The following is a 144,179-nucleotide window of genomic DNA, read 5'->3' as shown; positions in this document are numbered from 1 at the left end:
ATTTCGTTGGGATACCTTTTCCTAGTGGACACAGGCGCTGATGATTCACTGCTGCCCATGTCCTTAGTGTCGTCGAACATCCACCCTCATCATACTTCACTGCAAGCCATGAATTCAACTAAACTATAATGCTCGGGTTCAACCTCACTTCCCCTGTGCTCTGTCGAGCAACCCCCCATGACAAATCGGTCCAGGCTCACCTCATTCGTACATGCTTGTCTCTGTCGACAATGTTACAAGAAACCATGCATAAGTGCCTTGTCGAGCTTGAACATGTCGCTAGCCTATGAAAGGAAAACTTTGAGCTCTCCCTTCGGCTCCATGAAACACAGCTCCAGCTCTCCAATATAGCAAAGGAATTACAGGCACTACAGCAAGGACAAAGCAAGGTTAGTAAGTGCACCGAATCTGCTTGCAATCCCAGCAATCGAGCTTCTGTGTGTTTACCTCCTGCTACCCCTCACAATTGTGCTATCAAGACTGCCATAACATGTACTGACAGTTCCACAGGGCCACACCCTCCTAACATGGCACCGTTTGACACTCGACCGGACACAAGTGTTGAAAACAGTATGCAAACTAATTTTAATGTTTTGGATCAAAAATTATAGCAGTTCAGGAAAATAATATTCACAAAAATCTGTATTCAAATAATCATATCGTGTGGTCCACCATTTCTATCAAAAGCTTTCCATCAGACAATTTTCACCCAGTGGATATTCTACACCAGTGTTAAAATAGTTTTGTGTCAGGCATGAGTGACAGTCAAAAAATTAAATTTGTTAAAAGATTTGTTGTAGGCGGAGCTCTGGCTTGGGTAAATCTAAATTTAGTTCAGTGGGAAACATATCAAAATTTCAAAAAAAGATTTTCAAATAAATATTGGTTAGATGCCGAACAGAGGAGAATTAAAAGTGAATTGTTGAATGCCCCTTATTATAGGAATAGGGATGATACTCTGAAAGAGTTTTGCAAGAATCAGCTTGAGAAATTAACACACCTCGACAAACCATTTGAAGAAATGACATTAATTGATGCAGTCAAAAGGAGATTACCAGAAAAGTTGCAATGGGATTTAGTGCATTGACCTGATGATTGTCTTGAACAATTTTTATGATATGTTGACAGGCTGGATAGAGCATTAGATAGAAGCATGTACTATAATAATCAAAATTATAGAAATCACAATGCCAATAACTACAGAAAAAGAGATAATGTAATTTCTATCAGGGTAAAAAATGTTAATAGAGATAGAAATTTTGAATATCACCAGAACAGGAATAATGGGGATACCCATGGGCAATTTAATAGGAGAAACAATCATAGAGGTAACTACTCAAGGAACGGCAGTCCGCCTCAATGACGGTCCACAGTTTTGGGGCAAGGAAACACAACAAGTACAGGATCCCCAATTTACACATGCAATTAGACAATATGTTAATGATGTGACACAGGTATCTGAAGTTGAACACAACGAACATCAGATTTCTCTTTTTCCTTTTTTTTGATCAGAAGTGATGTAGGTGCTAATCACAAGCCAGAATGTGAGAGTAATAAGAATTTTTATGTAGTGTGTATAATGATTTCTTCTCTTGGTCAGGAAACAGTGTTATTGATGTATGTAAAACAAGTGATCACTGTATTGTATCTGAATTAGGTGGTATTTTTTATGTATATATGAATGAGAGCTGTGAAATAACGGAGGTTAGTAAGTCTGAGACTGGTAGCTTATTGCAAATGAATGTAGGTGAACTGTGTGACTTTGATGGTGTTGAGACTTGTATTGTTAATGATGTTGTTGAGGAAATAATTTTGGAAGAATATGATAATGATCTGAGTATCAGGATTTTGTTGAGTTTAAGAATAACGAAGTTTCAGAGTTATTTCTGAATACAGATAAGATAAATGGTGTATGTGATGATGTAAGTGAGAGTCATGGAATACCAGTCCAGACAATGAAGTTTTTCATTAACATCATACAGAGTAAAGATCCAAACAGTAAAGGTGAGTTATCAATAAGCCTAGAGGTAAAGATGAAAACTTTTTGAAATTTGTTTGGGACCAGATTGGTGATAACATAGATAAAGTGCATTCTGGAATGAGTTAGCTGTGGTTAGTCAAAATTTGTATCCAAATCGGTGGAATGGAGTGAAAGAAGATCTAAGTAGGAAGTGTAATTTTAACAGTAATATGTTCTCTGTTCCTTCTGTAATAAGCGATGTTCGTTGTGTTACAATATCCAGTCATTGTGTCTAATCTTTACTTGACCACATGAGTAACCAAAGTAATGCTATGATACCAGCAAAGTTGATAGAACCCCAAGAACAGTGCGGATGTAGCATTTGATGAAATTGAAAGCAATCTTTTAAATGAAGTGTCTAAAACAGAGACAATGATTCAGATTTTGGATGTCCTTACATTATAATTAAGATTGATCGGTGGGAAGAGAACTGTTTAATCCATACAAGTAGCCCGATTTGTGCTATAAGTGAACAATTTAGAGACATAATCCAGTATAGTAAGAATTTTGTGGAAATGCCCATTGTTTGTGTAAAGATAAGAGGAGGTGCAGGTAAGCAAAGAAAATTGGTAAAATCTCAGGTACTTTTAAAGTTTAGAATAGAAGGCAAAATCTTTGAACATGGATGCTTAGTGATCCCAAGTATGGAAGAAAATATAATCATCAGTATGGATTGGATAGTGAAAGTTGAGGCTTGTTTTGGATGGAATGCTAAAGAATTGTTTATTTTGGAACCTAAAAGTAACACTTATGTCAAAACTAATTTCTGTATTTTAAACTGTGAAAAAAGTTGTAACTATTTGTGAAACATTTTGAATCAAGGTGAGTACGGCATGTGTGATGATGATATAGATTTTGATGAGTCTGAGGACCAGGATTTTGAAAGTGTAGTAGATTCTAAAGTAAGGGAAGCTACGACTCTTAATGCTCAACAAAAGGAACAACTTAGGAATTTGTTATTGGTATTTACAAATGTACTTAGTGAAAAATCAGGGAAAGTGAAAGGCTATCAGTGCATACTTTATCTTAGAGATCATCAACCTTTCCTTCTCATACCGTATAATACACCATTTTCAACAAGGAAAGATGTAGAGAAAGAAATTCAGAAAATGGAAACATGGGGTGTAATTGAGAGAAGTAGGAGTGAATACAATAATTCTTTACTTGTGGTAAGTAAGAGAAATGGTGGAGTGTGAATTGTTTTGGACTCTAGACTTCCTAATTAAATTTCTTATCACAGAGAATGACCATCCTGAGAACATGGATGAGCTGTCACACAAATTTGATTATGTAAAATACATGTGTAGTTTGTATTTGACCTCTGGATTTCACCAGATCCCACTCAAAATTAATTCTAGAAAGTATACACCATTTTTGTATGGAGGTTAGTGTTTTCAGTGCTGTGTGGTGACATTTGGGCTAAATATATATGTAGCTGAATTCATAAGAGCTCTGGATTCTGTCTTGGGAAGTGAAGTACATTCAAAATTAATTGTGAATGTTGATGACATTCTGGTTACAGAAATGACTGAGAACAACATTTGGATGTGTTAAGAGGTGTGTTTTCAAAATTAGCATTAGGAAGTATGACTCTGAAAATAGGTAGGTGTAAATTTGGTGTGGAAGAAGTTAAATTTTTAGGGCATGTTACATCTGAAAAACCTGATAAAGAGAAATTTGACGCTACTGCTAATTTTCCTACTCCTCACAACAAAAAACAACTTAACACATGTCAAAGTCAGATATTGTTCAAGTCAGATTTGCCTCTTCCTCTTTGTATTATGACAGACAGCAGTGATGTTGGTTTGGATGCTCATTTATTTCAGGAAGTTGAAGTTCGTGGTGTTATTGAACATAGATCTCTTGTCTTTGTTAGTAGAGTATTGCAGAAATGTGAAAAGACATACACTGTAACTGAGAAAGAACTTTTGGCTGTACACAGGGCATTCAACAAATTAAGAAATTATTTACAGGGCCACAAAGTCATCATCTATGCTGATCAAAAAGCATTATGTTATCTTCAGGTGTGTAAGCTGTACTGTAACAGAATTACTTGTTGGGCCTTGTTTTTACAGCACTTCAATTATGAACTCAGTTACATTAAGAGGACAGACAATGTAGGTACTGATGCTTTGTTTAGGCTACATTTAGGGAGTGAATCATCCAACAGCCTTGGAGAAAAAGAGAAAGAGTTTAAAATTATTTGCTTCAGAGATGTGATTGAGGAAAAAGACATTTTGAAAATTTGCAGCAACATCTGCAGGTATCAAAATCATGAGGAGGAGAAAAGACAAAACAGTATTATAAGGTACACAAGGGTATTTTATTCAGGAGACATAAGACTGACTCAGAGGATTGGAACCTATGTTGGGCGGAACAATGTGCTGATACTTTTACACATAAGTGTTTTGGTCATTGTGGATCAACCAAATGCACACAAAAGATTAAAAAAACTATTTTTATAACACAGGAAGGAGATTCAAGAAGAAGATTGCCAACTCTGACAGATATCAAAGGGTGAAAGTAAGTAACCAAACAAGCAGAGGTCAAATGTAAAACATACTACCTATTAGTACCCTAGATCTTGTGTCTGTGGACGTTTATGGATCTTTAACTAAGTCTAAGACAGGATTTTGTTATCTTTTTGTGGTGGTTGATGTATTTTTGAAGTTCATAAAGCTGTTTGCTCCTAAGAAACCTACCAGTAAGCAAATCATCTCTACGTTAGAAAACACATATTTTCATCAGGTGAGTATCCCTTAAATACTTAGGCTCTGAAATTATCTATTCTTTTTTGAAGATTTTGAAGGTTTAATTGTATGGGTGTAAACTTACAATTAGTAATTCTAGTACTTTACATTGTATTTGTATTTATTTCTACACTTTAGTAATGTAATGTTGTAGTTTTGACTTCATATTATTTATCTTGTGACAGTATGCTTCACATATATGAAAATCTGAATGCCATATCCTGAGATACATAGGGTTATGACTTTTATAGTAGTTATTTTTCTTATGTTTTCTGTAATATGTTATGTATCAGATACTTCTATACATCTGTATTCTAACTTGGCACCATTTAGCAAACCATATAGTCTGTCAAAAAATATTGTAAACACAATGCTTCCACATTTAGTGCGGGAGGGGCGGGGAGGTATTGTAACAGGACACCCTCCTCTAACATTTCCTTTCCTTATAGAAAAAGCCGATAACAGGAATATTTTCAAATCTTGTATAGGTTAAAATTATCTCAACTGTTTAACTAAATGAATTTCATCTGATTTTGTATATTATGTATTATATTTCAGGCTAAAATGTATAAAAAGAAACTAATTTATTACCATGTATACGCACTAACTCTGTATGTACAGTTAAAATTACTCAACTTTTAGAAATATTTGAAATTACAAAATATCTGGCATACTTAAAATTCATATTATTAATTACACAATCTAATGATATTTATTAAATTTATTTTTGGATTCGTTTACAGAATAATAATATAACTTGGTGAAGATTCTTCTTTTATCAAGAAAGTTTGTAATCGCTTTTCTTTTGTAAGCTCTTTGGAATGTAGTGAGTACCGTAGAATGTAGGGTAGTGGGCATGTCTATGATAGAATCAGACATGTTTTTAATTTTGGTCATAACAATGTAATTACTGTTTTTAAAGAAGTGGAGACTGTAAAGAGAGTGTGACTTAAGAGGAATGGAATAAAACAAAAAAGTCATAGAAACAGAAATTACTTCATCAGTTATCATATCAACTGGAACCCACAAAGTCAAAATTTCACCCCCAAGAATCTTCCCCTAGATGGGACAACAATGAGAAAATGAAGGTAAGTAAAAAAGACTTTTTGTATATCTTACACCTTTCAAAACTTTTGAAACTAATGAAGAGACTGAAAATTTATTAGAGATATGTGGGAGGGTAAGATTACAAGGTCTTCATCAGAGATAGAACTTACACAAACACACTCACACTCATGCAAAAACAACTCACACAGATATGATCATATTGCTGTTAAGTGCGTATGCCTCTGGCTCAGCAGGCAGAGACTGCGGTCATGTGTGTATGATTTGCATATGTGCCAGTGTGTGTGTGTGTGTGTGTGTGTGTGTGTGTGTGTGTGCTATCTTTGATGAAGGCCTTGTTGGTTGAAAGCTCATTTTCTGACAGTCTTTTTTGTTGTGCCTATCTGTGACTCAGCATCGTCACTAAATGGTGAGTGGGTGATCCCTTGATGCCTCAGTACATGTCCTTCCAACCAGTCCCTTCTAGTCAAGTTGTATCACAAACTCCTCTTCTCCCCAACCCTATTCAATACATCCTCATTAGTTACGTGATCTACCCACCTAATCTTCAACATTTTTCTGTAGCACCTCATTTCAAAAGCTTCTATTCTCTTCTTGTCCAAACTATTTATTGGCCATGTTTCACTTCCATACTTATTATAATAATATTGTAATATTGTAATATTCTGCAGTGTGCTTGAGTTAACTCACTGCTTTTTGTTACGATTTTCCCTGCTCTGTTCTGTAATTTGAAAACTGTTTGTAAATTCTGAATACAATTTCACCAAAAAATTATGCTAAAGAGTATAACAGAAGTAACTTCCACATCTTGAACTAATCACCTCCTCATTCCTAAAAGCAATAAAAATCATAAACAACAATCAACATTAAAATTTTGAAATTCAATTCTTGTCAGTCATTCAAAAACTAATTGTTCTTGAATGGCACATTTCCAAAATCTCAAAGCTGCAATGGTCATTATGAAACATAAAAAGGAAATTAAAGAAAATAATATTAACCACAAGCCAACTGCAGTACTCTCAATATCCAGCAAAATATTTGGATCACCATGACTATCAGCCTAAATTCATACTCCAGGAAAAAATTATTTGTCTACTCAATCTGGCTTCCAAGAAAAAAAAAACTATGCTGATGTATACAGAACTCATATATTTTACTCTAATTTTTATTGACAAGAAGCCAGTCACACACATTTTTCTTGATATCAAAAGGACCTTTGATATCCATCACACCATCTAGCTGCAAATATCTATTGCTATGGAATGAGAACAAGTGATCATTACTGGTTTAAGAGTTATCTCAGAGACCAACAACAAATATTTGCAAATATATTATACGTCTTTAGGGTGATCAGTACTGTGTGTTATACCATTGCACACCAAATTTACTGAAGTGAATACATTCACAATAACAAAGGACTGATCTAGTCTCACTATGGATGTGAATGGAACTACACTGCTTGGTCAAGAAAACACAATAACTATCAAGGATGTCAACAGCTGGCACATTAAGTCCAAATCAAGTCTTTAACCACAGTCTGGCAACACCAAAGACTGATGGTTGAAGTTAGGCATGTAGTCACGACCATAAAACACCATTTTCAGCATTTCAAGTAGCTTCACTCAAGCAGTAAAGCTTTATATTTTTATTATGATCTATTCTACCTTTAATGTTTGTTACATAAGTGGAGGTCATGAACCATCCCAGTGTCTTACCCTTCACTGGAATTTGAGATTTACTGATGACTTATTTTGCTAAGAAATTGCATTTAGCTGTTGTCACATTAGAGTTCCTTCAGTGTTGTAAAATTCAAAATTGGTCTTACAGGGTGCATATGACAGATTTAAGAGGATTAATTTATCATTGTCAATCTGAGTATGACAACCCCCAACACAGGCAGTCCTGTGTGTATCCACTAATCAAATGTGTGGAAATTTGTTTGGCTCCAGATGAGTAGCTCTATCTGACCCAAATTTCAATGAAGACTTAGCTTTGGCTCAGGTTGTTGATATATACATAGCAAACGAACAGAACCTTCAAGTCAGCTCACAAACAGCTGCATTGAACTCAGTGCAAGGTGCTTCTACTCAGTCCCTTCTCCTTAACAGTCAACAGAAAGAACTGGCCACACAGCATCCAGACAAAACAGCACAAAAGTTTCACAGTTTCTGTAAACAAAGGACTGACCACCAAGTTGAGGTAAAGCAAGCACACTATCCACCCTCAGCATTGATTTCTTCTTCAAGAAGCTCCAGGTCCCACCAGAAACTGGCTTCATGCACCGATCACTCTCAAACATATTCTTGGCATGGTACCCTTTTAAAAGAGCAGAGTGTTGCTACTCTCATAGGAGAGGACATTGCATAATGTGTGCCTGCATGCTGCTAGAAACAGATCAATGGCTCAAGTTCACTCCATTGCATCTACTTGGAACATTGCATCAGGAACATCACAGAAGCTAATGACTGAACTTTTGCTAGATTTGAAGCCTGTAACCATCCAGGTCAATACTGGTTCTTCAGTGTAAATTATTCATAATTGGGTCCGCAGCTAATAAACACTCATTAAATAAAGACATGTTTCCACTGAAGTTTATAATGAATCTCTACCACAAGAAGTCCTGTTCAGTAGTTGATTTTGGTACATATTGTGATTAATGAAATCTACAATTCATTCCATTTTGCAACTACAAATTTTTGAAAATTGCAAATTGGATGTTCAAAAAGGGAACCTTTGGGATCAATATATTGTGTGGGAACATTTATTTGAAATTTGACCCTTTTTTCTATTTTCTGTAATATCTTAAAGATTGGTTTCTATTTTTTACTTTTAAGAGCATTAATTATCCTATAAATTTCATTTATTTTGTTTGACTGTAACTGACAGACAATTTAACATTTCACATTTTTCTTTCTAGTTACAACAGTTCACACTGAAAAATTATTTCCAAAAACATATAATTATTTTGCACCTATAAATTTTGTTTATATACTAAATACTTTCTTGATAAATGACAATGAAGGAAGAATGGAAAGAGGGGAGTCATAAAAAGACAGATGTTGGACTAACTTTCATGTAAGATGGAGTAAAGTTCTATTTTGTGAACTGCTAACTCTGATGCCAATTTTTTATAAATTATTCATCTTGAAAAGGAATACAATATCAGGAGTTACATAACCAGTGCCTATCAGAAATTGACACTATGAAATATGGCTCAAATTACTGATGGACACATCAAACTTGTAGATAACCCACTTCAATTTATTATCCACAAAACAATATCTTCTCCAAAATATCTAAACCAATGGCTCCTCAAGAACAACACACTCAAAATATATTGGACGAGTGAATTTCACTAAATAATACAGATCAGTATTGTTATTACCTTCTGGTTTATGCAAAAAGATGGCAGATAGTGTTGATGTACATAGTGCTCATGTGAAGAAAAGCGAAAAATTTTACAAATAAAAACAGTGTGTCTGCAAATTGTAGTGATGAAATCAGAAAGTTAAATGATTCTGTAAGTAGTCAACAACTAACCATTGATGTCCTCATTAGTGAACTGCAAAACCTAACATCTGAAAAGTGTGAACCGACAGCAAACTTGCCTCACAGCAACCTTGAAATTCCAGACAAAGTGAAAAACAAAGTAGCACATTTTCAACAAAGCTTATTAAATGAACCTAATATTGTCTCCATAAGCAGATTCAGTATGCAATCAACTGTGCAAGAAAAGACACATTGTGCATGTGATAAAACTCATTTGCAAGATGAATGTGAAACTACAAATATGCAAAGTGATACATCCAAAAGAATGCATTACAACTCAATTACTATTATGAAAGAAAAAGTGTCTGTAAGACCTGAACACTTGCATGACTTAAATGCCAAGTGTTTGTCCAATGCTGATACCAAATATTTTGGCTATAATGTTGGCAGCCCTTCTAAACAAGCAAAGAAACCTGAACGAAAAAAGTAGTTGTTATGGCAGACAGTCACAGATTTGCTCGCCTTCTGAATGGTCAATCCGTTGCACAAACAATCACTTACATAAAGCCTGGTACTTCTATGTTGCAAGTTTGTAAGCTTGTACAATCCACAGACATTGGTGACTTATCCTCTGAAGACTTTGTTAAGTTATTTGGTGAGTTGAATAACGTGTATAAAAACAAAATTCACAAAGCAAAACAAGAACTAAAAAGGTCCTTAGGACAGTTAACACACACAAATGTTTTAGTGCTGAACATCCCACATCAGTATGACTTACCATCTTGGTCTTGCGTAAATAAAGAAATAACCAATGCTACCCAACAAATTTCATTCCTTTGCAACCATTTGAGAAATGTACAACTTGTAAATATTAACAATACTGGGTGAAGATTCCACACATTACATGAATTGCGCATTAACAACATGGGGAAAAACTACTTGTCAAAAAAGTTAAGGAAATTATCAACAAGTGGCATAAAACACTCAAAAGCAAAATAATCTTGGGTTGCAACCCCCTGCCCCCAATATTCAAATGAAACAATGCAATGAGACCTTAGTCACCAACAGCAACAACAACAAACGAAGAAACAAGGTGCCTCCGATATTCAGTCACAGCAACAACAATGAATGCAAGTAACAGCTTCACCAATTGCAGACCCACCTCTAACACCAGCAGCAAAATCATCAACAGTCGCATCAGCACCAGGATCAACAACTGGAGCAGCTGAACAACTAACAGGGGAGCCAGACACAGAAGAAAACTCTGCAGCAGACAATAATAGAAGAATAAGTGCAGTAGGGAAAAGGAAAGCAGTACATCCAGTATGTCTGAACGAATTTTTATTGACAAGATAAAGGTAAATAATCAAACAAATATGCAAAAGCTAAAAAAGCTTTTAATTTCATGCTGATTCATCAAAATCTCCACTCACTGCAAAAAAAAATTAAGTGAACTTGAAATTATATTTATTTATGAGTTAAAAAATGATTCTGTAATGTGTATAACTGAACCTGGCTGCCTAAAGAAGAAATGTCAGTCACAAAACCTGCAGACTTCAATCTTTCATCATCATTCTCTAGAACATGTTGTTCTAGGTCATGCTGTTGTTGTGGTCTTCAGTCCAAAGACTGGTTTGATGCAGCACACCATGCTACCCTGTCCTGTGCAAGCTTCTTCATCTCGGAGTACCTACTGCAACCCACATCCTTCTGAAACTGCTTAGTGTATTCATCTCTTGGCCTCCCTCTATGATTTTTACCCTCCACACTGCCCTCCAATACTAAATTGGTGATACCTTGCTGCATCAGAACACGTCCTACCAACCGATCCCCTCTTATAGTCAAGTCGTGCCACAAATTCCTCTACACCCCAATTCTGTTCAGTACCTCCTCATAAGTTATATGATCTATCCATCTTATCTTCAGCATTCTTCTGTAGCACCACATTTCAAAAGCCTCTATTCTCTTCTTGTCTAAACTATTTATCATCCATGTTTCACATTCATATATGGCTACACTCCATACAAATACTTTCAGAAAAGACTTTCTGATGTTTAAATCTATACTCAATGTTAACAAGTTTCTCTTCTTCAGAAACACTTTCCTTATTGCTGCCAGTCTACATTTTATATCTTCTCTACTTCGACCATCATCAGTTATTTTGCTCCCTAAATAGCAAAACTCATCTACTACTTTAAGTGTCTCATTTCCTACTCTAATTCCCTCAGCATCACGTGATTTAATTCAACTACATTCCATTGTCCTCCTTTTTGCTTTTGTTGATGTTCATCTTGTATCCTCATTTCAAGACACTGCCCATTCCAATTCAACTGCTCTTCCAAGTCCTTTGCTATCTCTGACAGAATTACAATGTCATCAGCAAACTTCAAAGTTTTTATTTCTTCTCCATGGATTTTAATTTCTACTCCAAATTTTTCTTTTGTTTGCTTTACTGCTTGCTCAATATACACATTGAACAGTATCAGGGATAAGCTACAACCTTGTCTCACTCCCTTCCCAACCACTGCTTCTCTTTCATACCCCTCGGGTCTTATAATTGTCACCAGGTTTCTGTATAAATTGTAAATAGCCTTTTGTTCCCTGTATTTGAACCCTGCCACCTTCAGAATTTGAAAGAGAATATTCCAGTCAACATTGTAAAAAGCTTTCTCTACGTCTACAAATGCTAGAAATGTAGGTTTGTCTTTCCTTAATCCATTTTCTAAGATAAGTTGTAGGGTCAGTTTTGCCTCACATGTTCCAACATTTATACAGAATCCAAACTGACCTTCCCCAAAGACTGCTTCTACCAGTCTTCGCATTCATCAATAAAGAATTCGTGTTAGTATTTTGCAGCCTTGACTTATTAAACTGATAGTTTGGTAATTTTCACATCTGTCAACATCTGCTTTCTTTGGGACTGGAATATTATATTCTTCTTGAAGTCAGAGGGTATTTCGCCTGTCTCATACATCTTGCTCACCACCAGATGGGAGAGTTTTATCAGGGCTGGCACTCCCAAGGCTATCAGTAGCTCTAATGAAATGTTGTCTATTCCTGGGGACTTGTTTCGACTTAGGTCTTTCAGTGGTCTGTCAAATTCTTCATGCAGTACCATATCTCCCATTTCATCTTCATCTACATCCTCTTCCATTTCCATAATATCGCCTTCAAATACATTACCCTTGTATAGACTCTCTATATATTCCTTCCACCTTCTGCTTTCCCTTCTTTGCTTAGAACTGGTTCTCCATCTGAGCTCTTGATATTCATTCTGGTGGTTCTGTTTTCCCCACAGTTCTCTCTAATTTTCTTGTAGGCAGTATCTATCTTACCCCTAGTGATATTTGCCTCTACATCATTACATTTGTGTTCTAGACATCCCTGTTTAGCCGTTATGCACTTTCTGTCGATCTCATTTTTGAGACGTCTGTATTCCTTTTTGCCTGCTTCATTTACTGCATTTTTGTATTTTCTCCTTTCATCAATTAAATTCAATATCTCTTCTGTTATCCAAGGGTCATGGCTATTTGTTAAAACTGATAATGATTATTGTAACATAAAACCCACTGACCTTTTAGCTGAAGAGAAAGTTTTTGAAGTATCTGCAGTTGAACTCCCTGCATTAAAATTAATAATCATCTGTGTTTACTTGATCCCTGAGGGAAACTTAAATGATTTCTGCCATCAACGAGAAGCAGCCTTAAATACTATTAAAAAATTCAACAAAACAATAATCATATGTGGAGATTTTAAAATTGATTGTCAAGAAATCTCAAAAGACCAGCAAAGCTTAATGGCCCTACTGGAAACATACAAATTAAAAGCCACCATAGATTCTCCTACACGAGTTACACCAACAAGAAGCTGAACAATTGATCAGATATTAATAAACACAAATGTAAATCACAAATCCTGAGCCATAAATCTTAATACTGGCTTCAGCGATCACTATGAACAGTTTATTGTTTTTCACACCCCAAGTGAAACAAATGAGAAAGCAAGTGAAACCAAACAAAATAAAAATATTAACTAATGTTATGAAAGACAAATGATTTCTTGCCCAATAAAAATTGCAGAGAGTTTCAACAAATATTTTAGAAACATAAGTGAACAGTTGGTGAGTGGACTGGAAAAATACAATAAAATATCACCTCCATCATGCAGTAGCATAAGAAATGTTTCTACATCATTGTTCCTTTCACCCACAAATACAGCAGAAATTTCATCAGTTGTAAAAACCTTCAAAACAGGGTACTCTTGTGGAATTGATGGAATACCAGACGTGATTATTAAAAAATGCTGTCTTGCCCGAGCTGAACCATTGACACACTTCTGCAAAACTTTCTCTTCATGCTTAAAAACAGCAAAACTGAAGCCACTGCTCAAAAAAGTAAATACAGAAGAAGTTTCAAATTATAGGCCAATAGCCCTACTGCCAGTATTTTCAAAAATGTTAGAAAAAAATTTCATAAGAGATTGATTTCCTAAATAAACATAAAATTCTCTCCCTCACAGCATGGTTTCAGGAAAGGCTTTTCAACTGAGAGTGCAGGATTTGAATTTCTTAAAGGAATCTGTGCTAAACTGGAGGCAAGTGAGTTTGTGACAGGCATATGTCTTGATTTATGCAAAGCTTTTGACATCATTGACCATATGCCGTACTTCAGAAGCCAGACCAATTAGGAATTAGAGATAAATCCAATGAGTGGCTCAGGACACACCTATGTGGCGCAAACAGTTGGTTGAAGTAAAGTATACTGACCATAACAAAATCAACTACTACTATTCAGGATATGAAAATCTGAAACACAGCATCCCTCAAGGATCGGTATTAGGACCTATTCTGTTTCTCATGTACGTCAATGACCTTATATACAACAACTATTGCCAAACTACCCTGCAATTTGCAGACGATACAAGCATCTTATTAGTGGGAAAACAGAAGAAAAACTAAAAGACTCTGCTATCTGAACAATGAACAGTGTAGAACAGTGGTTCAGCTGTAAATAGTTACTTACACTATGTGGGCAAAAGTATCTAGACACCCCAAAAAAAAACAAGTTTTTCATATTAGGTGCATTGTGTGGCCACCTACTGCCAGGTACTCCATATCAGCAACATCAGTAGTCATTAGACATCATGAGAGAGAAGAATGGGGCACCCCACGGAACTCACGGACTTCGAACATGGTCAGGTGATTGGGTGTTGCTTGTGTTTTATCTCTGTATGTGCGATTTCCACATTCCTAAACATCCCTAGGTCTACTGTTTCCAATGTGATAGTGAAGTGGAAACATGAAAGGGCATGTACAGGACAAAAGCGCACAGGCCGACCTCATCTGTTGACTGACAGAGACTGCAAACAGTTGAAGAGGTTTGTAATGTGTAATAGGCTGACATCTATCCAGACCATCACACAGGAATTCCAAACTGCATCACGATCCACTGCAAGTACTATGACAGTTAGGCAGGAGGTGAGAAAACTTGGATTTCATGTTCGAGAAGCTGCTCATAAGCCACACATCATGCTGGTAAATGCCAAGTGATGCCTCACTTGGTATGAGGGGCATAAACATTGGACGATTGAACAATGGAACAACATTGTATGGAGTGACGAATCATGGTACACATTGTGGCAACCTGATGGCAGGGTTTGAGTATGGTGAATGCCCAGTAAATGTCATCTGCCATCGTGTGTAGCGGCAACAGTAAAATTTGGAGGCTGTGGTGTTATAGTGTGGCCATTTTTTTCATGGAGGGGGCTTGCACCCCTTGTGGTTTTGTGTGGTACCATCACAGCACAGGCCTACACTGATGTTTCAAGCACCTTCTTGCTTCCCATTGTTGAGCAATCTTTCAACATGCTCGAGCATCTGTTGATAATGTACCACCTACCTTTCAACATGATCGAGCATCTGTTGATAATGTACGGCCTCTGGTGGAATGGTTACATGGCATTGATGTATATGTAATGGACTGGCCTGCACAAAGTACTGACCTGAATCCTATAGAACACCTTTGAGATGTTTTGGAATGCCAACTTCATGCCATACCTCACTGACCGACATTGATACCTCTCCTTAGTGCAGCACTCCATTAAGAATGTATTGTTATTCCTCAAGAAACCTTTCAGCACCTGACTGAACATATGCCTGTGAGAGTGGAAGCTGTCATCAAGGCTAAGGGTGGGCCAGCACCATATTGAATTCCAGAATTACCAATGAAGGGATTTGTAAGTCATTTTCAGCCAGGTATCACGATACTTTTGATGACGTAGTGCATAAACAAAGAAAAGACAGTAGCACTGAACTTCTACAATCTGAAAGGAAGGTACCACCCAAACATACAAATAGAACTAAGGAACACATTTCTTGAAAATGTTGACGACACAAAATTTCTGGGAGTCTGGCTCAAGAACAATACAAAATTGGAGGTACACATTGAATGTCTGTAGAGAAAACTACACAAAACATGCTACTTGACAAGGATTTTAAAAAGTTATTGCAGCAAAGCCGGCCAGTTAAATGTATACTACACTTATTTGCATCCTGCAATTAAATATGGCATAATTTTCTGGGGCAATGCAACAACAGATAATAAACTTTCCACAATGTAAAAGAGAATATTAAGAATTGTTGAAGAGATAAAAAATAGGAAATCATGCAGACTCATAACCAAAAAAATGTAAATTCTTCCTCTTCCTTGCAATTTTTTCTATGAAAATGTCAATTTTCATAAATCAATAGACACCCAGATATCTTATTAAAAATGAAGATATACATGCATACCATACAAGACAAAAGTCTGATCTTCAGGAGAGGGAGACAGGAAAAGTAACCACTGAGGAAGGTAGTATTACTATTAAGGAGAATGAGACCATCCTAACCAACAGTACATAAGTAGCTAACATATTTAACAACCATTTCTTAAGTGTAGGAGAAAAAATTGGTGAGAACAGTTCGAAAGAAAAAGCCATGGAAGAGACTGCTTTGAAAAAATTTAGTCAGATTAAGTTTCACCTGACAACCTCTTGTGAAATAAGTAAAATTATTAAATCTTTGAAAAATAAATGTTCTGTTGGAGTAGATGACATCTCTAATAAGATATTAAAATAATGCGGAGCAATTACAGCTGATCTTCTGAGTCAAACATGTAATGCATCACTAACTCAAGGTATTTTCCCAGACAGGTTAAAATATGGAATAGTCAGGCTGCTCTACAAAAAGAGGGACACCACAGATGTCAATAATTATTGGCTGGTATCCTTGCTTACAGCATTTTCAAAAATCTTTGAGAAAGTAATGAACTCAAGAGTGGTCAGCCATCTCAACAGTAATGGGATACTTTGTAAATCACAGTTCGGATTTCAAAAATGTTGTGAATTTTAAAATTTTCCTGACGAATTGACTGTTCAAACAAATTTTGGGCTTGCAGCCAGTTGTCGTTCAATACTTCGCACGATATTTCAACTGGGCACCTGCCAGTCATCTTCAGGTGAGCCGTCGCAAACTGGCGAAAACGTCCTCCATTCCGCAATAAATAGCGTACTGTAACTATTCTGTGCATGAGTCGAAAACTTGATAGTTGAATCACACTGCCCACCGGCAGCGCCCTCGCTGGTGGAATAGCGGAACTCAATCGCCCTCTGCATTGCTGTTTGCCACAGCTGTCGACACACTCTGTTGTCTTCGATTTGAGCAAATCGTGGAGATGATGGGTTTCCATGTACTGTCCAGCTGGTAGCTGCTGTCACGTTTTAACAGATTTTCTCCCCGTCATATTTCTACGGATTCTTTAATAATGGAGTCCCAGAAAGACGTTGCTGTGGACAAAATCATTGTTTTCTCATACTCCATTGAATGTCCAGTTGTTCAGCAATAGTGGACTTGCTTGGCTGCAAAAGGCGGGTGTAATGTTGATGTTCAGTGCAGCGTTCTTTCACGGTGCATGTGGTTTGACCTACGTAAGCCATACCACATTGGCATGGTATCTTGTAAATTCTGGCCTTTCGTAGTAACAGATTGTGCTTAACTGATCCCACAAGGTCCGCAATCTTCGATGGTGGGCGGAAAACCATTTTTACCTGAAATTTTCGGAGGATTCTTGCTATTTTAAACGAAGTGTTGCCAACGAAAGGAAGAAAAGCTAAAGATTGTTCCGGCATGTTCTCCTCTTTATTCTCTTCCTGCTTCTTAGTTTTAACTGTTAGTGCCCTGTTAATCTGCCGGATGGTATACCCATTTTTACTGAATACTGTCTCTAGATGGGCGAGTTCTTGAGGTAAGCTGTCCAGATCTGAGACAGTATGAGCTCTATGAACAAGTGTTTTAAGCAAACTCATGGTTTGCGATGGGTGATGGCAACTCGATGCTTGCAGGTACACTGTGTATGTGCGGATGGATATGTATGTGTGTGTGTGTGTGTGTGTGTGTGTGTGTGTGTGTGTGTGTGCGCGAGTGTACACCTGTCCATTTTTTCCCCTAAGGGAAGTCTTTCCGCTCCCGGGATTGGAATGACTCCTTACCCTCTCCCTTAAAACCCACATCCTTTCGTCTTTCCCTCTCCTTCCTGAAGAAGCAACCATCGGTTGCGAAAGCTAGTAATTCTGTGTGGTTGTTTGTGTGTTTTGTTCATGTGCCTGTCTGCCGGCGCTTTCCCGCTTGGTAAGTCTTGGAATCTTTGTTTTTAATATATTTTTCCCATGTGGAAGTTTCTTTCTATTTTATTTATATGACATACATACCTACACAAACATGTGGAAATTCCCACAGCAGTTTTGTCAAGCAGTGGTACATAGTATTCTGGTTCAGTTTTTCCAGTTGTATATTTCCAAATATATCCTCTGTTTCTTCCTCCAGAAATTAAGAAAATTCCATTGAGCTCTGTCTGGATGGTATACAACACAGGGCACACATACTCATGTATGATATCTGTAAAGATACCTGATTTCCAAACAAAACACACACATAGATTAATGTGTCATTTTTAATAGATGACCTGAAGCTTTATTGTAATGTTGTGCATGCACAGATATCAAACTCTAATGCTTTTTATGGTGACATGCACCATACATTGTTTTCTGCAGAACCAAACAATTAAAAATTTCAGAGATGTGAAACATGCAGTAACCATCAGATAAATTTATTGTGACAAACATTAATGCTACAATAATTCTATTATAAAAGCCAAGTTTGGCTATCCCCTTAGTTACACTCACATGTAGCAGTACATTAATGTAAATAATTTAGAAGTAAATATTATAACTTACAGAACAGTAGAGGTATTCAGTCATCCACAGACATATAAATAAGATTAAAAAGTTTCTTGAAAATTTCTTTTTCATGCTAGAGTACACACACACACACACACACACACACACACAGAGAGAGAGAGAGAGAGAGAGAGAGAGAGAGAGAGAGAGAGAGAGACGCACACATACAGCTCCCTAGTGCCAGCTGAAAACTCTGTACTGGGACTGATGTTCCGCAGCTTGACTGGAGTGAGGAGTTGTGTGAGGTGGAGTAGTGAAGGGGGGAAAGGAGGCAGGAAGTGGGAGGCATGGTAGAGGAAGGGTGGTTGACAGTTTGGGAGGGAGGCAGCAGGTGCATGAGATAGAATTTTGGGAGTTAAAGGCAGCAGATTTACAGGACAGGAGTGCGACATGGGCACTGACAGCAGTGATTTGTGCACTACAGGATGATTATGATGTGAAGGACTGATCAGGGAGGGGGTAAACAGAGGAATGGGAGACTGCACAAACAAAGTGTTGGTGAATGATGAGTGAAGTTAGGATCCCGGAGTACAGTGGATGTGAGTGTGAGGCAGGGGAAGCAGGGACTGAGGGCAGAAGGATTATGAAAATGAAGAATGTGTTGCATGGGTCATTGCCTTCTACGTAATTCTGAAACTGGTGTTAGGGGAAAGTATCCTGATTGCATGGGTTGTGAAGCAATCATTGCAATTGACCACTTTGTACTCAGTAGTGTGTTCCACCATTGGGTGGTCGACTCTGCTCTTAGCCACAGTTTGGATGTACCCTTTCATCTGGATGGGCAGCTGGTGCCCATCCCCACAGAAAATGTGCCAAGGTTGCAGCAGAGCCAATATATGACATACCTGTTGTCATTGGCAGCCCTGTCTCTGATGATATAGACTAAGCCTGTGAAAGGACTGGAGTATGCTGTGCTGGTTACTAGGTGCATTTGACAGGTGTTAGACCTGGGTCTTCCACAGGGATATGACCCATGAGTTGAGGGGTCTGGATTGGATGTAGCACAAGGAAAGACCAGGATATTGTATAGACTGGGTGAACAAAGGAATTTCACTTTGAGAGGGGTGGAAGGATTGTGAGTAGGATGTTCCTAATCTCCAGGCATGAAAAATTCTGGGATGGGCCTACAGATTGTAGTAGGTACTAAAGGTTCATTAATGTGATATTATATTATATAATGGTTGTTCAAAATGTATAGGATCTTCTAGCTGATGACCAATATGACGTCACAAATGAAATCCAGAAAGAGCTAAACAAGAGGAATCATTGCATTGGTATTTGATCTGATTTGGTATATACCATGACCTAGCATTTGATTGTGTGGACCACAATATTATACTTTCCAAACTATGATATTATTCTTACAGATGTAGGTAATTACTTTATTTGAAAGCAGCAAGGCCATTGGCACTGGGGATGATAGTGTAGAGGGAGGTGGCATCAACAGTGATGAGCAGGATGCCATATGATAAAGGAATGGGAACTGTGGAAAATTAGTGGAGGAAGTGGTTGATGTCTTTTATGTAGGAGGGTAGGTTATAGATAATAGACTGTAAGTGTTAGTCCACAGAGGAGGAGATTATCTCCATAGGAGCACAGTAACCAGTCACAATGGGGCAACTCGGTGGTTGGGTTTATGAACTTTAGGAAACATGTAGAAAATAGAAGAATGGAGAGTGGTGGGAGTTGAGGAGAGAGATGACACAGAGGAGAGGTTCTAGGCTGGGTTTAGGGATTTCAGGAGTGACTGATGATTCTACTGGATTTCTGGAATGGTTTGTAAGTGGAAAGAAAGAACTGCAGAAATAACTGCAATCCACCACCAAAAAACTGATCCTGACCTTATACTCCTAACTATTGATGAATTCTTCACCACTGTGACATGAACCACAGGGATTACCTGGTGGAAGATCTCCACCAGCCGTCAGATCCATCCACCTACAAGCATTGCATAGTGACCCCATGCCAGAAATCCTGAAGGATCTCCAGTTCCTCCCAGTTCTAGAACCTCTCCCCTGAGTCTTACCTCTTGCCTCACACCCATCACTCCCTGCGCTCCTACATTCTACACCCTTCCTAATGTTCATAAATCCAACAACCCATAGTGGTTGGTTACTGTGCCCCCATGGAGAGAATCTTCTTTCTTGTGGACCAACACTTAACAGTCTGTTATCCATAACCCACACTCCTATATGAAAGACATCAACCATTTCCTCCACTAACTCTCCACAGTTCCTATTTATTTACCACCTGGCACCCTGTTCATCACTGGTGATGCCACCTCCCTCCACACTAACACTCTTACTGCCCATGGCCATGCTGCTGATGAACACTACTTTTCTAAATGTCTGGCTGACTCCAGGCCTACAACTACCTTCCTTATCATCATGATTAACTGTATCCTAATGCATAACCACTTCTCCTCTGAAGGCATTACCTACAATTCAATTTGTGGTAAAGGAGTGGAAACCAACATGGCTCCATCCTATGCTAAACTACTCATGGGTCATCTATAGGAATCCTTAATAACCACCAAGAATCTAAAACCCTTACCTAGTTCAGATTCATTGGTGACATCTTCATGACCTGGAGAGAGGACAAGCCCACTCTATCCCTATTGCTTCAGAACTCAACATATTCTCCCCCATTAATTTCACCTGGTCCTCCTCAGTCCACCAATCCACCTTCTCTGATGTTGGGCTCTATCTCAAGGATTGCTACACCAATACCTCCATCTAACATCACATCTATCATCAAGAATGGCTACATCAATACCTCCATCCAACATCAAATCTATCACCCACCAACAAAATTTCTGATTTCAATAGTTGCCACCCATTTCATGCCAATTTACAGACGCGCGAAATTTGGCACGTACTTCGATGCGAGATGCCTTTAATAGGTTCCACAACGAAACATTGTCTCGAAATTTGGTAGAAAATCCGAAGAAATTCTGGTCGTATGTAAAGTACACAAGCGGCAAGACGCAGTCAATACCTTCGCTGCGCAGTGCCGATGGTACTGTTATCGACGACTGTGCCGCTAAAGCGGAGTTATTGAACGCAGTTTTCCGAAATTCCTTCACCAGGGAAGACGAATGGAATATTCCAGAATTTGAAACACGAACATCTGCTAGCATGAGTTTCTTAGAAGTAGATACCTTAGGGGTTGCGAAGCAACTCAAATCGCTTGATACGGGCAAGTCTTCAGGCCCAGATTGCATACCGATTAGGTTCCTTTCAGATTACGCTGATACTATAGCTCCCTACTTAGCACTCATATACAACCGCTCGCTCACCGATAGATCTGTACCTACAGATTGGAAAATTGCGCAGGTCGCACCAGTGTTCAAGAAGGGTAGTAGGAGTAATCCATTTAACTACAGACCTATATCATTGACGTCGGTTTGCAGTAGGGTTTTGGAGCATATACTGTATTCAAACATTATGAATCACCTCGAAGGGAACGATCTATTGACACGTAATCAGCATGGCTTCAGAAAACATCGCTCTTGTGCAACGCAGCTAGCTCTATATTCGCACGAAGTAATGGCCGCTATCGACAGGGGATCTCAAGTTGATTCCGTATTTCTAGATTTCCGGAAAGTTTTTGACACCGTTCCTCACAAGAGACTTCTAATCAAGCTGCGGAGCTATGGGGTATCGTCTCAGTTGTGCGACTGGATTCGTGATTTCCTGTCAGGAAGGTCGCAGTTCGTAGTAATAGACGGCAAATCATCGAGTAAAACTGAAGTGATATCAGGTGTTCCCCAGGGAAGCGTCCTGGGACCTCTACTGTTCCTGATCTATATAAATGACCTGGGTGACAATCTGAGCAGTTCTCTTAGACTGTTCGCAGATGATGCTATAATTTACCGTCTAGTAAGGTCATCCGAAGACCAGTATCAGCTGCAAAGCGATTTAGAAAAGATTGCTGTATGGTGTGTCAGGTGGCAGTTGACGCTAAATAACAAAAAGTGTGAGATGATCCACATGAGTTCCAAAAGAAATCCGTTGGAATTCGATTACTCGATAAATAGTACAATTCTCAAGGCTGTCAATTCAACTAAGTACCTGGGTGTTAAAATTACTAACAACTTCAGTTGGAAGGACCACATAGATAATATTGTTGGGAAGGCGAGCCAAAGGTTGCGTTTCATTGGCAGGACACTTAGAAGATGCAACAAGTCCACTAAAGAGACAGCTTACACTACACTCGTTCGTCCTCTGTTAGAATATTGCTGCGCGGTGTGGGATCCTTACCAGGTGGGATTGACGGAGGACATCGAGAGGGTGTAAAGAAGGGCAGCTCGTTTTGTATTATCGCGTTATAGGGGAGAGAGTGTGGCAGATATGATACACGAGTTGGGATGGAAGTCATTACAGCATAGACGTTTTTCGTCGCGGCGAGACCTTTTTACGAAATTTCAGTCACCAACTTTCTCTTCCGAATGCGAAAATATTTTGTTGAGCCCAACCTACATAGGTAGGAATGATCATCAAAATAAAATAAGAGAAATCAGAGCTCGAACAGAAAGGTTTAGGTGTTCGTTTTTCCCGCTCGCTGTTCGGGAGTGGAATAGTAGAGAGATAGTATGATTGTGGTTCGATGAACCCTCTGCCAAGCACTTAAATGTGAATTGCAGAGTAGTCATGTAGATGTAGATGTAGATGAAGTCCCTTCCATACAGCCTAGCCATCCAACATTGTCAAATCTGTAGTGATGAGCAGTTCCTCTACGAATATAGTAAGGGTCACGCTGAGGTCTACACAGACTAATATTGCCCTCCAAGTCTTGTCCAGAAACATATTTCCCATTGCTTGTCTCAGCACTCACTTATCATCCCCTACATACCCACAGTTTGACCACAAAGGAACACTCCTCTCTTGACACTAGGATTGGAGCAACAGAATCACATTCTCTGCCAGGGTTTTGACTATGTCTCGACCTGTCCTGAAATGATAAATATCCTTCTCACTATCCTCCCCACCCCTATAACAGAGTTATTCTGCCATTCACCCAACCTAAGCGATATCCTTGTCAGACCCTATTCCACCCCTGCCCCCAACCCCTTGCCTTGCAGCTCATATCCCTACAATTGTCTCGAGATGCAAGATCTGTCTCATACATCCTCCCATTACCACATATTCCAGTCTTGTCACTGAGATCTCCTACCCCATTTAGCTGCAACTACTGTGCTACATTCTACATGGACATGTCTACTAACAATTTGTTTGGAGGCATGAATGGCCGTCACCAAACTGTGGCCAAGAGACAGATAGACCACTGAGTTCCTGAACATGCTACCCATCACTAAGTGCTTCACTTTAATGACTCCTTCACAGCCTACGCCATCTGTATTCTGCTGACCAGCACTAGCTTTCATTTTTAAATACACAGAGACTACCCAGTTGTTGAATGTATTCTGCTGACCAGCACTAGCTTTCATTTTTAAATACACAGAGACTACCCAGTTGTTGAATGTACTGCCCAACATAATTTGCATCATTTTTATGATTGCTTCAAGCCTGTGCCATAGGATTGTCCTACCCCCACCAGAGTTTCTGAACTGCATGGATGGGAACTCTCCATACAACATACCCTTTGTTATCATCACCTTCCTAGGATCAACCTTCAGTAGTTTCTATCGTCCAACCATTTGTCCCATTTCCTGCCCACATGCCAATATATACATGCCAATATATACACACCAATGCACCTGCAAAAGTCCTTTCCTCTAACTCTCTCATCTCCTTCCTGTCCCCTCTGCCTCCCTTCTGCCCCCAGCACAGCTTCCCAATGTTGCATCTATCAGCCCTATTCTGTCCCCACCATGTCCTTGCATGCTCCCATAGGCAGCACTAGCATCTTCTCCCACTTCTAGCCTGCTATCCCTCTGCCTCCCCACCCTATGTCTCCATACATGCACTACCCACCCATGCAAATTTCTGCTCACGTCAGATGCAGTCACAGCCAGTGCTCAGCTCCCGGAGACAGTAGACACATATGTGTTAGTTGTTGTTTTTGTTGTTGTTGTTGTTGTGTGAATGTGTGAGAGTTCTACTACTGAAGAAGGACTCTGTCCAAAAGCTTATATATTTCTAGTTTTATTTTCAATGTGACTCAACACCTCCTCTGTGTGGTGAGTAGCAATCTATCCTTTCCCTATTGTTGTTGGATATGATGAATGAATGGGTATTAGATACTGTTGAATGGGAACCCTTAAAAGAGTAACTATTGCCAAGCTACCAACACCTTTACATTGGGCTCCAACTATGATTCCAAATGCCTGCAGGATGCGCAGGAAAGAAATACTTCCATACCCATAAATGTTCAAATTTCTTATACAATTAACCGTTTGGTTATTACTAGCAAAATTTCAAAATAGGTAAAAAGCAGCAAAGGATTTTGTGTGGGAAAGTAGCGTCTATTTGAAAGTGTCAATTACTGTGTGTATGAAGTTATAGTGTTCATTTGCTGTGAAACAGAAAAGAAAGTTTTATTGATGAGATAAAATACAAATTCTTGATACCACTGTTGGTCAATAGTCAATGGAATATACAGAAGTACCCTCTGATGTTCAAACCACTTACAGGAATGAAGAAGTCTTTGACAACCACCGATATTTCTATGAGTGAACACCTCATCATTTTCAAGTCACAAACACCTGTATAAAATCTTCAAACAATTTACAGGAATGCAGCTAGCTAACATAATTAATAGCTGCCAATACGTTGACAAGTGAAAACAATGGAGTGTTCACCTGTCAAAACATCACCAGTTGTCAAAGATGTCACCTGGTTCCATTCACATAAGTTCTTTGATCATTTTATATGCTCAGAGAAAGATATCTGATGATAGTGCTTCAATCCACAATTGTAGCACTTTGACCTGATCCACAGATCTGATAGTCTTCTTTATATTGTGACCTATAAACCACAATTGTATTTTATAGGTCACAATATAAAGAATTTTGTTGAGTATATACTACTTTATCATGTTTCTTAGCTGAACCCAAATCTCATCAACTCTTCCTTTACCATATTTTTATAATACTTCTCGATTCCAATGCATTGCATTTAATCACTTGCAGCTTTTTTAATTTTTGTTGCACTTAGTTTCACTATCAATTGAGTCCACTCCTTAACATGTACAAAAAGTATTCAGAAATAACATCAAATCAGTACTAGATTTGGAACAATAGTGGGTCATCACTCACATTAGGAACAAAACAGCAAATTATATGCTTGTGTTTATAAATTGTAATTCAAAGGAATAGATCACAGGGCGACATGATGCCCAGCAAATCCAAAAGCTATACATAAGATTAGTCAATGAAGTAATCTGAATTTGAAACTTCCTGGCACATTAAAACTGTGTGTCAGACCAATACTTGAACTCAAGACCTTTGCCTTTCAAAGGCAAGTTCTCTACCATCTGAGCCACCCAAGCACGACTCATGACCCATCCTCACAGCTTCACTTCTGCCAGTACATCATCTCCTACCTTCCAAACTTCACAGAATTTTTTCTGCGAACCTTCCAGAACTAGGGGACCTGAAAGAAAGGATATTGTGGAGACAGGGCTTAACTACAGCCTGGAGGTTGTTTCCAGAATGAAATTTTCACTCTGCAGCAGAGCATGTGCTGATATGAAACTTCCTGGCAGATTAAAACTGTGTGCTGGACCGAGACTCGAACTCCACTGTAGGGTGAAAATTTCATTCTGGAAACACCCCCCCAGCCTGTGGCTGAGTCCTCTCTCCTCAATATCCTTTCTCCCAGGGGTGCTAGTCGTGCAAGGTTCGCAGAAGAGCTTCTGTGAAGTTTGGAAGATAGGGAGATGAGATACTGGTGGAAGTAAAGCTGTGAGGAAGGGTCGTGAGTTGTGCTTGGGTAGTTCAGATGGTAGAGTACTTGCCCGTGAAAGGCAAAGATTCTGAGTTCAAGTATCACTCTGGCACACAGTTTTAATCTGCCAGGAAATTTCATATCAGCATACACTCTGCTTCAGAGTGAATGTTTCAGAATGTTTCATTCTGTAATCGGAATTTGTCTGCAAAATGAGCATAGCATTATTTCAGAATCTGAAGATTATAGTTCAAGAAAAGTAGAATAGATTTTGGTGCACATCAGTTGACTGTACATACATCTGACTGGTTCCTAATGTCCAAAGCTGCCAAGGGAAAGCCATAAGCATCTGAGATTTAAAAATGTAGTACTGCTCAATCTGTGATATAATTACACTATAAACTATGTTCAAATTATTGGCTTTAATAAAAGAAACCACAATATATCATGTATCTGATTTTGTGTTTGACAATCACCATTGTTCAGGTCACTACTTCTTGCCTCCTTTCTGCTGTTTACATCCAAGTCTAGTTTTCCACAGGACTTCAGTTCCAAATGTATCTCTTTTGTGATGACATATTTCAACAACAGAGATTCATCAGAGCACAGTTCTAAGTTTGGACTTAACTCTATTTCCACATAATGTCCTGTGACACAGCCTACCTTCAGAACGAACCTCTGAAATGAAATACCTTTAATAATATATATTAAAACCAACTAATTGTAACTTTACTTAAGAATTTATCTCATTACAGTTGTCTCAATTCTTCACTAATAATACTGATGATAGTGATTAAATAACACTACATGTTAGAGTCTAGTAATACCTCATCCTGTTTCCAGCCTATGTATGACACACTGCCACGTACTTTGCAAAATCCAATGGGAACTAGACTTAATTCTTCATTTGTCATGGACAGAGAGTACAAAAAAACTGATGAATCAGAACTCCCAGTTATCAGTAAATGGTCTGCCTCATGACTGATAATTTTTGTTATTGAGCTGCAATGTGGTTTGAGAATCTGAGACACAATTACATCAACAAGATCTGTGCAACTATTATTTGATTCAGACTGTTGCAAAAGCAATTTGAAAACACATATTGTACCATCTTCAAACCCAGCAACCAAAGTACATCCACTCCCATCAACCTGCAACAAGTTTGGCGTAAGACAACAAATAATCAGTTACTGGATAGGTTTTCATTTATGCAAATAATCAGTTATGTTACTCACAACTCTAAATGAATGCACATCTTTGTTATTGGTTTGAAACTGGTATATCCAACACACAAATGGCACCAGAAGTGATGTATAAAATATAGTGGAACAAATTTTAACTTTTTGTCAGAATAGAGGTGCTTCGAGTTTGATGTATAGTCTTTAGTGAGCACAGTATATCTCTGGACTGGTGAAGTTAACCTCCTGTTCTCTTTAGTACAAGTATGCAAGCAGTCTCTCTCTTTTTCCATGAGTTGGTGACAAGTGTATATTTGCAAGCTTATACAAATTCTGGTTTTCATTTGGCACTTTTATATGCATGTTGTTTATTGTAGTTGATATACCCACATTTTATTAGCTCTAAATTAACACAGTCATTCTCTGCAATTGTCACTTAAATTTACCAAAAATCAAAGTATTAACAAAATGCTATGGTACATATTTTTATGATATACTATTTGACAGGTACTGACATCTGCAAAGTTTTCCTCTATTGTATTAGATTTGGATATGCTCTTGAAAGTAGTCTCAGCAATACAAATGAATTTCTGTTAAGGAGTGCTGGATACCTGACATGTCGTGATCTGAGTGTGGGAACACAAGGAAAGCTGGCAGTCTGCATGCCATTTCTACACGGTGTCCAGTGCAGCTATAGGCACCTACGAGTGCCTACAGAGAATGCTAATTACTCACTAGTCAAGGTGCACCAGTACCATTACAAGTAGAATGTTGCACATGCTCTGTTAGTTCTGCAGTATTTCTCACACGAGTTTACAGAGACTATTCAGTTTTTCTTTTTTTCTTTTTCTTTTTTTCCAGCTTAATATGTCAGCTTCACTTGAAGTGCCCATTATTTCATTTATAGTCACAGTTATTGTGATATTTTGTATTTAAATAACACACTGCATAAAATTTGAAAACTTTGCAATGAAAAACAAGGGTCACTAAGATTTTGGGTTAGGTGGAGATTAGACCACACATTCCTGCATATGAAATTCAGCTAACATATTGAATGTTTCTTTAAACCTGAGAGGTGATCTATTCATTATTCCAGTCTTGAGAAAATGGATTTTATGTTGTGAGTTCACTAGCGCTATCACATGTCAATGATACAGCAAGAGTGAGATATTCATAATATCCAATGTATCACCTAAACAGTTCAAGGTATCAAAATGAGTACTGATAAATGGCAGCATGCATAGTTGACAGTAAACTGCCATATGGTTAACATGTGTACCTTCCTTATCTACCATGATATACAAGTAACTAAAGACTTCTCCATTACTGTGGCTTTGCAATGAAATAAGTGGAGAAATTACACCCAGGATGTGCCTTTTCATAAGATATTGACCCAATTTGTGCTTAGTTCCTCACTTAATAAACCACTCTTTCAGGCTTCTATCACAATTCCAACTGCACTAGCATGTTAGTGAGGTGACACTGTGTAGATTCAACTGCGTTTTCACAAAATAAGCAAATTTTAGCTCAGCAACAAGAAAAATGTAGGTTTTTAGACAAAATTCATCACTGATGATGCTTCTCTGAAGAAGAAAATGAGTAAGAAGTCTGGGGCAATTAAATCACTCCTTATCTGCAATTTCTATGGATTCTTGTAACCCCATGTATTTTTAATAATGAACAGTGGAACTGAAACTTACCAAAGAATTCTCTTTCTATACTTCAATTATATTTGAAATATGAAAAACTACAGCAAACAGCATACCATCTTTCCATTCCTAACCCAGTACAAATATCTTTTAATCCTTGGTGATATTGACTCTGACACGTAGTTGGCAAGGTTCTGAAAATCGTCAGTATGTTCACTGCTTTAAAGTTACCAAAGAGTTTTGTTGCCTTAATTCTATTCTGCAGAAAACATGCAGCATTATTCTATTACAAATAACAAATCATTTGCCTGTTTCTCTGTGAATAACAAGGTTACAAAAATATGATGCTCATTATTTTATGAACCGTGTAAGACTACTCATAAAAGTGGAAATGGATCTTAAATACACGCATCAAAAAAGTTTTGCGTCAACTCAGTTCCGAGAGTTCTCAACCAGTACGGAAAATTGCCCTTTTTATTGCTCATGAAAATCACATATTGCATGTTGTACCACCATACAGCCAGACCTTGAGAGGTGGTGGTCCAGTATGCTGTACGTACCGGTACCTCTAATACCCAGTAGCACGTCCTTTTGCATTGATGCATGCCTGTATTCGTTGTGGTATACTATCCACAAGTTCATCAAGGCACTGTTGGTCCAGATTCTTCCACTCCTCAATAACGATTTGGCATAGAGCCCTTAGAGTGGTTGGTGGGTCACGCTGTCCATAAACAGCCCTTTTTCTGTTGAACATGCTGACCACTCCAGTCGAGTAATGTCATTATCCTGAAGGAAGTCAATCACAAAGTGAGCATGATGGGGGCATGAATGGTCGTCTGTGAAGATGAATGCCTTGCCAATATGCTGCTGATATGGTTGCACTATCGGTCAAGGATGGCATTTGCGTATTGTAGAGCCATTATGGTGCCTTCCATGACCACCAATGGTGTATGTCGGCCCCACATAATGCCATCCCAGAACAGCAGGGAACCTCCACCTTGCTGCACTTGCTAGACAGTGTGTCTAAGGCGTTCAGCCTGACCGGATTGCCTCCAAACATGTCACCGGCAATTGTTTGGTTGAAGGCATAGGCGACACTCATCGGTGAAGAGAACATGATGCCAATCCTGAGCAGTCCATTCGGCATGTTGTTGGGCCCATCTGTACCAACTGCATGATGTCATGGTTGCAAATATGGGCCTCGCCATGGACGTCAGGAGTGAAGTTGCACATCATGCAGCCTAATGCACACAGTTTGAGTCGTAACATGACTTCCTGTGGTTGCATGAAAAGCATTATTCAACATGATGGCATTGCTGTCAGAGTTCCTCCGAGCCATAATCCATAGGTAGCAGCCATTCACTGTAGTAGTAGCCCTTGGGTGGCCTGAGCGAGGTATTTCATCGACAGTCCCTATCTCTCTGTATCTCCTCCACATCCGAACAACATCACTTTGGTTCACTCCGAGACGCCTGGAACTTCCCTTGTTGAGAGCCCTTCCTGGCACAAAGGAACAATGTGGATGAGATTGAATCGCGGTACTGACCATCTGTGCATGGTTGAACTACAGATAACATGAGCCGTGTACCTCCTTCCTGGTGGAATTACTGGAACTGATTGGCTGTCGAATCCCCTCCATCTAATAGGTGCTGCTCATGCATCTCCACAGTCAACATCTGTCTTCAGGAGTTCTGGGAACCGAGGTGATAACAAAACTTTTTTTAATGTGTTTATATATAATATATCCGGACCACCCCATTCCTGATCACATACCCCAACATGGCATTCTTCATTTCAATGAGTGCTTCACAGCCTGTGACATCTGGATCTTCCCACCAACACCAGCTTTTCTCAACTCTGAAGGTGGGAACTCTCCCTCTGATATATCTTACATTCCCACAACCTGGCGTCAACCTTTATGAGTCATTGTCCTCGTCCATCTATCCCTTTCCCTGTTCCCATCCCAGTGCTACAACGCCCTTTAGTCCATCAACACATCCTCAGTCTTTTTACTTCTCTCCCTTTCTGCTAACTCCCCTGCCATACCCTCCAAATAATCTCTTCATTGCACCTAGCTGCCCTACCCTCTCTCCACCTCATCCCTGTATGCTCTCACAAGCAGCACTTTACCATCCCCCACCTCTACCACGCTATTCCTCCACCACTGCACCCCGCCTTCTCCTTACCCCAACTACCCAGTTGCTTCTCTGATCATTCGCTGCTGCCCACAGTCTGGGCTCAGCAGCCAGAGGCTGTGGTCACATGCATGTGAGTTGGGTGGCTGTTGTCTATTTCCGACAAAGGCCTTGTTGGCCAAAAGCTCACTTATTGACAGTCTTTTAGTTGTGCCTATCTGTCACTCAGCATCTCCACTATATGGTGAGTAGCAACTTAAGTTTTATGTATTAACTATAGGGCAAAATACTAACCTCTTTGCTTTCTATAATTTTCCAAAACCTCATTTCAATATCTTGAACCATTTAGGAGATACAACAGATGTTATGAACACTTCATCCTTGCTGTATAGTTAGCATGTGCGAGAGCAACTGAACCCTCTGCATAAAATCCATTTTATCAAGACTGGATATACTTATACCTCCCCTCCAAGTTTAAAGAGAAATTCAATATGTTAGCTAAATTTCATACACATGCACATGATCTAATATGCACCAAATGCTAAAGCATACCAACCCATATTTTGCATTGCAAACTTTTCAAAATTTGCAAAGTGTGTTACTCAAATGTAAACTATCACAATTACTATGATCACTAAGAAAATTGTGGAGACTTTTCCATGAAGCTGACTTATAAAGCTACAATAATGCAAAAATGTTACTGAATAGTTTCTGCAAAATTGTTTGAGAAGGACTCCAGTGAGCACACATCTTTTTTGTCAGTGCAGCTCAGTGTCAACTGGCAATGAGGGCACTGGCAGAAACAATGTCTCGTACATTCCAGCTCACTGTCAGTCGTGTGCCCGCACCACTGAGCACTGTCATCTTGCTGCTGTTCTCTGCTGCCCCATTAGATAACAAGGTGTTATTCTTCACAAAGGTTCAAGTTGTCTCAAGCCTCTGCTGCACAGTTAACCCAATTTCTTTGTGTGTGCACTATAAGACTGTGTAATAGGTTTTATGTCTATTCAATATTCTTCATTCATTGGGTTTCACAGGTCCCACAAAATTGTCAATGCTAAGTGATGAGTCAGTGTAGAAGTTAAGAAAGTAAAAGCACATTATAAAAGCTTATTCTGTACAATTTATTAACAACAAACTATCACTTTAATGCTTCATAAATAACAGAAAATAATGTTTCAATAGTAAACATACATTGTCCGGTGAAAACTGTTGAGACAGGTGTACCGCACAGACTTCATGTGTCCCACTCTGTAATCTGCTATGCAGATGACACACTGACAATTACTAACCATCAAGATACATCACTATAACAACATACTTCATTGAAATCACTAGATGTTGCAGTGAAATGGTTCTTCTCTAAGAAACTTCTGTATAATAAAATAGAAAGAAACTTCCACATGGGAAAAATATATTAAAAACAAAGATTCCAAGACTAACCAAGCGGGAAAGTGCCGGTAGACAGGCACAATAAAATAACACACACACAAAATTTCTAGCTTTCGCAACCAACGGTTGCTTCTTCAGGAAAGAGGGAAGAGAGGGAAAGACAAAAGAACGTGGGTTTTAAGGGAGAGGGTAAGGAGTCATTTCAATCCTGGGAGCGGAAAGACTTACCTTAGGGGGAAAAAAGGATAGTTTCTTTGCCTTTAAATATGTCTGCTTGTGTCTGTATATGTATGGATGGATATGTGTGTGTGTGTGTGTGTGTGTGTGTGTGTGTGTGTGTGTGTGTGTGGGCGCGCGCGAGTATATACCTATCCTTTTTTCCCCCTAAGGTAAGTCTTTCTGCTCCCGGGATGGAATGACTCCTTACCCTCTCCCTTAAAACCCACATTCTTTCGTCTTTCCCTCTCCTTCCCTCTTTCCTGAAGAAGCAACAGTTGGTTGCGAAAGCTAGAAATTTTGTGTGTGTGTTTGTGTGTTATTTTATTGTGCCTGTCTACTGGCACTTTCCTGCTTGGTAAGTCTTGGAATCTTTATAAACTTCTGTATAACCCAGATAAGACCCATCATCTTCTCTTAGGGCTATCATGTGGTATAGAAAATATGTCAGTAAAACTTTTTAGATTTCTTACAACTCCATAGTGACCTAGGGAGAATACCTCAGTCATATTTGCAGTATAATATCGAGAGCAACATGGTTAATGTGGAAAGTGAGAGATGTAGCTACTTCTACATATCTAACATTGGCAAATTTTGAACTGTTCCAGTCTCACATTTCTTCATAACTGCTGTTATGGGAGCACTCTTCTCATATAAGTGATAAATTTATAATACAAATAAAAAGGCGTAGAAGAAATGTGTAGCACTTAACCAAGAGATAATTTTTGACCACTGTTTAGAAAACTTAAGACACTCATAACAGTCAACCAGGTACATATACATTTTGTTGCTATATGTTAAACTGAATGTAAAAGAACTCCACCAACACTACACTAGGGATGTAACAAACATTGATATTTCAATACAAAGACCAATAAAAGCAGCCCACTCATCCACAGGCATGACCTGTACCAATATTTAATAAATTAGCACTCTCAGCTTGGTTCATGTCTCATAATTTGTTTCAAAGTGCATTGTGTAGCTAGTTGGCTGAAAACTCATTTTATAATACAAGAAAAATTTCTGATGGACGAATTGTTAATGTTAATTTCAAAATCCTACATGCATAGCTCTTTGCCTCTATTATATTAGAAATAACAAATCTGATGCCTGTTTATCTGTGGATAATAAGGTTACTTGGCCCCTGAGTGAAGGATGCTGAGAGTGGAAGCTTGCGATCAGCTCGTAGTGCTTCAACTGCTGAACCAAGCCCCATCTCCTTCTCCCAGAGCAGGAAGCTTAAAGGTTATAAGAGAAACAAAAGTTGATGACAAGTCACTAGAAGGACCAGATATACCATCTTCACTCATTTTTGTAAATAATATTAACAATCACTATGCACAACACTGTGTATGGATAAACACTATGCACACAGTACTACTACATAGTTAACATTCACAATGAGCGTAAACATTTCAGAGTGGCAGAAAGTCAGCTGTTTTCCAATGTCAGCTGTCCTCCATTGGTCACAGAGGGCCAAAATAAAGTGTGCAGCCTGCAGTCATTTATGTTTGAAATTAAGTGAATCTTTAATTATGTATAATGTACGACAACTTTTCTATTATATATGCAGCCACTGGTGGTTACAAATTCTGGTTAATACTATTTGTGCTTACATCAATCACATTTAATCTTTGTAATAGCAGTAATAAAAGTGCAAGGTAAGAAAAGAGGAGTTTGTGTCAAGAAGGGTTGCAGTTACATCTATACTCTGCAAGCCACCTGTTTGTATGTAGCACAGGGCACGTCTGGTATCACTATCTTTTTACCTCCATCCTTGTTCCATTCACAAATGGCACAGGGTAAGAATGATTGTTGATACAGCTCTGTATGAGCTCTTATTGTTATGATTTTTTTTATCATGATCATTTTGCAAGATGACTGTAGGAGGAAGTAATGTGTTGCCTGATTCCTTTCTGGAACATACAAATTTCAACAGTAAAATTCTCCATTATGCACAATGCCTCTCTTGAAGTGCCTGCCACTGGAGTTTGATGAGTATCTCTATAACACTTTAGCACCAGCTAAATGATTCCATGGTGAAACACACTGACCTGTCTTGTCTATCTCTTCTATTAGCCTAACCTGCTAGAGGTCTTCAGTCTTACAAGTGTTTTGTAAAGCACTTGTTTCACGGATAAGTTACATTTCCTTCATATTTTTCCAATGAATCTCAACCTGGCATAAGATTTTCCAACTATTTGTTTTATGTGGTCATTCCTCCTTAGGTATCTTTGAACGAAAATCCCTAGGTATTTTACATTGGTTACTTTTCCTAGTGATTTATCACCAAGAGTGTAATTGAACATACTGGATTTATTCCCTTTCCACGCATAATATGTTACATTTATTTACATTTAAGCCCAGCTGACAGTCCCTGCAACAGTCATAAATCCTATGCATGCCCTCCTACATTCTATTACAGTCTTCTCATGTTTTGTTCCCTTAACAATACTAACAGTCAAAGTGAAGAGAGGAAGGGAGGAATGGGTCAGATTTAAGAACACAGGTGAAATTGGAAATTGAGATCTGCAGAAAAAACATCTTCAGCAATCAGGATGAAGGAGATGCCATGGTAGAATGAACAAGTGAGAACACCAATAAAAGAAACACCGACCAGAAAGAACAGACGTAGGAGATTCAAGCCTGAACAGGAACAAGATTTGGTGATGATCAGGGACAAGCAGTGAGAGTTAAATAACTAGTAGAAGAGGAAAGCACTGAAAAAAAATTCAACCGAAAGACAGGAAGAATAATACAAAATTGCTTTTCATACTAGTTTATAACGAAAGAACATGCTTTATCAACACAAAGGTGACAGAAGATGGCAATGGAAATTATTTACGGCCATGCAAGACATAAAGCAGGCCCTGTGAGACCTTAGTTTCACCCAACATATACAATATTCAAATAACTTACAATGATGCAGCTGGCTGATGCCACTGAGAACTGCTGATCCCTTGACAGGAGCACACTCTGCCACTTTCAAGTCAAAACTGCACCACACTCAGTTTTTAGAGAAACTCCATAAAAATAACACACACATGCACATACACACATACTGGAAACACTACAACCATCACAAACCAAAAATGACCAACATCAGAAGTCAGCAGATTTGAAACTTGCATGTTGTTTCAGGTATGTAGATGATACTTTCATTGTTTGGCCTTATGGCAGTGAGAATTTGAATGACCTTTTAGAACACCTGAATTTAATGTATCCCAACATTAGGTTCACAATGGAGATGGAAAGGGATGGTTGTATTCCTTTCTTCAATGTGTTGGTCAGGAGGAAGGTGGATGGTATGTAAGGACATGATGTTTACAGGAAGCCTACTCACAATGACTTGTATCTGCGTGATCATAGTTGTCACAATACAACTCAGAATGGGAGCTCAGACCCTGAGAGTATGTCAGCTGAGTAAGCCTGTCTCAAAGTAACCTTTCATCAGGATGGTTACAGTGAAAGACAGATTAGACGTGTGTTGTACTGTTGACCAACTGCGTACTGGATGAGTGATGATAATACCGAGGTGGCATCAAAGTCTACAGCCTTTTTACCTTGCAGGGACCAATTTGAACAGGATTGGTCATATTTTGTGGAAATATGATGTGAAGTTTTTTTTTTCTTTTTCGACCACCCTCTAAGATCACAGTTCTTTTAAGCTCCATAAAGGATGATATTGGTTTGTGTAAGATGAGTGTCTACCATATTCCTTGCAACTGTGGCACATCATCTATTGATCAGACTATCAGGACTGTGGAGGACCAGTTTATTGAGCATAAGCAGCACACACACTTATAACAGGCAAGCAACCCTGCCATTGCAGAAAATTGTCTTGGTGCCAGTCATCCTATGGAGTATAACAACATGAAGAATCTGGCATGCACTTCCAGCTATTGGGATAGTGGTATTAAGGAAGCTGCTGAAATTAAATAAGCAAGTAATGTTATGAATAGAGATGGTAGTTTTTGTTTAAATTCTATATGGAACTCAGCTCTTTCACTTGTCAAAAAACAGAGAGACAGAGTGTATGCTATCTCACCGATTGATTATTAATTTCACTATCAACAACTTCCAATGTTGGTCATCTTTGGTTTATGATCACACCAGTATTTACAGTGTGAGTGTGTGGTGTTATATTTATGGAGTTTCTCTGAAAACTGAGGTTTTAAAATTGCTTGCACAGCAATAACTTGCTGCTGTTTGCTTTGAAAATGGTAGGTTGTGCTCTGGTCAAAATATCAGTGGTTGTCAATGATGTCAGATGGCTGCATTCAAATGAGTTATTTGAAGGAAGGAAGATTGGGTTTAGTGACCTGTCAACATTGAGGACATTAGAGATGGGAGCACAAGCTCAGATTTTGTCAATGATTTGGAAGAAAATCAGCCATGCCCTTTTACAGGAACCATTCCAGCAATCGCATAGAGCGATTTAGGGAAATCACGGAAAACCCAAATCTGGATGGCCCAACACCAGTTTGAACTGTCGTCCTCCTGAATGCAATTCCAATGGGCTAACCACTGTGCCACCTTGCTAGGTGTAAGTTATTTGAACAAAGGAGATTGTGACAAACTATTTTGATCATCTTCTAAACAAATATCAGACAATGACAGAAAAAACTAGTGAACCCTCCAGTGTGGAATCCCCTGTCACCTGGGCACAGACTGGAGCAACACTTAAGAAGATATCAAATAGGAAATGATTAGGAATCAGTTAGGTCAATGAAGACATCATTAAAGCAGCAGGGGTCCACGGACTACAGTGGCTGCAGTGTGGAAGGACAATAATATGTTAGAAGATTGGAAGTGACATTATACATCTGTTCAAGCAAAGTGATTACCAAAAGTGTTTCATCATGGAATAACACTTCTTTCACATGGTCTGAAATCTCTCAATAAGATCCCAGATGAAGAACACTATTGGCACTACAGTTAGGAGAGGCACAATACAAATTCACTCCAAAAAAGTTAGCAATAGACCCAATCTTCAGTGTCTGTATGTTGATCAGTAAACACTGGAAGAAAGGTAAGGACCTGATCCTAATGTTCCTCGATGTCAAGATATGACAGCTCCAAAATAGAATAGATCTGGTAGTGCATGAAAAAAATAAGTGAGATAGAAAATTTAGTGAAGAAGACTCAAATGCTCTATGAGCACTGTTGTATTAGCTATGTGTGATTAAGTGAAAGTCATTTCTCCTGCATTCAGACTACAAATGAAGTCCAGTACAAGGCTGCTCTGTTCCTACCACTGTTTATCACTGTTATGGATGACACAATGAAGAACATCAAGAAATCACATGGACAGCACAAAGCTTTGATTTTTTCTGATGTTATTGTGATCTGTGTAGAAACAGAGGTGGGAGTATAACTGAGGCTGTGAAATTGATGGATAAGTTTCAGAAATACAATCTCGAAGTACATTAAGCCAAAACAGTAGTAATGGCAGTAAACAGGGAAGGACAACAAGCAACCATCGAGCTAGGTGATTATGGTAAAATTTGCCTGCCTTCGAAGCATAATTTCTTGAGACAATCCAGCCATAAAAGAAGTTGCTTGTAGGTTTCTGAAGAGTTCATACTTCTCCCAAGATATTAGACCACTTCTGTAGGAACACAAGGAACCAAGAAACACTAAATCAGTGATAAACAACAGCTGCATCAAACCAGTTCCAACAAATCCTATAGACATATGCACCCTCACAAAATGTGACTCCTCAATACAGCAGGAATTCACCCTCACAAAGTGTGACTCATCAGTACAACAGGCAATGGGAATTACGTTCTTAGGCCTGCAATAGAGATAACAAACTGGACAAATCAAGAAATGAAAAGGTGAGAGAGAGACGCCTACAGTCAAGACAACACTACTAGAGAAAGTCAGAATATCTAATCTCAACTGGTTTGGGCATAGATAAAGGATAGAACCAAAGAGGACAATATAACAAAGCAGGTGGAGCCTTTCAAATGTTATGTTTATATTATTCCCCAAATTGTTATTATTTTTGCAAATTTTGTGATATCTTTAATATTGTCATTTATATGGCATCGGCACAATACCTAAAAATTTCAAATACTGACTTAGTGCTTGTCAAACTTAACTTTATTATCTATGACTTTCTATTGGTTATGTAGGGTCCATAATTGTAATTAGTTTGCCTGAAAACTGTGCTAATTACAAATACCAGTAATCTCATATGTCATTGTCAATGTTCATTTATAAACAAATACCCAATTATGAACTTCTAGGTAAAGTAGATGAAAACACCATATAAATAACAAACACATACCTACAATTAGTGATGAGAATATGTTAGCAACATCTACACTCATCTAATTCCAGGTTAATTAAGATTCTTAGTTAAAACATTGTTAGTGAAATAGAATCCTAGATTCAGGCAAACAAACCAGTGAAATTCAGTAGAAGTTATTACTGTACCAGAGCGGCCTTGTTTAAAAAGCTCTCTTTCCGAAACTTCCAGGCAGATTAAAACTGTGCGCCCGACCGAGACTCGAACTCAGACCTTTGTCTTTCTCAGGCAAGTGCTCTACCATCTGAGTTACCGAAGCACGACTCACGCCCAGTCCTCACAGCTTTACTTCTGCCAGTATCTAGTCTCCTACCTTCCAAACTTTACAGAAACTCTTCTGTGAACCTTGCAGAACTAGCACTCCTGAAAGAAAGGATACTGCGGAGACATGGCTTAGCCACAGCCTGGGGGATGTTTCCAGAATGAGATTTTCACTCTGCAGCAGAGTGTGCGCTGATATGAAACTTCCTGGCAGATTAAAACTGTGTGCCTGACTGAGACTCAAACTCGGGTAGCTCAGATGGTAGAGCACTTGCCCACGAAAGGCAAAGGTCCGAGTTCAAGTCTCGGTCGTGCACACAGTTTTAATCTGCCAGGAAGTTTCATATCAGCACACACTCCGCTGCAGAGTGAAAATCTCATTCTGGAAACATCCCCCAGGCTGTGGCTAAGCCATGTCTCCGCAGATCCCTTCCTTTCAGAAGTGCTAGTTCTGCAAGTTTCGCAGAAGAGCTTCTGTAAAGTTTGGAAGGTAGGAGACAAGATACTGGCAGAAGTAAAGCTGTGAGGACCGGGCCTGAGTTGTGCTTCGGTAGCTCAGATGGTAGAGCACTTGCCCACAAAAGGCAAAGGTCTGAGTTCAAGTCTCGGTCGGGCACACAGTTTTAATCTGCCAGGAAGTTTCTTATCAGCGCACACTCCGCTGCAGAGTGAAAATCTCATTCTGGAAACTCTCTTTCCGCTATTCAACTACTCAGAAATGTAATTTATGATAATCCAATAAACAACAATAGCTAACTTGAGTTTTAGTTATTGTAAACTTATAAAAGAGGCATGATGGGAACCATTTTATGTCAGTCATAATGTACCATTTTATGTCAGTTGAAATGTACAAGAAGAACATCCACCAACATGGGAAAATGTACCATAGATGAGCTACTAAAAATTACAAGTTACAAAATATGCTGAGTTTCATAAAAAATTTCATGTCCAGAAGATCATTCTGTGAGCCAATCACTTTTGAATGGTTAATTGGACAGTGAATGTGTCATCAATATCACGGACTGTGTCAAACTTTACAACAATCATCATCAACTGTGACAAGAAGTGAATAGAGTGCTGTGCTCAAAACTGCTACTTTCTGTGCATATTTTATTAATTCTGATTTGATTCATTCTTTGGAAGAATGATGTAATGAGTGACCACATTAATGATTTACTTGCCACATATTAATAATTGTGCTTAATTGTATCTGTATCTGTAAGATCACTGCACTCGAATAATACTGCAGGATATTAGTGCAGCATGTGGCTACCTGTTTATCTGTGCCTAATTTAAGTATATGAGACACAGTCTTGCTATAAACAGTATTCATACAGCATCTAAGTGCAATTAAGTATGTGAACTGCAAACCTGGTGTAGATGACATTATTGACAATAGCGTACTTTCAACAGCAGCCTTTCAGCCAGTTTTGATGGAGGTGCAGCTATTGAGGGCAAATTTGTACTGCAAAAGGCTAGGTTACAAGCTCAAGCACATCTGCAAAGACACATTGAAAGGATTTGGTGGGTAGGAAGACCAAGAACAAATTGGATGCACATTATAAAGACAGGCATTACAACAACAGGAGAAACACTGGACAACTGGATAATTTATCTAGTCAGGAAGATATCGATTAAGCCTGCACACAGCATCCTGGAAACAGGGTAATAGTTAGATACTTCCTCAGGAATGTAAGAGCGTACCAGTGTGAGAGGATGAGTGGGACAAAGATGAAGAGGGGATGCATCTAAGAGAGCAGGAAATCAAGGACAGTACACTGGTAAACACAGTGCTGCCTTCAGTCCAGAGACAGTATATGGATAGCAATGTAACTAATTCAGACAGCAAGATGAAATTATCACAACTGTTCAGAATTGGTCAATACTTGCTGCCTGCACCACCAATGGCACTGTGAGCTATGAGTGGCTGTGCCTCAAGATATGCCAGAAAGGAGCCATGCCATCAAGGTGATCACCATATCAGCTGGCAGGATCCTAGGCTGACTTGCCTGATATATGTGTACCCTCCACTGGGAACGACAATTCTTGTCAGTGCTCCATATGATCTGCATATTGGTCCAGCTTTCTTGTGATGACAAATATCTCTTTGGACCCAGACTACTTATCGACTGTGTTATTCTGTACTTATTGTTCACCATTTGTCTATCCGGTGAATACAGAATGAAGAGTGTTAGTAAGTGTAAATCTTAAGAGTGGCAACGAGTATTTTCAGACTTGCCATGCTTCAATTACTCAGCCACCGTGGACCTGGAATTGCTGCGGCACTGGTTGGCACAACAACAGGAACAGCATCAGTTCAATAGACAGTTAGTGGCAAAACAGTATCAACACTTTATTTTACTACACCAACTACTACTGTAAATGTTGTCTGTCAGAGGTGCCTTTCCCTCAGCTATTCCTATATTTACTTCCTTTGTGGATGGTGCTGACCAGTGGGACATGTATTTACAGCACTTCAACACACCATTTTGTGGCATCAGACTGACAATGATCGCAAGCGATACTTTCTTCTGTCATGGTCCTCTCGAGATGAGTTAGTTTGGCTCCATAAGTTGTTTCCTACACTGAACCCCAACATTTTGTCATTTCCCAATAACGGCACTTTGTTGTCAAACCACTGCAGAAGCCAATCTTGGGTGGGATCTGCTAGGTTGAAATTCTATTGGCAGTGGAAGCAGCTGACAGAATCATATAAGAATCGGGTCACTGAACTCTGTGACATTAGTCATCACTATGCTTTCATGTGCTCAGCAGATGCTTGTTGGAGATCATATGATGATTCTCTGATTAGGGATTCTCTTCTTTAATTTGCAGTGGACAGGGACATGCACACAAAAGCTATGTGCCATGCCAATCCTTTCTTGGTTGAAATTTTTAAAATTGCATTGACTTTTGAACTCATGCGAGTCTTAAGACTGTAGAGGGGAGTATTGTTTTGCCATGTTGTTCAAGATAGCCAGGCAAGCAGTACACACACCACGAGTGCACACCAGGTAAACTGGAACACACCCTGACATTCTGAGTAAACAAATAATTCCATGCAGTCATTTCGAGTCAGACAGCAGCATAGTGAGCATTCCAAGTCATCATTCCTTTGCCTAGGTTGTGTCTCCTTCTTTGTCTTGAAAGCACATGGGGCAGTGTCATCTTCTTTCATGCCCTCACTGTTTCTATTGGCTTTTGCACTTGCACTGCCCACACTATTCAGTTATCTGTTTGCCTGTGGTGTTCACAGCCACATTGCTTCCAAGTGCCACATCACATCTGCACAGCAGTTTAGTGACATCATGGCTGTGCACACAGGATCACCTTTTCTGGCTTATACCATTGATACTGTGCTTAACCTGGCATCAGGGAAGCCCGTGAAGCTACTACTCACACTGCACATGATGAGTGGGTGGTTCCTTTCCAGGTGGTTACTGGAGCATCTTCTACTCTGAGCAGTAGTTCAACCTATGTGATGCTGGGGTCTCCTTCACTGTCACTGTTTCAGAGGAAGGTCATGTTGTATGGCAGTCAGGAAATTCTGCAGCAGGGCTTGCTTTTATGGAGGACTCACATAAAAATGCATCCCACACACTTTCTTTTTTTGGTGGTTTTTTGGGTTAGATGCCCTCAAGCAATTTGGATTTTCTATTTCTGAGAAGGTGTGCTTGATATCCCTCAATAACCCATTTCAAGGCATTGAAGGTTTGATGATCTCCTTTTAGGAATGTTTGCTTCTGGCTGGATCGGGTGGCATCTGTTAATATATGCCATCACTTGAAGCCAGATTTGATGCTGTGCTTCACATGAGTGTGCATGCTTCCCATGTGCTTTGGGATACAGTGAAGACAGAACTGAACAGGCTGATCACCCATGATGTGGTCATCGCAGTTTCTTCCAGTCAGTGCTGTTGTCAAAACTCCAGATGGCTCTCTCATGCTTTGTGGTGATATTAAGGCTGTGAATGACCAGTTAATCATAGATTTCTTATCCACTTCCATGATGAAAGGGTCTGTTTCCACACCACAGAGCAGAGACTGTACTATGAAAATTGATCTGTTGGCTACATATTAACAGCTGCTGTTACATCCAGATTACTGCAACATGCTGGTGCTCAACACATCCTGTGGCTTGTACTTGTATAACTGGCTTCCATCTGGAACCACTAGTGCCCCAGCTGTTTTTCAGTGCTTCTTGGAACAGCTGGGGCATTCCCTCATGTGGAAGTTATTTAGATGACATCATTGCGACTGGGGCATCTGTGGCCAAGCACCTCCAGAACTTGCAAATCTAGTTTTCTCACTTATTTGTCAAGGGCATGAAATGTAACCCCAGTAAGTGTAAGTTTTTCCAGCCCACAGACCATGTGTGGGTCACTGACAACATGTCCTGCTCCCAAACTTTGAAAGAACTACAGTCCTTTCTGGGAAAGATTAGCTATTATGGTCATTATATCCCCTAGGTTTCCAAGCTTGCTACCCCATTCACCATCAAGTTTAAGAAGTGGGCATGCTTCATGTGGTCAACTGTGTGTGAGGCGACATTTCTCACACTAAAGCCAGCTCTGCTCTCAGTGATGTGCCTCATCCCATACTCACCTGGAAAGCCCCTTCTCCTTGCCACTGTCCGCTGATGCCTCACAGCAAGGAATCAGTGAGGTGCTCTCCCACCAGAACTCCAATGCCTCTGTACACTCATTGTTTTTATTTCCAAAAATCTCACCCATGGTCAATGCAACTACTCACAGATAGAAAAAGAGGCATTTTCTCTTGTCTGTGCAGTGAAGAAATTCCATACCTATCTGTACGGCATGAAGTTTCATTTGATCATGGACCACAAGCTGCTATTCACATTGTTTAGTCATCAGTCTGGACTCTCAAACAAAATGGAACAAAGGCGTTAGCAATGTGCATTCTATCTGTCTGCATATATGTACAACTTCCTCTACAAACCTTCTGGTTGCCATGCAAATGCTGACACTCTGTTTGTCTGCCAGCTAACCTGGATCCTGAGTTTGAGACTCAGGAAGTCACCATTTCTCAGCTAGAATTTGACTTGTCATTGTACCTTCAAGAGTTCCCCCTCTGTTCCATTGTCCAGTGGCTGGCCTCACAGATTTCCCACAGACACCCATGGTCCTCTGAACATATAACTTTGCCCTCCAGTATTGACTCTCCCTCTATGACAATGGTCTCCTCCTTCAGATGGAACAAGATTGAAATTGAGTCATTAATCCACCAGCTCTGCACCTAAAGTTACTTGTTCTCCTGCATGTCAGTCATAAGGCTGTTTTGTGTATGACGCAGTTGGCCCATAAGCAAGCCTATTGGCTGGCTATCAATAGGGATCTTGGGACAATGGTTCAATCATGTATAAAGTGCACCCACCAGCAGTCAGCTCCCCCCCCCCCCCCCCCCCCATGTTTTGTTTTTCACCCCAGCACTATGTAGACCCCTGAGAGCTTCTTCACATTTTTGCAACGGATGTGGCTCATTGTGGTCACCTCATTCTCCAAGTTTCCTTATGTCCACCCTCTCCCCTCTATCACATCAACAAATGTCATTCAGGTCTTGTCTCAGATCTTTGTATTGAGGGTCTCATTAGCCATCATCTCAGACAATGCCCCCCCAATTTATCCCCACACAGTTCATCCATTTTTGTGAGCACCAAGGGATCAAGCACCTGCTCTGTACTGAGGCAGAATAGATGGTGTGGACTTTCAAGGAGAAAACATCAACCATTGTGCACTCTGCTTACATGGACGAGACCCTCACACTGTTTTTGGCCACCTATGGGCCACTTCCATTGCTGAGAAGAGCCCTTACATGAGCATCTGCCACGGACTGTCTTTGAACTACTGTTTCCACCAGACCTTTGTCTCCCTGCCCCCACCACCGCCTAGGGTACATCACTAGTTCTAGCTAGGTGACCCAGCAAGGGCGTAAACATTCAGTCGCTGTCCATTCTCGGCTCCTGCTATGGTCTACAGCTTTTATGGTCACTGGATGTACAAGGTCTCTACTGGGGCCATCTTTGGTGGTGCCACTGGAAACAGTTACACCTCAGATTGCCACAGTCAGCATCCCAGCCCTGGATGTCTGGCTGCTTCACCCTCTCCAGCCACCAGCTTGGCTCATCGCGGCAGAGTCCTCAGTGCGCTGGGGTCTTGGAGTGCATCCCGATGCTCCTGCCTGTCTCTGTTTCACTTCTATGTGTTGTCTTTGGGGGAGGAGAGTTGATGTAACCAACCCAGACAGCAAGATGGAATTAATTTCTTTCCGATACAGGGACCCTTATCTCAAATTAATACATTTATCCTTCTCCATCATCCTTGAAGGTCTGTAACATCATGTAATTTACAAGTGCTGGTGCCTATAATATTGACACTCTGTAGTGTCAATGGGTGATGTTTTGCGACATGGGTTCCTATTCAAAATATTATGTACTCACTCCCCTTTACAAGTCCTAAAATTTTGTAATGGGGTTTCCAAATACCCCATATAGGATCTAAGGATCTCAACTGTCAAACAGCTGTCAAACAATTATTATCATGAAAATTTACATATTACAACAACTACGTCATTCTAATAACAATATTTCACAACAGAAAGGTCATAGTTGGCCCATGGGTGCCATATGATTGTCAGCTCTACCTAGACATGAGTAGGAATCTACTCTATAAAACACATTCTTGATCATAAGTACAATGTACACAAGTTTCATTATTCACAACACCCACAGGTGCACTTAAAATGTCACTGTAATCTGAAACAGGCCAGCTTACTGTGCAGAAATATCTAAATACAATTACATTCCAGCTATTGGAGGGTGATTTGTTATAAGGTAAGGAAATATATGAAGATAAAAAATAACATGGTAAATAACTGAGTAAATAATGTACCAATGTATTTTTCTACCATCTTTTTTTTCCCCCTTTTTCTTTTGGCCTTTTCCTCCAAGCTCTTAATTGTAACAGTCCTTCCATATGTCATTTCTCTTCCTCTTAATCCATCCATACTTCCCAGTCTGTCCTTTCTCTTCTTCTTCATCCAACCATACTTCCCGCTCTGTCCTATCATCTTTGGCCTGATGCTGGCAAAATCAGCAAACAATGAAATTTGGCACAATACTTTTTCTACCAATCAATTTGCTTTTTTCTTTCAGAAGACTTTCATCATTTATGCAATGTTTATAGTAATGCTGCAAATTTGCTTTTATATAGCTGTGTATGCTATATTATTTGCTAGTAAATTTAAACATGATCTGAATCAGCACATCAGTGAGTGTTACTCTCATGGTCTGTGTATGATAAGAATGATCAAAGTATTTATGTCTGTCTTTTCAACACGACACTATACATCCAGACTCATCATAGTGGTAAATTGATGTCAGTTACCTTTGCATCAATGTATAAATAAGAATGCACATCACAGAATCTTTGCATTGTATCACATAATCATATATGCCTCCTTGTGCTGAATGGTTTACTTTTTATTGTTCACAAGAAAATGTCTGACACCAAAGTTAGCTCAATTTCAGTGACTGCCATTATTAACACTGAACTGGCCTCCCAAAATTTCAAAGTTCCGGTTTAATGACATGATAAAAAATGGATGCAAGATCTACCAGTTCCTCTACAATGGTAATCAGTACAGAGATCAAAAGAAGTCAAAACTTCTTCCAATATGTGATCTTCAACAACTAGCATTAGTTAATAAACTGCCATGTGTCCTCTTTCATTAAGAGTGCTTCAGTGACTTCTTTCAAGATTTGGACTATCTTTTCTTCATCAGTCATATTAGGGTCTGCCATTTCGACAGTTATAAAACAATTTGAAACTAAGACTGTATTCTTCCTTCTTAACCTTGGTTGCTAAACTGTAGTCACTGTAGCAATTCTTAAGATAAGTGAACCTATTATTCCAGTCTAAAAATCCATATTTCAGTCTGAAACTCGTTTGAACTCACATGCTTTGTTTATACTGCTCCTGTGTATTGTTTCACTGTGTCAGCTAATGGATTTATGTTTTGATAATGTAGTGTATTTCCATCTACAGAATTAAATTTTACACACACACACACATCTGCAAGATGTAAACTGGAATGACAGACTGTATGGAGCAGCACATGTTTTTGTCATTATAGTCATGATTAAATACAACAGACATAGGAACAAAATTAACCATGGTCCTTACAAAAACTCAATTATTGCAACTTATATTTATGTGGTGTCCTAGAAATAAGTGTGCCAGAATATTCCACAGTAGCCTGATATTCGTGAAACCTTCACACTCACATATGTCCTTCAAATAGTGTTGCCCAGATTTAAATTTGTATTTCAAAAACTCAGAGAGTTATATTTTATTCTTGCATATGATATTCTGATCACTGCATTAAATAAGTTATTGTTATTATTGTTATTATTATTATCACTGTCATCTCAGAAAATTCTGACTTTTTTTCTCTAAGCTTTTCTACTAGTAATGACCATGCAGCTGCAAGGCATACGGAAGAGTTTCAGTGCCCTGCTTCTAGTTCATGTTATAATTCTAATTACCAGATAGACAGCATGTGTCATCAGAAGAAAATACTGTTTTTTTTTTGTTTTATAATCTTATGAACAAATATTACACATGTTTTCAGGATCACAGGTTTATTTTTGCAGCCTATTGGCTGGCTCACTGTTGTAATCTGTATGATGTAGGGCTGTAAAAGAAAGAACGGCACACTGTCATGTGGTAACTGACTAGTTTAATGGATTTCAAGACAAGTAAAAAACATGAAGTTTTACATGTACTTAAACAATGTGTTCTCATCAGGTAAGCTTGCCATCATTCATGAAATAAAGAATTCTGACATTATCCACATTGTTGAAGAATACTAGAGTACCAAGTCCACATAAAATTTCTGCTTTTTACATTCACTTTTTTAATTTTTTTATAGTGAATTTTTCCTAGTTATGTTTCCTTCACAGTTAACAATATAGGAAAGGATAGACTGCTACTTGCCATAAAGATGACACATTAAGTTGCAGACTGGTAGAATTAAAAGACACTTACACAAAGACGCTTTCAGCCACAGTCTTCAATGTAAAAAGAGAAACAAACAATTCACATACACACAAGCTAGCACACCTTACATACACATAACCACCAACATCGGCCTCTCAGGTCCAAGCTGCCACATTCGTGATCGAGGTGTGGTTGCTTGTATGTATGAATTGTGTGTTTCTATTTTTCTGTTGAAGGTTGTGGCTGAAAGCTTTGTATAAGTATCTTTTAATTGTACCTGTCTGCAACTTAATGTGTCATCTTTATGGTAAATAGTAATCTGTCTTTTCCTACTTTGTTGATATTCCTACCTGGAGTTTCCAATGTTTGATTTTCTTTATAGTTGCTTGAGCAGGATTTATAATAAACACCCATAGTTTAAAAGACTCTTTTCATTTGAAATTATTTGTCTAACTACAAGGACTTAAAATCAAACAAAAATCATGAACACTTAACACTGAGAATATATACATGACTGAAGACTTACAGACAATGGTAGCCAATTGATACTGCTTCCATTAGAAGAAAACTCTGCATGGGCGACGAGATTCTTTTTAGAGTAATCATGTACTAACAGTCGACCACTGTGGTCAAGTGAAGCAAGAAGAGAATGGTGCGGAGAAGCAGCTATAGCAACAACTACTCCTGCATGGGCAAGTAATATCTCCTCAGCTGGTAAATCATTGACTTGGCTCAAGTTGACTTTCCATAATCTACCATTTGCATCCTGGAATCATAAAAAAAGCATATGATGAGTTATAATGAGTACTGTAACAATGCATTAAAAATGTTTTGTTTTGTTTATTTCTTTGATGTTTGTGAACAGTGTTATACTTTCCACTTCACCTGTTGGGAAACCTGCTGCGACCCTTGTCAAAAGGAAGCAGATGCAAACAGGCAGGGTTCTATTAATCACCTGCAGTTCAAACATACTGTGAATAATGATACTCCTTATGGAAATGACAGTAAAGGAAGAGAGGTAACACCAAGTGCACTCAGTGTGCAGGACTGGAGGCCTCACTCAGAATGCTGAAGAGCCTATTCTGGCAGCCACTGAAAGAGTTATGTACCAAACCACCTAGTGTGGTCTTTTTGCTAAGCAAATTAAAAACATTAGTTAGCAAACAACAACTAATGCCTTCTTACTATGCCTTCTTTCAGCTGCAGCTGTAATATGCAATAAAAGTGTGAGGCAACACCTGGTGCTCAAGCTGTATTCATGTGGCAAAAGTAAGCTATACAAGCAATTACAGGTGTTACAAGCCAAGAATCACATCGAAAACACTTTAAAGATCCAAACATTTGAATGCAACTTCCTTTATATCAAAAAATGCCTTCTTTCCACAAAAAATAAATAAATAAAATAAAAATAAATAAATAAGTTACAAATACAGAATAGATATCATTCCCATGAAACTAGGGATGAAAGAACCTAGACTGTGCAAGACTGTGCAAGATCCCAAGTAGTTTTCAACACACAGCACAGAAGCAGTTTAACAATGAGAGATTTACCTAATGACATTTTTGAGTAGCACCATCATAAATTGTTAGTGATAAATATTAAGGAATTTGAATGTACACAGTAAATCTCCTCACCCCCATGGATTGTCAAACTCATCACTTGCTGTAAATATTACACCAAATCAATTTGACACTTATAAAGCAAATTTGTAGCAGGAAGTTGATAAACTATTAAATATGATGCAGAAATCAAAATGTAAAAGTGTCTATTTCAACATATGCTGGCTAATGACAAATAAATAAATAAAACAGGGTGCAATCAACTGAGATTGTGGCATATACTGGAATAAATGATTACTGTCACTTCGGTTCCAAGGTCTTACTTGGATCATTCCAGTGACTAGCAAAAAAGGTTGAGAATATCTGCCTTGCTCACATACTATCAAAGAAGCTCATGATCTGCAGCATTGTCCCCAGAATAGACTCTGGGCACCTGGTTCTGAGTTGAGTGGAAGGCTTGAACTATAGACTGTGAAGGTTCTGTGACAAGCTTGGCTGTAGCTTCCTAGACTTGCACCATAGGGCAGAGAACAGTATGGTCCTCCAAATGGGTCAGGCATGCATTACACATCAGAGGCAGCTACCCAGCTAGTTAATGGTGTGTGTCGAGCGCACTCAAAGATTTTTTAGAATAGGTGAGTCTCCATCCAGTCCAGATAACAACAGTCATAGGAAACATAGAAATTAAATCCACAGGTCGAGTCTATTAAAATACTAGTGGTTAACTGCCAAAGTATTCTCAACAATGTGCCAGAGGTTGAAGTGCTCCTAAAAATCAATGAAGCTCACATAACTCTAGTTACAGAAAGCTGGTTATAACCTGGAGTTTAAAGCAGTAAATTTTTGGAAAAAATCAACTGTATACCAAAAGGATAGGAGAATGGAAAATGGATGTGATGGATTTTCACAGTAGACAAGAAACTCAAATTCACTGAGATAGAAATTGAAGCTTGTTGTGAGATTGTTTGGACAAGACTCAGTATCAAGCATGGACATAAATTTATAATTGCATCCTTCTATCAGCCACCAGACTCACCTCTTGATGCAACTAAAAACTTTAAAGAGAACCTCAGTTTGCTTGTATGTAAGTTCTCATCACAGTAGATTTTAATCATCCAACAATCAACTGGGATGATGGACTCAGCAAGACACTTTGTGAAACAGTACTAAAGGCCTTCTCTGAAAACTACCTATAACATATAGTGCGGAACCTCACTCATGATGGAAGTATGTTAGATGTAATGGCAACAAACAGACCTCACCTCTTTACAGTGGCCACATTAAAACTAGCACCAGTGAGTGACCAAGAGGCAGTAATAGTGACAATGAATTCCAAGCACAAATGGCAAGTAAAACGTGTAGAAAGCTTTATATGTTTAGCAACAATATAATGAAACAGATAGTTGCTACTCACCATATGGCAGAGGTGCTAAGTTTCAGATAGGCACAACAAAAAGACTGTTACAAAATAAGCTTTCGGCCAACAAGGTCTTTGTCGAAAATAGACAACAGACACCACACACACTCAGGCAAATGCAATTCACACACACATGGCCACACTCTTTGGCAGATGAAGCCAAACTATGAGCAGCAGCAGCAGTGCACAATGCGAGTGGCAACTGAGTGGGGGAAAGAAGGAGGCTGGGGTGGTGAGTGGAAGGGATGGCATGGTAGGGGTGGGAGATGGTGATGTGCTGCTGGGAAGCATGCAGCAACAATGAGGTGGGGAGAGGATAAGGCAGCTTGGTGCAGGAGGGTGGTTAGACAGAGAGTGGGGGAGAGGTGGTGGGGAGAGGTAGAGGAAAAGGAGAAAAGTAATAAAAAGACTAGGTGCATTGGTGGAATAGAGAGCTGTCTAGTGCTGGAGTGGACACAGGAAAGGGACTAGATGAGTGAGGACAGTGACTAACAAAGGCTGTCATTCGTTAGTCATTATTCTCGTTAGTCATTATGCTATCTCCCCCCCCCCCCCTTTCCCTGTTCCCATACCAGCAGTACACAGCTCTCTATTCCACCGATGCACCTGGTCTTTTAACTTCTCTTCTTTTCCCCTACCCCCTCCCCACCTCTCCCCTGCCCAGCGTCTAACCTCCCCACCCCACCTAGCTGCCCTACGCAATCCCCACCTCCTCCCTGCACATTACAATCCCACACCCCTACCCTGCTATCCCTCTCCCTCCCGACCCCAGACTCCTCCTTACCCCCACACAGCTGCTTCTCCCATTATGTACTGCTGGTGCTGCTTAAAGTGTGGCTTTAGCTGCCAGAGCCTGTGGTCATATGCATGTGAGTTCCGTTTGAATGAGTGTGTGTGTATGTGTCTGAGTCTGTTGTCTATTTTTGACCAAGAACTTGTTGGCCGATAGCTTATTTGTGACAGTCTTTTTGTTGTGCTATCTGTGATTTAGCATCTCCACTATATGGTGAGTGCCAACTATCCTTCTGATAATATTGTTATATGTTCAGCAAACTAGACAAAGGAGCAAAATTGTCGTATATCAATCACAAACTTGAAACTTATAGATCAGGAGAGGAGTATGTAGAGGAAATGTGGCACAAGTTTGAAAGAATATTTGACATTGCACTGAATTGGTTTGTACCCAGTAGAACAGTTCATAATGGGATACAATGGTAAAGTCACTTCAAAGAATATTTTTAAAAATACAGAGACTATTACATAATAGGTGTAAAACAAAGCATAGGGGTGTAAATAGAGAGATGCTGAATGAAACTCGTCTGGCTGCCAGACAGCAATGTGGAAGCCTTCAATGATTGTAGTCCCACACAGAACCTAAAGAAATTCTCATTGCAAGTAAAGACTGTTAGTGGCACCAAAGTTAGTGTTCAGTCATTCATGCAGGAAATAAGAACAGAAGTGAAAGAAGAAAAGCAAAAGCAGAAATGCTTAACTCTATTTCCAAATGTTCCTTTGCAAATAAAAACCAGAAGTAATGCCTAAAATTAATTATTGAACCACTGAAAAGATGAGTGAAACAGATATTATTGCCAGTGGCACTGAGAAACAGCTGAAATTGATAAAATTAAACAAAGCCTCAGAGTCTGATGAAATCCCTATCAAATCTTATACCTGCTTTGCAGCTTAGTTAGTCCCTCTGTTGGCTATTATCATAGATCCCTTCAAATTACGCCCAGTAGTTGTAAGAAAGCAAAGGTCATATCTGTCTACAAGAAGAATGGCAGATGTGATCATAAAACTGCACTCCATTATCTTTGACATCAGTTGTTGTAGAAACTTACAACAAATTCTGAGCTCAAACATAATGAGGTACCTTGAACACAATGGCCTCCTCCAAGCAATGCAGCAACAATTCCAAAAACATCTATCATGTGAAACTCAATTTGCACTTTTCCTGTGTGATATCCTGAAATACATGGAACAATACACTCAGGTAGCTGCAGTATTTCTCAGTTTCTGAAAGCATTTGACTCAGCACCAAACCTACACTTATTATCAAAAGTACACTCAGTATCAAGAGAAATTTATGACTGGATTGTGGATTTTTTTGTTAGAGAGGGTGCAATGAGTTAGCTCAGATGGAGACTCATTGACAGCTGTGAAAGCCCAATTACAAAGTTTCAAGAACCGGCTTTAAATGCTGGCTCTAGTAATATACCAAAAACCCCTTTGTGTCACTCCCACAGGGATTTGGATGATAAGATTCGATTAATTATAGCACACACAGACCAATTTAAACAGTCATTCTATCCAAACTCCAAATGTGAATGGAATGGGGGAAAACAATTAATAACAGGTGCAATGGGATATATCCTCTGTAATGCACTTAGCAGCAATTTTCAGATTATGGATGTTGATGCAGACATAGATTTATATTTGGTGCACTTTCCAGTTGCTCACACTGCACTGCCATTTGACACTTATGTAGTGAACTCAGTGGTATAGAGACTACCTTTTTCTTGTAGTGCATGTTATTTCCTCTGTCAGCAAATGAAAGTATAACCTTAAAACGATGGAGTGCAACTTTACAAGAACAACAAAGCTCAGAAGCATCCACATCTGGCCAGCCTGTAAATTTCAAGTGTGTATGACCTTAAGTGTCATGAGTGCTTTGGATGTTGTCACAGGCCTAACAACTAACCCAATACACAATGACAACATGAAGATTAGATTAGATTAATACTTGTTCCATAGATCATGAATACTACACTTCGTAATGATGTGGAACGTGTCAGGTTAATGAAAGATGTCTGTACAAGATATTACATTACACAAAATATTGCATGACACTAATGCTTAAGTTAGTTTTTTTCCCTCCCTTAATTTATATCTAAAAATTCAGCCAATGAGTAGAAGGAGTTGTCATCTAGAAATTCTTTTAATTTATTTTTAAATGAACACTGCAGCAGTACTTTCAAGTGTAAAGGATCTCACATCATCCTGGGAGAGATACACATTTCTCAGAACATGTTATGTGGACCAAACAACGTTCACTTTAGGAACAGAAAACCACTGTAAACATACATTTACTCCACCAACACTGGTAAAACTTAAAACAAAGATGTTTCAAGTGACATGGCTACAAGTATTTCAGAGTTAGGAGACCTGGTACATCACTTCAGGAATCATGGTGAAAGTATTTTTAATTATGTGGTAATCACAAAACTATTAATGACAATATCAGTGAGCTATAACCATTTTTGAGAGTGTTGCAATCAACACATCCTGATTAACAAACACAGCAAATTTGACCTAAATGTCATTGATGGAAGGAAAATGCCTACATCTCCAGGAAGATATTGAGGGGGAGAAGTTTCTGGCAGATAAACAACAGAGGAACAATCACTTTAACTCTCATTTTTAAGATAAAAATTTGAGAAAGCTAGGTAAACATTTCAAATGTGATGAACCTAGTCATTATGTAAAAGAGTGCAGAAACCCTGTCATAGGATCGAGGTCAAAATCAGTATAAGTTGAGAGGGGATGCCCTAATAAGTAAACTTCTTTTGTCAGTATCAGGCAAGCATATAATGCATGGTTTTTACATTCTTGTGTTACTGATCACATGTGTAAACAAACTGAGTGATATACTATTTGGAATTCATTTGAAAGTGACGTCCCAATCTGTGTTGGTGATGGTAGATTCATTCCATAACAAGGAAAAGGTGAAATAAACATTTTATCCTCTGACAGAGAAAGATTGCATGAGAAACATCTGCCCACTGTTGTATATGTGTCAGAGACCCAGTTCAATTTATTCTCACTTGGTGCAGATTTTGACAGGGGAATAACACACAAAACTGATAAGACAACATGAGAACTCTTCAAGGGAGAATATGATGTTGCAATGGGAGTTTGCAAAGAAAAGTTCTACTACACAAAGTTTAAGAGTTCACTGAGTGAAGACAACATTGTTTAGGCAAATATTATTTCTAAGGGATATTTTAAAATCTTTAATAAAAGACTTTCACACCAAAACTTTCCCCATGAACAGACTTTGAAAAACAGAAAAATTCATTTTAGGGAAGAAGATACAAGCTTATACAAAAAATTGTCAATTTCCCAAAACAGACCAGATGGAAGATGGATCACTCCTAATATCTCAGACCACTGAGGATGAATAGCCTGCTCAAGACAAAAGCCTGAATCAGGCAGAAGAATAGAAAATTAAATCGCAGAAAGAGAGAACCAAATTCTAAAATCAACTGCACTAAATAGAATCTCAATGAAGATTTCACAGAATGCACAAATCAAATAGAAAGAAGCTATGAGATGGAGCAAAAATCAAAAGGTTTATAAGATATGCCATCCTTAATGTAAACTCTGCATATATGACAATGTTATGAACTCATCCCATGCCAAAATGCAATGGACTGTCACAACTCTGAAAATTCGAAACAGGCCATGCAACAAGAAATGCATGCACTTAACCTTAATGAAACTTCATCATGACTGAAACACCCTAGAATCTAGAAATACTCAACAACAGGTGGGATTAAAAGAGAGGAGGAAAACACATGGAACTGTGGAAAGATTTAAAGATTGACATGTTGCTAGAGGATTTCAGTAGAAGCATGGCATGGACTATACTGAAACTTTCAGTCCAGTGGTAAGACATGGCTCTATAAGAATAACCTTATCTATCACAATATCAAAAGCCATGGACTTGAGGCAATTTCATGCTACAACATCATTTTTCCCAGTGGAACTGACACTGTGACATACAGAGTGGTTATAATTAAACTTTTGCTACTTGAGCCAATGTATACAGAAAACTATTTATCATAAGAGTACTCAACTTTATGGAAATGATGTTCAGACTCTGCATTGCAGGATTTGAATAGTTAGTAGTGTTAGTGTCATGACTTGTCATTAACTGGTGAGTAGTAGCACTGTTGAAACATAAGCATCAGTGTGCATTACAGCTACAGACAGTCATCATTTGTCTGGAAAAGATGAGCAGGGCTTTACTCATAAACTGTTTTATCAAAACAGCAGCAATAGTGCTGCTGCTCTTCACAAGCATCAATGCATTAAAGGAATATGGAGAGATCCTCTTTCTGCACTGGGGTTGAACGGATTCAGAAGTTTGAGTTAATGGTGATTTGGGACTTGCTTCTATGAAGGGCCAATGGCCAATTGCACCACAAATTGTGGAAGAAGTTACTATTGCCATGGTTGAGAATGCTGGACACAATGTGTGAGCTTCAAGCAGTGCAAGAGCTGTGTCATGACAGCTCAACATTCCATGGTCCACCATTTGCAAGTTTCTGCAAACAATTGTGAAACTGTGTCTCTAGTGTGGCTCCACGCTGTCATGGATGCAGACAGTCTTTACACTAAGCAATGTTTGTAACCTGGAACGTAAACAAGGTATGCAATTGATAAATATTACCCTCGCATGTGGAAATTTAAATGTGTTTCTTTTTCAATTGTTTATTCATTATTTCTCTTCTGTGTGTCTTTACAAATGTTCCCACAAGTTTCATTGACCTATGATCACTTGTTTTTCATTTGCCTTCTCAAATAATGAAAGTTTCATTGTAACTACCTTGTACGTACAACAACCAGAGAGCTTTGAGAATGGTTCCAAAGGAGTATGCAAGCTGCATAAAATTATCTGTTGATTCAAACATGCGTCTAGATTATGGAATCAATGATTAATTAGTGTGCTACAAAATTTCGCCCTGGTAGCAACAAATTAGATCCCTGCAGATTTGTAAACAACAAGAATGGTATCTTGAGCATCCCAGCCATTAACACTGATGATAGTCAGGTTGTATCGAAATCTAGAGAAGAAGCAACAGAAGTAGAATATCTCATTTCCTGTCAAGCTATAAAAGCCATCATTTGGATCTAGTCAATTTTGCAAATTATTGTGAGGTCAAAAGAAATAACTACCGGTACTACCTTGTACAAGGATGATCAAAATGCCATCCGACTTATCAAAAACCCAGGGCAGCACAAGCAAACAAAAAACACATATGTGAAGTTTCATTTTGAATAAAAAAATTCAACTTAGACATCTTCAATCTGGGATGTGTCAGCTACACTGATCAACAAGCAGATTTTCTCACCAAGCCACTCACTGAAAGCAACTTTGAGAAACTAAGACAATTACTTTTGGTTACCGACACTGGAGATCTTAGTGACAAAAGACAGTGAAAGTGCTAAACATTTATTAATTGAACTGGGAGTGTTATAATAATTAATTAAAATTATTTGTGTTTTTGTTTCTCCAATATTCACAAACAGTGCTATACTTTAATATTTGTACTTGGTGCACTTTTCAGCTGTTTATACAGTGCAGCCATCTGAGTCTTAAACAGTGAACACAATGGTACACAGACCACTTTTTCTTGTAATGTGTATGTATGTTATGTATCAGGTTTTGTAATCATTTGCTGAATAAAACTATGCCATTATCCTACAGTGAGAAGCAGTACTATTTTATTATGACTCCTTTACCAGGCGGAACATTTATTGACTGAGATATTGTAACTCCAGAATGTGGGACACTATGAGTATTTGTAAATATAAAGGTGCTTCCTGTTCTAGATACTGAGGCATTATAATTAAACTTTCGCTACTTGAGAAAGCCCCCATCAAAATCGAATGATCATAGCACAATGAAACTTCATGGAAACATTTGTAAGGACATGTGGAAGAGAAATAATGAATAAACAATTGACAGAAACACATTTTAATTTCTGCATGAGAGGGTACCATTTGATAATTGTGTACCATAATCTTGGTTACAAATGTTCCTCAATGTGCTGACCACCTGCTTCCACAACAGCCTGAAACTGCACTGAATATTTCTCTACTGCAGCTCGAAACATCTCAGCTGGAATGTTGGTAACCTCTCACACCAGGCTCATCTTCAAACTCCAAAATATGTTAGTGTCCTGTCAATAAACTCTGTCCTGCAGGTAACTCCACAATCATAAATCACAAGGATTAAAATCTGGTGATCTTGGTGGCCATGAAGTTTGTAATGATTAACCAATGATTTGGTTTTCTCCAAATGTGTTATGGAATAATCAAGTGGTGAGCAATGTGGGGTGGAGCTCCATTTAACATCAAAACAGTTGAGTCCAAAGTGTCTCTCTGCCACAGAGCAAAGTGTCTCTCTGCCACAGAGCAGGGATCACATGCTGTCAAAGCAGATCACAGTAACATGTATCGTTCACACAGCATGTTCTTGGTCCTTGGGGTCTGAGTTCCATAAATGTGGCAATGCATAATGGCAAGTCATGACACCAATACTACTTATAACACAAATCCTGCAGCATATAGTCTGAACATCATTCCTATAAAGTTGTGTATTCAAGTGTTAAATAGTTTTTCGTCCACACCGTCTCAAGTAGAAAAAGTTTAATTATAACCACACTGTACTTATCCTGATTAAAAGTAAGTTCACAATGAACAAAATAATTCATAAGATAATTTCTATTGGGAAACAGTCTAACATTCTGATATAGAATGTGAAATGAAATGCAGTTAATAAAAAAATCTATAATGCTGCTACAAGAAAATTTATAGTCCACTCACTTGACAATCCTTGTTGAAATCCAAACTGTTTGAGACAGAGAATATTTTTACATACTAAGTGGTTATAAATTCCATACTTCTCTCACAGAAACCCTGATTCAAGAGAAGATGTGGAAGAAAGAATTTCTCAAAATGTAAATAATGCACACACTTACATCAGTGCAAATAATCTTTTCACACATAAATTTTAAAAAAAAGTTTAAATACAGTTCAAAGAAAACAAAATAAGTCAAATGGCATATCTTTAACTTGTAGACTGAATTATGAAATACATAGACTGCTAAAAGTTCTTGGGTGACGTCAACAGATACATGACATGGGAGAAACACATAAATAAAATCTGTCCAAAAACAAGTACTTCTATATTCCTAATCAGAAAAATGTCTAATGTAAATGCAAACACACTATGCATAATGTGCTCTAGATTAAAATGCCCAGACATAATGTATTGTATCCTAGTATGAGGAAATGCATAAAATACACTTACATAAAAATTGGTAAAATAGAGTTATTAGATAATTTGAAACTTTGCCACGAAAACAACCCTGTAAAAATTTATTCAGAGAACTAAAACAATAGAAAGTCCTGGATGTAATAGCAACAATATAGAAAGGACAGATTGCTACTCACCACACAAAGGAGGCGTTGAGTCACAGACAGGCATAATCAACAAGACTCCTAAAATATTTAGCCTTCAGACAAAGTCCTTCTTCCAAGATAGAAAGCACACACACATCCACACAAGCATAACTTGCACACCCACACACACACACACACACACACACACATGTGGCCACTGTCTCTGGGTGCTGGAGCCTCACTCTCTCTCTCTCTCTCTCTCTCTCTCTCTCTCTCTCTCTCTCTCTCCCTCTGTGTGTGTGTGTGTGTGTGTGTGTGTGTGTGTGTGTGTGTGTGTGTGTGTGTGTGTTCATTTTCTATTTAGGAAAAAGGACTTTGTTCAAAAGCTAAGTACTGTAGCAGTCTTTCTCATGTGCCTTGCTCCAACTCAATGCCTCCTCTACATAGTCCATATTGCTGTCATGCACAGTAAATATATTAACTGTTCCCTCACTACACAAATTCAAAATAACAATACCCAACAAAAATTAACTGCACTGGATTGTTAAATGGGGACATGGATAATAATAACAATAATTATCATATATGGCTTCATTTAACTGACAATATCCCCTTAAATATGATTGTATTTTACACAGCCTGGCCTCGGCAACCACAGACTGTGGTCACAAGTGCGAGAGTTGCGCTTGCATGAGTGAGTGTGCATATGTTGTCTAATTTGGAAGAAGGCCTTTTGGTAAAAAGCTTACTTGTGTAACAGTTCTTCTGCTGTTCCTAACTGCAACTCAACATCTCCACTATATTTGAGTACCAAACTATCCTTTTCATAATATTGTCATTATTCTATCCACCATTTTCCATTGCTTAAACCATTTCAATGTTATGTTTCAATTGCATAATCACAATATAACATCATGTCATGTAGACAATTGTTTAAAAAAATTGTAAAGTATGACCCAAGGAAAATTAAACTACTACAGCTTGTACCACTCCAACTCCTGCTGCTGCTTCAATTAACAGCTTCTCCAAAATCTACAAAACTGCTGACAATAATGAAATAGGCAGTAACTAATTTCTACTGATTACCTCCTTTTCTGTATAGCAAATTTATTTTCTGTCTAGGAAAAAACCATATAAAGGGATTCATGCTTAGCTGAACATACCAGTAAATTAATTGAAGTTGATGTCCATCCTCAAAGTTCATGCAGATAATTGTTATAAAATACTAAACACGCTAACACAGCAATCTCAAATACATTTACTCTCTACTGAGGTCTGTTGTGATGACCCAGATACAACCTTATATTTGGACAGAAAGGAACAGAGTATAGGGCCATAAAAATATTTCAGCATCTCCTCTGTAATTTAAAGGTACAATGGAACCTCCCATAGTGAGCACAATTCATTCCAGAACCTTCCTCGTAGTGTGAAACACTCATTAAGTGAAACAATTTATCCTATATAAATTAGTATAAAATATGATAACACGTTCTATGCAGAAAAAGTACTAAAAAGTTTTATCTTATCAAGCCATTCATTCAAAGAAAATTACACATACAGTATTATGTACTTTATTATTCACGATACATAACTAATTCTTTTTTAATAGGAAGTTATCTATAGTCATTTGTTCCTGCTGACACTTCAACACTTGAGAAAAATGCAACACAGCATTATTGTCCAATAAATTTGTAGCACATGTGGCCACTGTTTATTGGGGTGTTGATTTTCAATGTACGGCACAACCAATTCTCATGCTTTGAGCATTTCTCTTAATGTGCTACAATATTGCTGCTTTGCTGTTACTGCCGCCTCTTCCTCCTTCACCTCTGAAGAACTCCTCTCCACAACTTCCTGCAGTGAAACACAGTGCAACTCAAAAAGTTCTTTGGTGGTCATTTGTTGACTGTGATCTTCCACAAGCTCATAGATATCATTGTTATCCACTTCTAGTTCCATGCTCTTTGACAAAGACACAGTCTCATTGGCTACAGGCTCCACAGTTACTGACTCAAATGCCTCAGAGTCACATTCGACAACACACTCCAGCCAAAGCTTCTTCCAGGCAGGAGTGAGAGTTCTCTTGATAACCCCTTCCCATGCCTTTTCAATCAACTTGATGCAGACAACAATGTTGAAGCAATATTTCCAAAACTCTCTGAGAGTGAGATTGGTAGCTTCAGTCAATTCTAAGTAATGCTCAAAGGGTGCTTAAGTGTAGAGCTTCTTGAAGTTAGAAATAATCTGGTGGTCCATAGGCAGGAATAATGGGGTGGTGTTGGGAAGCAGAAATTGGATGTTGATAAACTGAAATTCTTCAAGGAGGTGTTCTTGTGGAAATGGAGAATGGGTGGGAGCATGGTCCATAACAAGCAAGACATGGAGTGGCAGATTCATCTCAAGCAAGCGTTTTCTCACAGAAGGATCAAGCACCTCATTGATCCAATCACAAAAAGGCTCACGTATCACCCAAGCCTAGTTGTTGGATCTCCTCATCATATTATTAACTTGCCTTCTGGACTATACACTTCTTTAAAGCTCTTGGCGTTTCTGAATGGTAAACAAGCAGGGATGTAATTTTCAAATCACCACTTACAGTAGCACAGAATAGCAGCATGAGATGGTCTTTCATTGGCTTGTGACCAGGCAGTGTATTCTCCTCTGCTGTTATAAATGTATGCTTCAGCATCTTTTTCCAGAATAGACCCATCTTGTCAAATTAAAAATCTGTTGTGGCAGATAACCCTCAGAATATACAAGCATCTGAAGTTGCTGATGAAGTTCTCTGCTACCTCTGTGTCAGGGCTGGCTTCTTCACTGTACCTCAAACACTGTTGATGCCAGTTCTTCTCTTAAATTTCTCAAACCACTGACAGCTTCCCTTAAACACTTCTTTGGCCACTGGTGATCCTGGCATCTTCTTAATGAAGTTGTCAAAAATCACTCTCACCTTCTCAGAAATGATGTTCTCGTTAATAGTGTCACCTTGCAATTGCTTTTCATTTATCCATGTAAGGAGTAACCTTTCAACATCACCCAGAATATGAAACTGTTGTTTAGATACTCCCTTTGAAGCACCTATCTTCTTAATCTTCTCCTTCTTCATGAGGACAGTGCAAATAGTTGATATAGATCAATTGTATGTCCATGCTAAATCACCAACACTCACACCACATTTTCATTTATCAGTGATCTTATGTTTTCACTTCTAAGGCCATTTTCTTTCTCTTGTGGTTGTCTTCTTGTGGCTTTAGCTTTGAGAACATTTCTATGAAGGTTAATAAAATTTGCACACAAAGAAAAACACTTTGTGAACACAAGTTTAGTAAAATGTGTGATCACGAGCTGCACAAAGATGGGAGCATAAAGAGCGCTAAACCCAGCCTGCAGTATGAAGTAAAGACATTGTTCATATGTTGCTGCAGACAATGAAAGGTGTTCATATTGTTGAACGTTTCCCTTGCCATGCTTGAACAGCTGGTGACGTCACACTAACTTGTTGCCAATCATTATGTGAAACATAATTCATTAAGTGAGTCTTTTTTTTTACAATTTTTTTGTTCATTATGTGGAGGTACTAGTTAAGCAAGGTCCTACTGCACTCAAAATGATGAAAATAATTTTTAAAACAACTAAAATAATTTCTGCTAGACACCTACTACATTCTAGGTGATACATGTGTGTATGAGTTACATTTATTAACTTTTACTGAAGATTACGATTAAGGTAAAAATTCAGTTATGTAAATGGGCAACATGTAGCCATATTTCCACTGAGAAAATGTACAATTATACAAATTAATTATTGCTGTTCTTTTGGACATGTCTGAAATAACAGACACCATAAGAAATCTGCAGCTGTGATACATATTAGGGGTCTGATTGAAGGCAGAGGGAGAAGAATAGAAAGGAAAGCAAAGGAACTAATTATATCAACCGCTTCAAGACTTTATGCACAGTCAACAGCAATGAAAGTATGTGCCAGACCAGCAGCCGGTCGCTAGATCTTCTGCTTACTACGCAGTTGCATCAGCCATTGCACCACCCAGACACAGTGTTTACCACAAATGCATGGATTATCTCAGCATGCCCCCCTGGCGAATCACATTCCCTCCTAGCACCACCTATCTGCAGTCACTGTTGTGGATTCATTGCCAATTATATGAATTGATTACATGAATGTGTGGTGTCTGTTATTTCAGACATGTCTGACAGGACAGACATCACACAATTGCTGCATGTGTGACATAAATTATGTAAATTGAAGGTGGAGGGGAGAGAAAGCAAAGGAAAAGGAATTAATGATATCATCTGCACTGGCACTTGATGAGGAATCAGCAGCAATGAGTGAAAATGTGTGCCAGATAGGAACTCGAATTCAGGATTTACTGCTTACTAGGTAGTTGTGTTAACCACTGTGCCACCTGGACACAGTGTTTATTGAAAATGTGTGGACTATCTCAGCACACTCCCTGGTGGACTTACATTTGCACCTAGTGCAACCTATCTGCAGCCCCACCTATGTCCGTGATCTCTAATTTTAGATTCCCACTGGAGGTCAAATGTAAATGTGCATTCACACTGTAGGTTGTGGATTCACTGCCCATTGAGGAGAATCAGGTATATGAATTCATGGTGTTCGTTCTTTTGAACATCAAGGACAGGTCTTTAACACATCCAGCATGACTGAATTTGGGAATGGGGTGAAATGAAAGACCTTTGGAAAGGACTGATATTTCTGGGGGACTAAGGCTCTTGGAGAAAAAGTCATAACTGTTTTTCAGGTATGTTTAGGTTCTGGATTCTGAATGGTGGTGGGAGGCTGTTTCTGACAGCACAGTAGGTATGCAAGGCAGGGTCTGTTGGCTATGACGGAATCTAGAGGATATTTGGAGACTGTTGTAAGTGGATGGAGAGTGGTAGTCCAAGGTGGGAGTAGGAGGTGAATCTTTTTGAGATGGCATTGTGCGCGCTGCTCTAGTTTTTGGGAGGCAAAAGAGATAGGATGCAGGAAACTGGGATTGCAGGGCAGGAGAATTTTAAAGATGGTGAGGACATATTGCAAGGAGGTTTGGAACTGATTGACATGGTTTTGCAGGACTAGGTTTTTGAGTGCTATGGACTGGTAGAATTTGAAAAGGTAGAGATCATTCTGAAAGGAAGGGCTGCAGCCTGAGATGGGTAATCTGATGGTATGGCCAATTGATGGGATTCCAAGACCTAGGCAACAGTGCAGTAACAATGTGTGAGGCTGGGTTCTGGCTAGGGTAAGGAAACTTTTCTGTATTGGTGCAGATGGAAGGATCCATGGTGGAAGACAAAAACACATAAAATAGGTAAATTATGTAAAAATACATCTGAAAACCCCAAAAAATATCAAAAATATCTCAAAATAAGTGGAAAAAATAAAATGGTCAGAATTGATGAAGTATGGTGAAATGAGGTAAAATCTAAGGGAGTGTGGACAATGAAAAAGGCAAAAAAATAAGATCAGAGTCAAAACACTAAGAGATAAAAGAAAAAATACAATAATGTGGGATATGGATTGGTGAGTGGATATGTAGGAAGGGGGGGGGGGGGGGGATGCCAGATGTAAATGGATTAGGTGAGGTTAGTATGTGTGAATTGGAACAAGAAAAGGGAAATAAAGAGGGGGGGGGGGCAGGTTGATAAGTCAAGGTTCAACAAGTTCATGCGGCACAGTAAGGTATGGAAAATAAAACACAAAAATACATGAGAATGAGGCAGGAAGAGCAATCAGTTTAAAGGTCTAGGATTAATTATATTGATGAGAGTAATTTAGCATATGAGACGCTGTACCAACAACCAGTGTGGTCAAGTAACCCTGAGTTGAGCACAGATGAGATGGCTGACACAGTGTGGCTCATAAGTCAGAGCACGTGATGTTTGAAAAGCGACAGGTAAAACACAGGGAAGAACAGAAAGAAAAGGATGGACACTGAATGAAGTGATGCATTAAAGAGTAGTAACAGGAAAACAGCACTGGGTTGCAGAATGGAAGAAACCCCGCTAGGCAAAATCAAATAATCAAAAATTCATGATGGAGCAATGACAGTATTATGGAAAGGATAAATAGCTATCACCATACAGTGGAGATGTTGAGTTGCAGACATGCATAGCAAAAAAACTGTTAGATATTTGATCTTTTTGATGAAGAGCCTTCTTATTAAGGAGAAAATGCACACATATTAACACAAGCACAACTCACACAAATGTGACCTCTGTCTCTGACCACTGAGGACTGTATGCAACTGTACCTGATGGGAAAAGCAATCCGTTCATGGTAAGGTAAGAAGGAGGCTAAGGTAAAGAGGGGGAGAGATAGCAGGGTAGTGGTGGCAGATGGTGTAGTGCTGCTTGAGGAAGCCTGCAATCAGATGGTTTAAGGAGGGCATGGGGGAGAAAGGGAAAACGACTAGTGGGTGCATTGGTGGAATATAAGGCTGTGTAGTGATGGAGCAGGGGCAGAGAAGGGGAGATGACTAAAAGATAGGGATCAGTGAAGATTGAGGCCAGGGAGAGTTCCCGCCTGCACAATTCAGAAAAAGCTGCTGTTAGTTTGAAGGATCCAGATGGTGCAGACTGTGAAGCAGTCACTGAACTGAAATATGCTGTGCTGAGTAGCATATTCAACAGTGAAGTGGTCCAGCTTTCTGTTGGCCATAATTTGTCAGTGGCCATTCATGAAGACAGACAGACAGTTGGTTATTATGCTCATGTAGAAAGCAGCACAGTGGTTGCAGCTGTGGTGCTTCTGTGAATGTGTGTGTGTTTTCTACTTAAGATGAAGGCTGTTTGGATGAGAGCTCAAAAGTACAGCATTCTTTTTGTTGTGCCTGTCTTCATGTCAACATCACCTCTGTATGATGAGCACAGTCTATCCTTTTCATAATATTGTTCTTAAACCAACATTATTTTTTCTTTTAGTACCCTGGCTGGAAACATATAAGGAACACACAGGCAAGCCACGCACTGTGACAAGAGTACTGCCCCTCTGGTTATTGATGGTCATCTGTGGTTTAGTCTCCTGGTCAGAGATGCTGCAGAAGGGTCTTTGACTGAAGGACTCCTCTAGACAATTATATAGATAAAAAAATCTACTCACCAAGTGGTGGCAGAACACACTCACAAAAGACTGTTGTGATTGGTAAGCATTCGGAGCCAGTGGCTCCTTCTTCAGGCAGAAGGGTTGAAGGGGAAGGAAGAAGGGTGAAGGAAAACGACTGGAGACATCTAGGAAAAGGCGTAGATTTTGGGAAAGTCATCTATCCAATTAAGTAATTTTATCAATAACTGATTGTTTTCATTGTTATATCTAGATGATTATAGAAAGATGAACCACAGAAAGGAAAAGAATAATAAGCTATTAACATACAACAAAGAAAAGCAACAAAAAATGAGTATTTTTATTATTAACAGAGCTGGTTATTAAAAGTTGACTGTCCCTGTCACTCGTTGCAATGTGTCACTATCTCAGTGTGGCAAGTGCTGTGAAAATGTGACCAGCCACCTAATTACTAACTAACTCCAAACATCAAAAAATTCAACAATCGGCAACAAGAGGGTGGGGACAATCAGAAGCACCATTGTGCTGGAACCACATTTGTCTGCAGACAGGTAGAGGAACATTTCCCAGAAGTTTAGGTGTGACCTCCTGTAGGAAGATGTTGTATGTGTGGCCAGTTAAACAACAAGGCAGAGTGTACAGTCCTACTAAGTTATTGTGCACAACACCTGCCCAAACATTAATGGAAAATCTTTCTTGGTAGGCATGTGCTATTGTGGCATGTGAGTTACCTTGAGACCACATGTGAGAATTATAGGTGTTCATCATTACCAACTGCGTTAAGATAACCTTGTCAGTAAGTAGAACATCTGCATCTGATTGATTCCTATCCAGGAATCGCTGCATGTACATCCTTTCAGCAGCCAATTCATTTCCTTGTGCAGCCCCATACATGAAATGCATATGAGCCAGCTCCACATTGGTGAAACATGCATGCTGCTCAAGATCCAAGTGGGAAATGAAGAATCCTGCTAGCAAAGCGTTTTTATACGCTGCTGTCATCACTGCTCTCTACCAGCTCAAGGTGGTATTACCACACACACACACACACACACACACATTCCTATATGATGTCTGCTTATTTCCGACTCCCCTACCTGCCGTTACATATTTGATACGTAGTTTAGGACACACTGTATAATTGTTTGGTGCTTATGCTATGTATCAAATATAAACATTGATGGTTCAGATCTTGAGCTAACACTGAAGTACACATTACTGGCATTTTCCACAGCATAACTTGGTGATAGGAACAGAGTTAAAGATAGAGATGAGGACTTGATAAATTTGTGATTGTTGTTGTAGTTGTTGTTGTAGTGGTTTTTGACACTCCTGGTAAGTTTGGAAATCTGTACAAGACTGTCAGATCTGAAATGTCTAACTAGGCAACAGCTATTCCTTATAAAATGCTCTAGCAGTACAGCCAGAACCTGTGGAGAATGACCCATCCAGTTGATGGATATTTCCTCCGCACTTCATGAAACTGTGAAACTAATGCAGCTGATCGATTCTATGACTGATTTGTCGGCAGCCACGGTAGGCAATGCTAGCAGCCCAATTTCTCAGAAGCATTCAGACATACCTCGCTAAGGAACCTATCTGAAATTCCAAGACCAAGACAACTCAATTGCAACTGTATCTGACAGAATGGTGTCAGTAACACATGACCTAAAACTTTGACACGGCTGGCTTGAAGTCTGTAGGGGGAGCATTGCTTTTAAGCTCAAATCTAAAACAAATGAACCTTTTATTAGAAGAGGCAAATTAGTGAAAAATGCCAAAATATAATTACAAAATAAATGGAACTTAGAACAAATGGTTAAATAATATCCCATATGATGGCAATGTGGGCTAAACCAAATTGTTTAAAGTTCAAACCAAATGTTTACTTTGGAAATATGAACAAAATTAAGCGAATTGTGGCTGAACACAGATAAAATGATAAATAAGTTAAACACCATATGAAGCTGCAATGCAAAAATGTATTTACGTGGTGCAAAAAGAATATTTAACACACACGTTGTTGTTCTTGTTGTTGTTGTTGTTGTGGTCTTCAGTCCAGAGACTGGTTTGATGCAGCTCTCCATGCTACTCTATCATGTGCAAGCTTCTTCATCTCCAAGTAACTACTGTTCCCTACATCCTTCTGAATCTACTTAGTGTGTTCACCTCTTGGTTTCCCTCTATGATTTTTACCCTCCGTGCTGCCCTCCTACACTAAATTGATGATCCCTTGATGCCTCAGAACATGTCCTACCGACCGATCCCTTCTTCTAGTCAAGTTGTGCCACAAATTCCTCTTCTCCCCAATTCTAGTCAGTACTTCCTCATTAGTTATGTGATCTCCCCTCTAATCTTCAACATTCTTCTGTAGCACCACATTTCGAAAGCTTCTATTCTCTTCTTGTCTAAACTATTTATCATCCATGTATCACTTCCACACATGGCTACACTCCATAAAAATACTTTTAGAAAAGAATTCCTTACACTTAAATCTATACTTGAACTTAAGAAATTTCCCTTTTCACAAACGCTTTTCTTGTCATTGGTAGCCTACTTTTTATTTCCTCTCTACTTTGACAATCATCAGTTATTTTGCTCCCCAAATAGCAAAACTCATCTACTATTTTAAGTGTCTCATTTCCTAATCTAATTCCCTCAACATCGCCTGATTTAATTAGACTACATTCCATTATCCTCATTTGCTTTTGTTGAGGTTCATCTTATGTCCTCCTTTCAAGACACTGTTCATTCCTTTCAGCTGCTCTTCTAGGTTCTTTGCTGTCTCTGACAGAATTACAATGTCATCGGCAAACCTCAAAGTTTTTATTTCTTCTCCATGGATTTTAATTCCTACTCCAGATTTTTCTTTTGTTCCCTTTACTGCTTGCTCAATATACAGATTGAATAACATCAGGGGTAGGCTACTACCCTGTCTCATCCCCTTCCCAACCATTTCCCCTCTTTCATGCCCCTCAACTCTTATAACTGCCATCTGGTTCTGTACAAATTATAAATAACCTTTTTGCTCCCTGTATATGACCCCTTCCACCGTCAGAATTTGAAAGAGAGTATTCCAGTCAACATCATCAAAAGCTTTCTCTAAGTCTACAAATGCTAGAAATGTAGGTTTGATTTTCCTTACCCTATCTTCTAAGATAAGTCGTAGGGTCAGTATTGCCTCACGTGTTGCACCATTTCTACAGAATCCAAACTGTTCTTCCCTAAGGTTGGCTCCTATCAGTTTTCCATTTGTCTGTAAAGAATTCATGTAAGTATTTTGCAGCTGTGACTTATTTAGCATTTCAGTAATTTTCACCTCTGTCAACACCTGCTTTATTTGGGATTGGAATTATTACATTCTTCTGGAAGTCTGAGGGTATTTTGCCTGTCTCATACATCTTGCTCACCAGATGGTAGAATTTTATCATGGCTGGCTCTATCAAGGTTATCAGTAGTTCTAATGGAATGTTGTCTACTCCCGGGGCCTTGTTTCGACTTATGTCTTTCAGTGCTCTGTGAAATTCTTCATGCTGTATCATATCTTCCATTTCATCTTCACTTACATCCTCTTCCATTTGCATAATATTGTCTTCAAGTAGATCACTCTCGTATAGACCCTCTATATGCTCCTTCTGTATCTCTGCTTTCCCTCCTTTGCTTAGAACTGGTTTTCCATCTGAGCTCTTGATATTCATATAAGTAGTCCTCTTTTCTGCAAAAGTCTCTTTAATTTTCCTGTAGGCAGTATCTATCTTACCCCTAATAATATATGCCTCTAAATCCTTAGATTTGCCATCCAGCCATCCCTGCTTAGCCATTTTGCAGTTCCTGATGATCTCATTTTTGAGACGTTTGTATTCCTTTTTGTCTGCTTCATTTACTACTTTTTTATATTTTCTCAATTCATCAATTAAATTCAGTATCTCTTCTGTTACCCAATGATTTCTACTAACCCTTGTCTTTTTACCTACTTGATCCTCTGCTGCCTTCACTAATTCATCTCTCAAAACTACTGTTTTTCTTTCCCTTGCTTTTGTCAATTGTTTCCTAATGCTTTCTCTGAAACTCTCTACAACCTCTGTTTATCCAGATCCCATCTCCTTAAACTCCTACCTTTTTGCAGTTTCTTCAGTTTTAATTTACAGCTCATAACTATTAAATTGTGGTCAGGGTCCACATCTGCCTCTGGAAATGTCTTACAATTTAAAATCTGGTTCCTAAATCTCTGTCTTACTACTGTATAATGTACCTGAAACCTTCCAGTGTCTCCAGGCCTCTTCCAAGTTTACAGTCTTCTTTCATGATTCTTAAAGCAAGTGTTAGCTATGATTAAATTATGCTGTGTGCAAAATTCTACCAGGCGGCTTCCTCCCTCATTCCTTACCCCCAATCCATATTCACCTACAACTTTTCCTTCTGTTTGTTTTCCTACTATCGAATTCCAGTCCACCATTTCTATTAAATTTTCATCTGCCTTCACTATCTGAATAATTTCTTTTATTTCATCACACATTTCTTCAATCTCTTCATCACCTGCAGAGCTAGTTGTCATATAAACTTGTACTACTGTGGTAGGTGTGGGCTTTGTGTCTATCTTAGCTACAATAATGTGTTCACTAAGCTGTTTGTAGTACCTGACCCACACTCCTATTTTTTATTCATTATTAAACCTACTCTGCATTTCCCCTATTTGATTTTGTATTCATAACCCCATATTCCTGCCACCGAACTTCACTAATTTCCACTATATCTAACTTTAACCTATCCATTTCCCTTTTTAAATTTTCTAGCACTTGACATGTTCCACATCATAATGGCTACCATACCATGCAATTGATCAATGGAACACGCAACCAACTAACTAACTTAACTGCTCTGTGTGAATACATTTACCAGTCAGTTGCACAGATCAAAAATAACATTGGTAATTACTGCACAAACAGCTCTGTCCATAACCATGGAACAAGAGCTAGACTCAACTTACATTTACCAAGAAAAAATAAACATAAAACTCAGAACAGCATTTTCTACCAAGGAATAAAACTGTACAATAAATTACCAAAAAATATTAAAGAAACAGCAAAAATACACTGTTTTAAAAAGACAGCTAAAAAGTACCTGTTATGAAAATATTTTATACATTGAAGGAGTACTTAGATAAAACAGAGTCGGGGTTTGGTGAGAAAATGTTATACAGATAAATAATAATAATGATTATAAAACATCCAACATTCCACATACCACTTTCACATTATGGTTTTTTTCCTTTGTTTTTCCTTTTCTAGAAAAAATTACCCCCAAGCTATGTATAGCACAATACTAACACCTCTTTCTCTTTCTGAGCTCAACATCTCACTCATCGTAGAGGGATATTGACTCAGTTTTTCAGGACAGCAAATGGGAAATTGTGGTACATAAAATGGCCCAGAGATCACCACTGTGTGTGAGTCTGTGTGTGTAGTGGGTGAAGTGTTATGAAACAATCTGTGTATAGTGTGTGTAATGATTGATAGTGAGATATGAGTGAACAGAGAGGCATTACATTATTTAATAAGTTATTTGTAAAAAAAAAAAAAAAGTATTGTATACGTGGAGTAAATCTAATGATTTTCTCTGACAAGAAGTCTGCTAATGTATGTGTATACACATTAGCTTATTTTAAATTGGTCTAAACTTGTAAGTACTTTGACATGTCCTATATCCTTGTAAAAAGAGATATACGGATGAATAAAGTTACTACTACTACTACTACTACAGTCACACATTATCTCTTAAAAAAATAGTAGCATAATCTGAAAAGTTTTTCAGTGCAAAATTTCACTAATTGTCATTGCAAAAAGTAAAGTTGATTAATAACTGTGATAAAAAATCTAACACATTTATTACTCTATAAATGCAGCCAAATACTAAAATTCACAACTTCCTTAAAATGCTTAAACAATAATAGTCGTCATGGCTGCAAGAAAACAGTCACTAAAAGCCACAGTAAACCTTTTTGTCCTCACAAAAGTACAGAACTCACTCCCACAAAACTTTCATAATTCCTGATGTTCTTCTTAGTGTTTAACCTATGAACACCAGAATTATACTGAGTCCAAAGAATGCTTTCTCAGGTTATATGACACTCTGTCTCTCTAAATACTCTCTTCACCCTCTTATCCAGAATCCTTACTAATGAAGAGCACCGAAAGACCACAGACCAAAAGATCACGCACACTGACTTGCTAGCACTTTTAATCTTTTAGCCACATGACTACTGCTGTAGTCAAGACACTTGTTTACAAAATGACCACTGTTCAATTACAAACAATAATTTCACACATGCATTATTCTTTACAAAATGACCACTGTTCAATTACAAACAATAATTTCACATACGTATTATTTCACAGATTAAATTCTCACACCCAGTTGTAACCTCTACAATCTTTACACATTACTTCATTAGATGTAAATAAATGCATGAATACCTCATCACATCTCGCACTGTAACATGTTCTAATTTAAACTAAAACTACAAATGCATCTTAAAACATCAAACTATGGTTGATTAAATATAAGGATTTATTGGGTAATGCTCAGCGATACTCATGCTGATTTCAAACTATGTTTGTTTGTGGAGAAATTGTAGTTATGACACAATTTGCACATAAATTCATTAAGTTGTTACATTTCTGTGTGACTGTAAAAGCAACATGTTGCTGTGATTGCTTATCGTCAGCCTTCATATGATCTATCACAAGTGCATCTACATGTTTGGTTCACTTGTTACAATTTTATATACACTATTTGTAATTACACCTTCTATAATATTTGTCACTGTTGTTTAAAAACAAGGGTACAGTTGCACTGAGCTCATCTCTTCAAAGTGGTTCATCTGACATATATAGTTTTCTCATAGCTTGCACTTTTTGTACAAATACTACAAATTATCCTCATGTTTCTCCCTACTGGACCCTTCATCTTCTGTTGTCTGTCAAGTGAGCTGCTTCGTTCTCTTCAATAACCACAGATGTCCATGCTGACCAGTTGTGTCCTGCCTGTGAACACTGCCCAGCATACCTCTTCACATCATTTGCAATCTACCACTGCTGCCAGACACTCTGTCAAATTTACTTAGTGCTGCCTTATGTCACCCAAGCCAGCTACTCATAATGTTACAATTTTGCTGGACTAGCATTCACTGAAGAAATAGTATTAAGGAGCAAAAGGCTTAGCCGTAAAATAATGGCATTACCAGGATGAGTCATTCATTTTGCAGTTTAGTGTGTGCCATTAAGAAATTTACTTGCAGAATAAAACTATGCTCCATGTAGGGGCTCACATATAGATTCTTGCCTTTCACATGTAATGTTATCCAGGTGTGGCTCATGATCACACTTTAGTCCCGCTCTTGAAACAATAGAGATGCACCCAACACATCTATAATGCCCTCTCTTGATAAAGAAATAACTTAGTAGGTTCTTAAAGCTATAAAGCCAACACCTTCTCTTTGGTTTGTATGTCTGACATACAGTATTACAAAATTATCTTACAGGGACCCATTTATTCCTCTTATGACTCCATACTCATAGTCCAACTCTTGACACAAGTACATTCATAAGCTTACAAGGATCATCCACAAAGTAATGTCGCCAGTTCTATTCTGAAGCTCCTATTGGTTGGAGCACTGTTTACTTAAATAGGGGATTGTTAGCTACTCAACAAAAAAGTTTCCTCCGATCTCCTGGAGAGTCAGGACATGTGCTTATGTGAATCTCTCACTGTCACTTCCAGCAGTGATGCAGTGTTCACTTAAAAAACAGCATGTATGCAAACAAATTCTGTGATAAACTTGGGAAGTCCACTGCTAAAACATTTCCAATGATTCGAAAGGCATTTGGCAATGAATGCCCCTGAAAATGGCAGGTATTTTGGTGGCACAAGGCATTTTTAGAAGGCCAGGATGATGTCAATAATGAAACTCACTCTAGATGTCTTTCACCAATGAGAGGTGATAACAGTGTGACATGTGTTTACGAACTTTTGAATGCAATTTCATAGAACGAGAGTTCATCTGATAGTTCAGACATTGAATGTACTCACATCCATTGTCTAAAATATTATATCCAAACAACTGAAGATGAAAAATGTTTCTGCAAAACAGGTCCTAAAAATTTTGACCAACAATGACAAGATGAACTGGAATTCTGTAGAAATGATGCTACTTTTTCAGACAATGTTGTAGCAGGACATGAGTCAAAGGTTTTTGAATGTGACCCTGAGAAGAAGAGACAGTGCTCAAGTGGAACACCGCACTGTCACCATACCCCTAGAAGGCATGTATGAGCAAATCCAAAGTGAATGTGATGTTCATTGTCTTTTTTTATGCTAGTGTTGTTGTCCACTGTGAGTTTGTATCTGCTACACAGAGCATCAATGCTATCTTTTATCTGGAAGTGCTCAAAAGGCTGAAAAAAAGGAATGCACATGTCAGACTACATATCGCTGGTTCCTGGAAGCTCCAGCAAGACTATGCACTCAGTCTTCTCGTTGAGGGATTATTTAGTGAAAACACTATTCCAACCCACCTATAGTCCCGACCTCACTCCAGCATACTTTCTTTTTCTTTGGCTCAGTACACCCTTGAAAGGACACTGTTTTGAGACCACTGACAAAGTGAAAGCCACTGTTAACATGTGGCTTAAAGGACATTCTAATGCAGGTCTTCCAGGATACCTACAACGATTGGAAATCTTTCAGTAAAAAAATATATTGACACAGTAGGGTGCTATTTTGAAGCATTCTAATCCACTGAACCACTATGACCAATAAATTAGCTTTTATGGACTTAGTGACATTACTTTCTGGGCACATCTTGTATTATAGCATGTTTAAAGGATGATCTTACTTGAGCAAACCAGTTATTGTCATCAGAATCATGCTGATGCTGTTTTGCAATTGCTACTAAAGAAGATTTATTAATTTCTGATCCTATCCTAAAACTTCGATAAGGTCTCATTTCTAACTTGTTTTCTTCCTGTGGGTCTGCATTCTCAATTTCCTCAAAATACCATGTATTGATCATTCCATCTCTACCTGAAATTTAAAAAAGTGAACATTTTATATGTGACATCAGTTAAGTCATCTGCTAAACAATATAAATTTAAAAAGGTTAGAATTTTTTCCTCATAGCAAGTATAAGTTTCCGTAAAAGATTAGTAAAATGTGACAATGTGTCAAATAATATTACACATGCCTTTTTTACACTCCTGGAAATTGAAATAAGAACACCGTGAATTCATTGTCCCAGGAAGGGGAACTTTATTGACACATTCCTGGGGTCAGATACATCACATGATCACACTGACACAACCACAGGCACATAGACACAGGCAACAGAGCATGCACAATGTCGGCACTAGTACAGTGTATATCCACCTTTCGCAGCAATGCAGGCTGCTATTCTCCCACGGAGATGATCGTAGAGATGCTGGATGTAGTCCTGTGGAACAGCTTGCCATGCCATTTCCACCTGGCGCCTAGTTGGACCAGCGTTCGTGCTGGACGTGCAGACCGCGTGAGACGACGCTTCATCCAGTCCCAAACATGCTCAATGGGGGACAGATCCGGAGATCTTGCTGGCCAGGGTAGTTGACTTACACCTTCTAGAGCACGTTGGATGGCATGGGATACATGCGGACGTGCATTGTCCTGTTGGAACAGCAAGTTCCCTTGCCGGTCTAGGAATGGTAGAACGATGGGTTCGATGACGGTTTGGATGTACCGTGCACTATTCAGTGTCCCCTCGACGATCACCAGAGGTGTACGGCCAGTGTAGGAGATCGCTCCCCACACCATGATGCTGGGTGTTGGCCCTGTGTGCCTCAGTCATATGCAGTCCTGATTGTGGCGCTCACCTGCACAGCGCCCAGCACGCATACGACCATCATTGGCACCAAGGCAGAAGCGACTCTCATCGCTGAAGACGACACGTCTCCATTCGTCCCTCCATTCACACCTGTCGCGACACCACTGGAGGCGGGCTGCACGATGTTGGGGCGTGAGCGGAAGACGGCCTAACGGTGTGCGGGACCGTAGCCCAGCTTCATGGAGACGGGTGCGAATGGTCCTCACCGATACCCCAGGAGCAACAGTGTCCCTAATTTGCTGGGAAGTGGCGGTGCGGTCCCCTATGGCACTGCGTAGGATCCTACGGTCTTGCCGTGCATCCATGCGTCGCTGCGATCCGGTCCCAGGTCAACGGGCACGTGCACCTTCCGCCGACCACTGGCGACAACAACGATGTACTTTGGAGACCTCACGCCCCACGTGTTGAGCAATTCGGCGGTACGTCCACCCGGCCTCCCGCATGCCCACTATACGACCTCGCTCAAAGTCCGTCAACTGCACATACAGTTCATGTCCACGCTGTCGCGGCATGCTACCAGTGTTAAAGACTGCGGTGGAGCTCCGTATGCCACGGCAAACTGGCTGACACTGACGGCGGCGGTGCACAAATGCTGCGCAGCTAGCGCCATTCGATGGCCAACACCGCAGTTCCTGGTGTGTCCGCTGTGCCGTGCGTGTGATCATTGCTTGTACAGCCCTCTCGCAATGTCCGGAGCAAGTATGGTGGGTCTGACACACCGGTGTCAATGTGTTCTTTTTTCCATTTCCAGGAGTGTATAATTTTAAGAGGTCCAAGCAAAGAGAGTAACCTTCACCCTCATAAAAGATCACTCCAGGGAGCAGAAAGAGAAAGGACTGCCTCCAACAGTGCAGCCAACCAGAAAAATAGAGCATGTACTTTGTACTATGTACCTAATGAGTTTAAATAGAAATGGAGTGGTAATAACAGTTAAAATTGTATCAAATAGAACCCTGTACAAATTTCATCATTCATAAATTGCAGATTAATGAGGTCAATGATAAACTTTATAATCATACTGCTTTTTGAACAGAACAAGAAAAATGCAGAGTAGCAAATGAAACATGATATTGAGCTAGTTATACACTATAAACTGGTTGGTACACAATTAAAATTTGCCTCAACACTTTTTATTTACATTGTTTCTGGACTGGGATGTTGTGTGGCAAGAAAACAATGCAAATATTAATCTGTGAGAAGAAAAAGATATTTGTATTAGACATGCTGAACTCATGCTAATTTTTATTTACTGACAAAGTGAAGGAATTTGTATATGTGGTCAGAACTTGTGAAATAAATCATACATTAAACATAAAATATTACTTTTCACAATATTGTTTGTAAGTTACATTGGTAACAAGAGGAAATATTTCAACACCAGTCCAATGCCATACAGTTTCTACCCATCATCTGCTTCCATCAGTCCCCATTTAAAGTGCTAAGTTATTATGGTCACACTACCACCAAGCCCTTGGCAAATGCCATCGCTATGCCCTTCTCAATTTTGACCCTGAAATGAGGACATCACTCCATGAAATGAAATGATGGTAAGTCATTACAGATGGGGAAAACCTGCCTGAAGTTTTTCGAGCCTGGTGCAAGTCTTTCTATTTGAAGTCACTTTGGCATCTTGCACATTGATGAAGATGAGATGAAATGATTAGGACAACACAAAAATCCAGTCCATGAGTGAAAAAAATTGACAACCCAGTTGCAAATTGAACCCATGGTGCCACAATCTAGAGGCAGCAGTACTAACCACTAGACCACAAGCTGTGCACATCATTTCATGATATCCTCTCAACATTGTCTCAAATTGCTATATGCCACATGCATAACATTTGCTACAGCCTTATCAGACAATAATCCTTAGCCTAAGGTTCCCGACCCTGCAACTTTACCACTTTAAAATTTGTCCTATTGACTCGCACACAACCATTGGCTTCAGCAACAGTTTCACCGCCAGTAAAAGCTATAGCATTAAAGGCAAGTCTATTTAACACAACTTATATCATTTACCAACTGACCCTTTTTCACTACCTACCATTTTACCAATCACAATGAAACTGGCAGAATCCATTAATGAGTGTACCCTATCTACAGTGGTGATGATTTCATTTTAATTTGTTATCCAAATGGAAAAAAACCCATGAATGAGCACAGGAAAACTTTCTGTCTTGGAGACATCCAATACCTAGATGCTGATCATGATCTCCAACCATCCCACCCCCCACCCCCATCAGTTTCCCCAAACTTTAGAGTGGAAACTTGTGCTCCAACAAATATTTCATTAGTCCTTCCTCCCACACATAACATACGTTGGTTCCAAACCTTGCTCTGTTATCTCCTTCCTTTCTTTTTCCTCTCTTCTTTAGCAACCACAGAGATGATTATTGGACTTTGTAGTGATGACAACTGACAGTTTCCATTCAAACAGATATGTATTTTTATAGAGGAGTGAGTTCCACTTAACAGTTGCATGTGAATATTAATAAGCATTGTCTTATATGTCCCATCAACTAACTTTTTGTGGATTTCAAGACAAACAAGCCAACAGGACACCAACAAAAGTAGAAAAAGATATTGTAACAATAATGCTGAGCGTGAGTGGAAATGCTTTCAAACTAATAATGATTACACTTACATATTAGCTCATTCTGAAATTCTGAATCTGGTAAATTTTGTACTACTGACTATTTTTATTACAATTAATAACAAACAAACCACAGTTAAATTTAAACAGGGGCAGAGGAGGGGTACCAAGCAGGTGGTCACAGTCCTTATTCCACCTGTGTTTATGTGTATCTGAGCTCTAGCCTTCAACTGAATAAATTCCAATTGCCTTTGCTAAATTTGTGACAAGTAACATTCTTTAAGTATAAGATGAGGGTGGGGGCAGAACTTACCAACCCAAAGGAATTTATACACAGTGTTTCAATTAGTGTATTTTACCTCTGCTACTAATTTTTACATGTCTGAAAATATACTACAGAAGTCTTTGTGAAATTAAGACAAACTGTTTGCTGTTAACAAATTGGAGGCCTATTCAACTATCATCTGAACTTAATATGGTAAGGATGAATTTGAGCAGTTGATCAGTATGCTTGTCCCATCAGCAAACATCACAGTGGTTGAACCATAATTTTTGTGTTGCAAGAAAAGGCTATCTGGAGCTTCCTTGGTTAAAAACAAAACTGGAACAAAATATGTGTTCATAATCTCACTACAGTGCTAATTAAAGATCTGGTTCTTTCAACTTATCCAGGTCCCACCTCCTCAATTTCCCATCTTTCTATAAGTTTTTCATATTAATCTGCAATTCATAATCTATAAATTATGACCTTCACTTTCTTTTCTTACTATTAAACTCTAACACCAAATCAGAATTAAGTTTTCATCTAGCTTAATGTACTTAATAATTTCTTTTATGTCATCACACTTTTTTCAATCTCTTGTTTACCTGTGAAGCCAGTAGGCATGTATACTTGTCTTAATGTGGTGCATCTTTGCTTTTTTACTAATTTGGATATGATAATGTGTTTACTATGATGGTCTTAGCTGTTAGTCAGCATTTTTATTTTATTTTTTATCATTAGTCCCCCTACTGTATTACTCATGTTTGATTTTACATTGATAACCTTGTACTCACCTGATCAGAAACCCCTATCTTTCTGCCACCACATTATTAATGCCCACTACATGTAACTTAAACCTATGCATTTCACTTTTCAAATTCTCAAACCTACCTATCTGATTACAGGAGCTAACATTGCCCATTCCAACCTGTAGAAGTTCAGATTAGTTTTTCTAAAGGCAGCATCCTCCTGAGCAGTCCCTGCTACTCGTAGTATCAATATAGGATGGCCATGATGGCTAACGTTATAAGGCCAGCTCACTCAACCATCCAGAATCTTGCTCTACAACTACTGAGAAAAATGTCACCACTCTTAACGAATTGTATGGTAGTTTGCCTCTCCACAGACACCCCTTCCTTGTGGTTAGATGCATGGTACAGCAAGTTTATCACTGAGGGTAACATGTCAATGAGGCCTATGGTTCGGGGGTTTACACAAAAACACACCATCAAACCTTTCTACATTAAAAAATGGCACATAAAAGCAAACAGGTTGATCAAAATATTCATACCAACACTGAAAAGTTCCTTTCCCTCAAGCAGTAACTGGGAGATAGGTGCCTCATGACAAGGCTGGCCATTTAGGCCACACAATTCCATTTTAATTACTCCATCATTCCACAGTAACATGTTACCCCATTCACAACCAGAAATTACCTGCAATGTGTCAATAAAATAAAGATAAATAGCTAAAGTGTCAACACATTTAGCATAAAAAGGAAAACTACAGTGGAAGTTAAAGGTAAAAGACATGACACTGACCTGTCCATCAGGCAGTGGAAGAATCCCTATGACATTAGAGGCTTCTCTTTTGCCAAATCTTCCTGGTTTTTTCATTAGTTTGAGCCCTGAAAAAGTCTTGGCTATTTTCCAGAAGTTGATATGCTTCCAACCTGCAAAAATCTTGCACAGTTATTCCACTATGATCACTTACTTATAGCCTTGCGCCTATCAACAAGTAATAAACACAACTGTAGTATAGACAGAATATATTAAAGAACAGACATGTTAATACACAGTGGAAGTTAACTTCAACACAAGAAAACAGTGGTATATGACACATACAGTGAGGTGACAAAAGTCATGGAATAGTGATATGAACATATACTGATGGCAGTAGAATCATGTACACAAGGTATAAAAGGACAGTGCAGTGATGGAGCTGTTATTTGTACTCAGTTGACTAATGTGAAAAGAATATGACGTGATTATGACCTCATGATGGGAATTAACAGACTTTGAACGTGGAATGGTAGTTGGAGCTTCATGACTGGGGCATTCCATTTCAGAAATCGTTAGGGACCTCAATATTCTGAGATCCACAGTGTCAAGAATGATACATGGTTGGTTGGTTTGTGGGATTAAAGGGACCAGACTGCTGCGGTCATCGGTCCCTAATGAGCCAAGGATCCAAAGGATCCAAAATTTCTGGTGTTAACGCCCATAACAGACAATGACGTGGCAAACAGCCTTCACTTAATAACCAAGAGCAGCAGCATTTGTGTAGAGTTGTCAGCACTAACAGACAAACAATAACCAAAGAAATCAATGTGGGACATACAACAGATGTATAGATTAGGATATAATGCTGAAGGCACAACATGTATCCACAGGATATGTAGCCTGTAATTGAATAGTGTCATAATGATCTCTCCATCGGCAAAAGATTCTGGGATAGTTCCCCTATTCAGATCTCCAGGAGGCAACTGCCAAAGGGGAGGTGACCATGACAAAACGGCTGAATAAGCAATGGAAGGATAACATTCTACAATGTCAGAAGCTAGAACAAACTAGGGAAGCTAGAAAATTTGAAAAGGGAAATGTAAAGGCTCAATCTAGATATAGTAGGGGTCAGTGAATTGAAATGGAAATAAGGCAAGGATTTTTGGTCAGATGAGCATAGGGTAATATCAACAACAGCAGAAAATGGTATAATGGGAGTAGAATTCATTAGGAATAGGAAGCTAGGGCAGACAATGTGTTACTGTGAATAGTTCAGTGCTGGAGTTATACTTATCAGAATCAACAGGAAACTAACGCCGACAACAGTAGTTCAGGTATACATGTCAACATCACAAGATGAAGATGAAAAGATAGAGAAAGTATATGTGGGCACTGAAAGAGTAATACAGTACATAAAGGGAGATGAAAATCTAACAACCATGGGGAACTGGAATGCAGTTGTAGGGGAAAGAGACGGTTACATGAGAACATGGACGTGGGACAATGAATGAGAGAAGAGAAAGACTAATTGAGTTCTATAATAAATTCCAGCTAGTAAAAGCGAATATTCTGTTCAAGAATCACACAAGGAGGAAAATTCCAAGTGATACAAGAAGATTTCAGTTAGTTTACATCATGGTCAGACAGAGTTTCCAAAATCAGATACTGGATTGTAAGGCATACCCAGGAGCAGATATAGATATAGATCATAATGTAGTAGTAATGAAGGGTAAGCTGAAGTTTAAGAGATTTGTCAGAAAGAATCAATAAGCAAAAAACTGAGATACGGAAGTACTAAGGAGTGAAGAGATATGCTTGAAGTTCTCTAAGGCTACAGATATAGTGATAAAGGATAGTTCAGTAGCAGTACAGTTGACGAGGAGTGGACATATCTAAAAAGAGCCATCACAGAAATTGGAAAGAAAAACATAGGTACAAAGAAGGTAACTGTGAAGAAACCATGGATAACACAATAAAACTTCAGCTGATTGATGAAACAAGGAAGAACAAAACTGTCCAGTGAAAATTAGGAATCCAGAAATACAAGTCGCTGAGAAATGAAATAAATAGGAAGTTCAGATAAGCTAAGATGAAATAACTACATAAAAAATGTGAAGAAATCAAAAACAAAATGATTGTCAGATGAACTGAAAGACAAAACAACCTTCACTGAAACTAAAAGTAAGGGTGGTAACATTAAAAGCACAATGGTAATTCCACTGCTAAATGCAGAGGAGGGAGAGGATAGGTGGAAAGAACACAATGAAGGCATCTCTGAGGGAGAGTACTTGTGTGATCACATGATAGAACAAGAAACAGCAGTAGTAGTATCAGAATTTAAAAAAGCTCTGGAAGACTTAAAAATCAAATAAGGCAGAAGGGATAGATAACATTCCATCAGAATTTCTAAAATTGTTGGGGAAGGTGGCAACAAAATTACAGTTCACATTGGTGTGTAAATGTATGAGTCTGGCGACTTACCATTTGACTTTTGGAAAAATATCATCTGCACAGTTCTGAAGACTGCAAGAGCTGACAAGTGTGAGAATTATTGCACAATTAGCTTAACATCTCATGAATCCAAGTTTCTGACAATATATTAAAAACAAAGATTCCAAGACTTACCAAGCGGGAAAGCGACGGTAGATAGGCACAATAAATAAAACACAGAAACACACACACAGAATTTCGAGCTTTCGCAACCAGCGGCTGCTTCGTCAGGAAAGAGGGAAGGAAAAGGAAAGATGAAAGGATGTGGGTTTTGAGGGAGAGGGTGAGGAGACATTCCAATCCCGGGAGCGGAAAGACTTACCTTAGGGGGAAAAAAGGATAGGTATATACTCGCGCACACACACATATCCATCCGCACATACACACACACAGATATATATATATATAGAAGAATGGAAAAGAAGATTGAGAATGTGTTAGATGACGATCAGTTTAGCTTTAGGAATGATAAAGGCACCAGAGAGGCAATTCTGACTTTGCAGTTGTAATTGAAGCAAGGCTAAAGAAAAATCAAGACACGTTCATAGGATATTTCGACTTGGAAAAAGCGTTTGAATAGTATTTGACAATGTAAAATTGTGAAATATGGTCTAAATTTTGAGAAAAATAGGGGAAAACTATAGGGAGAGATGGGTAATATACAATATGTACAAAAGCCAAGACGACATAATAAGAGTGGATGATCAACAGCAAAGTGCTGGGATTAAAAAAATTGTAAGAAAGTGTTGCAGTCTTTTGCCCCTACTGTTCAATCTGTACATCAAAGAAGCAATGATGGCAGTAAAAGAAAGATTCAGGGGTGGAATTAAAATTCAAGGTGAAAGGATATCAATGACACAATTTGCTGATGACATTGCTATCCTGAGTAAAAGTGAAAAAGAATTACATGATCTGCTGAATGGAATTAACAGTCTAATAAGTTCACAATATGGACTGAAAGGAAATTGAAGAAAGACGAAAGTAATGAGAAGAAGCAGAAATAAGAACAGTGAGAAACTTAATATCAATATTGATGGTCATGAAGTAGATGAAGTTAAGGAATTCTACTAACTCTGCAGCAAAATAACCAAAGATGGATGGAGCAAGGAGGACATCAGAAGCAGACTAGCACTGGCAGAAAGGGCATTCCTGGCCAAGAGAAGTCTACTAGTATCAAACATAGGACTTAATTTGAGGAAGAAATTCTTGAGAATGTACATCTGCATCTACATCTACATCCATATTCCGCACACCACCTGATGGTGCGTGGCGGAGGGTACCTTGAGTATCTCTATCGGTTCTCCCTTCTATTCCAGTCTCGTATTGTTCGTGGAAAGAAGGATTGTCGGTATGCCTCTGTGTGGGCTCTAATCTCTCTGATTTTATCCTCATGGTCTCTTTGCGAGATATACATAGGTGGGAGCAATAAACTGCTTGACGCCTCGGTGAAGGTAGGTTCTCAAAACTTCAACAAAAGCCTATACCGAGCTACTGAGCATTTCTCTCACAAAGTCTTCCATTTGAAGCACAGCATTGTGTGAAGTGAAACATGGACTGTGGGAAAACCAGAACAGAAGACAATTGAAGCATTTGAGATGTGATGCTACAGACAAATGTTGAAAATTAGGTCGACTGATCAAGTAAGGAATGAGGAGGTTGTGCATGGAATCAGAAAGGAAAGGAATATTTGGAAAACACTGACAGGGAGAAGGGCGAGGCGGTAGGAGATCTGTTGAGAAATCAGGGAATGACTTCCATCATGCTAGAGGGACTGTAGAGGACAAGATAATAGAGGAAGACAGAGACTCGAATACATCCAGCAGATAATTGAAGATGTAGGTTGCAAGTGCTACTCTGCGATGAAGAGATTGGCACAGGAGCGGAATTCATAGCAAGCTGCATCTAACCAGTCAGAAGACTGACAATAAAAAAAAAAGGGCTATGGCATCAGATGAGTGATGTGAGTGCCTCTGTTAGCAGCACGACACCACCTGCAGCATCTCTCCTGGGTTTGTGACCATATTGGTGGGGCCCTAAATGACTGTAAAAGTGTGCCCTGGTCAGATAATACCTTATCCCAGTTGGTAAGAGCTGATAGTAGGGTTCAAGTGTGACACAGACCCCACAAAGACAGGGACCCAAGTCATCAACAAGGCATTGTGCATAGTTGTGCACTTTGTTTAAATGGAACCGATCACTGACTGGAAATGGTTATGTGTGATTGGATTGAAGAGTTCCTAGATAACAGAACGCAGCATGTCATTCTCAATGGACAGAAGTCTTCCGAAGTAAAAGTGATTTCAGGTGTGCCGCAGGGGAGTGTCGTAGAACCGTTGCTATTCACAATATACATAAATGACCTTGTGGATGACATCAGAAGTTCACTGAGGCTTTTTGCAGATGATGCTGTAGTATATCAAGAGGTTGTAACAATGGAAAATTGTACTGAAATGCAGGAGGATCTGCAGCAAATTGACGCATGGTGCAGGGAATGGCAATTGAATCTCAATGTAGACAAGTGTGATGTGCTGTGAATACATAGAAAGAAAGATCCCTTATCATTTAGCTACAATATAGCAGGTCAGAAACTGGAAGCAGTTAATTCCATAAATTGTCTGGGAGTACGCATTAGGAGTGATTTAAAATGGAATGATCATATAAAGTTGATCGTCGGTAAAGCAGATACCAGACTGAGATTTATTTGAAGAATCCTAAGGAAATGCAATCCAAAAACAAAGGAAGTAGGTTACAGTACACTCGTTCGCCCACTGCTTGAATAATGCTCAGCAGTGTGGGATCCGTATCAGATAGGGTTGATAGAAGAGGTAGAGAAGATCCAACAGCGCGCTTTGTTACAGGATCATTTAGTAATCGCGAAAGCGTTACAGAGATGATAGATAAACTCCAGTGGGAGACTCTGCAGGAGAGACCCTCAATAGCTCGGTATGGGCTTTTGTTGAAGTTTCGAGAACATACCTTCACCAAGGAGTCAAGCAGTACATTGCTCTCTCCTACGTATATCTCGCGAAGAGACCATGCGGATAAAATCAGAGAGATTAGAGTCCATACAGAGGCATACCGACAACCCTTCTTTCCACGAACAATACGAGACTGGAAACCTCCTGGCAGATTAAAAATGTGTGCCCGACCGAGACTCGAACTCGGGACCTTTGCCTTTCGCGGGCAAGTGCTCTACCATCTGAGCTACCCAAGCACGACTCACATTCGGTACTCACAGCTTTACTTCTGCCAGTATCTCGTCTCCTAATTTCCAAACTTTACAGAAGCTCTTCTGCGAACCTTGCAGAACTAGCACTCCTGAAAGAAAGGATACTGCAGAGACATGGCTTAGCCACAGCCTGGGGGATGTAAGGAAATAAATTAGATTTTTTACTCTCAATTCATTTAGATGACAGTTAAACACATATTTGTGTTTGTAACTTGTGAGAATAGCTGTCTAGCTTGTCACATATTCACCATTCACTACTTGGGAGCAAAGTAAGTTACTTATTTATTGTATATGTACTGCACATATGCCTGTGTCTCACAGACTGTACCACACTTAAATGAACTGCAAAAGAACTGGGAGTATTGTTTGAGGTTACTATGTTCTGCTCCATATTGTGTTATTTCTGTATTTATAAATATGTGAAAACATATAAGAAGTAAAATTCATCTGGTATGCCTAGCAGATGTAACTTATCAAACTTAGAACCTGAAGAACTGAATTACAGTGGAACAACTAGACAGTCATTTTTCATTTAAGCTGGAGAGTGAAAGGTCAAAAAAGTCTCCATCAGCAATTTTTATCTGTAAATTAGCAAAACAGCTGATTTATAGAAGAAGAGTTGAACAAAATAAATATTCACTACCAGCATCTGGAGTTCCGAGTGAAAATTGACTCACAGCACATCATTTTCCTGAGGAACTGCCACCAATAGAAGACAAACCCAGCTAGAAGATGCAAGGTCTGCCAGAAACAAAGGAAAGCTGCAATAAGGTAACAATAAAAAAATCGAGACACTACGACAGGTCTTGTATCACAGATCTGTGTGTTTCTGAGCGCTTTAATATATGTGATACCACAATGATCTTTTCTAATTTGTAAAAATGAAAAAAGAAATAAACATGTCATAGTAAAACAAATTATTCATAAGTGTTGTGTATTTCATATAGTGTGGGAAGCACTATTTCAATTCAGTAGCATACCTACACTATAAATTATGTAAATGTTGTACACTTGTGAAAAACACAAAAGGTACATATCATACTGAGTGGAAGGAAAGATTAATTTATCCAATGCCCATGATTGATAACCAGAAATCACCCAGTGGCTATCAGCATATAACCCATAAAGTTTCCATGAGATCTGGTGTATGCAGTGTGGTGTATAGCATCACTGACTAGTACACTTGGATCATCGTTGGAACCCAACCACCAGCAATTATTTGTTATTTTGTATTTATCATTCCTGGAAGGTTCTTGAAATATCTTTTGTTTGTAATATTTTTACATCCGGAATGTTTCATGCTTGCATAAAAACTAGGATTTGAAATATTTGATGTGTGTTTAAGTAACTGCACTCTCCATCCAGGACATCAGTTCTGTTCTAGCTGTATGTTTGCGTCAACAACAATCATGTTTTCCATTCTAAGTGTTGAACTTTCCTGATGACTCTGGCTTCAGATTTGGACTTGATTGTGCTTCAGACATGACACTGGCAGAGAAGTCGAGTAGTAGTTCAAAACATCTACATCACTGTGGCTCCAAGTAAACATAAAAGCCAACACCTACATGGACGAGAATTGGAATACAAGCAACACATCATTACTAATTTCCATGTCTTCAGGAAAAAGGTAGATTCCACAACAGCAGTAAGTCATCTACACATCAGGCAACCATCAAGGTTTTTCCAAAGATGCTGGTAAGCACCCTACAAAATAGCTGAAAGGATTCAACCAAGTTGCCTTATACAACGGGTGGGATGATGTGGTGTGTTTAAAAAATGTATACTTGGATGGTGCAGCCCAGCAATGGGTTGAAACAATAAAACAGACGCTCAATAGCTGGGAAAAATTCCAGAATGAAATTAAAAAAAAAAAAAAAATCTGGTGACAATCAACAAGTCCATTACCAGCAAAGCAACTGAAGACCATGACCCAAAATCATGGCAAAATGACTCAGTCATACATACAGACTGTTCTGGCCCTTTTGCAGCATTCTGAATTCAAATACGCCAGAAGCTGACAAAATCACACATTTTATGAAAGGAGTCACAAAAGACATGTACCAAGCTCCTCTGGCAAAGGGTGTCACAACAACAGAAGAATTCATCAAGTAGTGCCAGTGCATTTAAAAAAAAGAAAGAAAAACCAGAGAAAGAGCACGTATACAGGAGAGATGAAACAGCAGGTATGATTGACTCCCGAATGTTGTCCACACAGCAACAAGATCACCATGATGTCACTTCTCTCAAACACTACATAGTAAGAAAAGAGACAGAGCAGTGTAAGGCAGCCAGAAATGTTGGGCTGAATACATAAGTGATTGCCCCTGAATGTTGACCCCATACCTCAAGAAGGTAATAGAGAATGCTGAAGAAAATATGTAGCAATCTTTGGCACCTATCTCCACCACCAGTTGATTGCTTGCAGAAGAATGAACTCGGTCAACTCAGACTTATGCTGCCGTCAAATGACAATCCAGCATCTAAACAATGCAGGTACAACCAAGTCCTCCATCAAGTAAAACACCCTGTAGATGACTAGACATTTGAAGGGTGGAGAACAACAAGCCAGTCTGTGTCCTGGATACATTGTGCATTACTGCGGAGAAAAGAGATGAGTGATTTGTGACTATTATGCTACATGACGTCAACCATCACAATAGTCCTATTCATGCCAGCCAACTGTAGATGATTATAGTTGACCTGTGGAAGTCCCTCCCCAACACACTGTATCCCCATTGCCATACAGAGGTACCAGTCACTCACCTAACCACTGAATTCGGTAAAACTAAGCAAGGTGACCACCTGTAGAGTTGAGGCCGCAACAGATGACAATCATCCTTGGACAAAAGTCACCAAGATTACATGAAATCTCATTAATGTCATTATCAACAGCCAATTTGCCCGGGCACTATTTGACTCTGGGATTTCTTTTTCTGCAGCATCACGTGCTAACATCACCAGCTAATGAACATTACATTCTAAGATACGAAAGTGGTGCTGCTGAAGGTCATAAATGGTAAACATGCCCAGCTGAGAAGAACATGTGTTGCAAGAATAACGATCAACAGTGCCACTTACCATAAAGATAACCCTTTGAGTTACAGATTAGATTAGATTAGATTAGATTAATACTTGTTCCATAGATCATGAATACGACACTTCGTAATGATGTGGAACGTGTCAGGTTAATAAAAGATGTCTGTACAAGAAATTACATTACACAAAATATTGCATGACACTAATGATTAAGTTTTTTTTTTTTTTTTTTTTTTTTTACTTTATATCTAAAAATTCAGCCAATGAGTAGAAGGAGTTGTCATCTAGAAATTCTTTTAATTTATTTTTAAATGTTAGTTGGCTATCTGTCAGGCTTTTGATGCTGTTTGGTAGGTGCCCAAAGACTTTTGTGGCAGCATAATTTACCCCTTTCTGTGCCAAAGTCAGATTTAACCCTGCATAGTGAAGATCATCCTTTCTCCTGGTGTTATAGGTATGCACACTGCTATTACTTTTGAATTGGGTTGGATTATTATCAACAAATTTCATAAGGGAATATATATACTGTGAGGTTACTGTGAGGATCCCTAGATCCTTAAATAGATGTCTGCAGGATGACCGTGGGTGGGCTCCAGCAACTATTCTGATTACACGTTTTTGTGCAATGAATACTTTTCTACTCAACGATGAATTACCCCAGAATATGATGCCATACGAAAGCAGTGAATGAAAGTAGGCATAGTAAGCTAATTTACTGAGATTCTTATCACCAAAATTTGCAATAACCCTAATAGCATACGTAGCTGAACTCAGACGTTTCAGCAGACCATCAATGTGTTGCTTCCAGTTTAACCTCTCATCAATGGACACACCTAAAAATTTTGAAAATTCTACCTTAGCTACAGACTTCTGTTCAAATTCTATATTTATTACTGGAGTTTTGCCATTTACTGTACGGAACTGTATATACTGTGTTTTATCAAAATTTAAAGAGAGTCCGTTTGCTGAGAACCACTTAATAATTTTGTGAAAAACATCATTTACAATTACATCACTTAGTTCTTGGTTTTTGGATGTTATTACTATACTTGTATCATCAGCAAAAAGAACTAACTTTGCATCTTCATCAATGTGGAATGGTAAGTCATTAATGTATATCAAGAACAGTAAAGGACCTAAGACCGAACCCTGTGGGACCCCGTGCTTGATAGCACCCCAGTTTGAGGAATCAGCTGTTTTAACATTACACGAACCACTTATTTCAACTTTCTGCATTCTTCCAGTTAAGTATGAATTAAACCATTTGTGCACTGCCCCACTCAAACCATAATGATTTAGCTTATCTAAAAGAATTCCATGATTTACACAATCAAAGGCCTTTGAGAGATCACAAAAAATACCAATGGGTGATGTCCGGTTATTCAGAGCATTTAATATTTGATCAGTGAAAGCATATATAGCATTTTCTGTTGAAAAGCCTTTCTGAAAACCAAACTGACATTTTGTTAGTACTTTATTTTTACAAATATGGGAGGCTACTCTTGAATACATTACTTTCTCAAAAATTTTTGATAGAGCTGTCAGAAGAGAGATTGGGCGGTAGTTGTTGACATCCGACATATCCCCCTTTTTATGCAATGGTTTTACAATGGCATATTTCAGTCTATCAGGGAAAACACCCTGCTCCAAAGAGCTATTACATACGTGGCAGAGAATTCTACTTATCTGTGGGGAACAAGCTTTAAGTACTTTGCTGGAAATGCCATCAATTCCGTAAGAGCTTTTACTTTTCAGTGAGTTTATTATTTTACTGATTTCAGAGGGAGAGGTTGGTGGAATTACAGCTGTTTCAAACTGTGCAGGTATGGCCTCTTCTATTAATAGCCTTGCCTCTTCTAGTGAAGATCTAGATCCTATTTTCTCCACAACATTTAAAAAATGATTATTCAAAATATTTTCAATTTCTGATTGTTTGTTAGTGCACTTGTCATTCAATTTTATTGCACTAAAGTCTTCCTGTGCTCTTGGTTGCCCTGTTTCCCTTTCAATAATATTCCAAATTGCTTTAATTTTATTATCAGAGTTACTGATCTCAGACATGATACACATGCTTCTGGACTTTTTAATAACTTTTCTTAGTACCGCACAATAGTTTTTATAATATTGAACAATTTCGGGGTCAGTACTCCATCTTGCTGTTAGATACAGTTCTCTTTTGCGGTTGCAAGATATTCTTATTCCTTTAGTTAGCCAAGGTTTTTTATATGTTTTCTTGGAATTATGTTTAACTATTTTCTTGGGAAAACAATTTTCAAATACCCTTAAAAATGTATTGTGAAATAAGTTATATTTCAAGTTTGCATCGGGTTCCTTATACACTTCATCCCAGTCTAGCTGCTGTAGGCTTTCCCTAAAGTTTGCAATATTTATATTGTTAATTGAACGCACTGCTTTGAAAGTCTGATTTATTATACTGCATGGAGCTATGTCATGTACTGTAACAAGCTGTGCACTATGATCTGAAAGACCATTCTCAACAGGATAAGCATTTATGTGATTAAACTTATCTTGGTCTATAAAAAAGTTATCTATCAATGTCCTGCTGTTCTTTGTTATCCGAGTAGGAAAATCAATGATGGAGCTCAAATTGAAAGAACTGAGTAATACTACAAGGTCATTCTTCCTATCACACTCTTTCACGGAATCAACATTGAAATCCCCACAAATGATAATTTGCTTCCCCCTGTCTGACAGATAGCACAACAAAGCATCCAAGTTTTCTAGAAATAGCTGGAAATTCCCTAGGGGGACCTATACACTGTTACAATTATGAAAGTGCCATCATTTAGTTTTAGTTCAGTGGCACATGCTTCCATATGTTGCTGTACACAAAATTTTTTAGTTTCTAAATTTTTTGCGCTGTGGAAGCTTTTGACATATATGGCAACTCCTCCTCTCATCATATTATCTCTACTTACATGTGCAGCTAATTTGTACCCATTGATGCTAACCTTTTGCATATCAGTGACAATGTGATGCTCAGACAGGCATAGTACATCTATTACATTCTCAGTTTCTATATCTTCTAAACAAAGCAGAAGCTCATCAATTTTATTGTTCAATCCCCCAATATTTTGATGAAATATACTAACATTTTTCATTTTACTTTTGCAACTATCTTGAACTTTTTTGACATCTTTAGTACTTGCATGGCTGAGTTTCCCACTGGACACTGATCTTACACTAAAAAAGAGTTTCCACCATGAGATGTAGTTCCTCCCCCCTTTAAATTTCCTGCTATCAGCCCAGCCAGTTTACCCTTCCCTTTCCTGTTGAGGTGTAGGCCATGTCTAGTATAGTCCCACCTACAGAGTGAATCAACACGAATCACACCAATGTGTGACCCCGCACCAGATCCAAGTAGCCGTTCCAACTCCAAATTAACTCTCCCGACAGAAGAGGTCAAATGAGGTCGGTCGTGGCGCTCCAGAACCGACACAAACCCAACACTGGTATGATTCGATGCCGATGCAATCTTTGCCAGGTCACACTCTATGCTGTACCCCGGATCTCTGTCAATACTGTTGCCCGGCCCACCCACAATAACCACGGTGTCTTCCTTAGTAAAACCTTTACATAGTGAACCTAAATCCTCTGTAACCTGCCCAAGTTCAGCACTAGGTTTGAAAAAACAGACAGGTACAACATAAAAAGTGTTACACATTATACACTGATGAGGCAAAACATTATGACCACCTGCTTAATATCTTGTTTGTCTGTCTTTTGAATGAAATACATCACTGATTATGCATATCAGGGATCCAACAGTTTGTTGGAGGTATGTGACATTAGATGTCTATTCACAGGTCATGTGATTCGCACAAATAATGAGCCACAGATTTGCATATGTGCTGATGGAGCCTGGTAGTGACCCAGAGGGGTTCCATAGGATTTACATCAGGCGAATCTGGTCACTAAGACATCAATGTGAGTTCACTAAATGCTCCTCAGACCACTGTAGTACACTTCTGGCTCTGAGACATGGACAATTATACTGCTGAAAGATAACATCTAGCCTGAAGGGATGCAGGTGCTTTGCAGCTGTCAACATGTCTTCTATTACTCCACAGGCCCCTTGCAAGAGCAGGAGAATGTCTCCTTTAGCATAACACTGTTCCCACCAGCCTGCAACTAAGGCATGCTGCACTTTTCAAGTTGCTGTTAACCATGATGATGGTGGTTGTGGGCACAACCATTCACCTAGTGTAGCAAAAATGTGATTCACTTGAAAATCTGACATGTTTCCATTGATCGACGGTTGAATCCTAATGGCGCCATGCCCAATGCAGTCATAATCATCAATGTTGTTGGGTCAACATGTGAACATGTAAGGGTGGTCTTCTGCGGGACTCCTAGATGAACAATGTATGATGAACTGTGTGTTCCGAAACACTTATGTGTGAACCAGGACTGTGCTCTTTCAGCAAAGATGCCACGGATCATCATCTGTCCTACTTTACAAGTCTCCGAACCCCACGTTCTGTGAAGGGTCGTGAACATCCACCAATTTATCACCTAGTGATAGTTTTACTGTCCTTCTACCTCTTTCTGTGGATGCTCACAACAATAGCCCATGAACATTCGACCATCTTTGCCATTTTCAAGAAACTCGTTCAAAGGTTCTGCATAATAATAATCTGCCCTGCGTCAAAGTTGCTTGTCTCAATGGATTTTCCCATTTGCAACCAAAGCTTTGCTAGGTGATCCCCCATCTGTGACTGCTCAACTTACATGCTTTTGATACCATGACATGTGCTTGCAATGCCGACAGACAGCATCCGATGTCACGGTGGGCAGTGGCTATAATGTTTTCGCCAATCAGTGTAGTTTTTGGCCAAAGCCTTCTCCAGCAAAGAAAACGCACACACACATTCACACAAGCAAGCACACACACCTCATGCACACATGACAGCAGCTCTGACTGTAAGCTTGCTTGTATGAATGTGTGCGTACAATTTTTTTTAATATATTTTTTTAAAAATTTTTTTTTTAAAGTAGGCTTTGGCCAATAGCTATAATGTGTAACAGTCTTTGCATTTACCTGTCTGCATCTCTGCATCTCAAGGAGGCATTTTTACAGTGAGTATCAATCTACCCTTTTCTTAATATTATTGATACTCCAACTAAGAATAACTATCAATGACAGAACATGCCCCTCCAAATGACCCTTCAAATTTGTTATTTTAATAGAATGTAGTCATGATGTTATTCTCAAGTGGGACTTCTTGCTGGCATTAGAGCCATTCACAGGCTGAGGAAGGGACGAAGGGAGGGAATGTCATATTGCCTGCCATTTTGGGACTTGTGGTTTAGTAAATTAATTTCAGATTGAAAATTCAAAGGTTTGGGATTCAATCCTTGACTGATTTTAGTATGTTTCTGACTCTTCATTTATACATATGTACACACACACACACACACACACACACACACACACACACACACACACACACTCTGAAGAACCAAATAAATTGGTATAGGCTTGCGCACTCACATCATAGGTATGTAAACGGCCAGAATACAGTGCAATGCCTATATAAGACAAAAAGTGTCAGGTGCAATTGTAAGATCAGTTATTGTCACTACAATGGCAGGTTATCAAGATTTAAATGAGTTTGAACATGGGGCTATAGTCGGCGCATGAGCAATGGGACACAGCATTTCTGAGGTAGTGATGAAGTGGGGATTTTCCCAAACAACTATTTCATGAGTGTACTGTGAATCTGGTAAAACATGAAATCTCCAACATCACTGCAGCCGGAAAAGGACCTGCAAGAATGGGAGCAACGACGACTGAAGAGAATCGTTCATCATGACAACTGCAACCTCCTCCAAATTGCTGTAGATTTCAATGCAGGGCCGCCTGCAAGTGTCAGCGTGTGAACCATTCAATGAAACATCATCGATATAGACTTCTGGAGCAGAAGGTCCTCTCACGTACCCTTGATGATGGCAGGACATGAAGCTTTATGCCTCACCTAGACCTGTCAACACTGACAGTGAGTTGTTGATGACTGGGAACATGTTGCATGGTCAAACAAGTATCATAACAAATTGTATAGAGTAGATGGATGTGTACAGGTACGGACACAACTTCATAAATCCATGGACCTGCATGCCAGTAGGAGACTGTTCAAGCTGGTGGAGGCTCTGTAATGGTGTGGGACATGTTCAGTTGGAGTGATATGGGACCCCTGATATGTCTAGATACGACTCTGATAGGTGACAAGTATGTAAGCATCCTGTCTGATCACCTGCATCCATCCATTCACGTCCATTGTACACTCTGATGGACTCGGGCAATTCCAGCAGGACAATGTGACACCCCACACATCTAGAATTGCTACACAGCAGCTCCAGGAGCACTTTTTTGAGTTTGAACACTTCCTCTGGCCACCAAACATTATTGGGCATATCTGGGATGTCTTGCAACATACTGTTCAGAAGAGATCTCCACCCCCTCATACTCTTACAGTTTTATGGACAGCCCTGCAGGATTCATGGTTTCAGTTCCCTCCAGCACAACTTCAGAGATTAGTCAAGCCCTTGCCACATCATGTTGCAGCACTTCTGTGTGCTCGCTGGGCCCCTGCATGATATTAGTCAGGTGTACCAGTTTCTTTGTCTCTTCAGTGTGTTTGTCTGCGTGTGTATATGTATGTATGTGTGTGTGTGTTGTGTGTGTGTATGTGTGTGTGTGTGTCTATATATATTTAATTGTGCCATCATTCTGATGCCCTATTAATTGTTTTTTGCTTCTGTCTGTTGCAACCATCTAGCCATTGCTGTTTCTGCATTTCCTGGTGGTAGACAAAATATTAAAAAAAATACGTTTTTCTTAAATATGGAGTGTACAAATCTGGGAATGATGTGACTACAATGCCATTTTCACACGACGACTCTGACAAAAATTGACAGGCTTATTCACAATTTTGCTGGTGTCTCTCATTTTTTCTTTATGCTAGAACACTTTGTATGGTTGGCAGTGTCATAGGTTACATGCATTCTTTGTTAAGTATATTTCAATAGATCATACCTTCTCGTTGTTATGGACATCCAGTCACTGCACTTTTATATGAGAGACAGTATGTGCCGATAAGACAATAAAGGAGATAGCACATATAAATCTCAGTGCTTGTCTGCACATAACCAGGATAGTTTTGTATGATACTGTGAAATATTATGAAAGAATTGAACATCACATATATATCAAATGCAGGCATTTATCACTAGTTCTAGGCACAGTGAAGTTTTAAGGAAAATATATTGCCGGGCAACATTGCTGTAATCAATAACAGGAAGCATAAACATGTTTCTTTTTCAGTTTGAAAGGGAAGAGCTTTTTTATTTTTGTAAGGCAGGGAGAGATGTTAATGCCCCCTTGCACATTCTGCAGCCCGAATGAGCCCTATCAGGACCACTTGTGTTTTGGTTGGACTGAGCTTTGACCCTATATTCTGTGCCTGTTTTGCTAGTACACAGGTCAGTATCAAAATTCTTGATAGATCTCTTCAAGTTTATTGGTTTTGCACATAGGTACAATCGCAGGTAGTCAGCATATGAGGTCTGTTCAAAAAATTCCTGAACTTTGTTCACAAAATTCTTCAGTGCTTACCTTTAACTTATTGTGAACAATCTCCTTTGAAATACTCTCCTCCACAATTAATATTCTGTTCCGAACACCACTCCACTTCCGAAAGCAGACTTAGTATGCCTCTTGATGGATTGTATGAAGCGCCGTCTGTGAATTTTCTTTTATTCTATCTGTCGTTCCAAATATTTGTCCTTTCAATCAGGTTTTTGTCTTTGCAAATTTAAAACAGTGCATGCAGGTGAGCTCTGAAGAGTATGGAGGATGAGACAGCACATTGGTTTCGTTTTTCATGCAATAGTCACCCACTAACAGGGACGAATGTGCAGTTGTGTTATCATGGTGCAAGAGCCGTGAATTGTCTCATCACATTTCAGGCCATTTCCGTCTCACATTTTCTGGCAGATGTTGCTACACATCCCGATAGTACCATAAATTAACGGTTTGCCCCTTTGGCATGAATTTATGATGAACTAATCCCTAAAAGTCAAAGAGAATTATCAGCATGGCTTTGTCATTTGACCTGGCCTCGTGAGCTTTCTTTGGTCTTGGAGAATCTTTCCCAACACATTCTGAAGATTTAACCTTAGTCTCAACATAATAACCATAGGTCCACATCTCATCACCAGTTATGATTCTTTTAAGGAACATCTTGTTCTCATTTGCGTGATCCAATAGCTCTTCACAGGATGTGAGACGAAAATCTTTCTGGTCTTGGCTATTGAGCCATGGGACCGAAATTGGTGGCAACACATCGCATTCCAAGATGCTGTGTCAGGATTTCACGACATGATCCAACTGGAATGTTACATTCTTCTCCAATTTCTTGGTCAGTCAGTATTCAATTGGCACACACAGTTTCTTTCGCACTCCTGAGATAAGCATCATTGGTAGTCTTCGAAGGGCGTCCTGAACCAGGGTCATGTTTAACTTGTGTCCTGCTGTTCTTAAACTGTGTGAATCATTTGTAACACCAAGTATGGCTAAAGCACTCATCACTGTAGGCTTCCTCCATTATTTGGTGTGTGTATGTAAAGTTCCATGCAAAATTTAATGTAGACGTGTAAACTGTGCAACACAATGTTCTACTCAATACAGCACTGAACAATAACTAACATACATACAGCAATGAAACTTTCGGCAGTCACACATTACACACTGGTGTGTGCAGGGATGCCAACCGCATTTTGCTCTAACACACCATTGGCACGAAATTACAACAGACCTCGTACATGTGACGTTTACAGTAGTACAAACTTGATGAAACATCATTGACATATGACAAAAAAGAATATGGAACCTAATTACAGCATACACACAGACATTTGAACAATCATTCATCGTGCCCTCCATATGCGAATGGAATGGCTGGAAACCCTAATAAATAATACAATGGGATGTGCTCTCTGCCGTGCACTTTACAGTGGCTTGTGGAATATAGATGTAGATGCAGTTGTAGGTAAATGATTAATTTGCAAGTTAGTGTGTACAAGAATGCTGCTGGTGTGGTGTGCATTTGTTTATAATATCAGTTTCTAACTTGAAATAATTTGTCAGTGAGCAAGGGTGCATATATCCTGATGTGTGAGGTGCACCTTTCACATGTAAAATGTTCAATTATTCTTTTATTACTTATAAACTGGATCATTTGGCTGAAACTCATTAACACCATAAGCTAGTACAGAGGGTCTTTATAAGCCTAACTGAATGAGCTGGACAATTTTCATATGCCTGTCTTTGAATCAATAATTGTGGCAGATTGTGTGGTGCATATTTCACCAGTTTGTAAGTGAGAAAATTAATCCATTGACTGCCAGCTATGCAGCTAAAGATTCTTTGTGGCTCTTAGGTGTGCTAATATGTTTCTTTTTTAGTGATTATATCATGGGAAATAACTAGTCTGACTCATTCCAAGTCTATCATGGACACTTTTTATTGGGTGGTCTGCCCCAGTAATTATTTTGTGAGTGAGTCAACCTATAGCTCTGTGAGTGTATGGCCTCAAAAAGAAAATTTGTGACACCACTTGACTAGACTAAGGTTGATAGGACATATTCTGAGATGTCTAGGAATCACCAGTATACTATGGAAGGGAAGTGTCAGTTGGGGAACGGATGTACAAATTGTAGAGGAAGACTGAGAGATGATTACGATAAGCAGATTCAGAAAGATGTAAGTTGCAGTGGTTATGTGGAGATGATGGCTCTTGCACAGGATAGAGTAGCAGTCTTCGGACTGAAGAGCACAGCAACAACAACAACAAAATGGTCAGTGATTATAACTGAATCCTAGTTTAATATTACACAATATCCATTATTACAGAAATGTAGTCCTTATCTGATTTAAGACGAAAATACCAGTATTCTTTTATAGTTCTCAAGTTGTTAATGTGCCATAGAAAAATGCTTTCTTTTGATGGCTTCACTCACAGCAGGACCCCTGTGCTTGCTAACTTTCTGTGCTTCATACTAGAGAAAAATGGGTGTTTATTTCTACTGATTTGGTAATTTCTTTTTCTGTGGACTCAGTAAATGCCAGAGTGAGGTTCTGGCTAATGGTTTGTACCTGTGAGTGACATGTCAGATGTGGTGAAACTGTGAATTACCATACAGGATGAAACTGAGCTTTTAAATTGAAAATGTGTCTCTTGTTAAAATTTAACTTCTGAAGGGTGAAGAAGACCAGTCTACAAACTGTAAACTTTCTCTAAGCCTGATGCTACCAGATTCATCAACAGGAATGTTAGGCATCAAACCAGTTCATTATGTGCTGTAATAAAATTACAGATCTTCTAGGAATCTGTAAAATATTTACCACATTATGGTTGTATGGAGTCATCAACAATTGTGTTTAGTATACATTGTTGAATCGTGATGATGTATTATAGTATACACAAAGGAGCATGGTTGTAAACACCCCCCCCCCCCCTTACACACACACACACACACACACACACACACACACACACACACACACACACACAGGAAATTTACACTGAAAAAATGTTAAAGTTCCCAAGAGTGTCAATACAGTCTATCCCATCAAATATCAATGATTTGTATGGTCTTAATCCTTGATTGTCCATAGCTGAATCCACCAGAAGCCAAACATGTGCTTAAACATTACTGACAATGCCTAGGATCAACAGGAGCCTGGACATACAACTTTGTTTCAGTTTCACCTGCTTCCTATCTGTCAATAATACTCCATAACAATTTACCTGGTAAATGGTGTTTGAACTTTGTTTGATGCATCTCGTAATACTGATTAAGTTCTCTCACTGATAGTGTGTCACCTGCTGCACTACTTCAAGAGATATAATTGTTTTCTATATGCATGTTGTACACAAAAATTACAGTGCCTATAGTTTTCCGGTTAAAATTTCTGTGCAGCATTATCTTAGCAATAACATTTCCTGTTTCCACATTTGTATTTTTATGTTTTCCTGGTGTTTATTATTTTTTACTATTTTTTGGAAACCAGTTTATAATTAATGTGAAGGGCAAGCAGAAGTATGAAGTTGGAGGGGGTGTTACGGCAATGGTTGGGGGTGAGGAGGCAGATAATGGGTTATGACCAAGGGCATGATTGATGGTCCACTGCGTGTGAGCAAGAGGAGATTGTTGGGGATACAAGGCAGGTTAGGGATATGGACTAGCAGTGATTGAGGCTGGAAATATTATGAGATCAAAGCAATGTGACAGCTTATGGTTTCTTTTGGAAGAAAGGGTGACATTTGAGATAGAGAATTTTTTGTGCTCAGGCCATTTTGAAATGGGAGGAGAGGAGAGGATGATCCATGGGTTAAGCAGAATTTCGTGACACAATATGGTACTGCATTATGGTTAGGGATAGGAATTATGTTCCACATTTTTGTAGATCTATAGAGCTATGGTCTGTTGCACCCTGATGTAACAACTTGCTCACATAGAAGAGCCCTTCTTAAGCACCTAGATCCTCCATCTATCACCTTATTCATATTTGTTAGTGACAATCTCGACTGTGGACTGAGTGTCGAGACACATTCATTTAGAAAATCAATACTTTCTTCACAATCAATTTAACTTGTTCATTTCATGTACAGTGAACCATAGTTCTAAATACAACATGCAGCTGACTGATGGCTCTATAAAATCCTCTGCCATACCAAAATTACCAATCATAAATCAACAATACTTCCTCTTCAGACCAAAATGTATCTCCCCACCAGCTTTACCATCTGTACATAGCATATATTCATTGTTCATATGAGGTGTGGCTATAAAATAACAGGAATGTTGCTATAAAACATTTTATTTTAAAGACAAATGTATTTAATTATTGTCACCCTCAATATACTCCCCTCCTCTATCCCTGCAAAGCTCCATGCAAATTTTCCATTGATGGAAACAGTGCTGGAAGTCTTCATCTGTGAGCTCCTTGCTAACGCATATCACATTTTCTTTCACTGCTTCAGTGGACTGAAATGCAAATTTGACCTTGTGGAATATTTAAAACTCACCTGATGCTAGATCAGCTGAATAAGGTGGGTGATCTAACACTGGGACACTGTACTCAGAGATCACTTGCATAAAATATGGGGTGCCCCAGGGCTCAGTGTTGGGCCCCCTTCTGTTCTTGATCTATGTAAATGATATTAAATACTGTACTATAAATTCCAAATTTGTTCTGTATGCCGAAGACACGTCCATTGTATGTAAAATTGGAATCATGTAATGAACTAGAGGCCGAGTGTAATAATGTAACAAAAGAAATTGTTCAGTTTTTTTAAAATGAAAGCCACTTAAATGTAGGCACCAGTAAAACATGTTTGATGGAGTTTAACAAAAGTAGTTTGAATAATGAAATTAAATTATATATGGGCAACAAATTGGTAAAGAAAGAGTCTAGTGTAAAATATCTTGGAGTAACAATCCAAAGCAACTTGAAATGGGGCACACATACTGACTCTCTAGCAACTAAGTTGTCAAAAAATATATTTGCAATCAGTACTATTTGCAAGTTCTGTAGAGACACTGTAGTCCTAAAGACTGCATACCATGCTCTTTTCTCCTCTCACTTGAACTACGGTATTGAAATTTGGGGCTCAAGAACCAAAGCTAATCTAGATAAGCTACTCATTCTTCAAAAAAGGTGTGTGAGGATAATCTGTGGAGCAAAATATAGGGAATCTTGTCGCAACTTGTTTCCAAAAACAGAGGTGTTAACTGTTATAAACACATACATTCTAAAAGCCATATTGCTTGTGAAAAGACTGCACCCAAACACTTATTCAGATTTCCACCAGTACAATACTAGAAATAAAGAAAGATTTTACATTGGCAGCCACAGAACAGCACTTTACGAAAAGGTGCCTCAGTATGCAGGTATAAAATTAGCTAATGCACTGCCTAGAGCAGTCATGGCTCTTCCTACAATTAAACTGAAACATCAGCTTAAGAAATTATTAGTAACACACCCTTTCTACACATTAGAAGAGTACAATACTTATATGAAGAACAACAAATGCTTTGTGAAATTATGTGAATAGAAATAAGTAAACACCTTATTGTAATTTTCTTGTAAATTAATGACGTATTCAGAAGAATGTGTCTTGTGTATTGTACAAATAACTTTAATCATTACTGTTTCTTTGTGCATGTGCAGTGTACCATTCGATGTTGAATAAAGCTATTATTATTATTATTATTATTATTATTATTACTTCACTTGAAACCCCTTAACAGACAATGTTTATTGTATGAGGCAGTGCCTAGTCTTAATGCAGAACTCATGACTTATTCTTCCACAATTCAGGTTGTTTTTTTCTTATTTTGTCGCACAGAGTTGAGCAAGACCTTTAAAGTAGTAACATAGATTAACAGTGTGACCTTCAGTATTTTAACAGTTTGACCGTCAGTAATCCAGTGAAGATACACAATTCTGAGAATTCTAAATAAACAATCATCATCACTTTGAATCTTGGTTTGCTCATTCGAGCATTTTTTGCTCTCGGTGAAGTTGGGCGCTTCCAGTGGATTGTATGGCATTTAGTTTCTGGATTGTAAGTGAAAAACCAAAATTCAAACAATGGAAAATTCCGGATTGAATGTAACAATATTATGTATTGTTAAAAACCACCATTTATCACATGTTATCAGTCATTCGTAGTAATTAGGATCATTTACATTGATATTAAAAGTGTCAGTGTAAACATTTTCACAAGATTCTTTTTGTTCAGTTTTGAGAATTCTTGGCACATGTTTTGCACACACTTTCTCATGTTAAATTGGTTACTTGAAAGTTGCATTATGCATTCTTTGTCCATTCCTACAGTTTCCACAACTGATCTAACATTCAAGCTGATGGTTGAATCGAATCAGAATGTCTACTTTTTCAGTATTTTCATCTGTTTTTTCATGTTCATCCCGGCAGGAGTCATCTTCATCATCTTCTCAGTCGTCTTGGAAATGCTTGAACCAATCAAAAATTTGTTTACATGATAAACAGTCTTCACCATACACTTCTGTTAGTGAAAGATAGGTTTTAATAGCAGTTTTTCTAGGTTTTATGTGAAACTTGTAATGCCATAACCCGTTTGGGATCCTGTATCCTCTTGCAGTCTTATCCCCACTCTCCCAGAGAGGGCATATGTGTAATATAAGTAATTTACAACAATTTAAACTGCTTTTTGTCTTTTCTGGTTACTTGGATTCAAATACACCAAAGATTTTTTGTGCAGCAAATTAGTAATTTGCACTAATTTAAAGCTATTGTATTGATATTGTTTTACATTGTCCTCACCAGTCTGTAGAATGAAGGAAACATATTGGATTAAAAGCTAATGTACCAACACAATTTGCACATAACACAAACTTCAGGCACATAGTAGGAATAATTTTGATAGTGTGATTATGGGGAAATTAATGATTAAAATTCTGATATTCCCAAGTCATCGAGAAATAGCTATTTTTATCTTTTCAAGCTAAAAATTTTTTGTACTCCTAATAGAAATATGGTATGATAATTTCTCAGTCAGAATTAAGCATACTCATGTTTTAATTGGTGTTAGTTAACAGAATTGTAATTACAACTATATAGAAATGTAAAATTTTATTTGTACAAAATTTAATTAATTGAATCTAGACCTTTCATTCAATAAAACTAATCCACCTGTTCACCTGAAAATGATAGGGTGGTTATCCTTCAAGAAAGTAAAATGATATATGCAAATTAATGAAATGTGTTGTTGCAATGATAATACATGTAATTTATAGTCTTAATAGAAACAGATACTTTCCAGTCTTTATATGAAATTATTCACTTTTATTTCATGTAAATTTCTATGTAATTTGGGAAGATGAACGTAAAAATTTTAATTTTATAAATCTAAAAATTTAATATGTACAATGACAGTAATTGTTTAAAATCATATAAGTTGAGGCGATTTGTACCCCGCCAGAGGTCAGTCTGAGGTCAGTCTTACGTCAGTCATGAGACAGTGTTAAGTCAATTTTACACATGTAGTTTGCCACTGAACATCTAGCATGCGAAATAAACTCTTTGTGAACAAGAAATACTAGAACTTATTTCAACCCCATGTGGTGATGCAGTAACATAAAGATGAACATATGGCTGCATTAAGAAGCAGCACCCCAAATTATATAGGGAAGATGAATACAAAGTGAAACTACTTGTACAAACAAAATGAGAAAGTAAGATGATAGAGAAGATTTCGAAATGCAACAGAGACAATAACAAACGTAATTGTTGGGTTCAAATTAATGATGATGTAAATAAAATAGAAACAAACTTCCACATGGGAAAAATATATTAAAAACAAAGATTCCAAGACTTACCAAGCGGGAAAGCGATGGTAGATATTCACAATAAATAAAACACACAAACACACACACAGAATTTCGAGCTTTCACAACCGACGGTTGCTTCTTCAGGAAAGAGCGGGACCCACCTCCTCTTCCTCAAAATCACCCTCTCCAAACCTTCCAGGAATTTCTCACTTCCAGCCTCTCCTCTCAATCTTTCTTGAAAAACCTTAATCCTACTCCCAACATCACCACAGCCGAAGCCCACGCTATCCGTGATCTGAAAGCTGACCGATCCATCATCATTCTTCTGGCTGACAAGGGTTCCATGACCGTGGTACTTGATCGTCGGGAGTATGTGGCTGAGGGACTGCGTCAGCTTTCAGACAACTCTACATACAAAGTTTGCCAAAGTAATCCCATTCCTGATGTCCTGGCGGAGCTTCAAGGAATCCTCAGAACCTTAGGACCCCTACAAAACCTTTCACCTGACTCCATCAAACTCCTGACCCTACCGACACCTCGCACTCCTACCTTTTACCTACTTCCTAAAATTCACAAACACAAACATCCCGGCCGCCCCATTGTAGCTGGTTACCAAGCCCCCACAGAACATATCTCTGCCTAAGTAGATCATCACCTTCAACCCATTACAAGCAGTCTCCCATCCTTCATCAAAGACACCAACCACTTTCTCAAACGCCGGAATCCTTACCCAGTCTGTTACCTCCGGAAACCATCCTTGTAACCATTGATGCCACTTCCCTATACACAAATATCCCGCACGTCCAGGGCCTCGCTGCAATGGAGCACTTCCTTTCACGCCGATCACCTGCCACCCTACCTAAAACCTCTTTCCTCGTCACCTTAGCCAGCTTCATCCTGACCCACAACTTCTTCACTTTTGAAGGCCAGACATACCAACAATTAAAGGGAACAGTAATGCACAATGTATCCAGGACACAGACTGGCTTGTTGTTCTCCACCCTTCAAATGTCTAGTCATCTACAGGGTGTTTTACTTGATGGAGGACTTGGTTGTACCTGCATTGTTTAGATGCTGGATTGTCATTTGACGGCAGCATAAGTCTGAGTTGACCGAGTTCATTCTTCTGCAAGCAATCAACTGGTGGTGGAGATAGGTGCCAAAGATTGCTACATATTTTCTTCAGCGTTCTCTATTACCTTCTTGAGGTATGGGTTTAACATTCAGGGGCAATCACTTATGTATTCAGCCCAACATTTCTGGCTGCCTTACACTGCTCTGTCTCTTTTCTTACTATGTGGTGTTTGAGAGAAGTGACATCATGGTGATCTTGTTGCTGTGTGGACAACATTCAGGAGTCAATCATACCTGCTGTTTCATCTCTCCTGTGTGTGTGCTCTTTCTCTGGTTTTTCTTTCTTTTTTTTAAATGCACTGGCACTACTTGATGAATTCTTCTGTTGTTGTGACACCCTTTGCCAGAGGAGCTTGGTACATGTCTTTTGTGACTCCTTTCATAAAATGTGTGATTTTGTCAGCTTCTGGCGTATTTGAATTCAGAATGCTGCAAAAGGGCCAGAACAGTCTGTATGTATGACTGTGTCATTTTGCCATGATTTTGGGTCATGTTCTTCAGTTGCTTTGCTGGTAATGGACTTGCTGATTGTCACCAGATTTTTTTTTTTTTTTAATTTCATTCTGGAATTTTTCCCAGCTATTGAGCGTCTGTTTTATTGTTTCAACCCATTGCTGGGCTGCACCATCCAAGTATACATTTTTTAAACACACCACATCATCCCACCCGTTGTATAAGGCAACTTGGTTGAATCCTTTCAGCTATTTTGTAGGGTGCTTACCAGCATCTTTGGAAAAACCTTGATGGTTGCCTGATGTGTAGATGACTTACTGCTGTTGTGGAATCTACCTTTTTCCTGAAGACATGGAACTTAGTAATGATGTGCTGCTTGTATTCCATTTCTCGTCCATGTAGGTGTTGGCTTTTATGTTGCCTACTTGGAGCCACAGTGATGTAGATGTTTTGAACTACTACTCGACTTCTCTGCCAGTGTCATGTCTGAAGCACAATCAAGTCCAAATCTGAAGCCAGAGTCATCAGGGAAGTTCAACACTTAGAATGGAAAACATGATTGTTGTTGACGCAAACATACAGCTAGAACAGAACTGATGTCCTGGATGGAGAGTGCAGTTACTTAAACACACATCAAATATTTCAAATCCTAGTTTTTATGCAAGCATGAAACATTCCGGATGTAAAAATATTACAAACAAAAGATATTTCAAGAACCTTCCAGGAATGATAAATACAAAATAACAAATAATTGCTGGTGGTTAGGTTCCAACGATGATCCAAGTGTACTAGTCAGTGATGCTATACACCACACTGCATACACCAGATCTCATGGAAACTTTATGGGTTATATGCTGATAGCCACTGGGTGATTTCTGGTTATCAATCATGGGCATTGGCTAAATTAATCTTTCCTTCCACTCAGTATGATATGTACCTTTTGTGTTTTTCACAAGTGTACAACATTTACATAATTTATAGTGTAGGTATGCTACTGAATTGAAATAGTGCTTCCAACACTATATGAAATACACAACACTTATGAATAATTTGTTTTACTATGACATGTTTATTTCTTTTTTCATTTTTACAAATTAGAAAAGATCATTGTGGTACCACATATATTAAAGCGTTCAGAAACACACAGATCTGTGATACGAGACCTGTCGTAGTGTCTCGATTTTTTTATTGTTACCTTATTGCAGCTTTCCTTTGTTTCTGGCAGACCTTGCATCTTCTAGCTGGGTTTGTCTTCTATTGGTGGCAGTTCCTCAGGAAAATGATGTGCTGTGAGTCAATTTTCACTCGGAACTCCAGATGCTGGTAGTGAATATTTATTTTGTTCAACTCTTCTTCTATAAATCAGCTGTTTTGCTAATTTACAGATAAAAATTGCTGATGGAAACTTTTTTGACCTTTCACTCTCCAGCTTAAATGAAAAATGACTGTCTAGTTGTTCCACTGTAATTCAGTTCTTCAGGTTCTAAGTTTGATAAGTTACATCTGCTAGGCATACCAGATGAATTTTACTTCTTATATGTTTTCACATATTTATAAATACAGAAATAACACAATATGGAGCAGAACATAGTAACCTCAAACAATACTCCCAGTTCTTTTGCAGTTCATTTAAGTGTGGTACAGTCTGTGAGACACAGGCATATGTGCAGTACATATACAATAAATAAGTAACTTACTTTGCTCCCAAGTAGTGAATGGTGAATATGTGACAAGCTAGACAGCTATTCTCACAAGTTACAAACACAAATATGTGTTTAACTGTCATCTAAATGAATTGAGAGTAAAAAATCTAATTTATTTCCTTACATCCCCCAGGCTGTGGCTAAGCCATGTCTCTGCAGTATCCTTTCTTTCAGGAGTGCTAGTTCTGCAAGGTTCGCAGAAGAGCTTCTGTAAAGTTTGGAAATTAGGAGACGAGATACTGGCAGAAGTAAAGCTGTGAGTACCGAATGTGAGTCGTGCTTGGGTAGCTCAGATGGTAGAGCACTTGCCCACGAAAGGCAAAGGTCCCGAGTTCGAGTCTCGGTCGGGCACACATTTTTAATCTGCCAGGAAGTTTCCAGTCTCGTATTGTTCGTGAAAAGAAGGATTGTCGGTATGCCTCTGTATGGACTCTAATCTCTCTGATTTTATCCTCATGGTCTCTTCGCGAGATATACGTAGGAGAGAGCAATATACTGCTTGACTCCTTGGTGAAGGTATGTTCTCGAAACTTCAACAAAAGCCCATACCGAGCTATTGAGGGTCTCTCCTGCAGAGTCTCCCACTGGAGTTTATCTATCATCTCTGTAACGCTTTCGCGATTACTAAATGATCCTGTAACAAAGCGCGCTGTTGGATCTTCTCTACCTCTTCTATCAACCCTATCTGATACGGATCCCACACTGCTGAGCATTATTCAAGCAGTGGGCGAACAAGTGTACTGTAACCTACTTCCTTTGTTTTTGGATTGCATTTCCTTAGGATTCTTCAAATAAATCTCAGTCTGGTATCTGCTTTACCGATGATCAACTTTATATGATCGTTCCATTTTAAATCACTCCTAATGCGTACTCCCAGACAATTTATGGAATTAACTGCTTCCAGTTTCTGACCTGCTATATTGTAGCTAAATGATAAGGGATCTTTCTTTCTATGTATTCACAGCACATCACACTTGTCTACATTGAGAATCAATTGCCATTCCCTGCACCATGCATCAATTTGCTGCAGATCTTCCTGCATTTCAGTACAATTTTCCATTGTTACAACCTCTCGATATACTACAGCATCATCTGCAAAAAGCCTCAGTGAACTTCCGATGTCATCCACAAGGTCATTTATGTATATTGTGAATAGCAATGGTTCTACGACACTCCCCTGTGGCACACCTGAAATCTCTCTTACTTCGGAAGACTTCTGTCGATTGAGAATGACATGCTGCGTTCTATTATCTAGGAACTCTTCAGTCCAATCACACATAACCATTTCCAGTCAGTGATCGGTTCCATTTAAACAAAGTGCACAACTATGCACAATGCCTTGTTGATGACTTGGGTCCCTGTCTTTGTGGGGTCTGCGTCACACTTGAACCCTACTATCAGCTCTTACCAACTGGGATAAGGTATTATCTGACCAGGGCACACCTTTACAGTCATTTAGGGCCCCACCAATATGGTCACAAACCCAGGAGAGATGCTGCAGGTGGTGTCGTGCTGCTAACAGAGGCACTCACATCACTCATCTGATGCCATAGCCCTTTTTTTTTTTAATTGTCAGTCTTCTGACTGGTTAGATGCAGCTTGCTATGAATTCCGCTCCTGTGCCAATCTCTTCATCGCAGAGTAGCACTTGCAACCTACATCTTCAATTATTTGCTGGATGTATTCGAGTCTCTGTCTTCCTCTACAGATCTTGTCCTCTACAGTCCCTCTAGCATGATGGAAGTCATTCCCTGATTTCTCAACAGATCTCCTACCGCCTCGCCCTTCTCCCTGTCAGTGTTTTCCAAATATTCCTTTCCTTTCTGATTCCATTCACAACCTCCTCATTCCTTACTTGATCAGTCGACCTAATTTTCAATATTTGTCTGTAGCATCACATCTCAAATGCTTCAATTGTCTTCTGTTCTGGTTTTCCCACAGTCCATGTTTTACTTCACACAATGCTGTGCTTCAAATGGAAGACATTGTGAGAGAAATGCTCAGTAGTTCGGTATAGGCTTTTGTTGAAGTTTTGAGAACCTACCTTCACCGAGGAGTCAAGCAGTTTATTGCTCCCACCTATGTATATCTCGCAAAGAGACCATGAGGATAAAATCAGAGATTAGAGCCCACACAGAGGCATACCGACAATCCTTCTTTCCACGAACAATACGAGACTGGAATAGAAGGGAGAACCGATAGAGGTACTCAAGGTACCCTCCGCCACGCACCATCAGGTGGTGTGCAGAATATGGATGCAGATGTAGATGCAGATGTACATTCTCAAGAATTTCTTCCTCAAATTAAGTCCTATGTTTGATACTAGTAGACTTCTCTTGGCCAGGAATGCCCTTTCTGCCAGTGCTAGTCTGCTTCTGATGTCCTCCTTGCTCCATCCATCTTTGGTTATTTTGCTGCAGAGTTAGTAGAATTCCTTAACTTCATCTACTTCATGACCATCAATATTGATATTAAGTTTCTCACTGTTCTTATTTCTGCTTCTTCTCATTACTTTCGTCTTTCTTCAATTTCCTTTCAGTCCATATTGTGAACTTATTAGACTGTTAATTCCATTCAGCAGATCATGTAATTCTCTTTCACTTTTACTCAGGATAGCAATGTCATCAGCAAATTGTGTCATTGATATCCTTTCACCTTGAATTTTAATTCCACCCCTGAATCTTTCTTTTACTGCCATCATTGCTTCTTTGATGTACAGATTGAACAGTGGGGGCAAAAGACTGCAACACCTTCTTACAATTTTTTTAATCCCAGCACTTTGCTGTTGATCATCCACTCTTATTATGTTGTCTTGGCTTTTGTACATATTGTATATTACCCATCTCTCCCTATAGTTTTCCCCTATTTTTCTCAAAATTTAGACCATATTTCACAATTTTACATTGTCAAATACTATTCAAACGCTTTTTCCAAGTCGAAATATCCTATGAACGTGTCTTGATTTTTCTTTAGCCTTGCTTCAATTACAACTGCAAAGTCAGAATTGCCTCTCTGGTGCCTTTATCATTCCTAAAGCTAAACTGATCGTCATCTAACACATTGTCAATCTTCTTTTCCATTCTTCTATATATATATATATATATATATATATATATATATATATATATATATATATAAAACAGAAAGAAACTTCCACATGGAAAAAATATATTAAAAACAAAGATTCCAAGACTTACCAAGCGGGAAAGCGACGGCAGACAGGCACATGAACAAAACACACAAACACACACACAGAATTACGAGCTTTCGCAACTGGCAGTTGCTTCGTCAGGAAAGAGGGAAGGAGAGGGAAAAATGAAAGGATGTGGGTTTTAAGGGAGAGGGTAAGGAGTCATTCCAATCCCGGGAGCGGAGAGACTTCCCTTAGGGGAAAAAAAGGACAGGTGTACACTCGCACACACACACACACACACATATCCATCCGCACATACACAGACACAAGCAGACATATATATATATATATATATATATATATATATATATATATATATATATATGTGTGTACAGACACAAGCAGACATATATATATATATATATATATATATATATATATATATGTGTGTGTGTGTGTGTGTGTGTGTGTGTGTGTGTGTGTGCGTGTGTGTGTGTGTGTGTGTGTGTGTGTGTATGTGCGGATGGATATCTGTGTGTGCGCGAGTATATACCTATCCTTTTTTCCCCCTAAGGTAAGTCTTTCCGCTCCCGGGATTGGAATGTCTCCTCACCCTCTCCCTCAAAACCCACATCCTTTCATCTTTCCTTTTCCTTCCCTCTTTCCTGACGAAGCAGCCGCTGGTTGCGAAAGCTCGAAATTCTGTGTGTGTGTTTCTGTGTTTTATTTATTGTGCCTATCTACCGTCGCTTTCCCGCTTGGTAAGTCTTGGTATCTTTGTTTTTAATATATTTTTCCCATGTGGAAGTTTGTTTCTATTTTATTTACATCATCATTAATTTGAACCCAACAATTATGTTAGTTATTGTCTCTGTTGCGTTTCGAAATCTTCTCTATCATCTTACTTTCTCATTTTGTTTGTACAAGTAGTTTCACTTTGTATTCATCTTCCCTATATAATTTGGGGTGCTGCTTCTTAATGCAGCCATATGTTCATCTTTATGTTACTGCATCACCACATGGGGTTGAAATAAGTTCTAGTATTTCTTGTTCACAAAGAGTTTATTTCGCATGCTAGATGTTCAGTGGCAAACTACATGTATAAAATTGACTTAACACTGTCTCATGACTGACGTAAGACTGACCTCAGACTGACCTCTGGCGGGGTACAAATCGGCTCAACTTATATGATTTTAAACAATTACTGTCATTGTACATATTAAATTTTTAGATTTATAAAATTAAAATTTTTACGTTCATCTTCCCAAATTACATAGAAATTTACACGAAATAAAAGTGAATAATTTCATATAAAGACTGGAAAGTATCTGTTTCTATTAAGACTATAAATTACATGTATTATCATTGCAACAACACATTTCATTAATTTGCATATATCATTTTACTTTCTTAAAGGATAACCACCCTAACATTTTCAGGTGAACAGGTGGATTAGTTTTATTGAATGAAAGGTCTAGATTCAATTAATTAAATTTTGTACAAATAAAATTTTACATTTCTATATAGTTGTAATTACAATTCTGTTAACTAACTCCAATTAAAACATGAGTATGCTTAATTCTGACTGAGAAATTATCATACCATATTTCTATTAGGAGTACAAAAAATTTTTAGCTTGAAAAGATAAAAATAGCTATTTCTCGATGACTTGGGAATATCAGAATTTTAATCATTAATTTCCCCATAATCACACTATCAAAATTACTCCTACTATGTGCCTGAGGTTTGTATTATGTGCAAATTGTGATGCTACATTAGCTTTTAATCCAATATGTTTCCTTCATTCTACAGACTGGTGAGGACCAATGTAAAACAATGTCAATACAATAGCTTAAATTAGTGCAAATTACTAATTTGCTGCACAAAAAATCTTTGGTGTATTTGAATCCAAGTAACCAGAAAAGACAAAAAGCAGTTTAAATTGTTGTAAATTACTTATATTACACATATGCCCTCTCTGGGAGAGTGGGGATAAGACTGCAAGAGGATACAGGATCCCAAACGGGTTATGGCATTACAAGTTTCACATAAAACCTAGAAAAACTGCTATTAAAACCTATCTTTCACTAACAGAAGTGTATGGTGAAGACTGTTTATCATGTAAACAAATTTTTGATTGGTTCAAGCATTTCCAAGACGACTGAGAAGATGATGAAGATGACTCCTGCCGGGATGAACATGAAAAAACAGATGAAAATACTGAAAAAGTAGACATTCTGATTCGATTCAACCATCAGCTTGAATATTAGATCAGTTGTGGAAACTGTAGGAATGGACAAAGAATGCATAATGCAACTTTCAAGTAACCAATTTAACATGAGAAAGTGTGTGCAAAACATGTGCCAAGAATTCTCAAAACTGAACAAAAAGAAGCTTGTGAAAATGTTTACACTGACACTTTTAATATCAATGTAAATGATCCTAATTACTACGAATGACTGATAACATGTGATAAATGGTGGTTTTTAACAATACATAATATTGTTACATTCAATCCGGAATTTTCCATTGTTTGAATTTTGGTTTTTCACTTACAATCCAGAAACTAAATGCCATACAATCCACTGGAAGCGCCCAACTTCACCGAGAGCAAAAAATGCTCGAATGAGCAAACCAAGATTCAAAGTGATGATGATTGTTTATTCAGAATTCTCAGAATTGTGTATCTTCACTGGATTACTGACGGTCAAACTGTTAAAATACTGAAGGTCACACTGTTAATCTATGTTACTACTTTAAAGGTCTTGCTCAACTCTTTGCTACAAAATAAGAAAAAAACAACCTGAATTGTGGAAGAATAAGTCATGAGTTCTGCATTAAGACAGGGCACTGCCTCATACAATAAACATTGTCTGTTAAGGGGTTTCAAGTGAAGTAATAATAATAATAATAATAATAATAATAATAATAGCTTTATTCAACATCGAATGGTACACTGCACATGCACAAAGAAACAGTAATGATTAAAGTTATTTGTACAATACACAAGACACATTCTTCTGAATACGTCATTAATTTACAAGAAAATTACAATAAGGTGTTTACTTATTTCTATTCACATAATTTCACAAAGCATTTGTTGTTCTTCATATAAGTATTGTACTCTTCTAATGTGTAAAAAGGGTGTGTTACTAATAATTTCTTAAGCTGATGTTTCAGTTTAATTGTAGGAAGAGCCATGACTGCTCTAGGCAGTGCATTAGCTAATTTTATACCTGCATACTGAGGCACCTTTTCGTAAAGTGCTATTCTGTGGCTGCCAATGTAAAATCTTTCTTTATTTCTAGTATTGTACTGGTGGAAATCTGAATAAGTGTTTGGGTGCAGTCTTTTCACAAGCAATATGGCTTTTAGAATGTATGTGTTTATAACAGTTAACACCTCTGTTTTTGGAAACAAGTTGCGACAAGATTCCCTATATTTTGCTCCACAGATTATCCTCACACCCCTTTTTTGAAGAATGAGTAGCTTATCTAGATTAGCTTTGGTTCTTGAGCCCCAAATTTCAATACCGTAGTTCAAGTGAGAGGAGAAAAGAGCATGGTATGCAGTCTTTAGGACTACAGTGTCTCTACAGAACTTGCAAATAGTACTGATTGCAAATATATTTTTTGACAACTTAGTTTCTAGAGAGTCAGTATATGTGCCCCATTTCAAGTTGCTTTGGATTGTTACGCCAAGGAATTTTACACTAGACTCTTTCTTTACCAATTTGTTGCCCATGTATAATTTAATTTCATTATTCAAACTACTTTTGTTAAACTCCATCAAACATATTTTACTGGTGCCTACATTTAAGTGGCTTTCATTAAAAAAAACTGAACAATTTCTTTTGTTACATTATTACACTCGGCCTCTAGTTCATTACATGATTCCTTTTTACATACAATGGACGTGTCTTCGGCATACAGAACAAATTTGGAATTTATAGTACAGTATTTAATATCATTTACATAGATCAAGAACAGAAGGGGGCCCAACACTGAGCCCTGGGGCACCCCATATTTTATGCAAGTGATCTCTGAGTACAGTGTCCCAGTGTTAGATCACCCACCTTATTCAGCTGATCTAGCATCAGGTGAGTTTTAAATATTCCACAAGGTCAAATTTGCATTTCAGTCCACTGAAGCAGTGAAAGAAAATGTGATATGCGTTTGCAAGGAGCTCATAGATGAAGACTTCCTGCACTGTTTCCATCAATGGAAAATTTGCATGGAGCTTTGCAGGGATAGAGGAGGGGAGTATATTGAGGGTGACAATAATTAAATACATTTGTCTTTAAAATAAAATGTTTTATAGCAACATTCCTGTTATTTTATAGCCACACCTCATATGAACAATGAATATATGCTATGTACAGATGGTAAAGCTGGTGGGGAGATACATTTTGGTCTGAAGAGGAAGTATTGTTGATTTATGATTGGTAATTTTGGTATGGCAGAGGATTTTATAGAGCCATCAGTCAGCTGCATGTTGTATTTAGAACTATGGTTCACTGTACATGAAATGAACAAGTTAAATTGATTGTGAAGAAAGTATTGATGTTCTAAATGAATGTGTCTCGACACTCAGTCCACAGTCAAGATTGTCACTAACAAATATGAATAAGGTGATAGATGGAGGATCTAGGTGCTTAAGAAGGGCTCTTCTATGTGAGCAAGTTGTTACATCAGGGTGCAACAGACCATAGCTCTATAGATCTACAAAAATGTGGAACATAATTCCTATCCCTAACCATAATGCAGTACCATATTATGTCACGAAATTCTGCTTAACCCATGGATCATCCTCTCCTCTCCTCCCATTTCAAAATGGCCTGAGCACAAAAAATTCTCTATCTCAAATGTCACCCTTTCTTCCAAAAGAAACCATAAGCTGTCACATTGCTTTGATCTCATAATATTTCCAGCCTCAATCACTGCTAGTCCATATCCCTAACCTGCCTTGTATCCCCAACAATCTCCTCTTGCTCACACGCAGTGGACCATCAATCATGCCCTTGGTCATAACCCATTATCTGCCTCCTCACCCCCAACCATTGCCGTAACACCCCCTCCAACTTCATACTTCTGCTTGCCCTTCACATTAATTATAAACTGGTTTCCAAAAAATAGTAAAAAATAATAAACACCAGGAAAACATAAAAATACAAATGTGGAAACAGGAAATGTTATTGCTAAGATAATGCTGCACAGAAATTTTAACCGGAAAACTATAGGCACTGTAATTTTTGTGTACAACATGCATATAGAAAACAATTATATCTCTTGAACTAGTGCAGCAGGTGAAACACTATCAGTGAGAGAACTTAATCAGTATTACGAGATGCATCAAACAAAGTTCAAACACCATTTACCAGGTAAATTGTTATGGAGTATTATTGACAGATAGGAAGCAGGTGAAACTGAAACAAAGTTGTATGTCCAGGCTCCTGTTGTTCCTAGGCATTGTCAGTAATGTTTAAGCACATGTTTGGCTTCTGGTGGATTCAGCTATGGACAATCAAGGATTAAGACCATACAAATCATTGATATTTGATGGGATAGACTGTATTGACACTCTTGGGAACTTTAACATTTTTTCAGTGTAAATTTCCTGTGTGTGTGTGTGTGTGTGTGTGTGTGTGTGTGTGTGTGTGTGTGTGTGTGTGTAAGGGGGGGGGGGGGGGTGTTTACAACCATGCTCCTTTGTGTATACTATAATACATCATCACGATTCAACAATGTATACTAAACACAATTGTTGATGACTCCATACAACCATAATGTGGTAAATATTTTACAGATTCCTAGAAGATCTGTAATTTTATTACAGCACATAATGAACTGGTTTGATGCCTAACATTCCTGTTGATGAATCTGGTAGCATCAGGCTTAGAGAAAGTTTACAGTTTGTAGACTGGTCTTCTTCACCCTTCAGAAGTTAAATTTTAACAAGAGACACATTTTCAATTTAAAAGCTCAGTTTCATCCTGTATGGTAATTCACAGTTTCACCACATCTGACATGTCACTCACAGGTACAAACCATTAGCCAGAACCTCACTCTGGCATTTACTGAGTCCACAGAAAAAGAAATTACCAAATCAGTAGAAATAAACACCCATTTTTCTCTAGTATGAAGCACAGAAAGTTAGCAAGCACAGGGGTCCTGCTGTGAGTGAAGCCATCAAAAGAAAGCATTTTTCTATGGCACATTAACAACTTGAGAACTATAAAAGAATACTGGTATTTTCGTCTTAAATCAGATAAGGACTGCATTCCTGTAATAATGGATATTGTGTAATATTAAACTAGGATTCAGTTATTACTCTATCCTGTGCAAGCCTCATCATCTCCACATAACCACTGCAACTTACATCTTTCTGAATCTGCTTATCGTAATCATCTCTCAGTCTTCCTCTACAATTTGTACATCCGTTCCCCAACTGACACTTCCCTTCCATAGTATACTGGTGATTCCTAGACATCTCAGAATATGTCCTATCAACCTTAGTCTAGTCAAGTGGTGTCACAAATTTTCTTTTTGAGGCCATACACTCACAGAGCTATAGGTTGACTCACTCACAAAATAATTACTGGGGCAGACCACCCAATAAAAAGTGTCCATGATAGACTTGGAATGAGTCAGACTAGTTATTTCCCATGATATAATCACTAAAAAAGAAACATATTAGCACACCTAAGAGCCACAAAGAATCTTTAGCTGCATAGCTGGCAGTCAATGGATTAATTTTCTCACTTACAAACTGGTGAAATATGCACCACACAATCTGCCACAATTATTGATTCAAAGACAGGCATATGAAAATTGTCCAGCTCATTCAGTTAGGCTTATAAAGACCCTCTGTACTAGCTTATGGTGTTAATGAGTTTCAGCCAAATGATCCAGTTTATAAGTAATAAAAGAATAATTGAACATTTTACATGTGAAAGGTGCACCTCACACATCAGGATATATGCACCCTTGCTCACTGACAAATTATTTCAAGTTAGAAACTGATATTATAAACAAATGCACACCACACCAGCAGCATTCTTGTACACACTAACTTGCAAATTAATCATTTACCTACAACTGCATCTACATCTATATTCCACAAGCCACTGTAAAGTGCACGGCAGAGAGCACATCCCATTGTATTATTTATTAGGGTTTCCAGCCATTCCATTCGCATATGGAGGGCACGATGAATGATTGTTCAAATGTCTGTGTGTATGCTGTAATTAGGTTCCATATTCTTTTTTGTCATATGTCAATGATGTTTCATCAAGTTTGTACTACTGTAAACGTCACATGTACGAGGTCTGTTGTAATTTCGTGCCAATGGTGTGTTAGAGCAAAATGCGGTTGGCATCCCTGCACACACCAGTGTGTAATGTGTGACTGCCGAAAGTTTCATTGCTGTATGTATGTTAGTTATTGTTCAGTGCTGTATTGAGTAGAACATTGTGTTGCACAGTTTACACGTCTACATTAAATTTTGCATGGAACTTTACATACACACACCAAATAATGGAGGAAGCCTACAGTGATGAGTGCTTTAGCCATACTTGGTGTTACAAATGATTCACACAGTTTAAGAACAGCAGGACACAAGTTAAACATGACCCTGGTTCAGGACGCCCTTCGAAGACTACCAATGATGCTTATCTCAGGAGTGCGAAAGAAACTGTGTGTGCCAATTGAATACTGACTGACCAAGAAATTGGAGAAGAATGTAACATTCCAGTTGGATCATGTCGTGAAATCCTGACACAGCATCTTGGAATGCGATGTGTTGCCACCAATTTCGGTCCCATGGCTCAATAGCCAAGACCAGAAAGATCTTCGTCTCACAGCCTGTGAAGAGCTATTGGATCACGCAAATGAGAACAAGATGTTCCTTAAAAGAATCATAACTGGTGATGAGATGTGGACCTATGGTTATTATGTTGAGACTAAGGTTAAATCTTCAGAATGTGTTGGGAAAGATTCTCCAAGACCAAAGAAAGCTCACGAGGCCAGGTCAAATGACAAAGCCATGCTGATAATTCTCTTTGACTTTTAGGGATTAGTTCATCATAAATTCATGCCAAAGGGGCAAACCGTTAATTTATGGTACTATCGGGATGTGTAGCAACATCTGCCAGAAAATGTGAGACGGAAATGGCCTGAAATGTGATGAGACAATTCACGGCTCTTGCACCATGATAACACAACTGCACATTCGTCCCTGTTAGTGGGTGACTATTGCATGAAAAACGAAACCAATGTGCTGTCTCATCCTCCATACTCTTCAGAGCTCACCTGCATGCACTGTTTTAAATTTGCAAAGACAAAAACCTGATTGAAAGGACAAATATTTGGAACGACAGATAGAATAAAAGAAAATTCACAGACGGCGCTTCATACAATCCATCAAGAGGCATACTAAGTCTGCTTTCGGAAGTGGAGTGGTGTTCGGAACAGAATATTAATTGTGGAGGAGAGTATTTCAAAGGAGATTGTTCACAATAAGTTAAAGGTAAGCACTGAAGAATTTTGTGAACAAAGTTCAGGAATTTTTTGAACAGACCTCATATGCTGACTACCTGCGATTGTACCTATGTGCAAAACCAATAAACTTGAAGAGATCTATCAAGAATTTTGATACTGACCTGTGTACTAGCAAAACAGGCACAGAATATAGGGTCAAAGCTCAGTCCAACCAAAACACAAGTGGTCCTGATAGGGCTCATTCGGGCTGCAGAATGTGCAAGGGGGCATTAACATCTCTCCCTGCCTTACAAAAATAAAAAAGCTCTTCCCTTTCAAACTGAAAAAGAAACATGTTTATGCTTCCTGTTATTGATTACAGCAATGTTGCCCGGCAATATATTTTCCTTAAAACTTCACTGTGCCTAGAACTAGTGATAAATGCCTGCATTTGATATATATGTGATGTTCAATTCTTTCATAATATTTCACAGTATCATACAAAACTATCCTGGTTATGTGCAGACAAGCACTGAGATTTATATGTGCTATCTCCTTTATTGTCTTATCGGCACATACTGTCTCTCATATAAAAGTGCAGTGACTGGATGTCCATAACAACGAGAAGGTATGATCTATTGAAATATACTTAACAAAGAATGCATGTAACCTATGACACTGCCAACCATACAAAGTGTTCTAGCATAAAGAAAAAATGAGAGACACCAGCAAAATTGTGAATAAGCCTGTCAATTTTTGTCAGAGTCGTCGTGTGAAAATGGCATTGTAGTCACATCATTCCCAGATTTGTACACTCCATATTTAAGAAAAACGTATTTTTTTTAATATTTTGTCTACCACCAGGAAATGCAGAAACAGCAATGGCTAGATGGTTGCAACAGACAGAAGCAAAAAACAATTAATAGGGCATCAGAATGATGGCACAATTAAATATATATAGACACACACACACACATACACACACACAACACACACACACATACATACATATACACACACAGACAAACACACTGAAGAGACAAAGAAACTGGTACACCTGACTAATATCATGCAGGGCCCCGGCGAGCACACAGAAGTGCTGCAACATGATGTGGCAAGGGCTTGACTAATCTCTGAAGTTGTGCTGGAGGGAACTGAAACCATGAATCCTGCAGGGCTGTCCATAAAACTGTAAGAGTATGAGGGGGTGGAGATCTCTTCTGAACAGTATGTTGCAAGACATCCCAGATATGCCCAATAATGTTTGGTGGCCAGAGGAAGTGTTCAAACTCAAAAAAGTGCTCCTGGAGCTGCTGTGTAGCAATTCTAGATGTGTGGGGTGTCACATTGTCCTGCTGGAATTGCCCGAGTCCATCAGAGTGTACAATGGACGTGAATGGATGGATGCAGGTGATCAGACAGGATGCTTACATACTTGTCACCTATCAGAGTCGTATCTAGACATATCAGGGGTCCCATATCACTCCAACTGAACATGTCCCACACCATTACAGAGCCTCCACCAGCTTGAACAGTCTCCTACTGGCATGCAGGTCCATGGATTTATGAAGTTGTGTCCGTACCTGTACACATCCATCTACTCTATACAATTTGTTATGATACTTGTTTGACCATGCAACATGTTCCCAGTCATCAACAGCTCACTGTCAGTGTTGACAGGTCTAGGTGAGGCATAAAGCTTCATGTCCTGCCATCATCAAGGGTACGTGAGAGGACCTTCAGCTCCAGAAGTCTATATCGATGATGTTTCATTGAATGGTTCACACGCTGACACTTGCAGGCGGCCCTGCATTGAAATCTACAGCAATTTGGAGGAGGTTGCAGTTATGATGAACGATTCTCTTCAGTCATCGTTGCTCCCATTCTTGCAGGACCTTTTCCGGCTGCAGTGATGTTGGAGATTTCATGTTTTACCAGATTCACAGTACACTCATGAAATAGTTGTTTGGGAAAATCCCCACTTCATCACTACCTCAGAAATGCTGTGTCCCATTGCTCATGCGCCGACTATAGCCCCATGTTCAAACTCATTTAAATCTTGATAACCTGCCATTGTAGTGACAATAACTGATCTTACAATTGCACCTGACACTTTTTGTCTTATATAGGCATTGCACTGTATTCTGGCCGTTTACATACCTATGATGTGAGTGCGCAAGCCTATACCAATTTATATGGTTCTTCAGAGTGTGTGTGTGTGTGTGTGTGTGTGTGTGTGTGTGTGTGTGTGTGTGTGTGTGTGTACATATGTATAAATGAAGAGTCAGAAACATACTAAAATCAGTCAAGGATTGAATCCCAAACCTTTGAATTTTCAATCTGAAATTAATTCACTAAACCACAAGTCCCAAAATGGCAGGCAATATGACATTAAATTAAAAGCTACATTCTATAAAAATCTTCTGTCCATTTGTTTCAGCTGCTGTTATGCAATCATGATGGTTTTATCACATAGTAACAGCGGTGGAGCAAGGATGGGAGACAGGGAAGGGGGAAGTAGTATAGAGAAGAATGTAATGGCGCACCACAGGTATTGTATCATCATGAGTATGAAATGGATCTGCTAACACATCAGTTCCTATGTTACATTAGAAAATACTTTCACACTTGTAGAAATTTTATTCAAAGTGATACTGCATGACCTTTCTTAAATAGCTCATCTGTGTTCACTAACTAAAAAAAAGGGGTTTTATGCTGTAGCACATACCTTCTATATGCCATAATTCCAGTATAGAGTAACAAGCTGCCATGGTCTGAATGAAAATAATGACTTAAAAATAAAGATGAAATGGCAGGTGTCAGACAGACACATAAAAAAGAAGTTGTCACAACTGATCACTCTAAGCTATGAGCTTCAAAACTCTGACTTCTTGTTTTCTACACAGACCAGCTGTTGGATTACATAATAGGCGATAATGAGAGTAATGACTAAGAAGCCTGATAAGGGAGCAAGGATGTACCACCCAAAAGCAAGCAATTGTTACAGGGTGACAATTATTGAACTATGTGAAAAAAAGCATAAATTAGTTACAAACTACAGTCTGCACACACTTTATTCAACATGTAAATGCCGCTACAGATATTCAGTTTTAGGTTATGACATGTCTGATATGCCTGCCATCATTGATGATGATGTGACATAGGCGAATAGCGAAATTCTGTATGACCTGCTGAAATGTCAGAACATCAATGCTGTTTTCAGCTCAGCAATGGTTTTGAGGTTATTGCTGTACACCTCGTCTTAAATATAGCCCCACAAAAAAGAGTCAAATGTGTTCAGATTCAGAGAATATGGTGGCTAATCGAGGCCCATGCTGGTAGCCTCTGAGTACTCCAAAGCCAGAATGCGGTCCCCAAAGTGCTCCTCCAGGATTTCAAACACTCTCTTGTATAAATGGAGTAACCTCCGTCTTGCATGAACCACATCTTATCGAAATCAGGGTTACTTTGGATAACGGGATTGAAATCATCTTCCAAAACTTTCACATACAGCTCAGTAGTCATCATACCATCAAGAAATATTGCACTGATTATTCTGTGACTGGGCATTGCACACCACACAGCCAACCGCTGAGGGTGAAGAGACTTTTTGAGCACATAAATGTGGATTCTCAGTCCCCCAAATGCACCAATTTTGCTTACTGATGAACCCATCCAAATGAAAGTAAACTTCATTGCTAAACTAAACGCTCATGTGCATACTAATTCTCATCATGCCCAGCAGTCAACAAAAACTTATTATGATTTTACTTCATATAGTTCAATAATTGTCAACCTGTATATGGAGCATATTATGCACCAGCACTCAAATATGAATAAGGAACATGGGTAATGAATTAATTCTATGAATGTAATAGTGAGTCACAGGCAGAATCTGTAAACCCAGTCAAATACTTGGATGTAACAAACAAATAGTTTCAGTTGTGAGTGCAGCAGATAGCAGACATTGGTTTATTGGTAGAATACTAGGGAAATGCAATCAGTCAGCAAAGGAGATTGATTGCAAATCACTCATGCAACCCATCCTAGAATAATGCTAAAGTGCACAGAACCCAGGAGTGGCAGGGGATACTGAATACATATAGAGAAGGGTAGCAGCAATGGTCACAGGTTATCTTGACCAATGGGAGACTGTCACTGAGATGTTGAAAGAACTGAACCGGCCGACTCTTGAAGATAAATGTATATTATCCTGAGAAAGTTTACTGACAAAGTTTCAAGAACCAGTTTTAAATGATGACTCTACCAACACACAACCACCGCCTATATATCCCTCACATATGGATCATGAGGATAAGATTAGATTAATTACAGCATGCACAGAGGCAGTTAAACAATCACTTTTCCTACATTCCATACTTGAATGGAACACAAAAAAAGCCCTAATAACCAATACTGTGGCACATACTCTCTGCCATTCACTTCAAAGTGATTCACAGAGTACTGGTGTAGATGTTGATGTAGATGTAGAAAGAAGGTGAACAGGATACGGGACAGCAACCTGAAATTTCAAGGAAGCAGGGTACGACTTACTAGACTGGATAGAATAAGGAATGAGAAAGTGAGAGAAATAGTGAAACAGGGGCCCATGCAAGAGACCACAGAAGAGGCAAAACTAACATGGTATTGGCAAGTTAAAAGAAATGAGACAGGTTCCTGAAATGATAGTGGGAGGCAAGAGATGTACAAGGAGACCGAGAGACAGATGGATCATTGGAGTGAAAGAATGTGTTAAGAAGAGAGGAGAAGACTGAGACAGAGTGAAGAGAGAAAAATGGTGGGAACATAGGAAAAGACAGAGAGACTCATGTTCCAAACAGACCCAATCAGGGCTAGAAAACTGTAGAAGAAGAAGAAGAAGATGATGATGATGATGATGATGATGATGGCATACATAACAGCTACAAAAAATGAGCAAGTTTTACAATATCTCAGAGTATAAATTTTTACCTGCATCCTCAATTATTTGCTGGGTGCAGTCAAATCTTTTTTCCTCTACAGTTTTTACCCTCTAGAGCTCCCTCTAGAATCATGGAAGTTATTCCCTGATGTATTAATGGATATCCTATCATCCTGTCCTTTCTCCCTGTCAGTGTTTTCCACATTCCCTTCCTCATGAATTCTGCAGAGAACATCCTCATTCCGTACCTTATCAATCCACCTAATTTTCAACATTCTTCTGTAGCACTACACCACAATGGCTTCAATTATCTTCTGGTTTTCCATGTCTCATTAGCATACAATGTTGTGCTCCAAACGTATATTCTCAGAAATTTCTTTCTTAAATTAAGACCTTTGTTTGACACTAGCAGACTTTTCTTGACCAGGCATGCCCTTTTTGCCAGTGCTTGTCTGCTTCATATGTCTTCCTTCCTCCATCTGTCATGGGTTATTTTGTTTTGGGTTATTCTGTTACGGGTTTTGTTTTGTCTACTTCATGAACTCCAGTTTGATGTTAAGTGTCTCGCTGTTCTCATTTTTGCCAATTTTCATTATTTTCATTTTTCTTTAATTTGCTCTCAATCCATAATTGTACTCATTCAAATGTTTATTCCATTCAACAGTCTTGCTATCTTCAGAATTGTGTGGGTGATGTTTGTCCAAAAGGGTGATGGTGTATTACCAGTCTCATATTCTACACACCAACATGAATAGTTGTTTTGTTGCCACTCCTCCCCCCTTCCCCTGATATCAAATCAAAATTTCCTCCTCCCTTCCCCTGATACCAAATCAAAAATATGTAAGATCTTAAATTATCTATCATTGTAAATAGGTCGGTAATGTCATCTCCCTTGTCCACATAGATTCACTAATGGACGCGTTTCCTCAATTACATTTTCTATTAACTTTATATTAGAACACAATAAAAACCATTTAGCACTGAAAAACAACTGTTGTGAGGCAACAGGATGCCTCAGGTCACTGAAAATAACCAGAGTTCATTACTCAGGTTTCCAACATGTTTTCAGTGACATACCAGGCACTGATTTGACATTAATCAGTAATGATTTTATATTTATTCATTATATCTGTATAATGTCTGAAGTCATCCTAAGGAATGTTTAGAAAGGTAAATATAACTGTAGTTTGCTTACCACTGAGTATGAGTTTGAATGTTTGGATGGTACCAGTAATCTATTAACATTGCATTTATTTTAGTAACTGTACACTGGAAGTGAAATATTATAAGCTGCTCCTTAAGACTCACCTTAATTGCATTGGTGTAAATAGAGTGTAACAGTATGCTTCAATGGAATAGTTAACATCCTGTTCTCTATTTCATTACTATATTTCTATCAAAAGAAAAGTTAATTTGAGAAAACTACAGAATTATGAGACAGAATGGCTGACAATACTTATCCTCAGGAGGCAAATTTTTTAGTACTACTGATAGACACTTATAAAAGTACCATAAATTATTCTGACTTTTGGAACTAATCGCTTAATAAGGAAGGGCAGGGCATTCAGAACTCAGGCTGAGAGAGACCCACCAATTATCAGGTTGGCCCTTTGCAAGGAAGTAGAAATATACTGTAATTTTTAAATGTTTATTAATGTTCCTTAGCTCACTATCAGCCTTTCTCTTCAGTTTTCAAACATGTCAAAAACATTTCATCATTAAACCATATTAACAAAGGGCTGTTGGAAATCATTGGCAGCTACTGACGGAAAAATGTGAGTGGTACGACTGCTACGGGAGGACTGAGAGAGAGAGAGGGCAGTGGGGAAGGAGAATGAGAGACAGTAAACATGCCAATCATGCTCACATTTTAGTATGTCAAAAATAAGCATGTACATTCTATAAAAGACTATGATGACAATTATATATTTTACCTCCAGTGCACATCATTTGTGGTGAGTATGGAGAAAATACGATATTGTAAACATCATTAACATGAGACCTCTGTTGGCGTAATATAACTGCATTTCTCCAGTCCCAAATCGTAAGTAAAAAGTCTGGGTCACCACCTTGTACACAAAGCATTTCGCCATCTGGGCTGTAAGTCATTATGAAAAATAAAACCTGAGTGTGTTTCATTCTTTTCAATTGTCTGTGAATGACTATGTGAACAACACTAATTTCATAATCAGTAATAACCACCTGTAGCTCATAAATGAATATGACTTCGTCGTTCCACCTCTTAAAACTGAGATAACATCCATGGAAGGCCAGTTGTATATAACAACCATTGGTTCATATCCATTATCAGCAACTGCTATGTGCTCAAACAATGGGTTTTTCTGAAAGAAAACAATATTTATTTGTCATTTGAAACACCTGTCCAAATAGAAAGAACAATTATGACACAAACAATGGATAATAAGAAAGAATAAAGAAAGTAGTGATAAAATCGATACATACAAGATTACATAGTATGTTTTCGGTGTCTACTCAAAAGAGTTAAAGCTATGGACCTACATGATTCATGTATAATTAAAGTTAATTCTTGAAATGATAAAAATCTTTAGAATTACTATTGTGTATGTACCAGTGGTCTAGGGTTAATGTCTTGGACTAGTAATCCAAACATTTTGAATAAAATCATCAACAATGATAGCTGAAGGTTTCCAGTACAATGAGCCACCTCTGTTCTGCCAACAGTCTTATCAAACAAGATGGAGGAGCACACAGAATTACACTCATAACAGGAAACTGCCACAAAAATATGGAAGAACAATGATGTTCAATGCAACGAGGATGCAGAAGGCAATGGAAATCACTGTACTAAAAACACCTAAGGTGTGTGCACAGAACATGTGGCCTGTAACTTGAAGACATGTCATGATGATTCCCCACTGGTAAAATATTCTGAATTAGTATCCCTTTGGACCTCTCGGAGGGGACTGCACGGGCGAGGTAACCATGAGAAACAGATTGAATAACCTATGAAAGGGTAACATCCTATGAGTCAAAGTGTGGAATGTCGTAACTTTGAACATGATAGGGAAGATAGAATACATGAAAAGGGAAACATAAAGTTGCAATCAAGATATAGTCGGGGCAGTGAAGTGAAGTGGAAAGACACTAAGGCTTTCTGGTCAGATAAACAAAGTATAATACCAATAGTAGCACAAAATGGTACAATGAGTGTAGGATTGGGTTACTGTGAACATTTCAGTGATAGAGTAGTTTTCATCATAACTGACAGCACATCAACACCAACAACAATGGTTTAGTTACACACGGTACAGTCACATTAATGTGACCATTGCCTATGTTCAACATTAATGTGCAGTAACCACTCACAGAGACCAGTGGCAGCACTAACAGAGGAGGGTGTACAATGCATGTCAGGTGTCAGAAGGATATGGACAACAGTGTGGTCATTATTGTAACATGGAAAGAGGGTGATTTATCTGAGGTCAAAAGTGGAAGATTGTTGGCTTTTGAACAAGAATGGAAGCATTTCCAAAACAGCTAAGCCTGTAAACTGTTTGCATGCCCCAATGGTTAAAATATATCCTGCATGGCAGCAAGATTGTGCTGAGGCAAACATGGTGCACTATGGGCCACAAATAACGGGTGAACAATGGCTGCAGAGATGTGTATGTGTGAATAGACCTGCAACTGTTGAGCAACTGACCACCCAGATGAACCAAGGGGCTACCAACAGTGTCACCTCAATGACCATTCAGCAGAAATTATTGCGTATAGGCCTCTGCGGAAGGTGACTGGTTCATGCACCCAAGCTGATTGGTTTCATCAGCAAAGAAGGCTGGAATTTGCAAGCCAGTACTCCAACTGGACGTCCACTGAGTGGAGACAGATGGCCTTTCCACATAAACCACATTTATGTTCCATCGGAGAGATTGTTGTTGGTGTGTACGGAATGAAACATCTGAATGCAAACACTCTGTGACCAGGAGGGAGCTTTATTGTCAGGGAAATATTTTTGTGGCATTCTGTGGGTGATCTCATCATTCTGTAAGGCACAATTGATCAACACAAGTATGCATCTATCCTTGGGAGACCATGTCCACCCCTACATGCAGTTTATTTTTCCTTGGCATGACGGCATCTACCAGCAGGACAATGCAACATGTCACACAGCTCGCAGTGTATGTGCATGGTTCAAAGAGCACTAGGATGAGTTTACCATACTCCCCTGGGCACCAAGCTCCCTAGATCTAAACCCAATTGAGAATCTGTGGGACCATCTCGATCGGGCTGTTTTTGCACCATAGATCCTCAGACAAAAATCCTAGTGCAGCTGGCCACAGCACTGGAGTCGGCGTTGCTCCACATCCCCACTGATACCTTCCAGGACTACACTGACTCTCTTTCTGAATGTCTGATGCTGCAAAAGGTCATCATTCAGGCTTCTGACAGGTGATCACATTAATTTGACTGGACAGTGTACACAGCAACTTCACAAGCAGAAGATGAAGAAACAGAAAAAGTACACGAGGATATTGATTAGGCAGTTCAGTATGTAAAGGGAGATGATAATCTAATAACTGTGAGGTACTGCAATGCAGAAGAAGGGAATGGAGCGTAAGACAGAGTTACAGGAGATTATGGACTTGGTACAGGAACGAGAGAATAAGGAAAAAGACTAATTGAGTTTTACAATAAATTTCTGGTATTAACAGTGAATACACTGTTCAAAAATCACAAAAGGTGGAAGTATACTCGGAAAATGTCTGGAAGAACAGGAAGATTCCAGATGGATTACATCATGGTGACACAAAGATTCTGAAATCAGATATTGGGTTATAAGGTGTATCCAAGAGCAGATATAGACTTGGATCACAATTTAGTAATAATGAAGAGTAGACTTACATTTAAAAGAATTATTCAGAAAAATCAGTTTGCAAAAAAGGATACTGAAGTACTGAGGAATGACAAAATGTTCTTGAAATTCTCTAACATTGTAGGTACCTTGATGATGAATGCCACAATAGATAATTTGAAAAGGAATGGACAACACCAAAGAGGGCAATCACAGAAGTTTGATAGAAAAATATAAGTACAAAGGAGGTAAGTGTGAAGAAGCCTTGGTAACAGAAGACATACTTCAACAGATCAACAAAACAAGAAGTTTCTTTTAGTTTAGTCATCAGTCCACTGCTAGCCTTGCTGGCTGGGAAGGATTATGTAGGCAGTGTCAGCATGGATACAGACAACATTCTAGTAGTTGTCCCAGAAGAGTCAAGGGCAAAGATGTAGGCAAAAGCAACAGGTGTCCTACTGATGAAGAAACAGCAATAGTGCATAAACAATAGATTGCAACAGCTGCTCATAAGCCAGCCTTTTTATTGCTGGAAGGTAGACTGTCCCTAACTAAAACTGTCATTCTCAGGTTGGGAAGAATTCCCATTTGCAGGAGTCAGGTGTGCAAGAATTTAGGATTGTACTTGAAAAAAGAAATTTTTTATCTCACTTCAGTAAAGCCACTGAGAAATCTTACAGAATCATGCAAGGTGGCACCAGTTGGAATTTTTACTTTTAATTGTCACTGAGAGCAGTGAGGCTATATCATGGCCCATTTTTATTGCCAGTGTTGAATTAACAATAAGTGTGTAGACCAAGCAGTCACAATATCTAAAGCACACTTAAGATACATGCAGTGAAATGTGCTTTTAAAATTTTGGAGTTTTTGGTACGACAGCAGAAGAAGTATTGCTAGTAATTTTGGGGTAGTATACTGCTAATGTAATCATCAGGTACAAAGATGTGTATTATTGGTTGCAAAAAGGGGACAATGAGAAGGTGAAGCAGTCCCTGGAACCAAATCACAAATAAAGTTCATTAAGTCCTGGAGAACTACTACACTGCAAAGGGATTGGGACAGTAAATAAACTTGCCACCATGTTTACAGACATTTCCAGATGCCTATGAAATGAAGGAACTGCAGTACGTGAACCCAAGTAGAGGCATGATCCATTTCGTAATTGAAAATGAACCACATTCTCTCTAGCTGCATAAATCCAGCAAAAGACAGTCACACATGTGTGATTTTTAGCAAAACTTGACAGTTACATTTCTGAAATGCATATCTACAAAATAAATATAATTTCAGTGTACTCTTGTTTTGAATGACATCACACTGAAAACATTTTCCACAGTTTTACTACACATGTGTAACATATAACCACACAAATTTCAACACAAATCTTTGGTAATGACAGATCACAAACACACTAAGTAAGTTGTATTTATCTTCTTGTTGGTCAAAAAATAGGCGAACTTACTGTTATGTGGCCAATCCCTCCTCCTGTCAATGTGCGATGGAATCTACGTTCTCCTTTTTCAATATTATAAATGTGTATTAAGTTTCCCGATCCAAATATAATAGTACATTTATCGGCAACACACATATTGAAATATTTTTGAGTATTGTATCCAAATGAATACCTGATATTTGTAATCAAGGCTTAAAATGTTACAGATGGCAGTAAACATAAGCCACAGATCAAATATATACAAAAAATGAATTTATATTATTTCATTTTCAAAATCATTTTACACGTGTTCATTGTGTTCTGATAAATATAACTTTTAACATCTTTACTCTTTCTTCAGTTAGTGTGAGCTCTCTGTTAACCTCTGACTCATCTCATCAAATTTCTGCACTGAATAAAAATCCACATAATGAGACTGTACTTATAAGAAAAATCAAATGTCACAAAATGTGGTCTGTCTATCTAGAATGACTATTTTAACTGTGGCATAATTATCTTCATTTCTGTATGCACATTATGTTACTGAATGGGCCTGATGCTGATATAAGTGTACCATCGTCATATAAGCATTGTGAACATACATTCTAAGACAAAAAAAAACATGAAGTACAATGAAGAAGTTACACAAATCACTCACAAACTAATATTCATACTGACATCAACAGAAAATGCAAAACTGTAACATTTGGTGGTCGATGGACGAATGTGTGGTGCTGCAGCACAATTTCACCATGCAGCTGGCAAGGTAAATGGGGGATGTGTAGATACCAGGGCATAAAGTATTTGAGAATTTCATTCTGTGTACTCAGTTGTACTGTAGTTATGTCTCACAGACAGGTGTGTGAACAATATACGCAGATGTCAGCATTGGAGAGAGGCTCAAAGAAGCCGGTTGGAGTAATCAGTGAATCACTCGACATATGAATAGGAATGATGCCACTATTTGATGATGTTGGCAGAAATGGGTGAACCATGGTCGAAAACAGCACTAAGAAGGAAGCAGTCAACCTAGGCAGATAACAGAATATGACGACAAGCAACCATCAGAGAAACACTCAGACCCCTAGTTTCATTATTATCATTGATCCGATATGGAACAGGTGCTTCACTGATCACTAGGGCCATTAATAGGTGGCTCACAGAAAGCCCCTTGCACCAACTATCATTGAACTCTATACACCAACAAGCCTGTTTGCAATGGTGTTTGGCACATTCGACCTGGACTCTCATTGAATGTAGTACAACTGTGTTCAGTCATGAGTCCTGCTTCAAAATGAGCCCCAATGAGCAGCAATGACATGTCTGGAGACACCATGGACAACGATAGGATACCAACATGACTGTCAGCTGCCGAATGGCCCGACAACCAGGAGTGATGGTCGGGGTTGCCATTTCATTTCATAGCAGGAGCCCTTTGGTTGTCATCCACTTCACCCTTACGGATAGGCAATATGTCGATGATATTCTATGACCTGTTTTGTTGCCCTTCATGGCAAGCCATCCTGGGCTTAAGTTTAAGCAAGACAGTGCTCACTTGTACATGGCAAGAGTGCTTGTCTTCATGTTTGCCAAGTTCTATCTTGACCAGCAAGGCTACTGGATCTCTCCCCAGTAGAGAAGATTTGGAGCATTATCAGTAGGCCCACCAACCAGTTCAGGATTTTGATGATCTAAAGAACCAATTGGACAGAATTTGGCACAATAACCCTCAGCAGAATATCCACGTAGTCTATCAATCAATGGCATGCCAAATAAGTGCTCTAATAAGGGCCAGAGCTGGACCAGCACGTTACTGACTTGCTCAATTTGTGAAGCTCTTTCTGTTGAATAAATAACCCAATTTTTCTGAAATTATAATCATTTGTTTTTCTGTACATGTAAATTCTGTCCCATATGAATGATTCCTTCGTGGTGCATCAGGTGCTGTCTCTTCACCTCCACCCACCCCAAGCCATCTCCCTTAAAGTGTATTTGGTGAGCAGTCAGCAGATGATACCTCAATAATGACTTTAAGTTTTTTGTGGTATACTGAATATATTCAAGAGCACGAACACACACACACACACACACACACACACACACACACACACACACACACACAAGCATGTGTCCACACTCATATTTGCACTGTAAAGAATGCACCTGTAAACAGTCGAATGTTAATTTCATGCTTTTAAATTCTGTAAAGGAGAAGAGAGAGAACAAATTTTAAATTGTAATGCTCAAGGATTTCTTAACATAGTAAAGGTTACTAACATATTGGGGTGGCGCAACTAAAGATGTTGCTGAATAAATGATTGCTGTCAACATCATTGCATAAAGATGATCGAAGACTGCTCCTCCAAAATGTAGTTTAGCTTCAGTGACACCATCTGGCACAATAAACGAGAGCATCACAACTAGTATGACTCTTGTCCGGTGTGGCTGAATTAATTTTTTTCATTTGAGATTTTGAGTCCTCAGCAGTGTATCTTAACTATTATACTTCACGGAGTTTTGTGTAGTGGTTATATGTAGGTTTATCCATTTGACAGTCTTTATTCCCCAATAACAAGAGAAGTGGCGCCACTTGTTAAACAAACATTGTACCTGAGATAACATAAAAAGTCAGTTTTGATGGTGAATCCTGGCAACACTGCAATATGACTGCCATTGTCTTTCACTCTGAGCTGCATATCAATTGTGACTTAGGAGTAAATGGGTATCACATATGAGGTTCCAGCAGTGATTTATTATTTGAGGATCAGAATGCATGCAAGTCCTAACTGGCAGACAATACCACCAAAACTGTTATTTTAGTGGGAAGAGGCAATGAGTCACTGATTTCAACACAGATGTTAACATTCAACTCAAGTCACAAGTTTCCACATAGCAGCTATTACTTCTATATTTTTTAATAAAACAAAGACATAAAGTGAATGCGGAGTGTGTACATCTTCTAACAACTTGGCTTTTCACAAACAGATTATAAGAAGGGAAAGTGATGAACAAAAACTTACATTGTTATTTCCAAAGAACTGAATGAGATGGTACCTGCAATTAAATTGTGAAAAATCTGATACTCTCTATTCCATTTGAGCACATCTCATTTGGAAATTCTGAACCCACACCACTATATCTTAAGCATTATACTTGACACAGTTTTGTGCAGTTCTAACATAAACTTACTAGAATGTCCTGAAATGTCAATGAATAAAACATAGCTTTGCCACTTAACAGAAAGGATGGCATGGGAAACTATATTATGGTATTAAAAGCATCCTTCTTGCATGGATGGAGTTGAATTTTCATGACTTGAAGTAGATGGCCTCACAGGTAACTTCAGTCTTCATCTAAACATGACTCACATCACTTTTTCAAACAAATAAAATTGATGATAGAACTAGAAATATGCATTAATGTCTATACACCAAATAAAACAATATGTATAAAAGGACTTCAGGTTCAGCTGGATTACACTGTTCATCCTCTTTTTCTTGTGCCTTCATCCTGCACTGGCACAGGGTCAGCACAGTTATTTATGGATTTGGCACAGTTAACTCAAAGAGCAGCTGAATGCCCTTCCTGTCACCACCCCGTTATTTCCCAGGAAGGTATATGTGTACCCTGTCTGCCTGGGCATAGAGTTATTCATGAGAAATTGAGCAAAAGTGTTCAGAATATTTGCAAATCATGTAACTGAGGTGGAACTTACGTACCAGCCTACCAGGTGTCAATTAAGATGTGGGAAACTGCCTAAAAATCACATCCAGACTGGCAGGGCCAGCACACCACTTTGTCCCAAAATGGCACTTTCACATGCACATCTATTAGGGCAGGTGGGCTGGATTAGACTCTAAAAAAGAATTAGCATGTAGATAAATTAATCAAGAAGCTCAGTTTCAAATGTTGTGCACTTTTAAGTAGCTCTCATTTTTATGACCACGTTGCTGATTAATTCTGCATATTTCAAATTCTTGTTGTCTTACAAAATTATAGTCTGGGGAAATGCAGGTAAGTAGTATGTAATGTATGTAGTGAGTAGTACTCTACCATATAAAGTAGATAATTGTGTATTAAATTAATTATTCCATAAAATTAGGTTCTATAGATCCCATCAGACATGAAAATCTTCAGTGACATGGAATGGGTCACAGCATACATTAACAACAGATACTCTACTTTTAATGTGATACTTAAAAAGTCCTGGGTGGAATACATATAATGGGGGGGGGGGGGGAGGGGGCGGGGGGAAGATACAACAACATAAAAAAACACACTTTCATACACACGCACGGCCAAATTTTCCCAGCAAACCACACTGTCCCACCACTGCAGCCAGATTACGATGAAAGATAATGGTTGGAGTGGGTAACGAGAAAGCAGGCAGCATGGTAAGGGGAAGGGCAGTGATGGTCACAAGAGAGAGACAGCAGGCAGATGCGATAAGAATGTGGCTTTTGTGCAATTGTACTGGTGAACAATCAAATGGATTTGTCCATTCAGAGGAAAAGACTGAGTAGAGGAAGGGAGACTGTGGAGAGACACGTGAGCATGTATTTATGGAGTGAAAAGGGGGGCACGATGGCAAGGCTGGAGGTGGGTGTGAGACAGGTGCTGCCAAGACTGAGGCCACATGAATTGCAAGTTCCAAGGTTTTTTTTTGTAAGGATAATTCCCATGTATGTAATTCAGAGAAGATGATGTTGGAGGGGAGTATCCAGATGGCACTGTCGATGAAGTAGCCACTGAAGCCAATCACACTGTCATCAGCAGCATGGTCTGCAGTTGGGTATCAGTTCTGCTTATAAAGAGGCACCCTCCTGTAGCATTACTTTTCCTCAACAGAAGTAGGCGATACCAAAAAAATATTTACGAATTTTTAAACAGGTTAATATTATCTCAACTGTTTTTCTAAAAGAATTGCACATGATTTTGTACACAATTTATTATATTTCAGGCTAAAATGTATAAACAGAAATTAATTTATTTTTGTTGTTACAATCGGTATGTACTAGCTCTGTATGTACAGTTAAAATTACTTTTTTACAAGAAATATTTGAAATCATGAAATATTAGGCACACTTAAAGTTCCTATTAATAATTGTACAATCTGATGATATTTATTAAATTTACTTCTGGATTCATTTATAAAATAATGATATAAATTGGTGAAGATTCATTTGTCAAGAAAATTTGTAAACTCTTAGGAATATTGTTAGTACCGCAGAATGGATTAGTAGTGTGCATGCCTCTGATATGGTCAGATGTGTTTTTATTTCTGGTAATAACAATGAAGTTTTCAGTTTGAAGTGGAAATTGTAAAGATAGTGTGATATAGAACATGGTGAAAAAACAAAATTAACTATTCAGGCAGTTCTTCAGAAGTTATTACATCAATTGGAACCATAAGAGCCTATGACATCAAACATTGCAGATTTAGGATCAACCCTTAAATGTGAAGATCTGTAGAGAACTACAAGAAAAGAAGATAAGTAAAAAAGCCTTTAAATATGTCTGCTTGTGTCTGTGTATGTATGGATGGATATGTGTGTGTGTGTGTGTGTGTGTGTGTGTGTGTGTGTGTGCACGCGCGAGTGCATACCTATCCCTTTTTCCCCCTAAGGTAAGTCTTTCCGCTCCCGGGATTGGAATGACTCCTTACCCACTCCCTTAAAACCCACATCCTTTCATCTTTCCTTTTCCTTCCCTCTTTCCTGATGAAGCAGCCGCCGGTTGCGAAAGCTCGAAATTTTGTGTGTGTGTGTTTGTGTGTTATTTTATATTTCAGTGCAGCAATGTGTCCATTGTAAATAAGTATTATAGTAGTTGTATTACATGTTTATTACCTTATAAATAAATAAATAAACTTTTTATTTTAAAATTCAGTGCATTAGTATTTGTAAAATGACTATTTCATATAGTGTTCATCAAAAAATGACGATCATTCCACTTGGGACCTATGGAATGGTACATTAGCTTATTTGTTTTAGTTGTAAATATTTGTCATGTATTGTTGTTTTTCTGACATGTTCCACATCCTGGAGGACCTCCTCACTATGGATCAATTGGAATGAAAGTAAATATAATCTAATCTATATATGTGCCTCATCGATCTAGAAAAGGCATTCGACAATGTGGCTTGGGACAAGCTGGCGACTATAATGAGGGAAACGAGAGTGGACTGGAAAACTAGAAGACTTATACTCTCATTATATCTTAATAAAAAAAATCAGTTAAAGTGAGGGGAGAAAGTACAAACTGGATCATACTAGGAAAAGGAGTAAGACAGGGATGCTATCACCTACCCTTTTCAACCTATACTTGGAAAATATGATTGACCAATGCTCATTAGATGACAAAGGAGTAGAAATTGGAGGAAGAAGAGTAGGGTGTTTGAGGTTTGTTGATGAAATTGTCCTTCTACCCACAAGGAAAAAAGAGTTACAGGGTTTAGTGGACACGATTGAAGCTAATAGAAAAAAATTATGGGATGCAAATTAACACAAAGAAAACAAAAGTATTGGCACTAGGAGGAAATAAAAATTATGCTGAATGGAGAAATATTAGAACAGGTGTAAAATTTTAAGTATCTTGGAATCAGGATAGACACTGACTGGAAGTGCAGCACAGAAATTAAAACAATGATAGCAATGGCATAAGAGGCATTTTATAAGAAAAGGAGAATTTTCTGCAGCATTATGGACAGAGAGCTCAGGAAAAGACTGATAAAATGTCTTGTATGTAGTGTTCTTCCGTATGGTGCTGAAACATGGACTTTGAGGAAGAAAGGCTGGAGGCTTCTGAGATGTGAACATGGCAGAGGATGGAAAGCATAAGTTGGATGGACAGAGTAAAAAATGAAGACGTACTGAGAAGAGTGGGAGAGAAAAAACAGTTACTAGATTTAATAAAGAGAAGAAAAAGAAATTGGATTGGGTACAGTGGTTAGGGTACAGTGAAATGTGGAATACCACAGGGCCCAGTGCTTGGTCCCTTACTATTCATAATGACCTCTCATGGTATATGAGACAAAACACACACCTCACTCTATTTGTAGATCACACAACTATTATGATCAATATAAAAAATACCACAACACTGTTTTCATTATATCCACAGAAGCTCTTGATGGGTTCACTTCAAATGGCCAGTCCCTTAATGTTAATGATATTCACTTCACTCCATTTCACACAGCACACAACAAACATAAATAGGGTAAAATAAAATGTGGTGACACAGAAACACTGAGAGTAGAATCTTCCAGATTCCTGGAATTATATATTAATAACAACCTATACTGGTCAGTTTACATCCTCTGCCTATGTAAAGCACTGAATTTGGCAGCTTTTGCCATTCACTACATGTAAATTTAAGGGGGATGACTGCTATCAGCTGCAGCAGGACATTAAGCAGAATCAGCACCAACAAGCAAAACTGTGTGCTGGACAGGGATTCCACCGGCCGGAGTGGCTCTGCGGTTCTAGGCGCTACAGTCTGGAACCGAGCGACTGCTACACTTGCATGTTCAAATCCTGCCTCGTGCATGGATGTGTGTGATGTTCTTAGGTTAGTTAGGTTTAATTAGTTCTAAGTTCCAGGCGACTGATGACCTCAGAAGTTAAGTTGCATAGTGCTCTGAGCCATTTGAACCATTTGACAGGGATTCGAACCCAGGATCTCCTGCTTACTAGGCACGTGTGGTAACCAACCGCTGTGCCATCCAGGACACAGTATTATCACAACTGCATGGACAATCTCGGTGCACCTCACAGCCGATCCACACTCCCTCAGAGCACTACCTATCCGCAGTCCCTGTCGATTACACTTCTGTTTACTACTTTCAGATTCCCACAGGAGCTCAGACATCTTTCGTGCTAGCTCATTGCCACAGGTTCTGCTTAATGTCCAACTACAGCTGATAGCAGTCATCCCCCTTCAATTTACATATAGTACTTCACAGTCACAGGATCTGCATGGTGTCTGTTCTTTCGAAGAAACAGACACCATGCATTCACATTGTTTGCCACTCACTCAATAGCATCTGTTTTTTACTTGAAACCAATCACAACTGCCTATCTTGAATACTTCCATTCCCTTATAACATATGGTGCTGTATTCTCAAGAAACCAGTCACAAGCACATAAAATTTTTAGTGCACAGAAGATGGCCATCAAAATTATGAGTAGAGTTCACCCTAGGTGTTCTTGCAGAAATTTGTTCAACAGTTGGGTCTCTTCACCATACCATGACAATATGTCATTCCATTTCCATGCTTTGTCAACAAGAATCAAACAATTTACAAAATAAACAGTGCATATCATGATCATGACACAAGAAGTAAATATCATCTTCACAAAGAAATAAAAAATCTCAGCATAGTACAGGAAGCAGTACACTATTTGACCATAAACTATACAGTAGCTTTCAGTTTATGTCAAGTTATCCTTTGGGTATCTGTCTAAATTTAAAAAAACACTTAAAACTTCTTCTTTTGGATGATTCTTCCTATTCTTTACAATAATTTTTTGACAGTCTGTGACACTTTGAGAACTGTGTTTAATTTTAAGCATTACTGTGTGAACTTATTACAAAGTGAAAATAATTTAGTAGTAAAAGAGACTATTCATCGAATAGTGGAAGCATTTTGTGTGGTAGGTTGGGTAAGAGGAGAGAGGGGCAGGAGGCAGGAAGAGATGTTGGGGGTGAGTATATAGTGGTTTGGAGGGAGGCAGTCGGTTTGCTAGTTAGGACTGTAGGAGGAAGGGGTGGCAATGGCATGGACTAGGCATGTGATGCTCACATGGCAGAATGTCACATGGAGACATGAATTGGATGGAAGTGATAGGACACAGGAAGGGGAAACATTTGGTGGAGGCTGCCAGGGTAGTGGGTTAATGGAAACTGAGACCAGAAGGGTTACTGAAGCAAATGATGGTTTGCAAGGATAATTCCTATCTGTGTAATACAGAAAAGGTGGATGTGGAGGGAATGATCCAGACTTGCTGGGTTGTAAAGCAGCCAAAGCTGCCACAGAAATCAAGCATGTTGTGCTCAGTTGCATGTTGTGCTACTGGATGGTCAACTTTGTTCTTGGTCACAGTTTGGCAGTGATATTCATTCTTGTGGACAGCTAGTTGTTACACCTCACAATAAATGACCTTGTCCAAATTACAGAATATACTAACAGAGCAGTTTTAATACTTATTTATGCCAGGACTTAATTTAGTAAATTATAAATGGCTTATGTGTTGAGAACTCTTTTCAAAAAGCCAAACTTCAAGGCATTTAACTTATGTTGGTTAGTTAGTTGATATGAGAGGAGGGGACCAAACAGTGAGGTTATCAGTCCCATCGGATTAGGGAAGGTTAGGGAAGGAAGTCAGTCATGCCCTGTCAAAGGAACCATCCCGGCATTTGCCTGATGCGATTTGGGAGATCATGGAAAACCTAGATCAGGATGGCTGGATGCAGGATTGAACCATTGTCCTCCTGAATGTGAGTCCAGTGTGCTAACTACTGCACTACCTCGCTCAGTTATGCTTTGGGAAATGAATCTGTTCTGTTTTGGGTGACATAAATCACAAGTAAAAAAAAATGGCTCAAATGGTTCTGAGCACTATGGGACTTAACATCTGTGGTCATCAGTCCCCTAGAACTTAGAACTACTTAAACCTAACTAACCTAAGGACATCACACACGTCCATGCCCGAGGCAGGATTCAAACCTGCGACCGTAGCGGTCACGCGGTTCCAGACTGAAGGGCCTAGAACAGCACAGCTGGCTAAATCACAAGTAAACATACAGTACCATAGTATTTAGGTACTCTCCTAAAAACACCATAATAGCCAGAAAAATTACAAATTCTTAGAAAAATAATGATATCTGTAATCTCCTAACAGGTTTTTGCTTTTTAAACTAACAATTGTAGATGCTGTAAACACTGCCTGCTGGGCTAAACGTAATGAATCTATAGCTAATTATATATTATATGTAATGTTTGCTACCATGGTTAGAAAGTAGTCACTGAATTTGTGTCGTTTCTGCTGCAACTATTATCTGAAAACTGAAATACATTTCCCTTTCTCTTTTTACTTATTTGTCACTTATTAATGTTTTAGATTCCTATTTTCTATATTTGATTTTAGAGCACTACATCTTTCTTTCTATTTAACAGATAGGCTACTGTATGATTCTACAATACTTTTAGTTCTGGAGGTGCAACTCTCTGTAATAGTTTGTTCTGACACAAGATACTTAATTCTACATGTTATGCATTGTTTGTCCCTTGTTCTTTCAATTTTATCTTCCTTCATTCCAGGGGGGTGGGGGGGCGGGGGGGGAGAGTCTCAAAGTGCTGATTATGAAAATGATAGGTTCTCATCAACACTGGCTGCTTCATAATATTAAACACCTGTAAGAAACAGTTCAAAGTGTAGTAAAATACTGTGTTTGTGTAGTAACAGTCCATTCAAGGAATATTCAAATGCAAACCAAATGCTCCATTCTGGAAGCAACTCTGATTGGCGTCAAATCAATGGCTGCCATTTTCTTACGGATTGCTATTTAGCAATATATGCAGAACATTTCAGGGCTTCCTGGAAATAAATACGAAAATTTAAAAATTAAATGCTCTCTGTGGATAAAAAGAAATGGATTTTTTTACTTTGATGCACAACTTTAGCACATTGCCTACAAATAAAATGCTGTACACTGGAAATCTCCAGAGACTGATATCTAAATTAAGAGAGAGAGCATCATTAAGCAATTCTATAAATTGTCTTAGTACCATATATTAATTCTGTGATCATTATAAATGAGCACCGAGTCGCTGCCTTCAACGGTAGTCACGGTTTTAACGTAACTGTTAGGTCTGTAGCGATTGAGGAGCAGCAGCCGTATCGTAAAATTGAGACAATTGTACTTGTTTATCAAAAAATCGGCCTTTTTATCCTCGTGAAGGGCTCTACTCCGTTCCGCAAAAACGACTTTTGCGTTTTTTTAATTTAACATTATTGCCAGAGCATATTATATACGATCTCTACTTTTTCTCAACCTTTAGCCTGTATCTGTTAATAAGGCTTGCGTATTTTGTTTGAGGGATGGCATTTCACGTAACTGGTCTATGGTTATGCCATGAGCTTTCTCCTAATTCCAGTTTTTGAATCCGCTAAATATTGCATACTCTCATCTATACAAAGTTCAGTCGATTCAATCTCATTAATTATAAACTGCATAGATTTAGTTTCTACAAAGTTGCTTGTCTTTTGTTCATACACGTCTCGACTTTTTTAGTATCCCTTCGTGACCCACATTCTATGCGGTGTTCTAAACTTCTGTACAACGAAATAAGTAACCCTTTTGCCTTTACAATAAAGAATGGGAACGTATTATTGATGCTGACCACTGAGTTTCCAAACCTTTCCGGGTTTCCTTTCAATTCATATCTGGAGGCAATTTCGTCACGGGATGAATCAACAGTATATTTTTTTGGGTTAAAGCTGTGTAGAGTGCAAATATTTATGGAACAAACATTATTTCTTAGCCATATTCGAATTATCACTCCCTTTCCCATTACTTTGGTGAATGCATCAGAAAAACATCAACTTTTCACTAGCATTGAAATTCCAACATTTTACTTTAAATAAGTATGAGTTCTTCAAAGGATACTGAAATTCTAATATATTCTCGTATATTGCTGAACATTTCTCCAATGAAGGATCACAAATATCTTCTTTTTCCATAGTTAAAAGTCTCCCCAATTGGTGCGGAAACCAAACAAATCTTACGACCGAAACACAGAGAACGTTGCTATGAGAAGGTTGCTATAGCATTACGTTTGTTGGTCTTGGGACCACGGCCGGTTTCAACGTACCATGAATTACCGATCACTTTGCCTCTTACTGATCAGTGGCTTGACTGGCTTCTCTCTTAAATACTCTGCTCACGTGTTTCCTTTAGTTATTTCCACTGTTTGATTTGTGGCGGTACGCGCTGGTACGCCGTAACAGTACCTCTGAAGAAGAAAATGGATAAAATAACATTGTAAAACGTCCGAGTTCAAATATAATCCCCCTCCCCAGAAGGTTACAGTATCGGTACCATTTTTTAACAAATCAGTCACTGGTTATTACAATTTGTGGGCATTTGAGACGCATGGCATTGGGCATACTACAATACATCATCGATTTCAAAGTGGGCTCCACATGCAACAAAAAGTGATGCCACATAGCCAGCATTCGCATGGCGTCACCGAAGTTGCGTGCAAAAACGCCCAACTGACTGTAGCGCCACATTTAGACAGACTCGTGTATTTATTTATTTATTTATTTTCGAGTTCCTTGGATGTGTAAATCACAGGAGTAGAAGTCTCAAAGGGATTTCCGATAAGACGATCTTAATTCGCTGGCAGGCCACGTGGAGAGCTGCAATATTATCTGTCCATCATCTTCTTTTTGGCTTGTTTTGCAGTCTTCCATGTTTGTTTTCGTTTCATAGTTAACGTAACTTGGTTTCATAACAGTGTGCTTCCGGTTACAATTTCTATTGCACTCTTTTAATTACACTGTAAATGTGTTTCTCGTATTCTGATTGCGTTTTTATCGTTTCCATAATGTTAAGTGGGGTAAACGATTCTGCATTTGTTTTTGTTTCATATAACACAGGAGCTGCTTTCACCGCAAGTGTGCAGTGGACTTACGTGTATCTGTTATTGCTAAAGACTCCGTCTGTACTGCTCGATTTAAACACACTGGAATGTAGTGCCCACATTTTACATTATTCTTGTTTGTTTCCATTT

At 38.7% G+C, this 144,179-nt stretch overlaps 1 protein-coding gene across 1 annotated transcript; it reads right to left on the bottom strand.

The window, feature by feature from the left end:
• Nucleotides 1-49,063: 49,063 nt before the first annotated feature.
• LOC126278877 (cilia- and flagella-associated protein 44-like) lies at nt 49,064-143,278 on the bottom strand. The gene is made up of 9 exons (XM_049979151.1): nt 143,051-143,278; nt 131,411-131,573; nt 127,317-127,456; nt 127,049-127,212; nt 81,176-81,306; nt 80,926-81,070; nt 75,760-75,947; nt 49,137-49,376; nt 49,064-49,072 (listed from the first exon to the last, which is right to left on the bottom strand). The coding sequence occupies exons 1-9, from the start codon at nt 143,122-143,124 to the stop codon at nt 49,064-49,066; spliced, it is 1,254 nt and encodes a 417-aa protein (XP_049835108.1). The 5' UTR covers nt 143,125-143,278.
• Between the last annotated feature and the right edge of the window lie 901 nt (nt 143,279-144,179).

Source organism: Schistocerca gregaria, chromosome 6, assembly GCF_023897955.1.
Source record: "Schistocerca gregaria isolate iqSchGreg1 chromosome 6, iqSchGreg1.2, whole genome shotgun sequence".
In the NCBI taxonomy this organism is placed as follows: domain Eukaryota; kingdom Metazoa; phylum Arthropoda; class Insecta; order Orthoptera; family Acrididae; genus Schistocerca; species Schistocerca gregaria.
The sequence above is the reverse complement of the archived record's forward strand: the minus strand, read 5'-3'. Positions and strand labels throughout refer to the sequence as shown.

Bases quoted from the DNA above. Each gene is read 5' to 3' on its own strand.
- LOC126278877 (XM_049979151.1), bottom strand. From the start codon at position 143,124: ATGGAAAAAGAAGATATTTGTGATCCTTCATTGGAGAAATGTTCAGCA. The intron at 81,071-81,175 runs GTCAGTGTCATG...GACACATTGCAG, and splicing joins TTCCACTGCCTGATGGACAG to GTAATTTCTGGTTGTGAATG. The intron at 49,377-75,759 runs GTAAGATCATCC...TTATGATTCCAG, and splicing joins ACAATAACTGGTTTGCTCAA to GATGCAAATGGTAGATTATG.